A 144,179-nucleotide genomic window follows, 5' to 3' on the forward strand; every position below is an offset into this window, starting at 1 on the left:
CATAACATCGCGTATCATCTTGTGGTGAGCTGTAAATTATCTGACAGCAAAGTCCTTCAGAACTGCTGGTTTCACTGACGATTTATCGCTTGTCTCATTGACGATATAAACTCTCAGGATAAATCAATTGCCAACGTATTTGTCCTCATTGGCAGGATTCTTTACATAATCAGGTTGTCAGTCCATATCATTCTTGAATCAAAATTTTTCATAATTCATATTTCTTATTCTAATTCGATAGGAATACACATAATCATGTGGTATAGAAATTGTTGGGTATAAATTACCCGCAGCCGAAATCGACAGCAGAACGGCTCCGCCCGGACTCCTACGGGAGCCGGGCTCCTCCATCAACAGCAGAACGGCTCCGCCCGGACTCCTACGGGAGCCGGGCTCCTCCTTCAATAGAAGAACGGCTCCGCCCAGACTCCTACGGGAGCCGGGCTCCTCCTTCAACAGCAGAACGGCTCCGCCCGGACTCCTACGGGAGCCGGGCTCCTCCATCAACAGCAGAACGGCTCCGCCCGGACTCCTACGGAGCTGGGCTCCTCCATCGACAGCAGAACGGCTCCGCCCGGACTTTTACGGGAGCTGGGCTCCTCCATCGACAGCAGAACGGCTCCGCCCGGACTCCTACGGGAGCCGGGCTCCTCCATCAATAGCAGAACGGCTCCGCCCGGACTCCTACGGGAGTCGGGCTCCTCCATCAATAACAGAACGGCTTCGCCCGGACTCCTACAGGAGCCAGGTTCCGCCGCAAAGAAGACTTCGCCCGGACTCCTACGGGAACCGGGTTCCGCCGCAAAGAAGGCTTCGCCCGGACTCCTACGGGAGCCGGGCTCTGCCATCGACAGCAGGGTGGCTCCGTCCGGATCCCTATGGGAGCCAAGCTCCGTCCTCAGTCTCCGACCTCAGTATCAGCTGCTGGAGCCGGACTCCACCCACGACCTCGTCCGAAAGGGGGACTCCTCCCGGACTCCTACAAAGGTCGAACTCCGACTACTGCCGAGCCTTGATCAACAGATCCGTGTCCCTTGGCAGATAACAATAACTGCCATGATCCTGTTCCACTTCCTATAGCGGATTCCATGCGGCTCCACCTCCCCCTGCGACAGGTGCTGCACGATCCCACTACCCTCTGACAGGCTGTGTCAACAGCTATGATGTTGCTCCACCCCCTGCGACAGGTGCTGCATGATCCCACTACCCTCTGACAGGCTGTGTCAACAGCTATGATGTTGCTCCGCTCCCTGCGGCAGGTGCTGCACGATCCCACTACTCGCTGACAACCAGCAGTAACGGACGCCGCTCCACTACCTGCAACAGGCCCTATGTGGCGGGCCATGATGATGGCCACGTGTCTGCTCCTTTATCTTTCGCAATCAATTCCCCTGATCATGGGCGGTCCACTACCAGGCGGTTACAAACGTCGCCATCAGTCCGTTGCCTCTCCCGCCTATAAAAGGGGGACTCAGATACGTTATTCTTTAAGCCCTTTTGCCTTATCTCAAAACTCTGCTTAATTCTCCGTTCGAGCACTCCATTCTTGTTGAGGCAGAGAACTGACTTGAGCGTCGGAGGGTCTTGCCGGAGCAACCCCACCTCCGGTTTAGACTTTCCTTGCAGGTCCCGGCGGCGACCGCGGCTTCCTCAACTCCAGCTTCTCCGGCGCAGGCGGATTTTTGCACCAACAGGATTGGCGCTAGAAGGAGGGCCTGTTTTCGCAGCACCCTTGTTCTTGAAGGAGCGCTCAACGGACCCGCTTCCGGCCATCTTTTCCGGCACCCAATCCTCTTTTTCTCATCCGGTGCCCTCCCATGAGGTTTCCGCACAACTACCTCCGGCTATGGTTGATGATAAAGAGTGGCCGGATGACCAGCCTTCGCCGGATTCTGTCAACGTCATCTCGGGAGAATCCCGGCCGGAGGCAACCAGCACATCAGCTGCACCCCTCAAGCGGCAAAAAGTTGAAGAGCCCATAGCCTTCACTGAAGAAGACGCCCAGGGAGTCCAATTCCCTCATAACGATGCGGTCGTAGTTTCCTTGAACATAGCAAATTATGATGTCCGTCGCATTCTCGTCGACAACGGAAGTTCGGCCGACATCTTATTCTACAGCGCCTATTCGAGAATGGCCACTCTTGGCGGTCATCTAAGGCCGATGTGCTCTCCCTTGATAGGGTTTACTGGTGACGCCGTTCCGACGGAGGGAATGATAGCTCTAACTGTGACCGCTGGTCAGCATCCAAAGCAGTCCAGAGCCCTGGTGAATTTCCTGGTGGTAAAGGCGCCGTCTGCCTACAATGCAATTCTTGGCCGACCCGGCCTCAATGCCCTCAGAGCCGTTGTTTCAACCTACCATTTGAAGTTGAAGTTCCCCACTGACAAAGGGATTGGAGAAGTTCGGGGAGACCAGACGCTGGCCAGGCACTGCTACAATATTGCCCTGCAAAGAAGCGATCAAGCGGACCTCTGTCCAGTCGACGGGTTGGATGCGCGCGACGACCTCACTGAAGAGAGGGGCGGCCCGATTGAGGACCTAATACTAATTCCTTTGAATGATGGGAATGCGGAGCATGTGGTGTTGATTGGCTCTAACCTGGAGGGGGAGGTGCGGGCGCATCTCGTGGACTTTCTCCGAAGGAATGCGGACGTTTTTGCATGGGTCCCGACGGATATGCCGGGGATTGAGACAGAAGTCATGGAACATCATCTGGCGGTCGACCCTAAACATCGGCCAACAAAAGAAAAAATCCGGAGTCATGCCCCGGAGAGGCAGAAGGCGATAGCCGAAGAAGTGGATAAACTTCTCAGGGCCGGATTCATCAAGGAGGTCAATTATCCAGAGTGGATCTCCAATGTTGTCTTGGTTAAGAAAGCAAACGGCAAGTGGAGGATGTGTATCGACTTCAAAAAGCTGAATAAAGCTTGCCCAAAGGACAGCTACCCCCTTCCCAGGATCGACCAACTGGTGGACGCTACCTCGGGCCATGAGCTTCTCACTTTCATGGATGCATTCTCCGGCTATAACCAGATTAGGATGGCATCGGAAGATGAAGAAAAGACTGCTTTTATCACTAATCGCGGCCTTTACTGCTACAGGGTTATGCCATTCGGCCTCAAGAACGTGGGTGCAACCTATCAACGACTGGTGAACAAAATCTTCAAGGAGCAGATCGGCCGAAATATGGAAGTTTATGTGGACGATATGCTCGTGAAAAGCAGATCTTCCGGGAATCATGTCACCGACCTCGAAGAAACCTTTGGCGCTCTTCGAAAGTACAGAATGAAGCTGAACCCAACCAAATGCGCCTTTGGGGTAACCTCGGGGAAGTTCCTGGGCTTCATGGTATCAGGGCGCGGGATCGAGGCCAATCCGGAGAAAATCCGCGCCATCCAAGATATGACTGCCCCGAGATCGATCAAAGAGGTTCAGTGCCTCACAGGAAGAGTTGCGGCTCTTAATCGCTTTGTCGCAAGGTCGGCCGAGCGATGTCTGCCCTTCTTTCAAACTCTCAAGCAGCCGAAAAACTTCTGTTGGACCCCTGAATGCCAGCAGGCAATCGAAGAGTTGAAAAGCTATCTTGGCTCACCCCCGCTGCTGGCAAAGCCCGAGCCCAAGGAGGAATTATTTTTGTACCTGGCGGTCTCTCCCACAGCCCTTGCAGCCGTCCTTGTTAAGGAGGAAATGAAAGTCCAGCGACCGGTCTACTACGTTAGTCGCGTGTTGAGGGACGCCGAGACCAGGTATGCTAAATTAGAAAAACTGACCTACGCCTTGTTGATTGCAGCTCGGAGACTCCGACCTTACTTTCAAGGGCACACGGTGACATTACTCACCGACCAACCGATCAAGGCGGTTTTACACCGAGCTGATATCTCCGGAAGAATGGCGAAATGGGCCATCGAGCTTACAGAATTCGACATCAACTACAAGCCTAGACCGGCAACAAAAGCCCAAGTGTTGGCGGATTTCATAGTGGAATGCACCATCCCCGAGGAGGCTGAACCTGAGCAAAACAAAATTGATGACCTGAGTACTCAGCCGAACTCCCTCGACGAAGAAGCCAGTTCGTCCGATAACTGTTGGACCCTCCATGTGGACGGATCGTCCAACATGGCAGGCGCGGGTGCTGGCCTGATCTTGACCAGCCCGGAGGGAGTCGTTGCGGAGTACGCTCTGCGTTTCAAATTCTCCGCAACGAACAATGGAGCGGAGTATGAAGCTCTGATCGCAGGATTGAGGATCGCTAAGGAGCTTGGAGTAGGTCAACTCCGGACACACAGCGACTCCCAACTGGTGGTGGGGCAGGTCAGCGGGAGCTTTGAAGCACGGGAGGACAGCATGGCCAAATATCTCGAAAAGGTGAAGGAGTTCATCCCTGCCTTTAACAATTTCGACATCAGGCAAATTCCAAGGTCGGAGAACACCAGAGCCGATCTTCTCTCCAAACTAGCGACATCGGTTTCGGCCGAATTGCCAAAAGGCATCCTCTTTGAAGTTCTAAAACAACCGAGTACGGAAGAACCGCGACTCGTAATGGAGATCGACCATGAGCCCAGCTGGGTCGACCTGCTAATAACCTATCTTAGAGATGGGATTCTCCCCCAGGATGCGAAAGAAGCCCGAAAACTCCGAAATCAAGCCTCCCGGTACATCCTTTATGAGGGCAAATTATACAAAAGATCGTACTCCTTGCCTCTCTTGAGATGCCTCCGACCCTCAGAAGCTGACTACGCTTTATGGGAAGTGCACGAGGGAGCTTGCGGAAGCCATTTAGGTGCCAGGTCTCTATCCCACAAGCTACTCCGTCAAGGGTATTACTGGCCAACAATGCACCATGATTCAATTGAATATGTCAAAAAGTGTGATCGATGCCAGAGATACGCCAGCATCCAGAGACAACCTGCTACCGAGCTTACACCCTTGAGCGCCCCATGGCCTTTTGCGCAATGGGGAATGGATATTCTTGGCCCCTTTCCCATGGCGTCTGGTCAGAGGAAATTCCTCCTTGTAGCGATCGACTACTTCACCAAATGGGTCGAGGCCGAGCCACTGGCCAAGATCACAGAAGCGAAAGTGCAGGATTTCGTCTGGAAATCGATCGTGTGCAGGTTCGGTTTACCTAGAACCCTCATCACTGATAATGGACGGCAATTCGCGGGAGCCAGATTTGCTGAATTCTGTGAAGACCTAAGCATCTCCCACAAATTCACATCAGTGGCCCATCCCCAGGCGAACGGCGAAGCCGAGGTAACAAACAGAACCCTTTTGCAGGGGATTAAGACCAGGCTCGAAAGAGCAAAAGGGATTTGGGCAGACGAACTTTATCATGTACTATGGGCTTATCGGACCACCCAGAGGTTGCCTACAGGAGAGACTCCCTTTGCTCTAGCCTTTGGTACGGAAGCCGTCATCCCGATCGAGCTTAAACTCCCGTCGGCACGAGTCGTGGCATTCGACGAACCCCAAAACGCGCAAAGTCTCAGAGCCAACCTCGACCTACTGGAAGAAAGGTGGGAGATTGCTCAGGTTCGAATGGCAGCCTACAGACAGAAAGTTGCCCGATATTACAACGCCCGAGTGAAGAACAAGGCATTCAAAGCAGGGGATCTAGTGCTCCGACGAGCTGCTGTCTCACAACCTCAGGACCAGGGGAAGCTTGCCCCAAACTGGGAGGGACCTTATGAGGTCAAGGAAGTAGTCCGACCTGGAACTTATTATCTCAGGGAACTCGGGGGAGCTGACCTCCCGCGACCGTGGAGCTCGAAAAACTTGCGGATGTACTGCCAGTAATTTCGTCCTGACCAAAAAAAAAAAAAAAAAAATGCGTGCCCACTTGTCTTAGGACAATTCAAGCAGACGGTATCAAAAACGAGAGGGCAACCTTATAAAAGTCGAAGGCCCGGTTCCTTTAGACCGGATGGGGGGAGAGGCCTTACAACGCCCATATGTGCCCCCACAGCCTTGTTAGGGACAGGAGGAGAACTTCGCCCTAACTTGAGCAAAGTCGAAGGCCCGGTTCCTTTAGACCGGATGGGGGGAGAGGCCTTGCAACGCCCATATGTGCCCCCACAGCCCTGTTAGGGACAGGAGGAGAACCTCGCCCTAACTTGAGCAAAGTCGAAGGCCCGGTTCCTTTAGACCGGATGGGGGGAGAGGCCTTGCAACGCCCATATGTGCCCCCACAGCCCTGTTAGGGACAGGAGGAGAACCTCGCCCTAACTTGAGCAAAGTCGAAGGCCCGGTTCCTTTAGACCGGATGGGGGGAGAGGCCTTGCAACGCCCATATGTGCCCCCACAGCCCTGTTAGGGACAGGAGGAGAACCTCGCCCTAACTTGAGCAAAGTCGAAGGCCCGGTTCTTTTAGACCGGATGGGGGGAGAGGCCTTGCAACGCCCTTATGTGCCCCCACAGCCCTGTCAGGAACAGGAGGAGAACCTCGTCCTGACATGAGCAAAGTGGAAGACCCGGACTCCTACGGGAGCCGGGTCCCTACGCCAAGAAAACTTCGCCCGGACTCCTACGGGAGCCGGGTTCCGCCGCCAAGAAGGCCCCGCCCGGACTCCTACGGGAGCCGGGTTCCGCCGCCAAGAAGACTTCACCCGGACTCCTACGGGAGTCGGGTTCCGCCGCAAAAAAGACTTCGCCCGGACTCCTACGGGAGCCGGGTCCCTACGCCAAGAAAACTTCGCCCGGACTCCTACGGGAGCCGGGTTCCGCCGCCAAGAAGACTTCACCCGGACTCCTACGGGAGCCGGGTTCCGTCGCAAAAAAGACTTCGCCCGGACTCCTACGGGAGCCGGGTCCCTACGCCAAGAAAACTTCGCCCGGACTCCTACGGGCGCCGGGTTCCGCCGCCAAGAAGACTTCACCCGAACTCCTACGGGAGCCGGGTTCCGCCGCAAAAAAGACTTCGCCCGGACTCCTACGGGAGCCGGGTCCCTACGCCAAGAAAACTTCGCCCGGACTCCTACGGGAGCCGGGTTCCGCCGCCAAGAAAACTTCGCCCGGACTCCTACGGGAGCCGGGTTCCGCCGCAAAGAAGACTTCGCCCGGACTCCTACGGGAGCCGGGTTCCGCCGCTAAGAAGGCTTCGCCCGGACTCCTACGGGAGCCGGGTTCCGCCGCTAAGAAGGCTTCGCCCGGACTCCAACGGGAGCCAGGCCCCGCCATCGACAGCAACAAAGGCTTCGCCCGGACTCCTACGGGAGCCGGGCTCCACCGCCAACGACAGCTACAGGACAACTCCGCCCGGACTTCTACGGAAGCCGGACTTTACTTATGACTTTGATTGCAGAAAAACTTTGCCCTGGCTCTTACGAGAATCGAGCTACTCCAACTCCCGGAGGGCTTCTCCGTTCGGACTATCAAGGGAGCCGAACTTAGCCCCGACTTCAGCGGAGAAGAATCCGGGCGAACCTGACAAGTGGGTATCCCCGGGCGGCACAAAAGCCGAAAAGGAGCTCGGCAAATGACGACCCCACGTGAACTGAAAAAGCCGCCGACGACCTTGGAACAACGTAACACAGACAAAGAGAACGAAAGGAAAACGAAGAAGTCCGGCAGACAACTATTTAACACAAGATGCAAACAAGGTACTGAAATCACTTTTTCATTTAACAGAAATACACATTAAAGGACCCGGTGGGTCAGGAAAAAAGAAGATACACATCATCGCAAGTATCGCGGGCACGATTCGGGCAGGACGAACCGGAGACCGCTCTGAGCTACGAACTCCGTCTCTATCCTTCTCAATCGCATTCTCCAGTGCGTGTAACAGCTCTCGCCCATCTCGCCTCATTCTGTTCCCGAGGTCCCAACCTTGGCAGAAAAGGGGTGGGGTAGATCCCCGGAGGCGGAGGGGGCAGCGGCGGCCGCCACCCGAGACGCTCCGGCAAGGTCAGCATGCGTTACTTCCACCGCCCCCGCAACAAGTTCTACTGCCCCACCGTCAACGCCGACCGCCTCTGGTCTCTCGGCCCCGACGGCGTCAAGGATCCCATCATGGCTTGCAACGTCTATTCTGCCCTCTTGACCGGTATCACCCCGCCTTGCTGCCCCGAGATTCGCGGGCAGAATAGCTTCCCCGACAGCCCCCGTTATTAAACCCCTGTTGTTGAAGGAATTCTTCCTTGGGCTTCCTTTAGAGCGACGGAGATTCTCACCGGCCGCCATTCTCCTTCTCTCTTTCCTCCAAACCCTAAGAATTCCCTCGAGGACAGCCTCCCAAGTAGATAACATGGTTTAAGGGAAGGAGACAGGGACTGGGGCGAGAGAAGCAGGGCTCTCAGATGAAAGAACAACGCCAGAATGAAGCTACGAAGGGGCCGAGGGGTTTAAATAGCCGATGGATCCTGGCGTAGTTATGGCGGCGGGTATTCCTGGGCCAACTAAGGTGTGCCGCGTGGCGCGCTTATCCCCTTCACCGCCATCGAGGGTTGACCGCTCACGAATTTCCGCAAAGCGACGCTTGGGATCGCGTTTCAGCGAGGGTTCCGAAAAGACTTTTCAAGTCACCTTCACCGAAAAACGGACTCTGACGTGCGCGCATTAAATAGGGGCGGCAGTGCGCAGGATTCGAAGGGACTATTCCGGCTGCGCACATCTCTCTCTGCATACTTCCTTCGCTTGAAATTCAAACTCGAAAGTAGGGGGACTGGTGTTGGGTATAAATTACCCGCAGCCAAAATCGACAGCAGAACGGCTCCGCCCGGACTCCTACGGAAGCCGGGCTCTTCCATCAACAGCAGAACGGCTCCGCCCGGACTCCTACGGGAGTCGGGCTCCTCCTTCGACAGCAGAACGGCTCCGCCCGGACTCCTACGGGAGCCGGGCTCCTCCATCGACAGCAGAACGGCTCCGCCCGGACTCCTACGGGAGCCGGGCTCCTCCATCGACAGCAGAACGGCTCCGCCCGGACTCCTACGGGAGCCGGGCTCCTCCATCAATAACAGAACGGCTTCGCCCGGACTCCTACGGGAGCCGGGTTCCGCCGCAAAGAAGACTTCGCCCGGACTCCTACGGGAACCGGGTTCCGCCACTAAGAAGGCTTCGCCCGGACTCCTACGGGAGCCGGGCTCTGCCATCGACAGCAGGGTGGCTCCGTCCGGATCCCTATGGGAGCCAAGCTCCGTCCTCAGTCTCCGACCTCAGTATCAGCTGTTGGAGCCGGACTCCACCCACGACCTCGTCCGAAAGGGGGACTCCTCTCGGACTCCTACAAAGGCCGAACTCCGACTACTGCCGAGCCTTGATCAACAGATCCGTGTCCCTTGGCAGATAACAATAACTGCCATGATCCTGTTTCACTTCCTGTAGCGGATTCCACGCGGCTCCACCTCCCCCTGCGACAGGTGCTGCACGATCCCACTACCCTCTGACAGGCTGTGTCAACAGCTATGATGTTGCTCCGCCCCCTGCGACAGGTGCTGCACGATCCCACTACCCTCTGACAGGCTGTGTCAACAGCTATGATGTTGCTCCGCTCCCTGCGGCATGTGCTGCACGATCCCACTACTCGCTGACAACCAGCAGTAACGGACGCCACTCCACTACCTGCAACAGGCCCTATGTGGCGGGCCATGATGATGGCCACGTGTCTGCTCCTTTATCTTTCGCAATCAATTCCCCTGATCATGGGCGGCCCACTACCAGGCGGTTACAAACGTCGCCATCAGTCCGTTGCCTCCCCCGCCTATAAAAGGGGGACTCAGATACGTTATTCTTTAAGCCCTTTTGCCTTATCTCAAAACTCTGCTTAATTCTCCGTTCGAGCACTCCATTCTTGTTGAGGCAGAGAACTGACTTGAGCGTCGGAGGGTCTTGCCGGAGCAACCCCACCTCCGGTTTAGACTTCCCTTGCAGGTCCCAGCGGCGACCGCGGCTTCCTCAACTCCAGCTTCTCCGGCGCAGGCGGATTTTTGCACCAACAGAAATCAATCAATATAATATATAATAAAATCAATGTATTCAATCATGTTTTATAATAACATTTTAAAATAATATTTTTTTAATAACAAAATATCATTCATCAAATTCATGTATCATTTTTTAAATCATGTTAGAAAAATATATTATAATTTATCGATAAATCTAGAAAAAGTAAAGCATTACTTACTTCATACGCATTCCAATAAATCCACATGATTCTAAAATTTTTTTTCCAAAATCTTTTGTTCATAGATCATATCGCAATATCCCATGATCAAATATCCACAACCCTATACAGGATCAATTCTAATAATTAAAAAGAACATGAATAATTAAGAAAGATAGAATTGATGGATATCCACATCTTATAGTCCAGATTGGTCCGATCATCTAATTTCATCTGATCAAAATTCAATTAGGACATAAATGGTTTAAAGTTTGACTATCATACCAAATTAAATTTTCAAAATGATAGAGTCGAGATTCCTTCATTGAGTTCATAAATCAAGTAGAGAGAGAAAGTCAGAGGAGAGAGAATTCATGAGGTACATTCAAATTGATCAGGTGACACAGTCTAATATCTCGATTGATCCAATTAAAATAATCTAAACAAGTCATGGTTAAATCAGGATACAGATGATTCAAAATAAAATCATGGATGATTAAATCTAATGGTTCATGGTCTGATCAAGATGGGTGCTAGCATACTATCTCGTGACCACAGATCCAAACTCTTTTCTTCTGATCAGATGAAATTCATTATCAATCTTTTTAAGGATCTAAAAAATTCTAAGAGAGAGAAATAATTTAAAAAGAGAATCATAGAGAGAAAGTAGAGAGAAGGTAGAGAGAAAATGAATTTCTAGCAAGAGAGTCAGATTCTAGAGAGAGACTCAAGATTAGAGATGGGAGAGAGGGAAGAGAGAGAAACTCTCTCTCTTTCTTCTTTTCTTATTTTTTCTTTTCTTTTTTTTTCTCTGTTTTCCTTTTTTTTCCTTCTTTTCTTCTTTTTCTTTTTCTTCTCTTGTTTACACGGAACAAGGGACCGTGGCCACCCCTTTCTTCTCCTTCCTGATTCCATGAGAGGCTTGTCCGGGACCAACGACCAGAACTGTGGCATAGGGCAGCATGGCTGTGGCTCCCTGACCAGCACTCGACGACGATGGGCGACGCCAGACGGCGATGGAAAATCATGAACGGAATAGCTACAAATAGGGGTTTCAAAATTCCATTTTTTCTTCCAAAATATCAGCAGATAAAAGTTTAAAAATCTCAGCTAAATCCTATGAAGAAATCAAAGAGAGGGTTTTCTTAAGGAATTATCTTGCTTTTGGTGGTATTTAAGGCCTTGATTCTGTCAGCATGAAGAGATTCATCCGAAATCAACAAAAGAAAAATGAGAGAAAAATTGACGAGGGAGAGAGGGATCTCGATGTCTTCTTGATGGTGGATGCTCACGGAAGGGAGGGAATGAGGGTCTCCTCTTATAGAGGAGCCCTAGAGTTTGGTTCAAACTCCTTTTCATCGGAGAAGAGGACTTCCATCGAGAGTCTTCTTCCTATTGTTTCTTCTCTCTCTGTTTTTTTTTTAAATGCTTCAAAATCTATGCAAAAGCCTTGTTGGGCCCTATTCGAAATGGGCTGGGTGAAATTGGGTTAGGGTATGACAAAGAGCTTAATAGTTTGTGTGGCATCTAGGATCTTTCAATGTAATAAGGTCTTAATATGGTGAAAGGGGTGCGGCTTAGAGAGGAATCCTCAGCAAAATAACAAATCACTAGTTTATAAGGACAAATAATTTTTTTTTATAAGATGGTTTATCTTGTTCATAAAAGCAGGAGATTCATTATGCCCTAGTCGAACCCATCTCTTTGAAAGTTCTAGCTTTCATTATAATTTTAATGCGGATTCCTAATGAAAGCTGTTACTGGACCAATAACATCCTCTGGCATTCAAACAACTTGTGGAGATTTTGCCTAACCGAAAGATAATTTGGTCTTGGGTTGTAGGTGTCCAAATAGTCACTGGTTTTTTAGCCACTGAAGTGTAATTTGGGGTTGAGCCCAAACCGAAAGGCTCGGAAGATCAAATAGTCCACTTCGAAGTCCTCCAAACCTACAGATCATTAATGGTTACCCGATCCTCTGAAGGAAGCAATCGTGTACAAGAGAAAAATGATGATTTAAGTAGATTAGGAATGTCTACAAGCTGGCACAATAAAGTGGTTGCTCTCTCTCTCTCTCCCCCCTCCCTCTCCCTCTCTCTCTATGACATATGTCATTTCTAGCCAGAAAAAAAAGGGGTAGAATGTCATTTATCAGAACCATTGATGATTATGGAGCCATGAACATAAGATAACCAGGTCAGCCTATTTTATGTGTAGATATATCTTTTTGGAATCACTACTTGCTGCTTACTGCTATCAACAAGATTAATTTTGATAACCAAGAAGTTTGGATCATTGCATTCAAAAGAAAATCAAATAATTAACTTAATCCTGTGCTCAAAATGAGATGAAACTTGTTCTTGGTAATCCAGCAAGCATTTTAACTAGCTGTGCATGGTTATCAATAGGCTACCATAGATCTGAATAAAAACAGAGGCAGAGCCTATCAAACAATTGATTAAGAGAACGAAATGTATATAAATAGATGCTAAATCGGTTCGATATTTTTAAATCAACAAAATCAAAATTTACTAAATCGTTGTTATCAATCTTTCTACCTGTTGGTGAGGAGCACACTGGCACTGAAATTGGAAATAACTTGAGTGATGGGGATGGGTGTAATCTAGATAAGCTTGAAGCTGCTGGATTCATGCTAGTAATACCAAATGCATTGACCACATTTGAATGTTTTGCACAAACCTCTACCAATTTTTAGTGCCTAATTGAGATCCATGAGGCTAGCATAAGACGGCATATTATCCACTTCAAAAGGCAGGCTAGAATCAAGGGTGCAAGTTAGAAGGGTGGACCTGCGCAAGGTCATATTCCCAACCATACTCAGAAATAGGACCCATGAGCATACATCAGGCCCAAGCAAAACTTCACCTCAGATAGAATGGGGTAAGAATCTCAAGAAATTGGGGTCAACTTGACTGCGCCCAAACTAACCAATTCATGTCCGATAAAACGTGGCTGAAAAGTTGAAAGTTTAATCCGAAGGACCTAGACCCTATCCTATCCAGGGCTACTAAGGGTAATGGATGGATCTGTATAAGGGTCTATTTGGATATTCTTCTAAGATTCGATTGAAAATCTAGCAAGATTCGAACTTCTCAATTTATCTGGCTTGTTTTTTCTAAGAATATATCCAAACCCAATCTAGATCCTATCTTTTGGATGTAGGAAGAAAAAAAGAACCATAAATTTTGAGTGGATGGAATTTGGTTGATACAGAACCATATTTAAATGGATGGTCCAATCTACGATTCCTTTAGGATTTTCAACTCAATCTTGTATACGGATGGTAATAAGTCGGATATTAGTCGACCGATACTTGTCCCGTTAAACAAAAATCCATACTTATATCTACCCCATATCCATCTCGAATCGGATCAGATCGGGTCGGGCAAAATAGAGTTACAGGAATGGGTCGAGCTAGATATACTTGAAATCCATCTTTCATCTCTTCTGACAAAAATGTTCGACTCCCGAGCCCTTCCGATCTCCGATCAAAAAAAAGATAAAGCAAAAAAATAAAAATTAAATAAAAAAAGATCAATCTACGTGGAAAAAAAAATCTTATCTTAATCGCCTAATCAGATGGAAAGCTGGAGGTAGGAGGCTTGGAGCGGCCGAATAGGGAAGCTTAGATGATGGTGTCTCTCTTGAGCGACAACGATGCCTCCCTTGAGCGATGATGATGCCTCCAGCAGTTGACGATGCTCGATTCGACGAAGTAACAAATGAAACCCTAGTTGTTGCCTCCCCCGAGCAAACTCCCGATCCGGCTTCCTCTTTACTGCTGCTGGCACGGTCCCCATCCATCACCAAGTCAGAGCAAGGTCTCATCACTTTCTCTCCTTTGCCGGCAACCTTCTTGTCCACCATAAGCCTCCGCTAGGCCACTATTACACTTCCTATATATATATATAGGGAGCATATCAAATGAGAGGAGTAGTTTAATGTGAGAGGTGAGAGGACATAATAATAATCCTTGGATCCACATCAATGATTCTGATGAGCGTCATGCACGCTCACGCGCGAGCCTTAAAAAAATAAAAAAAAGAAAGAAATGGATAAACCCTAGGGATATTTGGACAGTTTGGACAATCATTTTCTCATATGAACCATTGATGTGGATCCAAGAATTATTATTATCTCCTCTTACCTCTCACATTAAACCACTCCTTTCACTTGATATGCTTTATATATATATATATATATATATATATATATATATGTTGGGGCAATTCAACCGACTCTTCGATTCCGACTTTCAATCGATCTGATAAGCACGAACTACCGACTATCAATCGGTTGGCCGACTTTCAGTCGGCTATTCTCAACCATTCTTGACAAACTCCAACTATGACGACTTGACTGATTCAGACCGAAGACCATCGACATATCAGAGTTGCCAACCGATGGTCATTCGGACCTCCATAATTGCCGATATACAGTCGACATCTTCAAACTACCAACATATGGTCGACAAATCAGAAACCACCAGCACAGAAAGTACATAATGGTCAGAACATGATCAGTGGTGGGTATAACTATCCATCCCATGATCACATAATGCTGAGATAAGTAAGATTCACGTGTCTAACCGTTGCAAATGGTTATCAATTACTCGTCTATAAAAGGAGACAAATGAATAGCATTTAGTAAGGACTCTTTAAAGCTCAAACTCTACTTCTCTAAATATTCATCTGCTATTCACCACTCCTCAATAACTTAAGTATCGGAGGGTCCCTGCTGGATAAATTTTGGTCAGTGTGGACTTTATTTTGTAGATGCTCTTCACCGACAACGGATGCAACAGGAGATTGGCTGCAACAGATTGGTGCGCCAGAAAGGAGAAGAATATGAGCAATCATAACAAAGATCAGAGCTCAAAATAATTTCACAAGATCCATGAGGCAATCTTCCCATTGGAAAGATCTTCCTCCCCACCTCCATTAGAGAGCCTAGCTTTTCGCATCCTGTAGTCACTATGGACGCACAAATTGTTGCTCTAATGCAACAGATGAAGGTATTGATAGAGACGGTCTACAGCCTCCAATAACAACAGACATAACAATAGCAGCAACCGTCGATGGAGGAGCTGGTGGCTCATTCAGTGCCATTTAGGCATAGCTATAATTCTTCATGGCCTCACCCTCTTCATCTCCAGAATGATGATCGTCTCAGCATTCTCATCGAGTTGAGCAACTGTATTCTCGACATTCTCATCATGCCGCTCATCCTTCGCGATGATCTCCTTCTTCTTCTCATGTACATAGCATTAAGAAGGAAAAAAGGCTGCGTGCACCTTCTCATTTTTCATCTTCAAATTCTTTAGGGGATTCTACTCCTGAATTTTTCTAGCAACGATGGGTCGACGACTATGAGTGCAGGTTCAAAGAGAACGACTACCAACTGCCTGACTTCAAGTGAAAGATCGCAAATCTTTCAATGACTACAACTTTCACACTGCCTAACTTCTCTCTCAGCGTAACTTAGACAAGCCGATCTCATCTCAATTCAAGATACTGCAGATGGAGCCATATGATGGCTCCATTGATCCAATTGATCACTTGGAGAGCTATAAGGCTTTCATGATGATCCAAAGGGCAATTGACATCCGTCTATGTATTGGCTTCCTGGCAACTATTTGGAAGGCTGCTTGAGCCTGATATTCTGGGCTTCAGTCGGAGAGTATAAATTTTTTCAAGCAGCTCGAGCATTCCTTCGTGGCTTATTTTAGCACTAACCAAAAGGTGCCATGAAAATCTGATAGTCTCTTTTTCATCAAGCAAGACGAGACAGAGACATTGAAAGATTTCGTGGCTCACTTCAACATAGCCACACTTGAGGTCAGAGATCTCAATTAAGATATGGCCATCTCGACCATAAAGAGAGATATGAGAGGATCCAGATTCATCTACTCTCTCGATAAGACTCTCCTTCAGACCTATGCTGAACTCTTGGATCGCGCATACAAGTATATTCATGCAGATGAAGGTGCTTCTGACCGACGTCAGACAGAAGAAAAAGGATAAAAAAAGAAACAAAAGAAAAGTGGAGCTATAACCGAAACAAGTCGGACGACAATGAATAAAAGAGTTTCACTTCGTCGATGGAGTCCAAGGCCGAACCACTATGGCAGCAGGTATGACTCCTATACTTCTCTTTCTGCTCTTCGTGCATAGGTCTTAATAGAGATCGAGGGAGAGAAGTATCTTCGACATCTCCCATCGATAAAAGTACCATCGAGGAGTCGCGATAAGAAGAAGTATTATTGATTTCATCGTGATCATGATCACGATATCGAATAATGTATTCAACTCAGAGATGAAATAGAGGCCCCGATTTGACGTGGCTACCTCAAAAAATTTTGACGGAATCGTCCGACTCAACCTCCCACCGACCAACAGCCTCAGCTACAAGCTGAGAAAATGATCAATAATCGACCAACGGCGGGAGTGATCAACATGATCTCTGAGTGATCGAAGGATTGTGGGGCAACTTTCGAAGAAGAGTCGGTAAAGAAATGATGATTTGATAATATAATTTTTTTTTGAAAGATGATGTTCGGGGGAATACAAACTCCCCATGATGATGTTGTCATCGTCACGGTGATGATAGCAAATTATGATATAAAAAAATTCTAGTCGATAATGGAAGCTCAACTGATGTTCTCTTTTACTTGACTTTTTTTCGAATGCGACTACCGACTGACCGACTCAGAAGAGTCTCAATGCCATTAGTCAATTTTACTAGAGATGCAATTACCATAGAAAGAGAAATTATTCTTCCACTAATTATGGAAACAGACCACAACAAAGTACCGTTCTTCTGACATTCACAGTCGTCCAAGTTTTCTCGGCTTAGTTGGACGATCTGGACTTAATGCCTTGAGAGCGGTAGTTTCAACTTATCATTTATTGATCCGATTTTCAACAAAAAATAAAGTTAGAGAAATACATGGAGATCAACAATTTGCTTAACGTTGCTTCATAATCTCTACAAATAATGATCAATCGAAAGACTCTTTGTTTGTTGATAAATTAGACCAAAGAAAAAATAAAAAAGAGATGAACCAACTGTGCAATTAGTTTTTATCCTATTAAAAGAAGAAGATCCTGAGAAAATGGTCTAAATTGGATCGCAATTATCTGATCTAGAGCGATAACAATTGGTTAATCTACTAAGAGCAAATATCAATATTTTTGCTTGGTCGGCAACCGACATGTCAGAAATTTTTTCGAAAGTAATAACCCACCGGCTGAATATTGATCCTAAAGTTAGACCGATGAGGTAGAAGAAAAGATCTTTTGCTTTTAAAAGACAGAAGATCATCGATGAAGAAGTCGACAAGCTCCTTGAGGCTGACTTCATCAGGAAAGCTAATTATCCCGATTGGCTCACCAATGTAGTGATGGTGAGAAAAACAAATGAAAAATAAAAAATCTGTATTGACTACACAAATTTCAATGAAGTTTGTTTGATGGATAGTTTTTTCTTACTAAAGATCGATCAACTAGTTGATGCGATTTCAGAACATCGATTTTTGAGCTTTATGGATGCCTTCACGGGCTACAATCTAATTCGGATGGTACCCGAAGATAAAAAACACACTACCTTCATAACCGATAATGACATCTACTATTACAAAGTAATATCATTCGGTTTAAAAAATACCGAAGCTACTTATCAACGGTTAGTCAATAAACTATTCAAGGTACAAATTGGATGTAACATGGAAGTCTATGTTGATAATATACTGGTAAAAAATTTTCAAATTTATGATCATATTCAAGACTTGAAAGAAGCCTTTGACACACTTCGACGATATTAGATAAAATTGAATCTGACTAAGTATGTATTTGGGATAATTTTCGAAATATTTTTTGGATTTCTCATGTCGCAATGAGGAATTGAAGCTAATCCTGAGAAAATAATAGCTATCATCAATATGAAGCATCCAAACTCTAAGAAAGAGATATAACAACTTAATAGAAGGATCGTCGCACTCAGTCGATTCATTTCAAAGTCGGCAGAAAGATGTCTATCTTTCTTCAAGATCTTGCGACAAGCAAAAGTCTTTTCGTGATCAGATGAGTACCGACAATCCTTCGAAGATCTAAAAAGATATTTGACATCCACTATTACTTACAAAACTAAAAATGGGAGAAACTCTGTATCTTTATCTAGGGACTTCGATAGAGACGGTTAGTTCGGTACTCATCCAAAAAAATAAAAATAAAATTCAACGGTCGATTTATGATACCAGCAAAATACTTCATAATACTGAAATAAGATATTCAAGAGTAGAGAAGATGATCTACACTTTAATCATATCATCACAGTGACTTCATTCGTTCTTTCAGACATATCCAATAATTGTCTTGACAGATCAGCCATTGAAGGTAATTCTCTACCGACCTGATACTTCAGGTCGAATGGCAAAATGGGCAATAAAATTTAATAAGTTTGATATTCAATATCGTCCATGATCGTCAATGAAGGCATAAATTCTGATCAACTGTATCATCGAGTGCATCATATCTGACGATAATCCTGAAGATAAATTGGACAACAAATCGAAGCAGATTGAAATTCTTGAGACTGACTTAGTATCGATGTGGGTGCTATATATTGATGAAGCATCCAACACACATGGCAATGGAGCCGATCTCATTTTCACCAACTCTGGAGGGATTGTAATCGAATATGCCCTTCAATTTAATTTTAAAGCTTCAAATAATCAAGCTGAGTATGAAGCTCTTTTAGCCAGCTTGAAGATTGCCAAAAAACTTGACATTGATAATTTGAAGGTCTTCACCGACTCACAATTGATTACGAGCAAGTTAAGGATGAATTTGAAGTTTGAGATCCCGTTATGATGAAGTACTTTCAAAAAGTGAAAGATTTTACATCAACTCTGAAATATTTTGAGATATCTTACGTTTCAAGAATAGAGAATGCTCGAGCTGATGTATTTTCTCGACTCACAACCATTTCATTTAGCTCGCTTGGTTGGACGTTCATTAAATATCTCGAACAATCGAGTATTGACAAAGTCGAAGAAGTACTGCAAATCAATAACAAGCCAAATTGGATGATTCTAATTATCCAATATTTGACTGATGGAACTCTACCTGTAAATTTTTCAGAAGCCAAACAATTATGGTGGATGGCCTCGCAATATATTTTGATAAATGGATAACTTTATAAAAGATCATTTTCTCTTTCCATACTAAAGTGCTTAAGACTAACGGATGCCGACTATGTACTTCGAAAAATTTATGAATGAATTTATGAAAATCACTTGGGAGATAAATCATTGGCTTATAAAGTCTTGCGACAAGGATATTATTAGCCCACCATGAAGAAAAAATACAGCTGAACTTGTTCGAAGATGTGAATTATACCAGAAGTATGCTAACATACAATATCAACCGATCAGCTAGCTGACATCAATTATTGCACCATGGCCTTTCATACAATGGAAAATTGACATATTTGGTCCTTTCCCTCCAGCATCTGGTCAGAGAAAATTTATAGTGGTTGTCATTGATTACTTTACCAAATGGATAGAAGCTGAACCCTTTGCACAAATCACTGAAAGTAAGATTAAGGACTTCATTTAGAAATCAATCATATGTAGATTCGGTCTGCCACACACCATCATCACCAACAATGATTGACAATTCGACAATTAGAATTTCAAAGAATTTTATGCAAAATATCATGTTACGCACAAGCTCATCTCAGTCGGTCATCCACAGTCCAATGGTAAAGTAGAGGTAACAAACCGAATAATTCTATATAGTCTCAAGACTAGACTGAATGAAGCTAAAGGTCTCTAGGTGAAAGAATTATATCCGATCTTATAGGCATATCGGACAACTCCTTGTATACCGATAGGAGAATTGCCATTCAACCTAGCCCATGGAACTGAGGCGATGGTTCCACTTAAGATCGGATTGCCATTAGTTAGAGTTAAACAATATAATGAGCCGAGCAATTTTGAATATCGAAGAGCCGATCTAGACTTATTTTTGGAAGTCCGACAGCAAGCTCAAGTTTGAATGACAGCATATCGGCAGAGAGTAGCTCAGTATTATAATGCAAAAGTCAAGCCGAAGGTCTGTCGTCCAGAAGACCTGATCCTAAGAAAAGTAAAAATTTCAAAGCTTCTGGATCAAAAAAAATTATCTCTAAACTGAGAAAGATCCTACAGGATAATAGAGACACTTCGTCTGGACACATATCGATTAGAAACTCTCGATGGAATGATTATTTTCGAACTTGAAATATCGATAATTTGAAGATGTACTATGAATAAAGTTCTTCATATGTATGATAGTCGGAATGAAATATTGGGATTCAGAATCATAAAAGCTTCAGTCATCTACAAGTTATCTACAAAATGAAATTAGATCGATAAATAATCAATCAATTTTTATCGATTATATCTCAATTTTTTACTATAAAAATGAACTTAAGTTGAACAATAGAATTGATAAATAATCGATTACCGACTATATCTCGATTTTTTATTGAAAAAATCGACTTAAGTTAAATGACTACTCATATCGACTTAGCTTTAGCTAAGCAAAATATTATGTCGACTCAACTCCAGTCGAGTAGAAAATACACCGACTTGACTATGGTCAGTCGAAGGATATTCGGCTTATCACCATCTATCAAATACTTAAAAAATATACAAGCTCAGTCGGCTGACACCCAACTAGCAGACAAACTCTACTACAATTATTGGTCGATATTCAATTCATCGATGGATAATCGATAATTCGATTGTTATTCAATGACATTGACAATATAAGTTTAAAAAGAGATTCTATACTTAAAAAATTTCTTTTCATTCATTAAAGAAGAGATTACAAAATTAGATCCAAGGTCCGATTACAAAATTGGACTTAGTCTGATTATAAAAAAAAAATATTACATCGGTCACCAATCAGTTTCTTCTTCACCTTGCTTCGGTACAACTTCGATGGTTAGAATAGGTTTTGGTGCAGTCGATGCATCTCTATCATTTGGCGTAGTGGTCTCCTCAACAATCTCTTCTTTCGAATTAGGAGAGACGATGCTGCTCAGATCCAAATTTGGATATAATTTTTCGATTGCATCTCTACCGCCTTCGTATCAACATAGTAAGAGGCGAATCCGTCCTCAAGAATTTCATCCTTGTATTCTTATGATTCTTTAAAATTTTCGATGGCCAAAATCAGAGCACCTTTCATCGATTCAGCTTCTTCCTTGATGGAGGCTGACTCTGCATCGACCAGTGCCAACCTCTCTATGGTGGTCCGATGCCTTCCGCACTCCACCTCGAGCTTTTCTATGCATCCGTCCCTCTCTCTCTAGAGTCGATTGATTGAATGCTTTTGACTTTTGATCTAAAATTTTAGGGACGTGATGCTCTGTTGAGCCGACCCAAATTCGGCTCTGGAGGACTGCAGTTTAGTTGTCACACGGGAGATCTCTTCCTGGAGCACCTTCTCTCGTTCAGCTGCCTCTTGAAGTTATTCAACGACAGTAGGTTTCTCGATGTTGGCGACTGTAACCTTGTCCATCCACGTCCGACGAAGCTCGATGAATTTTCGATATCCGCTCTCTAAAGCATACATATCATGTGCCATTGAAAGGAAAGAACAAGTCAAAAAAAAAGAAGAAGAAAAATATTGTATCGATAACTTACCCCAAGCATCGTCGGGTAAAAAGAAAAAAATATTTTGGATATTATCCGATCTTTCCTACTCCCCTATCTGTCGGGAGAAGGGCAGCCTTGATAAGTCTTTTGGCCAATGATGGATCGATCAAGGTCGACTCACCGATGGAGATTCGGATGTCAAAGAGAGTGGGGAGACCCGCCGACAACCCATTGTCGGCAGAAGTAGCCGGTGTCTTTTCCCGCTCTCTAGTTGGCGGTCGTTCGCTCGAAGCCGCTATAAAATCGATGCTCGAATGCGTCCAAGATCGTGCCACTTGCGGAATGGCTTGTGCACAGTAGATAGTTCTGGTTCGGCCATCACTGCAGATTCGATCCGAACCCCCACTGATGGAGCCGCTGATGGTTCTGGTACGGCATCTTCGTCTCTTATTGTCTCAACTTCGACCAACGGCACTTCAATTAGAGGAAGCATTGTTGGAACCGACAACGCTATAATCGGTTTGATGTCGGGAGCTATCACCGATGGGATATCGAACTCCCTCACTGGTATCGACTCAAAGTCACCCCGACTTCTCTTCGACGGACGAGATGGTCTGGCGTTGGTCGCTGCTCTCTTCTTAGTAGCATGTAGATGGATGTCGGCAGCTGAGACGCATGCTGTCGATCACATAGCTGCAATCAAAAGATAAAATTTCATACAAAGTTCATAAATAAATAAAAAATAAAATGATCGATTATGCTATACCTAAAGAAGTTATCGAACTAAGTTCGGCATCATAGAGAGCCTGCTCTGTCATCAGCTCTCGTTGCGTTGGGACTTCCATATTTTTAAGTCAAATTTTTTTTTTTCGATCGATGATGTCAACCCGACTATGTTCATTGGGGTTAGTTCTCGAATCGCCCTAGAATGAAGGAAAACCCCAAGAAGATGAAGAAGAAATGAAAATAAATTGATTCTTTCACCCATGAATGGATAATAGAAGACCAAAAATGAAAGAAAGACTTTTCATCGAGTTGAAAAACCACCAACCCTTGGCTTTGAGGTGAGAATCAAGGACAAAAAAAGCTCAAAAAAGAGAAGAATAAGGGTTGGTCAGAATAAGACGACACAACAAAATAAAAACTGATAATCAGCCAAATAGAGTTTGGGACCAGCTGAGCGGGACAAAGACAGTAATAATCAAGAAGATTTCGAATAAATTTCGAAATCAAAAATTGAAGATCGAACCGAAGGTCCTCAATATAAAATGCTGATATCCGAACTATCCGAACTAGGAGCAAAAAGCTGATATTGCTTCGGGATACGATACTATTCTCGGAGTCATTCGACATTGGGTCTGGACAAGGAAGAGACTTCCATCTTCAGACTCGAAGGAGAATCATCGGTTGGATTCTTCGATCGACTATCTCGAGAAGATGAAGCTTTCACCTTCTTACCCCTACTTGCCATTGAAAATGAAAGAACCTAAAAGAAAAAAATGAGAACTCGACCTAGAGAACTAGGAAATGACGTGAACGGAGAAAGCTCTCAGCACCTAGGGGCAGAACCTTGTGTTGCAGAAAAAGAAAATGATGAATGCAAAAGTAGAAAGTCCAAATGAAAGCGACATTATATATATAGGACCCTTCAACGGTTTGGATGAGATTATTCAAATCAGGGCTTTTCTAGATTTCGACACATGGCTACATCAAAATCGATCATTGATCGAACGGTTCGATGCACCTACCCTCAGATCATGCCACCTCATCACTATCCACATGAATGGCACAAAGCCAATGACATTTGGACACATGACAAAAATCGATCAGTCAGAATCGAATCGTCCAGATTCACCAGACATCGGACTATCTTCTCAAAGCGATATCCCAATGATGATTTCATAGTTATCGAAACGACAAAACGGCTGGAGACCCTTCATTTTTCAAAAAAATTATTAATGTTTGCAGTCGAATTGGGGCTCGAGATATCATATGGCAACTCCCTTCATCCAACGTGTCAGACCATGTGACAACCCACGTGTCGGACTATCTTGGATTTGGGAGTGGGAGGCAACTGTTGGGACAATTCAGCCGACTCTTCGATTCCGACTTTCAATCGGCCTGATAAGCACGAACTGCCGACTATCAATCGGTTGACCGACTTACAGTCAGCTGTCCTCAACCATTCTTGGCAAACTCTAACTATGACGATTCGACTGATTTTAGACCAAAGATCATCGGCATATCAAAGTTACCAATCGATGATCATTCGGATCTCTACAATTACCGACATACAGTTGACATCTTCAGACTACCGATATATATTTGGCAAATCAGAAACCGTCAGTGCAGAAAGCGCATAATGGTCAGAATATGATCAGTGACGGGTATAACCATTTATCCCACGGTCACATAATGTCGAGATAAGCGGGACTCACGTGTCTAACCGTTACAAACAGTTACCAACTACTCGTCTATAAAAGAGGCGAATGAACAGTATTTGATAAGAATTCTTTGGAGCTGAAACTTTGATTTTCTAAATATTCATCTGTTGTTCACCACTCTTCACTGACTTAAGCATCGGAGTGTCCCCGCCGGACACAATTTCGATCAGTGTGGATTTCATTTTGTAGGTGCTCTTCACCGATAACGGATGCAACAGAAAATTGACCGCAACAATATATATATATATATATATATATATTGAAATATGAAGATAGTTTGAATCGGATGCGAATCATGTTGGATCCCTCAGATCACTCGCAGTCCTAGCTAGCCCGTTCTTCGTGCCGCTCCATTCACATCGACAGAAGGAAACCATAATCCAAAACAAGGTTTGTCACTCTAATGCACAGAGATGCACTTCTTTTTGCCTAGCAGGTGTCAGCATCTTAAGCATTTAACCCATGCTCTGCACCTTCCTGCGACAGAGCATATGAGTCGCAGCAAGACGATGCCGTGATGGCCTCCACGACTGGCTGGCGGTGGCAGCGAAGGCTCCTGCAGCAACTCCACCGAAAGCTGGTAGTGTTACCAAGTGGATGGATGCTTTTGAGGGGAAAAGTTGGTTCAGTGGTTCACGTTGCTTTCCGAAGTGAGCCAATGAGCACAGAGAGACAGAGAGAAAGAGAGAAAGCATGATATTAGGATACTGGGCTAGCCCAATGGGCCACTGCCCGAGGGGTCCCAGGACTGAACTCAGGACCCCATAACCTTGGGTGTTTCAACTCAGAGGCTCTCCAGTTTAGCCTCCCTCTTTTGCTCCTGCCCTTCGTCTATGACCGATGGCTAAATGCCCAGCCCGTGGAGGACATGAAGGTCCGGGTGTAGGTTCCGAGGAAGGCAGAGGACGGGCCCTTTGTTGGGGCCGAGATTGCTAAGATTTTGAGGTTGGTCATGTGGGCAGAGATGGCAGAGGATATCCGTGCTCGGGAACAAAAGAGGTGCATGGGCTGCATGTGAGAAATTTTGTCCATTACCTCCAAGGACAGCAAGAATACTGATCAAAGTCTGATGACCAATGTGGCTGCATGGTTAACTGGTCACTGAGAATTACATCCATTTGGAGATTTCTCGGTTGGGGTTGGTGTAATTAATTTCATGCTGGCTCGCTGAGTCAGCACCACAGATACATTAATTCTATTTTCATTTTTTTTTTTTTAAAGAACTCGACAGTATTTGTCGTTAAGATTATGTTCATGGTCTGATAGATAACTTGATCGTTTACCAAATTAACATGTAGATGATCGGGAAATCCGGTCTTGACATGATTTTAATTGCATCATTTGAGCAATCCGAGAGAGTGAAACCAAGAGGAAATCACTAAATATGTGGAGATATAGATGGAGTCATGCATGGAACTACGTCGGGTGTTGGTACCTTGCTGCATATATCAAGTCATTTGTGATCATAAATCTAAAAAGACAGTGAATTGGAGGGATGAAGCTTCCCCCTACTCATTTCAGCCCCTCCATGATAATTCTGCTGGTCCAAATACGCATGGATGCACCATGTAAAATGGACCTGTAAATTCATAGAAAAGAGGGGTGCTACCTTCAGAAATTTACTAAGTCATTCATTTTCAATAAAAACTAAAAAAATCTTAAAAAATAGCTTCATGTGTGAGTTAAATAGCATATTGCGATCTTCATGATATTGGCCAAAGTGCATAGTCATCAATGCCATGGCAAACAATGTTGTTTTGGTCCAAAAGGACCCTCTATGTACCAATTTAGCCACATTGGATATGTTTGGATAGGATTCAGGAGTAAAATTCTCACTACATTGATCAAAAGTCAAATTGTATTTTTGAATGTTGTAACTTTCTCATATAATATAGAAGCGAGGTACCTTTTTGTTTGACATTAATTAACCCTTTGAGAGATTAATGTGTCCACCCTCAAAAGGTTTGACACATGCAGTGATTAGAGCTATATGAAGATTTTTGGGCCTTTAGATAAATGGATCAAAGTGAAAGTTCTTTTTTGGGGAGGATTTTGATTAGACGTAACTCGTAATGTAGAAAAAATTAGGGAATGTGGCTGAAAACAAACTTAATGTAAAAGATGAGATCTAGCACCAAGATGACTTTAGCTTTTTTATATTTATGTTCATTAATTATGACTATTTTAGAAAAACTACCAGCTCTTCACGATCTGAATTTTATAAGACAGTTTTTTCATTAGTATAAATAGAGAGATTATAATCAGTTTGAATTATTAATTAGGAAGAAAAGGGAATCTCGAGCACTACTTTTGTTTTTTGTTTTTCCTATTCTTATGAGTGATTCAAGTTAGTTAAAGGAATTTCTTTCATCTCCTTGATAGGATAATATTCATTCAAGTGTATGCTTGATCACTATTTGATTCTTGCGAAAATTTAGTCTAGCACTTAAGCAAGGATGCTTGTTATGCCATAATTAGGACACAACGTACGTTCATTTGATTCAAAGCCAGACTTAAAGAAAAAGCCTAGTAATGAGCCCTAGTTACCAAGTTAGAACTGAACTTCAAATTTGATTTCATATGGATTTTTGGGCCCATTTTTTGTGGGCAAATGTCATAGAAAAATTAGTCAACTTTTTAATTGAATAATTTACTCATATTCTCATATTTTTTCAAAATTGATAAATTATTTTTTATGGATAATATTTATCAATAAAATGTGGGATAATTCTTACCCACCTAGATGGTGGATAAACCATGTTCCTATCAGTTAGTAAGGTAGAATTTAATTTTATTCATAAAATGTCTCATCTTTATTTTCAATGTCTCTATCATTAATTCCATACCCAATAACTCGGTCGTCTATTTTCTCCAAACCTCAAAAGTATGAAGGGTATTATGAGAAATATTGATAAATTTTAACAATTTATCCAAAAAATTATAATCCAAAAGAATATGAATAACAAATTTTGAAGCTACTTTTTCATATGTAAAAGAACATGGCTCAATTATTTTCTATCTAAATATTACTTCAAAAATATTTGTTAGGTAAATATAAATTTTTAGATAAATTTTTTATCCACAACATAACAGGTGAAATTAGTCTTAACTAAACTGGACTCTATGAAAACATGTAGCATTAAAAAAATTATTTAAAAGTTGTAGATCTAGCTCCAAAAATTTAAAACCGATAACATCCGTCTTGGATGAACGTGTGGCCTAGATCCACTAAGTGTTGGGTTGAATTTCACTTTGTCTTAGAGTCGAAGTCATTTGAACTCAAACAGGAGCCATGTTAGACCTATACCTAACTCAAGCTGCTTACACAAATGCTAGCTAGTGTGTTATCTGTCTTTCATCCCTGCGTCCTTCAATCATGATCTACTCCTCTTTCTTTGTTTTTCCATCCACTTTTCCTCCTCTTTTTCTTTTTTATTTTTTTTATTTTTGAAGGAAATCACTTGTAAACAAGGATATCTTAATATTCGTTGGGCTTCATCCCATTCTTCTTCTCAAAAAGAGGGAAAAGAAGAACCAAGGATGTCCCAAAATAAGCTGTCACTTCATGTCTGAAGATCCTAATGTGTTCTATATATCATGTTTCACAATCTTTTAGTTCCCAATCGGATTGTGTACATCCAAATGTGTCTGGTTTTGCGTGAACTCAACACACTAACAAGGGAGCAAAGACTAAATGGTCATCAACCTTTCAATCACAGCTGGAGATATATGTGGAATGACAATCGAAGTGAAGGCCAGAAGCAAGGTTTCAGCAAAAAGGACGACATAAAAGTATGATGAACCCCTTTCAATTACTACTAGTTACCATGTATAACCTTAATTAACTTGGGGCATCTAAAATTCATTTACCATTTCCTCGAGGAATAATGGACCACAGAATCGTTTAAAATTTCAAATATTTGTCCTTGGTACCTCCTCCTTAAATTCTTCTAACCATTATGTGATGCAGGTCGAATCTGATTATCTTTTAACGAGACATACGAGTCCACTCGTTAGTGAGAGAGAGAGAGAGAGAGAGAGAGAGAGAGAGATGGTACAGGAGCAAAGGGAGGTGCAGTGAAAAAGCTGAGCTTGACCTGAGGAAGGAGAACAGAAGGGATGGCAGGAAAGGTTAAAAGGTATGAAAGTTGAGGCGAAAAGTGGGTTTGGAGCGAAAAGGGGGTGTTGGAAAGCCGACCGCGTTTGTGTCCGCGTCCACATAATTGACTTCGTTCCGACACGTCCACGTCTCTACGCCAACTTCGACGTATCCCTCTGCCATGCGCAATTCAATATCGCCATCCATATTGACGTCCAATTACGGAAATACCTGTTTGTCCAAAATGACCAAACGAGCTGTGCCTTGGATTTGCTGCGGCAGTGCATGCATGCAAGCCCATGAAACACCAGCTTACTGCAATCTAAATTATATCCTGTACAGTGTGCACACTATGTGACCACATATGCTGCTCATCATAGTTGCTCATTTCTATATAATGGTATACTAAAATAAATGCTTGATGAATGGGACTACAGAGAAACGAATGGCTATGATTGGCAATATGAATATAATTTCTCCTTCCACAGGCATATTGCATCTTCTTCTAGTTAGGTGAAGTTATTGCATCATCATAAATACAAGTCTTTTGCTTCCATGATATGTAGCTTCAAAACACGGAATCAATGATGAGTAGCATTCAACATATGCAATGCATAGGAATATAATGTCTAATCAAATATTGGTATACACGCTTCGACCACTTATTAAGAATAACAAAGATAGGTGTCTTGGGGATCTTAATACTAGTCTGTGTAGGGCCATGAGAGAAGGATCAGTGTAATTTGATGGTAATTCAACACTGTGGTACCACTGTTTCAGTGGTACCACTATCTTTGCGCCAAGTCCCCCCGTGATTATTCGACCTGCATGTGTGATGATATCATATCAGTCCAAAAATGAGAACAAACATAATGTGGCATGTGACGAGATTTAAATGAATTCAGTATTACCAATTAAATGCCATCATAAACGGTAAACTTTGAGCAAGATACATATATCATCCCATGCATGGTACCTGGCGCCATGGTCCATGGGGACCTTGGCCTTTAAAGTCGTGTGACCCATAGTCCAAAGAGGAGGAGGAGCAATTTGGGAATAAGGAAAGGGACCAAGGGCATTAAACGAGTTGGTCCTAATTCTTATGAAAGGTCCCCGTCAACCTGTCTGCTGAGCCCAGTGCTTGGATATGAATTTCACGTGAGAGAACGAAACTGCCAAACATAGCAAGGTTGCAAAAAGAGGGATAGAATCTTCGGGAAGAGAGAATTGAACCATGAGCAGCATAATGAGAGAAAGAAAGAGACAGAGAGTAAAATATTGCGAGAGAAAACTCTTGATCTTCAAAGAAAAGGCAGCCGTGGAGTGCCATTCATATCTTCTACTTGAAGTGGGAACTGTAATTGGTCATTTGATGATATTTGTTCTTAGAGTAGAACCATAGACTTTTCCCTGAACTGTAACATAAGTATGGGTCTTTGCCTGTGAGTTCGAATCATCTAAAACCACAGCCACGGGAATTTTCTCACAGCTTGGGAATCATAGCTTTGCATACTAGAGTTTTTGATGCAGCCGAGCTGGAGGATATTCCTATAGATTGGGATGTGGAGGATTCACGGGCCTTCTCCATGAAAAACTAGCTAGCATGTTTTCATTAAAATTAGAGGTGTGAAACTATCTATAACATGAAAGACAGCAAACATATTTATCAAATAATTAACTAAGTTGTTCTTAACAAATGTGCTTGGAAAAAAGGAGTGGATTCATTTTCCTTGTGATTAGGAATTGGTGGGAGAGTTGGAAGGGAATGTGCAGGGAAGGCAAAGGGAAGCTTATCCATGTGCCGACAAATATTAAAATGGAGCCAAGCGTTGGAGAAATCATTATATCTTGTTTCTTATTGCAGCTTTCCCGTGGCCTTTTTGGATCCTTGTTCCGGATCTTTTGTGTGTGTGTGTATATATATATATGTCAACATGACATTACTTTAAATTCTCACTCATTTCGAAAGAAAATCTCATCTCTGCAGAGATAATCATCCTTGAACCAATCATTTATTTACACTTTTTACTTTTGAGAACAAAAATAATTAATCATGCTAAATATTCAAGGAACAAGCTAATGTTCTGGATTGAATCAAATCATGTATTGACACTTTTTACTTTCCTTCATGTCAAAAAGATGCTACCTTGAAAATTATTTGATAAACGAGTTAGGACACGATTGGGAGTGCGCCTGCTGCACTTGTCACTATTTGCCTTGATATGTAATCGATATGCATCTGATGTGGCCTAAATCTGGCTTGCCAATTACGAGCTAACATATAGTACTGAGGAAAAAAGAAGAACTTACTCCTTAGTTGGATAAGTCTTCTTGAGCTGAGCTGAATAAAGATGACCAATAGATTATTTTTCACCGAACTTCGAAGCCTAATACTGGACGGACAAGAGCTCCATATCGATCAAAAGGGACTTACCAAATATGCAGACACTCTTCTATTATTTTTCCAAATTTCTTTTGTTGTCTTAAGAATCAGAGAGTCCCTCTCCTGTGGATATAACTCTGATGATCTTTGTTCGCTTCCTCCTTATATGTGCAGATTGGTGCTCTTCAAACTTTCACATCGGATTTCAAATCTATAACACATACATTTCAACAAGAAGGAATGCTTTAAAATTTTCAATAATCATTAAAATTGTCAAGCACGCACAGATAGGAGAAGCCTGGTTCTACCAAAAATGCCAGGCATTAGCAAGAGTGCTTTAAGGCCGTCCAGTGGTCAAGCAAGCGCTCACTAAAACAAAAACCATTCATCTCTGAACAATAAATGCGTCACATTCACACTTATCCATATGATGTGCAACAACTGCGTGGTGTCCATGAGTTAGGTGATGCATATCATGAGTTGTTCGGTGAAATCACTATCACCTTTTCTTTTTCTTTGCCCAACTTTCTCTCAAATGACAAAGCTTGACAAGGGTGACATCAATGCACCAATCCCATATTCTTACGACAGCGAGGTTCTACTTCTCTCCTCTTCCTTGCATTCCTTAGAAACGATAGTTACAAAGAGTACCACATGGCCCTCGGCAGAGACCTTACGTGATTTGGGAAAGGTGTGGGCCCTGGGGGCGGCCGAAAAGGTCAACCGTGCCGCTGTTGCCTCGTCGGCGCTCGCCATGGGGATCTCCTAGAGGTGGTGGAAGGTGGGCCCGCAGTCTCTTTGACCGGTCTCGTCCTGGAAGACCGCGTTCTCCGCGCAGTGCTCAAAGCGTGCCCACACGCTTCCTTTCCCCCATAGCGAGTATAAAACCCATTAATTTTTGGTCTTATCCCACGTGTATGTCTTCGTCTCCCTTGAGTTGTTCAAAATATGTGTGGCTATTATATGTTTGTGCACGGCACCCATAATCCTTGTGCTTAGAACCTTGTTTCAAAAACGAATAATGCCGGGGTGGAAAACCCTAGCACATTCCAAATATAATGCTCTCATTTAGGGTTGACTAGGTCCTTTTTCACTAAGCACAATATATGCTTTAGCATGGATGCACTAGAGTAGTGTTTAGGGTTCTAGTGACAAATGGAACCTATTCATTTCTTTAGCATGGTTAGGTAAGACCTAGTCTCCAGCGACAACGAATGAGATCGGAGGAATATTGATAAAAACCTAGCTTAGGTTGATGGCCTGCATCTCCTTATACCATAGCTCGACACAATCTCGACGGTGCATCCAAAGATGAGAATATTGGTTAGACATATGCTAAAATACAAGCATGAGTTTGACTTCTCCATTATCAAAACATGATTAAAAAACAAAAACAAAGTTTTTTTTTTTTTTTTAATAATGATAAATCTCTTTAGACTCTAAATTAAGTATATATGTGTGTATGTATATATAAATATTATATATATTATTCGGAAACACGCTTTTGTACAGTTCTGATCGTAACCAAATCATATTTTGAACTCTATCAGTATCGCCTAAGAGTATGGTGCAGCCTATTAAACCATCCACAACTTTTGAACATCAAAGATTGGGGATGATATTGGAAATCACATTATTACCGCTATAATATGGTGGGATTCTTTGACTGACAAGATTTGCACCTCTTCGTTAATGAGCTACAAATTGAATATTTACTTGATATGTCAAGTGTTCTCTGATACTTCTTTCTCCAGAGTCCTAACTTTATTGCTTCATCTTACCACATGCATCTAATGTTAGGTCTCAATGGATATTAAATTTAGTTAAGGGAAATAAACCATTCAGATTTCGGTTTAGAACAAGGAAAGGGATGGATGAAGGCCACGCTCTAACAGAAATAGCATCCGAAGCGCAGGCTAGAGTGGTCATTTCAGACTCTAAAAACCACCGACCTTTTTATTGGAACCCCCCGTAGTATTCCGTGACGAACAGGCGCAATCTTTTGTCGCCACGCACGAAAAACCACACACCCTAACAGGTGGCTGCGAAGCACGTGCACCCAGGCACACGTGTCAGCCGATCCCGAGCTCCTTCGCATGTGCCAACGGGCTGGCGGGCAGCCCGGTCAGGGCGAAGCCGCCCACAGACACCCACCCACCTCCTTACGTCATTTGGTAGGCACAAGCAGTTACATTCCCTGCCCTCCTAACATGAACCAATGGCATTCCGGGCCCACCCCCGGGCAGTCCCTGGACTGCCCCAAGCCCAACCCCAAGCTAACCCCAACCCTAAGCCCAAACCTCAGTGTCTCACCAAACCTTCTTGCAGACCTTCAAACGCTCCAGCGAAGCCCCTTTCAGATCTCTCCTTATAGCCTCATACCTAGCTCCTCTCTTTAATACTCTAAACCCACCCTCTCACCAAGGCCTGGAGTCTCTCTCTCTCTCTCTCTCTGCTTTTCTGACTACATATCTTCAAGTTGTTACTACTGCTCCTCCGTTCTCTTTCCCTCTCCTTTCTACCACATCTCTTTCCACAAGAGGTGAGAAAGCTTGTAGATTAAGTACTTTTTTGTGGGTAGAATAAGTACTTCTTGTTTGCCATCTAAGTATCTAACATTTGAAGGCTGGACAACCGATGAACCTTGTTGCTTTTCTTTTCCATATGAGCTAGGCGTCATGCATGGGAGTGAGATCTCTCATTATGTTGAAAGATACCATCATCTTAACACTACTCATCTGCTCCCTCCCTCTGTCTTTTTCCCCTCTTTTGCAGGTCTTTCAAGTTTGGTGGATGGAGAGCATCAAATCCCATCAACTCCTCTTTCCAAGCTCTACTCCTCACTCGGTAAGAGAAAAATGCAAAGAAAGCCATCTTTCCTTCATCCTTTCAATCTACCGTGAGCTGAATCATCCATATTTTCATTGCAGGAAGTCTTCTGCTCCGGTCTCACTACAGTAAACAATCTCAACAATGGTATGAACGTTGCCATGACAAACTTTGCGAGATTCGTGATCGATGGTAGAAGCATGGTCGGCTTTCCTGGGGATCTCATCTTTACAAGGAGCAGAAGACTTTCACTAGAACCAACCAAGGTTCCTTGTTATTAATGCCTTAGCGGTGCTATCCTACCCGAGCTTTTCCCTCGACCTCCACTACTACCCTTATCCTTCTTCACACACCTATCACCTCTTCTCCTTTCGCAGTCTTGCAGGTTCAAGTCTTCTTGACCTTGTAAGGCCTTTTCTTGACCTTGTAAGACCCCATCCCCCTTTGGTCCTCTTCGTCTCCTTCTCTACCACGAGCTTCCTCCTCGTGCTCATTGACCAAGTCCTTTGTCGCCATCTTCCTCCCTTCTCGCCCACCTCTTGCTCTCGTTCCTCGTCTATCCCTTCTGAGCTATTTACCTGGAAGTGCATGGATGCTTCTTCTCTTAATTTAGTATTTGAATGCATAGGACTCTCCGAAAGATTTCAAGCTCCCCTCTAAGAGCTATATCTTTTGGTGGCTTTTCATTTTAGTCTATTGAAGTTTAAATCTTGTTTTTTCGCCAGTCTTTTCTTTGTTTTTTTCTGTATTATGTGTGCAGAGGAAATATGCCTGTCTGCAGGTATCCGTTCCTTTTGTTTTACATGTTAATGGGTTTGATGAGTGATCAATAGAGAGTAAAATATTCTTCTCGTGACCAATCGAGGCTGTTACAACGTATGTAGCACTTTGGATTATTTGACTCTTTTTGTTTGGTAGTTTGCTATGATTTCCCCTGGAATATGCCTTTTGGTAAAGTTCTTTTCGTGTGTCTTCTTATGGGCTTGGAGCCTATCACAAATGAACCAGTTAAGAGTAAAGGTTTTCTGTACCTCCATATGAAAGGCGCACAATAAGATTGCATGGACCTTGTCCTTCCACTTGTCCTCTCACTCGCACATCAGCAGATATATGCTTAACTTAGCATAAAAGACAAAGCATCGGAAAATTTGACCAATAGTTTTATTACCTATTTGCTTTAGATCTTAGACAAATCTATCTTGGGATGCGTGGTTTCAGATCAGATAATGTGGAGCCAATTAAATACAATCTATTTAGAAAGCATAATTTATCATCAAGAAGACTGGGTTCTGCTGGGTAGCTCCCCTCTCGTGCATGTGTTTTGGAGAGTTCTAGTATCATCCATGAAGGCTAGGAGGCAATTCTACTATAGTTGTTAAATAGAAAAAGCACTATGTATGGTTAAAAACAAGAATAGAATAGCAAAAATATATAATTAGGTAGCAATGTTGAGGGAATTTTGGAGAGGGGAATATACATCCTGAACCTAAGGATTAGGATATGATAAGTTGGCAACTACCTCATCAGCAATTGTTGGGTGAGGCAAGAGTATTATAATGTTGTATCTACAGCAACTAGTTTGAGGACTAAATATTATATATCAATATTCTTGTGTACCATATTCTAGCATCGACACCCTCTAAAATGCATACAAATAAAGCTTGTTTATCACAGAGTGTCTCTCGTTACCGATTTTGTTGCAAGGCCATAATAATATGCATGGATGTGACTCCATACTTGACTTCTTGCATGCTTAGTTGATATTTCTTCCATGTGTCATTCATATTCTAAGTATTGATTTCTCAAGATCAATGGTGTTATCTTTTGTTGCCTTTTGAAAATTAAAGCCCTGCCTAATTAAAGCAACATGGCAAAATAAATGATCGAGGTTTTTTTTTGATGAAAAAGAAATGTTCAAGTTGTAGGACAGCAAAAGGCATGCTTATGTGCTCAAGTCCTGAGATAACCATGCGTAACTAAAATGACATCGAGCATCAAATAACAAATTATGAAGATGTCGCAAAGCAAAAACGGCAATATTGGCTTGCCTGCTGAAAACTTCTTTCAATTACAGCATACTGTGGTCATTTTGGATCTGATAGAACGAATCTATAGGAGACAACAGTACCCGTGATTTTGTGGAGGCCAAATGATGAAGCTGATACTTCAGGCAACATGATTTAACTCCACTCTTGATGGGCATTCAAATCAATCAACTAAAGGAACCGACAAGGTCCCACTAAGAAGCAATAAATGGATTGGAGGATCGATACTACTTTCTTATTGTCCCTTGACCTTACTGTTCATTACATTTTCCACCAAAAATTATGGTAACAAAGGCTTGCAAGCTACTATTCAGTCCCATTGGATGCTCGAGCGCCCACAGAGATCAGTAGGGTCATCCATTTACTTGGGGGAGGAAAAAAAGCAAGGAATGGCAAAGTCCTTCCACTAAAGCTTGTAGTTAATGCAAGTCTTCATGCTGTCGACATGAGACTCTATAGCTTGAAAGCTATGGTTATGATTGGCATTCATACCTCTCTCCCCTTTAGGCCTCCTTTCCTTGTGGAAGCCACTAAACCTTGTCTACTACCAACAGCACGTCAACATTTATTCAACAAAGCTTTTCTATCATAATAATGCCTTTGGAATGCATTTATGAGGCGTCCACTACCTCTTGCTGTCCTGTCCATAGACAGCTCTCTTCTGTTGGGGTGAAATGATCGTTTCATACGTTGGTTTGTTTGGCTTTGAATGCTTGCTTCCTGTCCACTCGAAACTTTTCCATGAAAAGCATTAATGTCACACATTTAAAAGCTATCATCATTAAGGGTATGACTGATCACTGAGCCGTGGGTTGGACGCAGGAGTTCATTTTAAGGAGCTTCTGGTTATCAAGAACAAAAAGGATCCCCACCATATCCTGGTACTACAAGTTACAAGGTCCAAGTAGAATTAGGAGTCACTGGTCGCGCCCTTCTTATACATCTTATTGTAAATACTTAGAATATTATTCTCCATAGTTTTATTTCTTGATGAGCAAAAGGCAGATATTGTAGGCCATGCGTGTGCTCTCTTGTGTAACTTCTTTTTTTTTTTTTTTTGCCTAACAAAAAAAAAAAAAAGAATGGCGGAAATGCTGCGTAATCCTGGAACCCCTCACAAGTGCATGGGCAGAAGAAAGCTAGCGACTCCTATCAGAGGATAAATTCTTCATAGGCCCTTTTCTTTTGTAATATTCAAGAGCTGGCTACATAAAACTATTTGTTTCCTGGTGAGGGTTACATATATTAATCCTTTTGAAAGCACATGTTTAATATGTCTCCATTAGCCAAAATATATAATTTAATTGGAAAATGGTCAGTCTGATCATCTCAGAGGTGTCTATATGAACTATCTGTTTAGTTCATTTATGTGTACCAGGGATTCGATTTATGTGTACCACCCATAACCAAATTGTTTTCGCCATCAACATCTTCCATTTCTACAGCTTATCCATCCCCTTTTTCTGAGGAAATTTTCCTTCTTTCATGTGAAACTCATACTGATCCCGATCCTGGCCGGGCTCAGCAGATAGGTTGACTGGGCCATTCATTCTTCCCCAGCTTATCGCTCTCTGCTTTATAACATCCTTCCAACAGGATTTTTCTTCCAATGATAGGAGGTATACTTATCAGGCACAAGCAGCTTGCATGAGTTTTGAGCAATAAACTGGGGCTAGAAAGGTTGTAACTGTTGGCTGCTGTTTCGAGTGTTTCAAAACACCAAATTACGTACCTTTGTTTTTATCCATATAAACCTATCTTTTATGTACATGTGCCTGTTGGGAATTTTACCATTGGATATTTGAATGGTCGCCACTGTTGAACCGAACAGTTGCTATCATATTTGAACGCTCAACCGTACTGGTTGTAAAGGACTTCTTTATAAATACGTGATTTTCCTTTTCATTCCGATCTACATTTATCTTTGTTGCTTTTCTGAAAAGGTTCTTTCCATTTCTCCATTCTCAACTTTGCAAAAGAAGCATCTATTATTTTTCTGTTCTCTTCTCTGCAAAAATACTATTATATCTGATGCTTAAGGCAAAGGACAACTAGAATCAAATCTTGTAATTGGAAGTGTGTCCTTACAAAAGTCTTACTATTGTTGAATGATGAAGGACAGATACGTCGGGACCCTTCTTGCCAAGTCTTTTATTCTGAAAAATATAAAATCCATTTTTAAGGACAACACCATCCACCTGCTCTATAACTAAGTTTCTTTTTTACTCAATTTATTCTTATTTATTTATTTTAATTTAATTATTTATATCTTCTTATAAAAATTTGCATTCATGACTTAAATTTTCAACAGTTACAGCCTTATGTTTTGGAAATAAATGACTGTAATGATTTCTCACTCTTTCTGTCAAATAAAATAAATTATTGTATAACCATAGCAGCATCAGGATACACTTTGACCCTCGGGTATTACAGCTCAAGTATTTCTAGAGCTCTATAAAAAAAAAATTATTGATTAAAATCATTTTATCATGTATATCTTGGATCATCCAATAAGAAATCATCACATCATTTTTTTTTTTTTTTGAGGTGAAGGGAGGTGTATGTACCATCTGGCTTTTATTTCAGAAAGGAACAAGGTTACGGTGTTTGAATTCAGTGTTTGCTAAAAATTATTAGCCGACATCTTGTCCCAGCAGACGTAACAAAATTACAGTGTCATTAAGGAAAAAACAAAGAGTCACAAAGAGGAGAAGAAGAAAAACACTGAGAAGTTGAAGTGGCGTTCTGGTGTAGACCATCTAACTACCTACTGAATCAAGAATGGAATATGAACTTCCACTGAATTGATGACACAACCACCCAGCTTTGATAGTGTGAAGCAAGGAAAGTTTGTGGAAAATGCTGGAGAGCCAAGTTGCTGATGTTCCGCTGCACCATCATAGAGATCACGAGAGAGAAGCTAGCTAGTACCAAAATCCATACGGTCTATTGGTGTTCAGATGCAGGTGAAGAGAATTTAGCCATCTGGAAGACGATGATTCAGACATTTTATTTAATTTTTGTCACATCATTTGTTATTGGGATAAAATTCATTGCCATGTGAGCTGTGTGAATAGAAAAATATTCATTTTAACCACTAACTTGCAACTTTTGCTGATTTGAATAAAAAAATATATTTTTTTAAATAATATTATAATTTTTTATTGAATGATCCAAGATACATGTCGTAGAACAGTTCTAACCAATAATTTTTCTTATAAAAAAATCTCCACTCAAAATAGGCTAAAATATCTGGATATTTAAGTTCCAAAGCAGTCTTTTTACCAACCGACATGCTGCATGAAAAATTTTGGTTCAAATCGTGACTCAGTCGGCCTAGCCCAGGAGCTCATAAATCATGCAAGAGCAGGATCATGTTTATTAACTTAAAACCCAACCAAACGTACGGGACCTATGAAGTCATTTTCTGGTGATTTTGGCTTCTATTTTCTCTTCTTTTTCTCGAATAATATGGCGGTCAGGTTTCATCTTCTTAGAATACATTTATGATGATGATAATGGCCCGAAAATCTCCTGCAATCAAGGTCATAAAAGCCAGTTAAGTTTGGGGATGGGTTCTTATTAATCCAAATACATATGAACCTCAGACTTAAGCTTTTAATATCTGAATGTTAATGAACCAAAGCAATGTAACGCAGAGCTTTTACTCTTTGATGTCTGAGTTCATGAGCTTAGTGATTTTTGATGTGTTTTTCGCTTTCATTCAAACAAAAAAAAAAAAAAAAAAGATTTTTGATGGGTTTCCCATCCTGTCCTAATATATTTTTTTAAATAAAGATTGCAGAACTTAGATAGACAGCATTTTTTATTTGCAGCCTACATTTTTTTAAAATTTTTTATTTTATGTAAAGGGATGTACGCGACCACCCGGAATTGTTTAAGACTCTTGAGTCCTGGGATACATGAAGATTTCTATGACCACCAAAAATTCTTGGTACACTGCCGGCATAGAAAATCAGACGTACGTAGAGTACATTATTTTATTTTATTGGGCTACATAATGATTATTTTTTAACATATATTTAATATTTATAATTTTATTTTTTTTATATAAAATTTTAAATGATAAAAATATTTTTTTTCTTCTGAAAAAATTATATGATATCCTATATCGATATTATGATATCCTACATTGAAATTATGACTTTCTGTATAAGTTGTCATAATTTTTTCACATGATATCATAAAAGAAAAAATATATTTTCGTTATTACTAAAAATTTTTCAATAACAAAAATATCCTTCTCTCTTTATGATATTACATGAAAAAATTATAATATTTTATGCAGAAAATCATAATTTCAACTCAGAATGCTATAATATTGGTATAAAATATTATAATTTTTTTTAAAAAAAAATATTTTTATCATTCAAAATTTTAAATAAAAAAATAAAACTACGGACATTAAATGGATATTAAATATGCATTGAAAAATAATGGCTATATGGTCCAATCGATAAAGCGATATGCTCCACGTCAGATTTTCTACGGCATAAACGGTGTACAAAGAATTTCTCCTATGATCACAGTCTTTAAGAAACCCCCAAAAAAAATGCTAACATATGATGCCGATGTGGATATATGAAGCTAAACCTCTTCAATCTAAGAAAGAAAGGAGAAGCCTATTTCATTTGTAGTTATATTGCGTCCTTCTTAAAGCACATTGCACCCAAATATGTGCCACAAGTCATCATTTTTCGGTTATACACTTGGAACGTACCTAGCATTTTTCTTTTTTTTTTTTTTGAGGAAAGTGGAGACTAATGGAAGCCATTAGCCACCAAAATTTTATTAAAGTGAAATAATTATATCTAGAAATGTTGAAGACTGTACAAGAACAAAATGGAGAGGAGGGCTCGACAAAAGTGCTAGAGAATTTACAAGGGAAGATATAAGGACTCAGAAGAAGTCATGAGACAGTGCAACCAGAAGATCGCAGGGATATTATCATGAGGCTTACAAACTGCAGTTTTTTTCATCATTATCCCAAGTACAAAAGGGGCAGCTGAAGTACAAAAGTGAGGTGCCAACTGAGTGTAAATCATAAGTGGATAACCTGGATAATTTTCAACACAACAGAGGCCTCCTTGATCAAGGAAGAGTCCCACGATTGATACCAAAACTAAGCTTGATTTTTCTCCAGATTTGCACGAATCCAGGCATCTGTTTATCCCCACATATTAGTGATCAATCATTTAGTGGACTGACAATTTTTGAGGCAATAAGATCAGCATCTGAATTCTTGTTTAAGAAGATATGGACATTTCTTTCTTGCCAGCAGCTCCAAATTACTGCAGCAACAAGTATAAAAATGGCTAGTTGTTGATCCTTTGTACCTAGAATTTGATGCATTCTTCTATTGTACTTATGAAGCCTTGAAAGAAAGAAACAGATTACAATCATCTATGTGACCTCCCCATGTTCTCAATGTTGTATTTCTTCCTCTTTGTGTTTCCACATCATAGTTGGTTTCCATCCTTTGTTCTTTCCAGTTGATCAAGAAGTTTGAAATGATTTCATGATTGAAATATTTCTTACATTATATATCCTTTTCATATTACTTAGAGCAAATCACAGAGTTATCAGAAATACTAATTCTATTTTCCTGAATTATGCCCACATTTTAATTTCAATATCCAATTTATTTGATTGGTTTGGAAAGTCCTATTTGGATTGAGAAATAACTTGGAAATTATCTAGGTCACGGTGCCACAAATATCGAAGACTCTGCTTATTTTGGAACAGTGAAGGGAAGAAATTGACTCATCTTTCTAAATAAGATGAAAGGCATAAAAGATATCATTTGATCCAATATTTTATTAAAAAAATAAAAAAAAGTGATCTAATGGAAATCAAATAACGAGTGCTCCATCCGGCATGTTAGGGGTAAAATAGGAGACTTACGGATCCCTCAATTGCATTGAGCCACATTGGGCAAGGAAGTCGATCCAAATTACTCATCCAAGATAAACATAAAATGAGGATGGAGCTCTGATGGTGTATGGATGGCAACATAAAATATGGTACATGCATGCACGATGGGTGGCCATTAAACAATTCGTATAATATATATTGCCCGGTCTATGCTCATGTGCAGCCATCCATCTTATAACGGACAGCATCTATAGGTACACTATACCCTATGATGCCATAAGTGAACTGTAGAGAATCAGTACTCTTGTAAAATGGATTGAGTGCAACTTATGATTTTGTTGAATTTTATATAAATCAAACCATATGGCATCCGTACAACATGAACAAATAATATACAGATTGGTGCACAAATTGATAAAAAATAAAATAAATTTTTCTTACAAAATTCTTTTTTCTGAAAAGTATGCTAGAAATTTATGTTTGCTATTGTCCAAATTCTATCCTGTGCCATGCAAATATTAAGTCCAACATCCATGGCGCACCTAACACTATTTGTTCTGACCAGAATATGGAGGATACCAAACTCCTCGAAAGCAAAATGGAGGATCCAAAATGTGGCAAATCACTGACTCAGCCCTGCCCATCAATCCCAATACTATCTGAAAGAGAGAGAGAGAGGTTGTTGGCTGCAGTTGTCTTGTCATGGTTGGAGCTAGCATTGCTCCCTCTATCGATCCAGCTTAAAATGGAATCCAATCCAAAGCTCCCATTTCATCCATCGTTTTGTGAGGGGCCTTTATCTCCTCGTCTCTTGTCAAAGTCCACATACGCGTATAGCTCCCTTGGTTTCATTGCTTGTGGGATTGGAACTATCCACCAGTTCCGTATGGAAGGATGTAAGCAATTTTTGGCACCACCTTCTATGCTACTTTGCCTTTCCCTATCCTAGCAGCACTCTGATAAGCCTATGCTTGCTATCCCCCAACCCTACCTTGGAGATTTCTCCGAGTGCATCAATTTCTGCAGCCTGTCTTATTAATCAATTGGTGCTTTTGATTGGCTTGCAATATTGCTACAGCTCTATATCCAATCAAACTTGTTCCATAGAAACTATTAGCAACAACCAGAAAAGAGTTTTAATACTAAATAACAGTATTACAACCGTTATGATGGCCCTTATTATAGTTTCAGCCATGCCCTCTTATGCTTTTAAGGTAAATAATATGAAAAAATATGACAGCTGTTGTTTTTCATCATAGCAAACCATAATAATATAAACAATAATCATTATATTTACTCATAATTTCGTTTAAATGAAATAATGTTTTTTCCATAATTGTCTCCTTTTTTTTTGCTTTAAAATTCTCTTCAAAAGTGATTGTATGGTCTAAAAATAATATTATTTTATTTGATGAAAAGTGAAGGAAAAGTAACGCCATAATCTTTGCATTATTATCAGCTATTTCCTGTTAGTAATTTTTTTTAAGTTTAATAATTCAAAAATTATTTTTTGGACAAATGGTGACTATTATGACCATTATAACAGTCCTTAATGGTTTCAGTAGGTTCTGCTAACAATGCATCACTTAAAAACTTGATGAACATAACGTACCATGGATGAACATATCCAATGGTCTCATATGCCATAGGGGGATCTCGATGATTAATTCCATGCTAATAATTAGATACATGAGAATATGGCATATGAAATAATTCATTTTCTATAATCACGAGAATTTCAACAAAACTGTGAAAATATTGAAGAAGAGGGGTGCCAACCGGCTATGTCGTGTGATATCGCGAATCTCAAAGCTACATAAAGTAGGAAAAAAAAAGAAAGAAAAAAAGTTGGAGTCTTCTTCTCCATCGAATCCACCATGGATTAGGACTCTTAGAGCTATCAAAACTCTAGAAGATTCTCTATACATATCCCTCTCCCCCCTAAGGCTCTTCACCGGCAAACATCGAGCTTCTTTCTCCTAGTGAAGCCACGGCAGCCCCTACTTGTGCCCGTCAGAAATCAGGGTCTGAAATACTACCAGAGCTCAAGGTAAGCTTCGACTATTCTTTCTCTCTCTTTTCTTTCTCCCCATGGCCCCAAACCTCACCGTCGGCCACCGACTTCACTGGAAATCTGCCATGAAGAAGTCTCCTATTTTTTTTCCCTTGATTTGGCTGTCGTTCGACCCTCGCCACTGGCCACCCACTGCTGGCCACCATCGACTGCACACCACCGCCCATTATCGGACCTCCAATCGTGCCGCCACATCTCGCCAAAGCACCAGCCCCCCTCGTGTCCCTTCTTTGTTCGGCCAGAAAAAAAAAAAAAGAAGAAAAGAAAAGAATGAAGCAGAAGAAGAAAAGAAAAGAAAAAAAAAAGAGAGAAAAAAATTTTTTTTCTCCCCGCTCTCTCTTCCTTCTCTTTCTAGAGTTTTTCTCCCTTTATTTTTTCTCCATCCGATTCACGGACCCTCGTATGAACTTGAGATGATATATCCAAAAAAGCCTAAAACTGCTTTAATATCCATGCAAGATGTTGGACCCCAACCTGGTCATGTCGAATACTCTTGAAATTCCTATTGATTAACCATATGATTGATTTTGATCTTGATTCCAATCCATGCATCATAATTTCTTGATTGAGTCACCTAAATTTGATCCTCCTCTAAAAGATCTTAAATTATCCCAGCATCCGGACTGCCTGTTGAACTGATCATCTGATTTACAGTCTTCTTTTTTTATGATTGAATTAATAAATAAAAATTAATGATGCTTTCAATACGTTAAATAAGTTTGATAAATTCATCTATCAAAATTTAAAGGGCTAGAACGAAAAAAAATAAGTAACTCTGATACTTTTTACTTATTTTTAAAATTATCGACTATTTTATCATGAAAAAAAATATTTTATATTTTCATAAAATAAGGATCAAGTATATACATTATAAAATTTATGATTTAATTTATGAATATTTTAATATAAATGAGTTTTTATGAAATATAAACTTCATATTTATAAAATTTTTATTTTATCATGAAAAGAATGATTTCACGATTGTATTACTATTAAAAATTATTGATAGATCATGAACTTTATGAAATTATCTAGTATCTTATTTATGCATGATTTAAAAAATATGATTTGATGAAATATAATTTAAGAATGCTTATTTTAAAGAATATAGAAAAAAACTCTCACATAGCTATATACGATCCTGCCAATGGATAATAGTAGTTGGTATACGACCCTACCAATGGGTAATAATAGTTGATACATGATTATGGTCCTATCACGGGTATAATAGTGATCCTCGTATTTAGTCTGAGAGAATTATTAAGAAACATGATATGATAAAAAGATAAATAATTTATGACTTTATTGATCAAGTTAACATGATTTTTAAATTTATGATTGATGGTAAAATGATATTAGAAACTATGTTTATGAAAATTATATAATTTATGCATATGTAAGAGTATGATTTATTTATAATATACTATTATGAAAGTTTTATATTCCAATGATCATCATCTTTTTTAAGTGATTTATTGATGCATGTATAAACTTATGCTTGATCTGGATAAGATAATGTAATGTTTACTTACTGAATTGGTGTAGCTCATATCTTTTTTTTTTCTTTTTCTATCCAGATAAATAAGATTAGGAAGAAAGGATGATCCAAGCTTGAGGGTCTACGTTAGTGGACTTGGAGATTTTGTAGCTAAATTTTAATTTATAGGATGATTATGAACTTGTAATGAACTATTGATGAATTTTGAGATGTAGATTTGATATTTAATTTTGGATTTAAATATTCTGAGTCAATATTGGATTATTTACTTGATGAATAATGAAATTGATCTTTTGTTATAACTTATTTTTGATGGATTTTAGCTGAAGATGATTGATTGACTTCATGTTATCGTGGGCCCCATCCCTCGATAGTATAGTCGTGTTATGTCTCAGATTTGGGATATGATATTTTATGATATCAGAATAATAGGTTTGATCATGGGTAGACTTAAAGTCTAGCAATGAGTAGATAGATCTTGTTTAGCTAGATCATATTTAATTAAATAAGAATAGATAATTTTTTTTAGAGTTTTCGTTGCTCATTTAAGGAAGTTAATTAATGTTAATATTTTTTTATCTAGATAACAATGAGCAACAGAGAGAATAAAGTCTCAACGAATCCTATCAGTAGAAAGAGAAGAGCAAGAAGGACTACAAGAGAAAATATTAGCCAATCAATTGAGCAGGCCCCTAATGCACCGGTCACTCAGACAGATATTGCTGGAATATGTCAAGTAGTGGCCAAGCTTATTCAATAACAGCAAACACAAGTCGCTTCTCAACTTGCATAATTTTTAGGTCATATTATGAGAGGTTTAGAAGGCTTAATCCATCGCTGTTTGAGGATGGATCTGATCCTCTGGTTGCAGAGACATGGATTCAAGAAATGGAAAAGATTTTTGATGCACTACAGTATTCTAAGGATATGAAGGTTAGGTTAGCCACTCCTATGCTAAAAGAAAATGCTAAATTTTGGTGGATGACAATAAAGGTTGTATATGAAAATAATAATAATCAATTGACATGGGAGGAGTTCAAAAAGAGATTTTATAATCAGTATTTTTCTGAGTCAGTGAGATTAGTGAAAGAAAATGAGTTTTTGAATTTGAGACAAAAAGATAATATGACAGTACTGGAGTATGCAAATAAATTCAATGAGTTAGATCGATTTTGCCTCCAACTTATAAAGTCTAAAAAAAGCAAAGTAAATAGATTTGAGCATAGTCTAGGATATAAAATTCGATCTTTTTTATCCTCTCATCTTTTTAATGGCTACAAGGATGTATTAGAATGAGCTTTGAAAGTAAAATCAGATATTAAAAGATCGGAACAAGAAAGAAAAAATAAGAAGAGGTCTAAACCAACTGAAACTTGGAGTAACCAACATGACAACTTATAGAACCACTTTAATAAGAAAAAAAGAACCAAGATTTGTAAGTACTGTGGTAAAAATCATAGTGGGTCTCACAATAAGAAACTTAGAATATGCTTTGAGTGCGGCAAGAGAGGACATTTAGCATGAGATTATCTTAATAAAAAGAACGACTTTAAGTCCGCCAAACTCACTAATCAGAATCAAAAAAGAAAATGCACGAGTATTTGTTATGACTGAGCAGGATGCCAATACAAGTGATCAAGTTATTACAGATACGATTCTAGTCAACCCATAGATACCCATATATTGTTTGATTATAATTTTTTTATTCTTTTATGTCTTTCAAGTTTAATTGTATATTCAAAGAATTGAATAAATCACTATATGTGATTTCTTCACTTAAGAAAAGTTATTCTCATTGATGTTTTATTTAAGAATTACGTCATAAAAAAATTAGGGGTTGACAGAAACTAATTTAAAATATGATAAAGATATATAAAAATAAAGTATCCTCACTTATTTGAAAATGAAGATATATCAAGTTTCGAGGATGAAACTTTTTTTAAAGGGGGTAGAATGTAATATCCCGAATCTCAAAGCTACCCAAGGTAGGAAAAAAAAAAGAAAAGAAAAAAAAGCTAAAGACTCCTAAAGGGAGTCTTCTTCCCCACCGAATCCACCATGGATTCGGACCCCTAGGGCTACCAAAACCCTAGGAGATTCTCCACATATATTCCTCTCCCTCCTAAGGCTCTCCACCGGCAAACATCGAGCTTCTTTCTCCTCTTTTTCTCCTGGTGAAGCCACGGTAGCCCATACTTTATGTCCGTCAGCAATTGGGGTCGAAGACACTACCGGAGCGTGAGGTAAGCTTCGACTCTTTTTCCTCTTCCTCTTCCCTTTCTCCCCATGGCCACAACCTCACCGTCGGCCGTCGACTTCACCAAAAATCTATCATGAAGAAATTTCTAATATTTGATTTTTTTTCCTTGTTTTGGCTGTCGTTCGGCCCTTGCCGGCCGCAACCCATTGCTAGCCACCATTGGCGCGATCCATTGTCGAACCTTTGGTCGTGCCGCCACATCTTGCTAGAGCATCAGGCCTCCCCCTCGTGTCCCTCCTCTGTTCGACTAGGAAAAAAAAGAAGAAAAGAAAAGAAAGAAGAAGAAAAGAAAAGAAAAGAAAAAAAAAGAGAGAAAAAGGTTTTCTTTTTCTTCTCTCTCTCTCCTTCTTTCTCTAAGGTTTTTTCCTTCTATTCTCTCTCCATCTGATTCACGGACTCTCGTATGAACTTAAGATGATGTACTCAAAGAAGTTCGAAACTGCTTTAATATCGGTGCAAGATGTCGGACCCCATCCTGATTATGTCGAATACTCTTGAAATCTCTATTGATTAATCATATAATTGATCTTGACCTTGATTCCAATCTGTGCCTCATGATTTCTTGATCGAGGCACCTAGATTTGATCCTCGTTTAGAAGATCCTGAATTATCTCAGTATTCGGACTGCTTGTTAAATTGACCATCCGATTTATAGTCTTCTTTCTTTATGATTGAATTAATAAATAAAAATAATGATGCTTTTAATATGTTAAATAGGCTTGATAAATTTATCTATCAAAATTTGATGGGCTAAGACGAAAAAGATAAATAATCCTGACACTTCTTACTTACTTTTGAAATTATTGATTATTTTATTATGAAAAAAATTATTCTGTATTTTCATAAAATAAAGATCAAGTATATATATTGTAAAATTCATGATTTATGATAAAATAGTGATTTATGAATATTTTAATATGAATAATTTTTTATGAAATATAAACTTTATATTTATAAAATTTTTATTTTATCATGAAAAGAATGATTTCATGATTGTATTACTATTAAAAATTATTTATGGATCATGAATTTTATAAAATTATCTAGTATCTTATTTATGCATGATTTAAGAAAATATGATTTGATAAAATATGATTTAAGAATGTTTATTTTAAAGAATATAGAAGAAAGCTCTCAAATGGCTATGTATGATCCTGCCAATGGATAATAGTAGTTGGTATACGATCCTGCTAACGGATAATAGTAGTTGGTATACGATCTTGTTAACGGATAATAGTAGTTGATACATGATTATGGTCCTGTTACGGATATAATAGTGATTTTAGCATTTAGTCTGAGAGAATTATTAAGAAGCATGATATGATAAAAGGACGAATGATTTATGACCTTATTGATAAAGTTAATATAATTTATAAATTTATGATTGATGGTAAAATGATATTAGAAACTATATTTATGAAAATTGCATGATCTATGCATATGTGAGAATATGATTTATTTATAATATACTATTATGAAAGTTTTAAATTTCAATGATCATCATCTTCTTTAAGTGATTTATTGATGCATGTGTAAACTTATGCTTAATCCGAATAAAATAGTGTAAGGTTTACTTACTGAGTTGGTGTAGTTCATCTTTTTTTTTCTTTGTTTGTTCAGGCAAATAAGGTTAGGAAGGATGATCCAAGCTTGTGGGTCTACGTTAGCGGGTTTGAAGATTTTACAGCTAAATTTTAATTTATAAGATGATTATGGACTTGTAATGAACTATTGATAAATTTTGAGATATATGTTTGATATTTAATTTTGGATTTAGATGTTCTAAACCAATATTAGATTATTTGTTTGATGAATAATGGAATTGAATCTTTTACTATAACTTATTTTTAATGGATTTTAGCTGATTATGATTGATTGGCTTTGTGTTATCGTGGACCCCATCTCTTGATAGCATGGTCATGTTATATCTCAAATTTGAGGCATGATATGTCGATGAAGTTAATGGGTGTCAAATGTTATTTAGATTCAATCATTTCCTCTCATTCTAATTTGAATATAACTTCCTCATATTTTACTTTTATTAAGAAAAATAAAACTATATATTTTAAAGAAAAGGTCAAATTATCATGCTTTTCTTTCTTCCTTGTCATGTATTTAATTTTTTTTAATTAAACGCCTTCATATGTTGGTTTCCTAAATCCTATTTATGTTAAGTATACTACATGCAAGTATACTTGAGAAATACCAAAGGATATGTTAAGCATGGAAAATGATTGTTTTGTTGAAGTGCATGTTAAGTGATTTTGGTGGCCATTGTTTAAGACATACTTTACACAGGTTAGTTTCCTCATAGAAGCTTCCATGAAGCCTGTTACATAATAATTGTCCGCCGGTCCTAAGGCCTAATCACATTTTTTTAATTAGTTTCTTTTCTACTGTTCTACTAGGTCCAATAACCTAATCCAATACCCCCCTGATTCTAGCAACATGCTATAGTTATATGAGACCAAAAGAACCATCTGAATCTCTAACCTTGACTTCTAGGTGTTATGAAACCCTTCTGTAATTCTTTATTTCTTGTCAGATTTGATGATCTGAGCTGCATATGCTTCTCCCCTTACTTTTATATGGAAAAAGTTATCCTCATCGTGCCTTGCAATCCCACTATTACTAATTAAATGGGCATGCGGATTTTTATAAGTTATATATAGGATCATTGTCTGTCACAATTAACATTATTAAATCACACTTACTGCTGATCATAGCAATGGCGATTTATTTAATGTCCCAATAAAAGAGAGTGCATGATCCCCATGGTCTTTGTATGTCAATTTAGATGGGGTCCCTCATTAGCCAACCACTCCCCACATTTGTTTAAAAAAACTTATTTTGTTTAGCAGGTCATGTTGTCAAGGAATCAAGTTGGCATACATGATATGCTAGTTCTCCACAATGTATCAATCACTGAAAAAGTTGATGCTTGATTGGCGGAATAAGAATTCTATCATTGATCGAGACACCGAAAGGGATGGGCAACTCGCCATCACCTCCACGCATGGCGATTATAAGGCATATCGATGGATATAATAACTATGTTCAACACCATAAAGTAAACCCTATAACTCAAATTTTTGTATTTAACTTGTATAAAAATAAAAGTCGCACATTAGTAGAACAATAAGAAGAAGATAGTGGTGGCCATGGTAGTGGTGATTGGAAGTATATATAGAAACATATAGAATGATTATTATTTTTATTTTATCATAAGCATTCATGGATATAAGTGATTCAATTCAGAAGGTGTCTCCATGCAAATAGGATTTCAGTGTGAGTAGGAGAAATCTAACTAATGAGGGAGTTGGTGCAGGTGTTTTCAGAAGAAATAAATGGTCCAAATGGATGACAGATGGGCCTCTACACCAGCTAATGAGAAAGGAGACTATGCAGCCTTGAGGGTTTAGATGTGCCTTTGGACACCAAATTCTTTTCTTTTCCATGTTGATATAGACTGCTCCCAGTGTATGGTTGGCGTTGTGGTCTTGCATGGGAAAGCAAGCTTCTGAGAGGGCCCCTTCTCTACACAGCTCTACTAACCTTTTCTGTCTAAATCTATCAATTTAGTAGAATATTTTAACAAAGAAGTTAGACAAAGTTCAAGAAAATTTTAATTTAAAGCTTTATTTGATTTGTAAAGGTAGAAGGAATCATTCTACCTCCATCTATCATTAGTTTTAGGCTTAAGATTAACGTAGCTTTAATTGTCATTGCACTGCCAACACCTCCCAAGCATCTCACCCCTTGTACATAATGCATATAAAGCAGATGCAAGCATTGCACCAAATGCTTATCAGGAACTAAATGTATATTAGTAATAAAAGTTAAATTTTAGTCTTGTGCTAGATTCAAGTTTGTCAAGAAATATATGAAAAGACTGAAGATATTAAATAAAAACATATTTAAAAATAAATTAACTAGTTTAAGAAATTCTAGAACAATATAGAAAAAAAATTGCATGCAAAATTTTCAAAAGAGAGAGCTTGAGTGAAAGCAATTACGCTGACACTATCAACCATGAGACCAAAAGTGACGTATGTTAACGACCAGGACATTATAGTTTGGTTCTGTTTGAGCGGACCAATCTAGCACGCAACGCATCCAATGGCAGTTGATAAGAATGTGCCACCTTCCATGCTAGAGCCCACCACAAACCTTAAGCCATACCTTGGGTCCATCCAATGTTCCCACATAGCTATCTCATTTGGCCAAACATCATCCCACCATGTGGACTTGAGACATTAGAACATCAGTATCCTAGTAATATGGTGGTCACTAGAATTGGGAGCTCATGTTTAAAGTCTCCAATGCACCCTAGATAATTATATTGTGGCCACCCTCTCAATCATTTTCAATCTTATGTTTTCATGGAAATGAGCATTTTGTTAAAAACTTCAACATAGTTTGCGTCTAGAGATGGGCCTCTGGTGAACCTCCAAAACCAAATATATAAACCATCAACTCTATAATATTTTACTTATTTTTGGATAGGAAGAGACTTCACTAACTAGACCAGTTGTACCCTTAACTTTATACTGCATTTTAAATGATTGATATCATGCTCATATCATGTTAAACCTTGATGCAAGTCCATTGTATTATGTTTTAAGTTTATACTTTGTTCATTAACAACATAGATTCATGCTCCTAAGCCTAAACTCAACTAGTACATCTCGAGTATAGGTAAATTAAATTCAATTAAATTCCATTTAAATGAATTCAATTTGATCAAATTCTTTCAAGATTTTTATTAAACTAATATGAAAAAATAGAATATTGAAAAATATGAGTCTTTGGAAAAGATCATTCAAGGAAAAAAAGATGGATCAATGGCTATCAGCTCAGCCAACGTTGTCCTATCTTTGACAAATTTTGGTTATCCCCCATAAAAATTAGAATAATACTTAAGGCACGAGCCATTCTGACTGGTTTGATCCAATCATCAAAAACTATAACTGTTGCTGGTCAAACTGATAGTAACTTTCGGTCAAGTTCACGTGGAGATTATTTAAAAATAAAATTAGTACACGACCAACGGGACTCACGGGCAAACAAAGCCTGCCAATATTTGGCCTACGGTGAGGGCCACCAACACAAACGAGTGGGATCACATATTTTTATTATTATGATGATGATGATGATGATTATTATTATTATTATTATTATTATTATTATTATTATTATTATTATTATTATGAAATGAGGAGGAAGTAAAGTATTTTTTTTCAATTTATTAAATCAAGAAGAAACATATTCAGAGAGAGAAGGAAAGAAAGGAAAGAATGAACAAAGAAGCCTCCTCAAGGAGCAGGTAACGCAAGCAATGATCGGCCACCACAGAGGATAAGCATTACCAAATCTTGCCATGTCCTTCTTTGGTTCTCCCGGACGCAGATGCTCCCAAATTCGAAAGGTGTGGAAAGGTTCTCGAGGAACCGAGAAAATCGCGTGCGGCTGTCGAAGAAAGATTCTTTCGTTTCTCTCAAGCCGTATGCGCCGAAAACGAAGGCCATCGATAATTGGTTCCAAGATCTTCTCAGAAAATGCTGAAATTTCTTCTCTCTCTAAGTGGTCCATGGTGCATGCAAGTTGGTTGGCCATCTTCTGATGTTGAGACAAGTTTTGAAGATAGCCCAAATGCTTGTGGTAGCCTATAAGTTCTCAAAACCACAAAGCCCATAGTTTATACCTTATAGCATAAGTAACATCTCCTGGTTTTACACAATAGCCTTGACAAATCTAAGAATATAATCCTTCAGAAAATCCCCTGATAATTCTCATATATATCTTGATTGTAGTTTTGAAATCAAAGAGTGGATTCAGTAATTTCAGTAGTTTATATGATCGGTAAGTTATTCCTAGTTGGATAAATAAGTTAGGAGGACCGGAATAAAGTACTTACGATGTATCATTTTTCTAAAATACCAATTCTTCTCTCATGATTTGTTTTTCTATGTTCTCAAATGATTATTTGACTGAAAAGAGATGGAATAAGTGGGTTAAATAACTTTTATAATTCCTCTCTATTTAATTTGCTTCCAAATGAACATTCTACTTTGTCCATCTGGTAAAATTCCAGGATCTGGATTCCACCTTCACCACATTCATGATAAATTCTACTACTACATCAATACTAGTAGTGCTGAGAAAGAAACCAAGTCAAAAGAAGCAAACATGGTCAAACAATCTCGTATCCAATACAGTGATCTACTGGTTGTACTTCACAGCCGCCTTCAAGTCCATGACTTCCCCCACAAAGACCCTACTAAATATCCACAACACCCTCCTCATAGACACCTCTATATAACGTCTCCCCTACTGCTCTCCTTCCCTTTTATCTCTACCATACTATCTTCTCTCTTCTCATCATCCGTTCTCTCACTCTTTTCACCCTTTTAGTATACATCTGTAGACACAAAAACATTAGAACAAGATATTAACAATGGTGGTGGCTTCTTTTAGCCCCGTGCATGGTGATCGCTTCAGGTCACTCGCCATCCCGGTCATCGACCTCTCCTGCGATCGAGCCCTCGCATCGGAGCTCATCGTGAGGGCTTGCGAGGAGTTTGGTTTCTTTAAAGTGATCAGCCATGGAGTGCCCGTCGACATCGTCTCACGGATGGAGGCCGCTGCATTAGAATTCTTCTCACTGCCGGTTGTCGAGAAGCAACGAGCTGGTCCTCCAAATCCTATTGGATATGGAAGCAAGACCATTGGACTGAATGGAGACTCCGGGGAGGTGGAGTACCTCCTCCTCCACACCAACCCCTCCTCCGTCTCCCAACAAGCTGGTGTGATATCAAGGAAGAATCCAACTGAGTTCAGGTATCACATGAACTAATCAATCTATCTCTTTGATGATTGTATTGCGAGTGGTTCCATTCTACCTCCCCATGAAAAAGGAAAGGAAAAAAAAGAAAAAAAACAAGAAGAAAAGTAAAAAAGTATCACATTCTTCTGACATTTGGGATTATAAAGAAGGATGATGTTTTAGTTGAGTCTATTAATTTGCTGGTGATTAATGAACCTCATGATGGTGGAGGGTTACGATATAAACATGTGATGAGTAACGATAGGGAGGGTCTTGGAGACCTCAACCAATCATTAGTTTGGTAAATCCTTACGAAAGAAACAGCATAATTTTCTTTTCTTTGTTTTTTAAAAAATTTAAGGATAAACGAGTTGAAGTACAATTCTAATGCTGTCAATTATATGTGACCAGTCCAAACAACTTGAAAGGAGCAGATCCCGCATCTTATGTCGTTTTGGGTGACGCAATGTTTTTCTCAAAACATGGTAACGAATTTGAAAAATGAAACCCGTCATTTCTCACTCCTCAATTTCTTGTAAATAAACAATAAATAGTCTTCTGAAGAAGAGGACCTGTCATCCACTTAATGGATACATACCTCAGTAAAATGATTCTATTTCATACGCGTTATCATGGCTCTGAGTCATTCCCAGAGATTATTCTTCTTTAATTGGTTCAGCAATCACATGAACTGAAACTATGAAAATGACTATTTTTATTGGAACCAACTAATCTTAATCTGTGATATTCACTAGATCACCTACATGATTTTATATACTTGCAATTAGTTCAAGAATGCCTTACCTCTAGTATATGGATGTGGGTGTTTCAATTAATCTAATGTTTTTGGAGTAGAGTACAAAATGAGAGTGCTTCCTAAATCATTGTTGGCCATGGATTTGGGATGCACTGCTCAGTATTTGAACTCACCTCCCTTGAGGAGAAGAGAGGAGGGACCAGGAGGGAACCTCCCAATTCGAAGGACTCGATTTAATTAGTTCGAGTATGCTTTACCTCACATATATGGAGGTAGGTCTTTCAATTAATCACTCAATGTTCCGGGAGTAGAAAACAAGATGAGAGCACTCCCCAAATAGTTGTTACCCACTATGAACTCAAGCTCCATAAGGGAGTAATTAAGTTAGCACAGATGGCTGGATCACCCACTAGATGAGCTTATCAGTAGATATTGGGTTAAATCCAACTTAAACCCCAATTGCCCCCATTGCGCTCAGAAACCCATAAGGATGGCTAGCAAGTCTTATCACTTCAAACAAATGACACCAAAAGGTGGTGTTAGAATCCCCACAAGCCCCACTAGGGGCATAGTACCCCTGAACGCATGATGCCATATCTTGCCATGCTATCTGGAAAAAGCAAAGCCCTGGCAGAAAACATACAGCACAGGCTCTTTTGTGGCATAAATGCCAGGAAAAGGCTTAGAAAAGTGGCTCATGCTAAATGTCTTTTCTTCCAATGACTACCAGTTACTGACAGATCCAATCATCTCTTCTTGCCTTCAACCTTTTAACCTACAACTTTTGTTGCTTTTATCTACAGCTGTGTGGTGAATGAGTACATGGAGACTGTGCAAGAGGTGGCATGTAAGATACTGGAGCTACTGGCAGAAGGGCTGGGGCTCAGAGACAGTGGGGTGTTCAGCAGGTTGATAAGAGACACAGAGAATGACTCATTGCTAAGGCTGAATCACTACCCTCCATGGCATAACAAGGAGGACATGAGGAGTGATAGGATCGGATTCGGCGAGCACTCAGACCCTCAGATCATCACCCTCCTTCGATCCAACGATGTGGAAGGACTCCAGATACTGTCTCCCTCATCCTTGGATGGTGCAGTTTGGGTCCCAGTACCACCGGATCCGAATGCGTTCCATATCATGGTCGGCGATCTGCTTCAGGTTGGTTTCTTAAGATTAGCCTCTGTAGGGTAAGGCTGTCTCTGGAAAATGGGACTGGTGTCACTGTAAAAGTTTTAACACCTCGAGTTCTTTCTTCTAAAGAATTTGGTATGGACAGTGCTATCTTCTGAAGCCTGAATGCGTGCAAAGAGCTTGTGTGACACCATACTTCTAGGATGCATTAAAAGGTAAAAGCTTATTAAAGATGCAGAGATTGCTAATAAATTCATATGTGTGTCTAGAAGATAGCATTGTCCACTTGGAAGAACAAAGCCCTTGATTTGTAGACCTCAGAACAGAAAATCGTAATCCAGATACATTTGGTCTTAAAATCTGGGGTCGCATTAGTTAATTTCTAAAAAGGTTTTACTCTATTAACGTATTATTCAACATCTATTTCTTTGTTAACAACTCTACCACCTTGTGTCAACTCAACCCCCTGGTGGAGAGCTGAAAGACACGTTAGAATTTAGTGGACACATTGAGTCAACTCAACAATTTGCTTGACATAATTTAACTCAAATGAATCAGCCAAGTTTAGTCACATAAGAACATATTAATTTTCAGAGTTATTCTAAAGACTTTTTTTTTGAAGTTCATCTTTCTTCCGGTATTCTTTAAGCTTCATCTTTTGTATTGATCCAGCTTTCTCTTTTGTATAATATGTTATTGAAGGTTATGACAAATGGGAGACTAGCTAGTGTGAGACACAGGGCCATTGTTGACTCCTACAGCCCAAGGCTCTCAATGGGTTACTTTGGTGCACCTCCCCTCCATGAATGGATTTCCCCTCTCCCAGAGATGACCACACCCCAAATGCCTCGCTGCTACAAATCCTTTACTTGGGCTGAGTACAAGAAAGCCATGTATTCACTCAGGCTTGGACACAATCGCCTTGATCTCTTCCGTGCAGATGAAATGGAAGAACATCCTGGGCTAGTAAAATAATAGTAGAGGTTTCTACGATAACATTTTGTATGAACCAATGTTCTAACAAGGAGGGGGTCTGTTTTTTTGAAGTACTCCCCCAGATTTTTTTTTTTTCATGTTTGTCTAGATCATCAGGGTTATTACAAAGAGGGAAGAGCATGCTTTGACAAGAATATCTAACAAGATTAACAGTGTTGTATGTTTTCTAGATTGGGTAAGCTTTTTTTCCTCCATATTTTGCAACAAGCACAATAACCTGGTTTTCCTAGTGACATTTCAGTTGGCATAATTGTCAGTGTTCAACTACAGTTCAATAACAATAGGTTAACTACTTTTATACACAAACTTACATACATATATGCATGCATACATGAATCATCATGGTGTGGGTCAAATTCCAAAAGTTAGGGGGAATTCTAGTTTAGTCCCAAGATTGCATGCTCTCCCTTTTCCACATAATCAATTCGTCCAATATTTTAAAGATAATATTATAAAGAAGTAGTGTAACCAGGAATATGGTGCAGCAAGCAGCTGTAACAGCTGAGCAGAAGAATGTCTAAATGTACAAGATGGACATGCTATAACTCTGGTAAGAGAGTTAATAAATGAGCCAACTATTGAGGAATTATATTGTAGTTCAATGAAACATGAAAAAGAAAGATAATGAAAATACAGCAGGTAACGTGCACCGAATGTGCTGCCAAAAACTAGATGTGACCTCAAATATGATTTTAACAAATTGCCTAGGGTTTCATAAACATAAGCCTGATCGGTCTTGTAATTTATAAGCTGAAACAGCACAAATGAAATATCTTAAAAAAACCGAGAAGGAGTGTTATATGGATGGAATTATATTCAGGCATCTGGAAAGCATATGCTAACCAAAACAAACATGCTTACATAGTGGATTAACTACCATGGACCTGTTAAAAGAAAAACCTACTATGACCAACCAATTTTTCAACACTCAAACAAAATTCTTGTATGCAACCCAGAGCATTTCCACATGATGTAACAAAAGTTGTCTTGCAAGAATAACCCACTACCTCATATAATAAAACTTGTGAAGCACTCCTGAAATGTATTTACAGGGGAAAGAGGATGCACCTGTGTGTCTTTCATGCAAAAAGGCTTCCATCCCCCAGTTTTTGTGAGCTCTGGTGAAGAGAAAATGGTGGTACCACTGCGGCATTTGAGGGGTTTGATGAGCTCAATCAATGTTCTGCTCAGCAACATGCAACAAAGAGGCAATTTGGAGCACCAAAATGGCTACAACAGAGAGCTACTACATCGACGGCAGCCACAGCAACAGTAACACCAACGATTGGAAATGGGAGATAACCGAATGCTTCATTTAGCCTTAGTGTTCTCATGCATGAATCAGCAAACATATACTTCCCGATGCATAAAAAACAGATTGATCCATCAAAGCAATACCAGTTGGTCAATGTGAACTCGGACAGCTCAAACCCAACTGGACATATATTAGTTTCATTCAATGTGTTAAGCACCATAGAACCAAAGAAACCAAGAGATTACTTATAATGCTTGTAAACCACTAAAACGATTGTATTGGCAACAATTAGTAATACGCACATCTATTTTACAAATTCTTAATTGAACTCAAATGTTAGCAGTGACGTGAATTAGTAGATCTTGTTACAACATACAGAAATTGCTTGCTGCAGCACCACCATCCACCAGATTCTATTAGTCCTTGATGGAAGCTCAATAAAAATATAAATATACATACACTGAGAATCAAGATGAAAGGATAAACCTGACCTCAATCTATACCACAAAGGCTGTATTTCTTGTTTTCGGTTTCAAACTAATTGCTCTACGTTGATGTTTTCTTCTATACAGCATGGATGCATCCCGAAAATTTAGCAGATGGGCATGGTTAAACAAGAATCTGCGATCTGGCTGCAAGACGGGAGCACTTGGTCCGAGAACTCTTGTTTAGACCACAAATACAGCCTTCAAGAAGCTCAAGATCTTCCTCGCATGTCAATATCGTTGCTATCTCTGGATATGCCAAAAGCAGTTTAGAGACGAGGAATCCAGCTATGGTCCATGTCTGATAGAGGCGTGACTGCTTTCCAATAAATCTTCCAGCTCGTGTATCATAATATTCTGGCCACTTGTCATTTGAAAGCCGCTTCTCAGCCACTGCAACAGCTCTTTGGGCTAGATCTGGCCTGCCCATCTTAATGCAAGCTAACGTGAACTGACATATAAAACAAGAGAAAACAAATGAGAATTATGGTTGCAAAGCTAAAATGCTAAAAAGAAAAGAGATGATAAAAAATAACTTTACCTGCCATAATAGTGTAGGCCAAGATCCACCATTATGATATGACCAAGGACTGCAAAAGTATCATACTATTTGTTAGGAAAAAGAGTTCAGGCCAATTATTCTAAGAATTGATACTTCGAAAACCTGCATCATTAGCAGGGAAAAGTCCTGCTACTGGTTCTATAGACACTGAATGCCCGTTTAAGACTACTCGAGATTAATAACATGAAAAATAAAGAAGAAGGATGCCTCATGGAAACATCTTAGAGGCAATCATCACATATAGGAACACTGAAGGTTAAAAGCATGTAAAAGAAACACTTACGTGTTCTTGGGATCACCGCCAGTGATTATACGCCATTCCTCATATTCTAAAGCAGGATAGCATATTTTGAAAGGCATATTTGCCACGAGATCATCCCATTTATCTTCTATAAGATTGAGAATACCCTCAGCTTGTCTTGGAGTAGTTAGAGAAGAGACTATGGCCCAAAAATTGCCAAGAGAGAAGAACCTAAAGTCCATGTGAGCTGGCTGTAGATTTCCAATAAGGTAGCCTCCTTTCTCAGGAATCCAGTCCGCTAGCCAATAAGGAATTTGCTCTGGATATATATTGAACTTGTTAACAGCATTTTGGGAATATTCTTCAGTTTTGTAGCGATAGATCTCATTGATCTTCTTCATATCTACCCAATAGTACTCTCTTATGTGGAAAGAGAGAGCACTAAGCCTGTTATTAATAGCACGGACCAGGTTCTTAGAAGTATCATTGATGGTGATCATTTCACGAGAGCACCGCAGAGCAGAGTAGAATAAAGCCTGCGGAAGGGAATTTTAAGCAGATGATAATAAAGCTTATTCCTAACAATGAAAGACATTTTCCAGAGAATGCTAAGTTAAAAGATGCATTCCGGGTAACATAAATTGGAGCTAGGGCAAGGTGATATTCCCATGTAAGTTCTCCTAAAAAAGGAAAAAAAGGGCTTTTCATATACACAAGTGTAAATATGGCTTATTGCATATTTATCATTCAAAAGTCACTATTTGCATATATATCCCTGAAATCATCCTGTTTTTGCAAGGATACTCCTTCCACTAGATTTTTGGTTAGTGGTGTTAATAACTAACTATTTCAAGTGCAACATGAAAGATTACCCCTTTGTATTAATACTCCTGAAAAGATTAAATATTTAATTCGCACTGTACAGGTCTATATTGCATAAAATTTTCAAGGATATTAATGCAAAGGATATAGAATCATTTTGTTAATTAATTATTAATGTCCTCAACCAAAAAATCTAATAGAAGGGATATCCTTGCACAAACAGGATGTTTAAAGGGCATACATGCAAATAGTCATTTGTGAAGGATAGATATGCAAAAAGCTATATTTGCATATATTAATGGGAAACAACAAGAGTCTATCTATGAATGAATCAAGCGAATTGCTAATAAAACTATCTCCATAAATCTTTTTAAAAAAAATCCTAAACGGCAATATTCAACCAGATATACTCCTGACAAAAAATGGAAGTCAACCAGCAATAATCAATGCAAGGGCAATAAGGCCTCACAATATTGAATTCTACAATTATTCTCACGATCATGATGTTAGGTTAGAGGATCAAACCCAGTGTTTTAAATGCAGTCTTTATAGCTGCATATATGGATGCTTTCCCTTGACCAAACTACATTTGCCTATATGTGGTTATCATATGGGTTTATACTGCATTGGACCAAAAAGTTGGTCCTCTTCGTATTATGCGGCCACATATGCAACCCATTAAACATTATGTGACTGCTTATACGGCCCAATTAACATTTCTAGCCCCATGTGCAGCCTATTCTTATGTGAGCCCATATGGATGAAGCAGATCTGCGCTGATGGTTAGGTTTGAGGTAGGCCTGATATAAGTATTAATAACATCAATATAATTAATTATGCTATAACTATTACTATTAGGCATAAAGTACTAAGTACTAATAACTAATTATTAGTTGTTATTGTTATTAATATCGCAAATGTTTATCAAGAAAAGATCACTCACTATTTTCATTGTTTCTTATATTATTTAATTTGAATTATCTGTTTCTAAATAGTTAATTGCATACTGCATATGCACTATGCGGTCCCTCAATTGCCCGCATACTGCAACTAGCCTCTTAACAATTATGGCATTCGCTTTTATAGAACTATCATACATGTGCAAGCCTACTTTTCTATATTTATTTCTTCTAGTACATTAAGAAGGATGGTTCTGCATCTCATACAGATTCTCTCGTGGTTAAGGGTCCATATTAATAATCTCATAGTCAAAGACGCCTGACAGACTCATCAATTGTTATGGTAAAACATTGTATTACAAAGATTTTCTTCAAAATAAGTCCAATCACTAGGGTGTGAAATAAGGTAACTCTGCCTCAATCTTAATCAAACTTTTAAAGTTAAATCTTCTATCATGATATAAGAAGCTATTTGATTGTGCCAAAACTAATACTAATGGCCCTTATGTCCTTTCCTTGTCGCATTTACTTAGCTTCAGCCACTACGTCAGCATCTAGACAATAACAAGGCACACTGTTGTGTGGTACTTGCACATGTCACGCATGTTGCACCATGTCACTGAAATTTCCTACTGCAGCACTGTTCAGATGTAAGAAATCCCTAGATCTGATGTGTCTAGGTAATTACTGCTTGTATCAGATTTAACAGTCATCCATGCCAGTTGACTAATGTATGTTCACACTTCATTTTCTAAGAACCTCAAACCATATGTTGCAGTGGTATATAACTTCCTGTCAGGCTTCTAAGGCAAAACAACTTATTTCAGGATTCTTCAGCATTGCTGTACAACTTATTACTGCCCTTTATCATCACTTGCCCTTTACAAATCAAACTCTTTTTCAAAGAAATAACTTCTTTTACTCTTAAGCCTACAAGACCTGATACAAATTCATGGTATGCATTTATTTTAAATGGTGTATCAGTGTTAGCAAACCAAAGAAAATAACAGAATCATAAGCAACCAAAAAGAAAAATGTGCATAACGAAAATGACAGTAGTTTAAGAGTGTCAAAGCTTATGCAAGTATCAAGTGAAAAAGAGTGTGCTAATCTTCAAATATAACAAGTGCAGCATGCTCATTCAATCATATGGATTCGTCAAAAAACTGACGCTTCAAATCCATATTGAGATGAATGAAAAACAGGAAATTTTTATCTCTTATATTTATTTTCTTTGTTAAGGAGGTTCCATATCACTGGGCATTGCCATCAGCAGTTGTTACTTAAGCTGGTTGGCACCCTTTCTTAAGAGGCCCTTTAGGGAGGTCCAAGGTCCAAACTTGCTGGCGGCACATTACCACCATATTGCTGGAAAAAAAAAAAACAGAGAGAGAAAAAGAGAGAAGAAAAAAATTCACTGGGCATTGCCACCAGGTGCTGTCACCTACAAGACAAGCCGAGAGAGAGAGAGAGAGAGAGAGAGGGATACAAAAGAGAGCATACACATGCAACTACATGACAAGCAGAACTAGAACACCTATGCTAGGTAACTTCTATTTTGTTTTGTCCATTTATAATAAGAACTAATACAATGTTATAAGCTCAATCAGTGCACGATAATAATACATATGAAGATTTCTGTATAGTCATGGAAGTTTTTGTATCAGGCATGATTTCTGTTTTACAAATTGACATATAAAGCTTACAACCCTGCTGCACTAGCACACCTGTATTAGGTAACTTTTATTTTGTTTTGTCCATTTATAATCAGAACTAATACAATGTTATAAGCTTGATCAGTGCACGACAATAAGAGAATTTTGCATAAAATATGGTGACATTTCTTATATGTAAATTGCATGGAAAAAAAATCATGTAATCGTAGATCTCAGGGATGCATCGTAAGAACCATCTTGGCAGGATAATTTGTAGATGTTTATATCAGACACAGATGAGAGAATCAAAAAAAAAAAAAAAAAAAATAAAGGATAGGTAATCCGGGATATTGTGCGTAGGTTTGGAATATCTTAAGGGCAAAGATTAGGTACGTTATATGGTTGTGAAATCAGTTAGATAAATGTCAACAAAATTGCCCCATAAACCTGACATAATGATACCATATGCTGGAACTATGCACATCTTTCAGTGTATCATGTGACTTGTACAACAACAACCAGCATGCTAGGTCTAAATAATCAAGTAATAAGAAAAGTTTATGGCACATAAAGGATAGTCATGGTGCAAATGTGAGTTACAAAATGTTGGTTCAGTGAGAAAATGTGTAAAATAATACTTTAGGGAGAATCCATCAAAGCTCAACTTACTTGGATCTCAAGAGGGTGTCCATGAATGCCCATCCGACGGTCTATCATACATGAGCCATCAGTGACTAGAAGAGAAGGAAACATGTCAAAGCCATCTGACAAACATAAATTGAGGATCAATTTAATGCCTGTTTGTACATCCACTCTCTCTTGTAATGTGTAATCTCCTGTGATCTTTCCATAAGCTCTCAGCAAAATAATCCACCACAGTCCTGCAAAAATTAAAGGTAAGAATTCAAAGCCTTTTAGAAGGCATCATGTCATGTAACTGCATATCATTATATTGCTGCACAAAACTGTAGAGAGCTTCATCTTAAGCTCACCAGAATCAACTGGCGCTACACGCCCAATTGCTGACTCTCCAAAGTCAGGGTCCAAAACCTCCTCAAAGGCTTCATTGCTTCCATCCAAAGGAACAGTTCTAACCTTAAAACTAGCAGGCATCAGACCCTGTCCGGGACTGTAGCAATCCACAGTCTTCTCCCAGCTCTGATACTCACATAGAATACAAGAACATTAACATGAGAGATTGTTGATTCATGATGATTATGAATTCAAAGGGGCCTATTGATCAAAAGGCTCTAGAAACATATAGGATGCAGGTGCAGGCTTTTAGTCTAGAGTTATTGATATAGGTTCAAAGTTCAGCATGATAATTCTGAATCCTGGATGTGGCTCTTAAAGAATGTATTTGGTTATCAATTCTATAAATGCTCTGAGGAAATAATATGCCTAGGAACCAGTCCAATTAAAACTTCATTTAATAGGTAATTAATCTGTGTATCCTTAAGCATGAGGTGCTTAAATGAGGTCAAAGTTGCTGACCATAGCATCACGTTAGCAATACATGCTAGCAACTCTTTTTACTTCGGTGCAGCAGCAAGACAGAGAAATTTCTAGAAGAACCAAGTTTACTGCACTCGATTACAGCTTCCAACCGGAACAAGTAATGCAACATTAACAGAATTAAAACGTCTATATCTATGGAAATATGATGATCAAGTGCTAATAGAAGAGGCATGATGTAGCGAAAATGGGAAACACTTTGTCAGTACCATCATCACTGATCCCATGGTTATATTGTTGCAAAGCATCGCCATTACCAGCCAATGAACGAGAAACCATAACAAACATTAACTTCTAATTTAGCCATATATTTGAAAAATAAATAAATAAAGACAGATATGGTGGAAAGAGGCGACTTTGACGATAATTTTTCAGCAGAAAATATGACCAAACTACAATAATTTCCCACCATTAGAACAAGAAAGAACTGGGACAAAGAGCGAATAGAAAAAGGCACGATTTTTACCTGCAGCTGCACGATGTGGAGGAGAAAATTCCGGACAACATCGCTCTCCCCCTTGATTAGAAACGCTATTGCTGAGGGAACGAAGTCTCTGATGAATACCTGGTCGTAATTGAGCTGGCTCAACGTCGTCGGGTCATTGGCGGCCACAGTCCCCACCGGGCTCCCACAGTAGCTCGCCACCGCCTTGTTCAAAAACCTCCACGCCTCCTTTTCCACCTCCGACACCTCCCTGTCCTTCCCCACCTCCAAATTCCTACCCGATTCCTCCAAATTCCCAACTCCACCATCAACAGATCCCTCCGTTTCCACCGTCGCAGCCTGTTCCCGTTCCCCTTCCTCTTTCCCCGCCTCCCTTAGGGCTTCCGCTTCGACGCTCTCGAGCTCGAGGGGCTTCACGGCCATGCCCTGGATGTAAATCCTATCAAAGGCCTTATCGCCGCCACCGGGGAACGGCTCCGAGGAGGTGGAGAAGCGGCGGAGGTCCGAGACGGCGGCGGGGATTCCCAGAATGCCCCTGTGGCTCGGGGAAGCGTAGGGGCGGGGCCGGGCGGGTTCGGGGTCGGCGGGGCGGGGGAGGCGGTGGAGGGAGTGGTGGTCGGTGGCGGAGGGCAGGCGGCGGGGGCAGTTCGGCAAGAATCCGACGGTTCTCGTGCAACCGATCAACAGCCGGCGGCAGGGTTTGAGGGTGGTGGAGATCGCCATGGAGGAGGAGAATAAGAGGGAAGGATTCAAGAAGAAGAAACGAGATCCAAGACTGGATTTTTATAGGGAGTACGGTCGCGTCGCCGGGGTATAAATGGGAACAAATCTAAGAAAGATTTTGAAGCGGAAGAAATGGAGAAAAATCCAACGGCTCGTCTGATGTGGATTTGAAACAGGGTAATGCGTGTGGTCTGAGTATAGTTTGTGTCGCTACTTTCCTAACTCGTTTTAACAGAATGAAAGGTAAAGTTGCAATTGATAAATGTTTGGGAGACTCATTAATCCCATAATATTGGATCTAAATATTTGGAATAAGATTTGATGGTCATAGTTATGGCTGCCAGAGTGCAGCATCTTTGATTCACAGGATTGTCCGAAAATACAAAGACACAGGATGAGAAAATAAAGATTATTAGATGCATTTCACCAAGGGTTTAAAAGAAATTCGGCATTATGTGGTAGAAGATAGTTTAGAGTCATGAACCTTTCAGGAATTTTAGATGTGGGAGACAAGATTTTTGCATTTTAAGTACTAGAATAAATTAATTCATGCTATTGCAATAGTTTTAGTCCAAGCAACATATAGTTCCATTTTATCATTCTTGATTATGTATAAGGTCATGATATACGCTATTTTAAATTTGATGAATCAATTTATTCAAGTGTATTTCTTGCCAGGTTTCTCGTGCAATAAGGTGTCATCTATGCTCAAGAATTTTCTCTAATCAAGTTATCATTTATAATTAGTTTTTAGGAAGATAAAGGTGACAGCTTCGTTACAAACATGTGGTATTTGATGCTAAGATCAATTATGACGTGGGTGATATGAAGAGATCAGTGCATTTTGATGGCACCCAATGAATCTATATGACAATATGACAGTGATTTCAAATCATCCTTACTCTTAAAATTATATCTCAACATAGTAATATTAAACTGACCTTAAGAAAATATTTTCAAGATCACCTCATGCCAATGATATTGACTGAGATTTGGGAATAAGCTTTTTACCCCAATAGAAAAAAATATTTTTAAAAATATTGATCTATTGAGAAAAAAATTCTTCTAGGCTGGGAAGGGTTTGATAATTCTATAAAAAAGTTCTTTTAGTTGATAAGATTTGATAATCCTTTGGAGTTATTTTGATGGGTTTTAATTAATTTTTGATTTTGTTAAATTAATCTAGAATAATAGATTTTAATAGTTTGATTTATATTCATATATATTTTTTAATATTTTATTTAATAATTACAAAATATATAAAATATATCGGAGATACTTTTGATGTTATATAGTCGGTAATCTTAGATTTTTATGATATATCAAATAAGTTAATAGCAGATATTCAACGATCTTTGATCACTGAAATACAATGCATCAAATACGATAATCTTAGATTATTGAGGGATCATATTATCCCAAGATTAAAATTCATTAGTGATTTAAAATCACCATATTGATCTAACTCATATCGCCAAACATCACCGTAGTCTTTATTTCCATCATATGGTATACATGAATTGCACTTATTTAAATCTCTCACCAATGCCAGGAAGGGATAATTTTAAAAAAAAGGAATAGTGAGCCTGTGCATATGAAAGGTTTTTCAAATTGACTAATAATAGCCTAGCAACATAATATTTCGTTATTCCATGGATACCATTTTAATATTCATGATTTATACTCATATATTTAGATAATGTGGTAAGAGAACTTTAGTCTCTCTCTCTCTCTCTCTCTCTCTCTCTCTCTCTCTCTCTATATATATATATATATATATATATATCTTTAGTATTATTCATTATCAAAGCCAGTTTTAGCTTTATGATTTTCCCAATTCTAGTGGGAGTTCTAAGATAGAGTGGGTATAGGATAGCAAGTGGAAATTAGTCCCTCCTAAATATTAAAAAAATAAATTAGTTTTATAAATTTTTTGATGATTTTTATAAAAGGCATTACATCATTGCCAATTATTAAGTTAAACAAAAAAAAAAAATCTATGATTGATCCCGTCCCAAATCTCAATGAAAAAGGGCACCCACAACAGCTATCACTAATGATGTGGCATTGCTGATACGGCAGACCATTTCATGGCTCGTCTTTTTTTTTTTTTTTTTTGAAAGACAAAAAAAAGTTATAGCCGCATGACTTGGGCTCATTGTAGCCAATCGTTACTCCCACCATCGGATTTTTGCCACGCCGTGCATAGGATCCAAAAGGCCAGGTGGGTCAAAATCAAAGACGAGCCTCGAGTCATGTGTTCAAAAAACCGACCCAAAATGGATCAAACAGATAGAGAGCACACAGAGCACACCGGAACCGGTGGCGTCCAACGAGATCCTGGACTAACTCATTTGCTCAATCCATGAGTACTCTCTATCTATAAACAGAAAAAGAGTGCTCATGATACGCTCTCTCCAAGTTTGAATTGAAAATAAAATAAATAATAAAAATAAATGATAATTTAATATCCACATTTTAATCCTGAGCAGATATATTTGTAGATAAGATAATTTGTTCAACTGACGATTGCTTGTTGTAGGGGTAGCAAACATTAAGGTCAAATATTTTAACCTGAGTTTTAAATAACTAGTTATTCAGAGCTCCATTTGAACCGAGAACGTATCCATCATACTAAAGCATGAACTTGGATAAGGATCTAATTAGTGTTCCTTTTAGAAAAAAAAAAATTTAATTCATATCGAAAAACAAGTCATGAAATGTGAAGTTTGAATTAGATGGATCATTTTAGGTGGGTAATATATCAAGCTTTGTAAATTAGATAAGATTATGGATCAAATGGATTAAATTGGGTCATGAATGTTCACCCACGAATGAGCATGGTTCCAAGAGTCTTGACCCGATATCGGGTTAACCGAATATGGGCCAAGGTCCATTTGTTGTTAGCCTCGCTCTGACTCAACCTGAACCTGGCCCAACTTACCCATTGCCACAGCTGATTTGTTGGCTACAAGGTGAGGTGGGTTTTATTATCCTCTAGACAAACATTTGGCGCCTGTGGTGGGCTTAGCGAAGCGTGTGACCATTTTGGAGCTCCATTGGACTTTAGTAAAGTGTGACCTGGCCAGGTGGGTCTACATATGTTGTGTTTGGACTGGGCCCATACTATCATCTATGGTACTCCTAGGCTCCTGGCTGGGTCCAGTTTGTTTTTCTGGCAAAATGGTCGGGTGCCGTTTTGTTGCACATTATTACTTCTCAAGATCATAGGTGCGCCGAGGATCCAAAATTTTATGGCAAAAATAGTCATGATATCGACAAAACTAAAGTAACAAAAAAAAAAAAAAAAAACAACAACAACAACAATGACAATAACACAAAACACAACAATGGCCTAAAACTTCTAATAGTTATTTTACGGGCTGCTCTCATATCAGAATAGTGTGACCATTCGCAGATATCCCAAAAAAAAAAAAATCTTCCAATAGTTTTGTTTGTTTTTTTTTACTTTGGGATTTTATTTTAGTGATTTTAGTTAGTTTGTTTATTTTATGGCTTGTATGTTTTTTTTTTTTTTGGTTTTATTTTATTTTAATTTTTTTTTCCCCTAACTCGTAGGACGGACTTAGTGTGAGCTATTGTCGCCCATTAATCAACTGAAATCTTTATTTCTTGGGCTGGGCCAGTGCGAAGCTGAACTGTAGCCCTCAAAAGTCATGACGAATGCAACCCATGCATTGTTTGGTAAACCGGCCCATTTTAAACCCTTCTTACATAAGGTTTTTAAAATAATAGTTGTGGAAAAGGAAAAATATGTACTCCATCTGATCATTATCTCACGTTGATGTGCAGCCCACCACCCTAATTGACTGTAATTCTATTGTGCCACATTGTCCGTGAACGAAGGTATTCCATCCACCAGCACCTAATTATAGGGCCGAGCAAATAACCAAAATCAGAATAAATCTCCTTAATCCGATCCAATAAACATCGATTTCGATCGATTGAAAGACATAAATCGGATGGAATCGAATTGGAGTTTGAAAAAATTCAGTTATTTATGGTCGGATTTGATCCTTACACTTTTAACCCATATGAAATCGAACCCAACTGATGTAGTATTTTACAAATTCATTTTTATTTTGGGACGGTGTTGTTTAGACTTTAATACTTCATTCTAAAAAAATACTGCATCATCCATTTAGATTCATGAGAATATTAATGTTGAATTGTTGATGGAAATACATCAATTTGAAATAATTCTAAAGTGAAAGCTTTCAGATGTAGTTACTTTTAGATGAGTAATTTTTTTTTTTTCTGTTTTGTTTTGTATAGATTTAAAAATAAGTTCAAAATTTATAACTTATAAGATTTAGACATTTTTTTTATATTAAATTAATTAAAAAATAAATAAACTTAAGTGGATCAATATTGAACTTAAAATCAATATTGGATTAACATTGAAGTCCAAACAGATACAGCCCATCCGAATCTGCTGCAAACTGTTCATTTCAGTTTCAAACGGTTTATGCACAATAAACGATCGGTAGCGGGTTGAATTTTCTTCAATTCAATTGAATTCAATCAGATAAAATTTTTTTCTGAATCCGACTGAGCCCAACCCATGTTCAATCCTATCTAATTGTATCACTTGTACGTTGGTGAGCACGTGTGACCTAATTAAGCCCAGTTTGTCACTTTTAATGAATGTTTATGATCTCAACAACGAAGAAGGCCAAGCCAGCAAATGACCTAATGATCATTAGGGCTTCGGAGACCATCTTAAGTCGAACACAAAAAATTTAATGATGTGTTAGCCATTGTTGAATAAAGAGCCACCAACGATGGCCTCAGGGAGAGGTTTTCCTTGTTTGCATCGCCATTGGTGTGTGCGATCTGAACACATACTTTCAGCATGTTAGATGCAATTTCTCCAGCTGGTTCGAACAATTAGGTGTCGATCATTCAAGTTATAAAGATCATGGGCATCTGATGTTCACTCCTGAGAACATAAATAATTACCATGATACCAATCAGATGTGAGTGATTCATCGCAATCTGTTGCAATTAAAGCAACACTTAAGAAATATTTTAGGCCTGGCATGGCTATCACGTAACATGTACGGGTTCTTGTAGCCAAAGCCATTGGTGGACTCTGCTTACTCCAAACTGCAAGCAAGACTACACATGCAACATTTACGTAATTGCTTCCACTTGCTCCATCATCCACAGAAAGTCCGAAGAATTTGGAAACAATCAACACTTGCTTGCGTAAAAATACTTAAAATCTTCATTGCCATGAACAAGAACGAGGACAATTAAGAAGCAGAAGAATATGACTTTTCCAATCAAGATAATCTATGGAGCAGGAGTAGAAGAAGATCCATTTCCATGACCGAATATGATATCGAAAGTTGCCAATCCCTGCTTTTATTACTCTAAAGACTCACGTACCCAACTCCATATATAATATCAGACAATCACATTTAGTGCTAGCATCATTTTTATAATGATTTTTTCAACCGTTGTGTCTAAATTTATTTTTCTTGTCGTGGAACAATCTGGCAGCCACATTACAAATGAATCTTACGTGTCTTTCTCCAGACATCCAGCTTTGTCCTTATCATAAAAATTAAATGCATAACAAAGAGAGTACTGCATCCATAAGGAAGCATCTGAGTCTCAAGCTACCTCAATGGTCTAATCAATACCTTCCTTGATATCTAGAACTCACATCTCAGACGCTCCACGAAAGCCATCCTTCCCATGTTAGGCCCTCATTGGGATAAGGATATATCCAGGGCCACAAACTAACTCGTGGCTCCAGGTGGTTGCTACATAGCAGGGAAAAGAATGATCTTTTTAGTGGATTCTTTGGAATCCTAGTCATTGGTGGAGGAAAAAAAGGAGGCGGCTTCAACATATATCCACGCTAACAGTAGTACTCTGAACCCTAGCATTTCCTACAATTGTTGCGGGCTGGCAATGCTTTCTAGCTACAATCGGAAATACCTTGATGGATAGGGGATACCTCAATATGCCATTTGAGGCACCCCTGGGGTTTGAGATGTGGATAGGGTGATGAGATGCAGCCCTGAGGCCGAATCGACTCCTGTGTTTTAATCTTGGATATAACAACCTTTCACGCAAGAATATAGGAAACAAAAGTTAATACAAAGAAAAATGGTACAATGAATGTCGCATTGGTATCTATTGTCAGAAAGAGATGTTGTGTTCATAGAAGATATCGCTTTTAATAGTAATTAAATGTGAAAGATCATAAATAATTTGGATAAGGTTTGTTGGTTCTTATTATAATCATGCATATGCAAGACAATGCAAAGGTACAGCTCATCTTATTGCATATGATTTCTGGTTAGCTAAACATGATAATACTTTGTATGTGCATCGAGGAAATCTAGCTACCTTGTGGATCACTAGAGGGTAATTGTATTTTAGGTGCTTCAATATTTTGAGAAATGGAAGAAAGCTATTTACTCTAATACAAGTGATGCTATGTGGTAATGTCATTTGCCCCAAATGATTCGTTAAATGATTAATTAGGATGTAGTTTACTAAAAAGGTGATGTGAAACCTTTGGAGAAAAGCTGTATTAAGTGCTTAGGCATTCCTTAACTACAAGTAAAGTGCATTAGTGCACGAATCTTGTTCCATGATGTGAATGGCATTTTATTGATGGAAGAACATCTCAATAAACTATAGCAGCACGTCTAAAGTCTTCATGAAATAAGTACAAGATACGTAACCAACAACTACTTAGTTTGCTTGACTGTAGCTTCCTCTTCTGATAAGAGATCTCATATTTAAATTGTTAATGACAATAAATAGTTATTATATTTTCAAATAAATAAAAAATGAGATGTGAAATCTTGAATGATTGGAGCTGCGTCTATATGCTCGGTTTCTCTCACATTTGAGGATGAGAATTAGGCCGCATAACATCAATATGCTTTGTGAGGGATTGATTCCGTCATGCAAAAGTTTGAAACGTGAATTCAATGATGTAGAGAAGTGATCATGTTTTCTTTGTTTTTGGAAGAGGAGCAATGGTGTACGATTCAAGCGTGGAATGCGGCAGTTTTGGCATTCCATGCGTTGGTCTGGGCCATTTAGTTTTGTTCCCACGAGAAATTTCAAGTAGGCAAGTTGCCATTAAGTACAACGGAGAGTAGATATATAACTTAAAAAGAGTTGCAAGAGAAATTTATGTAGTTATAGAGACATGAGAAATGTCTAAAACAGGGGCGGGCTTAGGATTTTTATGCAGGACTCCACTGCCCCACCAAAATAATAATAATAATAATTCTCATGGTTCATTTTTATGATTTTTAAATATTTGATTGATTCAGAAGGATGTGATCCCAATGAATTATTTGGACAGGAACTTTTCTCAATTATGTGCATAAAAATGGTATGTCTAATTGGATGAGAGATAATTATCAAAATGTACTATAAGTGATTCTTTTTTTTTTCTTTTATCAAATTTCCTAAAGATACTATTGCCATTGAGGATTGGTTTAACTTAGATCGATGAGTTAGACGGCGAGCTGGAAAGGTGAATGAGATGGTAAAAAGATCCGAGTAGCTGGCTGAAAATCTCGAAGTGGTTGATGGTAGCTAGTCTTTTGCTCCAATATACAGATCGATCATGAAACATAATAAGTAATGCGTTCCACTCAGAATCTCTTCATGTTTCACTCAGATCCTCCACTATTCTCCTCAGATGATCTGACTTAAACATCGAAAGAAGCTCATCGAAAAATCGACCCCCAATAAATGGACTTCCTTTGTTTCTGATGTCTTAAGACTGATTTAGATGTTGGAGCGAAGGTCCAATCATCATCAATCATTTTAAGATATTCAGCTTACTGTCTGAGTTTCTTGACCATCTCACCCATCTGTCCAGCTCATGGGCTTGAATCAAATCCATTTGGCAACAGATGGGAAAGTCAAAGGAATGATCAAACTATAATTTTTTCCCAATCACATTTTTTTATACTAGAAATAACATCTCACGCCACTTGTACTGACAAGAGTTGAGTCTTTTATATTATCTATATTAGATCCCGGAATTTAGCTTGCCATGCATGACTCTGCATGAAAAAATGCTACAATGGTCCAGGTCAAAAATTAGCCTAACAATACTAGGAATCCCTCACATCAAAAAATCAAAAACAATAGTTGGCACCCTATATGTTAGTGCTCCATCCCCTACTAAACACCAGTACAAATAGTCCAAAACCTCCCACGATTACCCTCGAATGCACTCATGCAATTCATGCATCTACAATTTTTGCACCCACCAAGGATAAAAAAAAGTGATTCAATGCCTCATGATGTTAGACAAGGATGGCATGGAAAGGCATCAAATCCATTGAAATAAATAGCACAAATGAAGGTGAAGCTAGAAATTAGCAAGGTCGAAGTCATGCAGCAGTTTTTGATATAATCCGATGCTACGTCCTCTTGATCAAAAGAGAAATCAGTGAAGTGAAGCAACCATCTTATATCTATCAATGTAACTTAAAAAAGGGGGGAAAAAAAATCTAATCGGATTGAGATGGCAGCCACTAATCAACAACAACACATCCAATCCAGCCCTGGTTTTGTTTGTCACAACCCATTGTTCCAAATAAACAAGCATGAGGCGAGTCAAAGAAAGTACTACCAGTTGGACGACTAAGATCGCCGAATGCGTGTGGAATCCAAAAGTTGGAGATATGGAGGTGGTGGCTACCACCAAACGCGCACGAGGGGTTATCCGGTTCCGGTTGACCGGAAGCCCGGGGGCGGGGGGAGAGAAGAAGACGACGAAGACCGAGATTTCAGAAGACTCTGGACGCTGGCACGTGGCGGAAAGCCGAGCCCTCCGGACCGTCCGGATCGTGCTCGCCAGCTCATGCTGCGACAAGCGCTGACGCGGCCCCAGGGCTTCTCGGCGGCTGGGAACATACACGTGTCGGTGTCAGAGCACGCCGTCGACCCGGGACCACCGGAGATAGGCGGTTCTCCGCCTGTTGGATATGGGTGCCGTGACGGTGAGGTTACCGCTGTTGCTGTCTCGCGTGGCTGCTCTCTTGCCTTTTATCTTTCTAATTTCTGTGATTATTATAGTTTATCTGGCTACGTGTGGGTAATGCTAGCCTTTAGTTTTTACATTATTTATTTTATTCTTTGCTTTTCCTTTGTCTTGTTGGCTTGAAAGAGGGCCAATCTAATCATTGGCTGTACAGTTGCGTTGTTGGGTGGGGATAGGGAACAGTAGCACCTAACGCCAACAAAAATCGATTGCATTCTTTATTACGATCACAAATTAATCATCCTATAAAAAATCAAAATTATTTTTAACCGAAGAGGAGGATATACATTTTCTTATGTCCATAGATTGTCATTATGTGATTCAAGATTATATTAATTTTCTATCAAAAAATAAATTATTTTGACTATTTTTTGATTTTTTATTATGGTATTTGGATCTCAGTTAAGATTAATAGTTTAACTAATATTTCATTAAGTTATGAATTAAAATATTGGATAAAAGTAAATCTCAAGATATGAGTATAAAATTTTCAAATTGTTAGATATAAATATAATTTATTTCTAATTTTTAAAGCTTAGTCTTCTCTCATTTGTATTGGAGTAGTCTTACCGTGAGACAAGGATACTTGGTCAAAATTTTGATTTATTTTTATGCCTATCATTTATGGAAACGTCAAATTGCCATAAATGATGTGATTTATGGACTAAGATGGTTTTGACCACCACAATGATATATCATTTTGATATCTTAATGACAAATTAACTTAGAGATTCTATATGTTACTTAGATTAATGCAACTAAAATATGTGTGTATATAATATTTCAGTATATACTAGAAAATATGCTTTTACCAATGACTATAATTTGGCTTGTTTTTTTGTTTCTTTTGCTTTGGAAGTGAGAGGTCTCAAATTTAAATTTGGATGATAGTCAATAATCAGCATATTCTCAAAAATATGAAAAATATCTTTCAAAATATCCTCTAATATGCACGATTACTTTTTAATGAGAGAATTTGAAACTATACTAGTAGAGACATAAAAACATTTTTTATAGTAAAGAATAATTTATTCTGATAACTCATACATTTAAAAAAATTAAAAAATAATTCTGAAATACTTTTCTCACCTAAACAAGTCTGTGATTTCATAATCGATTTCTAGATATCCAATAATTTTAGTATATATAGATAAACTTGATGGATGCTTAAAATAAGTAAAGGTAGTATGATGTCCTTCCCTTCCAAGTTGCAATATAAATATAGAAGGCACCCACGCGCCTGCCCATGGCAATATAATTGAACTAGATGGAGACCTCCACTGACTAATGGAAGGTCTCCACGTGTGAAACCAACACTTCCCACAATTAGCTCCCATTTCTTATAAGATTTATTGATTTTTGCTATTCTAATACAATCTCATGTTGCTGTTCAACTGTGTGACAAAATTAAGTCCGAGTTTGCTTCAAAATCCATGGACCGGTTTCAAACAACACTGCCAATAAAAGCCTGCCAGTATTTTTGTGGTATGTCTCATCTCCAATGATGAACATGTGCTTAAACTATATATTTGTCGTTGGATGCATATTATTAGCAAGTTAAAAGTACTATGACACAAGTATAAAAAAGGATGCGTGATGGAGATTCCTTTTATTAAGGGAGGGAAAGAAAAATATTCACAGGTCCCCCTCATATTGCTGTTATCCTTGTTCTATTAATGAAAGCAAGTAAATAATTAATAACAATTGTAGAGTGGCAACAATTAATTCACAAGTGGATTTATTACACATCTAGGAACAACAGCTTACATTGGCATCCTGATGAAAAAAATGAGATTAAAACTACAAATCTTCTATTATCATTTAAAAAATAGAAGAAACAAAGAAGAGAAAGAGATCGGAAAACTTAAAAAATTCCAACTATTCTTCAGAAAAAGATCGGAAGACTTCAAAATTCTCCAGTGATTTCCTCTTCCTTCTCTTCTTTCTCCTTTCTTTTCACAATTCCAATCTGTGCTTATATATTGGTGTAGTCTTTACAAGGCATACTTTTCCCTTCTTTTCCTCGGTTTAGAACTGCTGCTGTAACCAAGTATCCTCCACGCTCCACAAACTCTCTCCCCATGCGCCCTGCTCGAAGTCCGGTAACCCCTGGTTACTGTTACCGCCCGGGCTGAGCAGCGACTCCGGCCACCACCCACCGATCTGAACGTCTGGAATCCCGTCACCGTTCCTATTTTCACCTCCCTGCATGCCGCCGTAGCACTCCGAGAAGCAGTCGGAGATCCGAGGTGACGAGAACTGCATACCGACCGAGTCCAACGACGACCCGGCGGCACTGGATGTCTCTGGGCTTAGCTTCACTTGCCCGGCCTCGCTGCCCGGCTCAGCCGGCTGCTCACTGCCGGCCATCGGGACACTAGCATTCTGGTAGATGGCTGCCGGAGAGCTGCCGGAGGCTGCCCGGATTCTTTCAACGAGGCGAGGCATCCATAGGTATCGCATGACGTCTTTGAACTGCTTGCTGTTAACGTCGCATTGGAGCTGCTTTGCATGTTTTTGCACCCTGGTCCTCCAGTAGTTCTTTATTTCATTATCGGTCCTCCCCGGCAGCTGTTGCGCGATCTTGGACCACCTGTTACAAGACCCAAAACGACTCGCTAAGGACTAGAATGTAAGAATAATTCAATGACGGAGGGCATTTTTGTAAGATTTCCTACCGGTTTCCCCATCGAGAGTGGAGCTCGAGGATTAGGAGCTGCTCTTCGGGGGTGATGTTACCGCGCCGGACATCCGGGCGGAGATAGTTGAGCCATCGGAGCCGGCAGCTCTTCCCTGTTCTTTTCAGTCCTGTTTTGTAGAATTAATAGGAGAGGAAGAAGAATAAAAGGTAATAGAGATAAAGAAACATTAGAAAAAAATAAGCTGGGGGAATTAAAAAAATATATTTCTATCGTTGTGGTCTCAAAATTACTCTTTAAACTTATATCGTCATACTCTGCTCTGTCCTCCTTTAAATAATATAAAAAACCTGGACTGAATTAAATCCGTTACCTGCGCAACGAGCAAGACAATTCCATCGGCCCTCGCCATGGGCGGCGATATAATTCATGAGTACGAGGTCTTCATCCACAGTCCAAGGTCCTCTTCTTAAATCCATGTCCTCTTCAGTTGGTGGGTTGGCAGAGCTCCAAGTCCTTCCATGGACCCCTACTCCTAGTCCCCTCCCCATCTCCATAGCTTCTTCTCTGTCTTCTTCTTGTATCAAGATAGACAACTACAGAGAAAGTTAGATGAGGAGTTTGGTAGATAGAGAGAGAGGGGGGGGAGAGACCTGGGAGATGGATTGAGATGGGATTGGACTAATAGATGAAAAGGGTGGGGGGAGGGAGGTGGCAGGGGCTTTTATAGAGGGTTTTAGGAAAAAAAAGAGAGACGTGCAAGGGGGCACGCCGCAATGGGATTTTGGCTTAGTTTAAACTCTCTAAAGCCTAAAGTGGTGGGGGTTTAAGATGTTAATTAAATAAAACAGCGTGACAAAGCCTGTGAAGTTTGACTATTCCGACCACCCTCCTCTGTCTTCTTCTGTCCTGTTCTCTTCTATGTGGTGGTTTTGTCTCTTATTTGGACTTCTCTTGCTGTCAAAGTGGTTTGTCTATGGGTAGAAGGGTAGACTCGGTTTGGCATTTTTTTTTTTTTTTTCCTGAATGTAGATATTTTGTGGCCGCAGCAGACGCCGGAGGAGCCTGAGCTTGAGATGGGTGGTTTGCACTGCTGGAGTTGAAAAAATTGGGGACGATGCATTAGGATATGTTGTGATTGGCTTGCATAATTGTTTTGGGATTTTAATGACGGGTTGGTCTTCGCATGACACAGATTTAGTCTACTTGTTATCCGTTTTTTAATCGTTTAAAGATTTTTCTACTGTGTAGATGCAAGTTGTTTGATGAGACAAGATGGTCCTTCTAAAGAGTAGCATGATTGCTATATGTTTGTATTGGAGACTTGATTACAGGATAAGATGTAAGAGTATCAACTAGTTTAGTTGGTAAAATTATTGGTCAGTAATATTAGTGACTTGGGTTTAAATCTCATGTTAATCCAATTTTGGCTAAAATTTCTCCTGACTAGATTAAATTCTTCAAGCAAATGGTAAGGGGGATATATTGTCACTTGGGGGCGCCAATAGTCTGTTTTAGGTTATGCATGGGTGCAGTAATTTAGATTTAAACATTTAGAGCCTAAATGCGTTTGGAGTACTAGCCCATAATTTGGAAATAATATATGATGTTAGGGGGTTTGTTGGAAGTAAGCCTGCACGGTGCCTATGAATCAAGAATTCTAGTGGATACCTTTCAAGTGCTCATGCACGCCCACATGCGTATGAGAGAGAGAGAGAGAGAGAGAGAGAGAGATCTCAAATAATATGTAGTCTAAAGGCATACTTATAAATCAATTTAGAATTTTAGATAATCTCTCAAAAATTGCCTTTCTACCGATAAGATTTTTAATATAATTTTTTGAAATAAGTGGTGATAGCACTGCCAAATTATGGATAAGTGGTGATAGCACTGTCAAATTATGGAGAAATTATTAATTGAATCAGATCCATTAACTTAGTAATGGATCAGTCTAAATGCAAAGCAACGCATACAGGTATAGAGAAAAAAAAAAAAAAGAAAATAAAGCAATATAGGTGATATATATATATATATTGCTTTGCAGTTGAATTGCTCCATTATAGAGCTAGTAGATCTAATTTAACCAACAATTTTTTCAAATTGTGACCATCTTGATACGATAATGTTATCAGTAGGATACATCCGTCACAAATGAAGAAATTATTTTTGACATATTAAAATTTGAAGAAAAGAAAATCTTTTACAGGTCAGGGATTCTTAAAAATAAGTCATTCAATATAGCTAAAGGAACTTGATTAAAGTGGAGTGCAGTTATATGTTGCTTAAGCAACTCACTTTAGCCAAAAAGAAGTTCATTGTGCCTATTGTTGATTGCTAGTTGACACAATTTCTTTGGTTGACTAACTAACATGGCCACTTGCATCCTCATTTTGGGCAATCAAGCAGAAATATTCTTGTTCTTGACCAAAATAAGGGGAGAAAAAAAATACACCTCAAACTTTGCTAAGATGAGAGGAGTAGCTTCAAATAATTTCTCATCCCTGTTAAATACTCAATGACTACATCTCTTAGCTGATTCTATGCCACCCATGCTTATTTCATTGAACAAAATACATGCATCTAGAGCATTGCCAAAGAACATCGCCAGCGAAGACTTGGCAATGCTTAACAAAGACTTGGCAATGCTACTCTGAGATGCCTAATTTTGATTAAATTAGAGGCAATGTTCTCCGAGATGCAGTCATTGAAATCGGCAAATATTATAATAATCCCAAGTTCACACGTAAAAAAACTATCCCATAATTAGGTTAATAACACGATTTCCATAATTGATATCGTGACATTCTTGGATGGCCTCATTCTCTCTCTCTCTCTCTTCTTTTTTTAATATTTTAGTGGTGGAGGAATATGATGAATATGGCCCTGAAGTCTTATCTCCATCTCTCCGAACTCCTGTCATCTGAGTCATGTGGGAGAAAAAGTAGTGAGAGCTGCGGAAAGGTGAAGTCTGCAAACAAGCAAAGCTAAGGACCCTTCCCTTGGGGTCAAACAAAGGGGGCCCAATGCCATGCTTCAAAACCAATGTACTTCCAAAAGGGAGCACATTGGGAAGCTAATTAGTTCTTGTAGGGTTAAAACCAAATAGGAGTCGACTAGTAGTAAAATATGGGATTGATGAGTAGATGTGTGCGTGAGAGAGTTTTCTCTCTTGGCTTTTGCTTGGAGTTTGATGGCGTCGTACATTTTGGCATTAGTTTAGCTAAAAGTGGGGGACATGAGATTAGAGAAGGAAAGAAAAAAAAGAAAAAAAAGAGGGATGCATGGGTGGATGCGTGTCTAATTAGGCATCACAGGGGGCCTTTTTTTTTCTTTTTTTTTGTTGTTAGTACCAAAAGATTCAAAGATAGTATGGATGGTGGCATCCAAAAGAGCCTCTTGAGTAAATGTTGGAAGAAAATTTAGTACATTAGATATCAAATCAGATAGCTGTTCAGGTTGAGATATCTAATTTTTGTATGAGTTTATTGACAGGATTGATGGCACTCTCGTTGCTATTAGTTTAAAAAAAAAAAATTACTATTAATTTCAAACAAAACCTCCTGAGTAAACTTTGAAGATAATTTAGTACATTAGATATCAAATCAAGTAGCTGTTCAGGGTGACATTGTTAAATCTTGTGTCATTCTACTGACATGATTGATGTCACTCTCGTTGTTATTATTAAAAAATAACTTTACTGTAGATCTTATTAAATTAATTTCCAAAAGAATCTCTTGAGCAAATTTTCGAAGATAATTTAGTACACGAGATATCAAATCAGGTAGCAGGCTGACATGGCTAATTTTTTTGTCGTTCTATTGACATGATTGATGGCACCGTCGTTGTTATTTTTAGAAAACTCTTTATTAATTAAATTACTTTTTATATAGATATAATCAATTATTAGAAAACACCGTTAAAGTTTGTCCCCAGAAAAAAATCATTCCAGGATATAAAAAATAGCAAGTCTTGAGCAACTGAAATATGTATATTAAATTTATATAAAGACTTAGAACTACTAGTTTGGTTCAAAGAAGCAACTTCCAATTATCAGGATGGCTTCCCTTAGTCACTCGAAGACAAACAATAAAAAAAAAACTAATATTACACTATAAATTAAAAAAATTATTATATTATGAATATAAACTAGCTTCACGATAGCAGCTCAATAGTAATGAACTTAAGCTCTCTCTCAATGGTCAATATTCGAATCTCAAGTAAATACCAAAGTGAAATGATCCGAGACGATCATTGTTGGTGATTTTGGCACGAGAAAAATTGAGAGTTGTTGCCTGAGAAGGAATCTCGTCAGAGAGATTGCTGCATCGATCTTCCTCCTCTTTCCATTATTATGTATCAAAAAAAAAAAAAAAAAAAAACTAGCTTCATATAAAAATAAAATATATAAAAATTATTATCTAACATTATTTAATGACTCAACAAAATCGATATATTAATTAATACCCTTCTAGCAAGGCATGATCCCTGCATCCTTATCCCGATGCAAATAAAGAATGATGACATACTTCATGTTCACTTATAGATAAGCATTAGGCTAAAAATTCACTAGATTTTTGAGAACTATATAATTATATGAGAGAGAATAACTGCACTATGATTATCAAGATATATGCCAAAGGCTTTCTCTTTCTTTATTCCCTTGATCAATGCATTAGGATATGCATGCCTAATTGAAAAGTTATCTCACATTGGAACAAGGCCAACTAGATGGACCTTAAGCCACATGATGCTCATTCTAAATGTGGGCAGATTATTTGATGTTGTGCTTTCATTCGCTCGGGCATATTCTGCACATAATTAAGTATGGAAATGTAATAGCTTGAAGCCTCCCATATTGCAAACATGGATTAAAAACCGAATTTGTGGTCCTTGAAGGGGAAGGGCATAAACAAAAGCACATCCTATTTTTTCTCTCTCCTTTTCCTTCGCTGCCAAAGAAAAAAAGAGATGGGCATCCACACATGGTCATTTCATGACATACAAAAAGAGAACATAATATAAATCTCAAAGCATGCCCTCCTTGTTCTTATTGCGATGTCGACCTCATAATGGCTTCTTAAACATCAAATTGAGCACCCACTTAGCAGCACTTCAGCTATTTGATTATAATACTTCGGGTGTAGGTGAGAAAACCTTCACTCTAGATGAAGCAATTGGAGGCATGTGGCACAAAGTAATTGTGTGGAGGACAACTTTTAAGGAGGCATAAGTTGCTAAAGTCTATGTTGTTCTATTGTTGATGGCTAATAACATTATGATGGCTAAAGCATATGAAACGTAAGTATTCCGTCCAATGCGAGGACGGTGGGCCATGGAGAAGAGTTTTCTTCTTTGTTTTTGGGTAAATAAAGATTAAAGAGGTTTCTTTTTTTAGATGGTCCTTTAAAAAAGGCTATACGTGGGGTGGTGAGATGCACGTGTTCACTTAATTGAGGATGTCGACAGCCATACGTGACCACACGGCTTATATTTTATAATATCAAAAGTTTGATTTATAGAAATTACTCTAAATCCAAATCCTAATATACATCCAATCACTTTCTCACGTATTCTACTAAAATATATTATTTTACTCTTAGACTAGTTTCGTCTAGTTTACTCTTAATACTATTAAACAAAAAAAGAATATATTATATCCTAATGCGACACAAGCATGCTTACAATTTTGGGAAGCTAACTTTTGAGATATTTTATGGAAGCTAATCTAGACTTCCATTGTGCCAAATTTTTCAATACATTTCATTAAAATGAACTGTTTTCACTCCTTGATCAGTTTACCTACTTTGCTCCTCTTAATGCTGCAAAGAGAGGGATAGTTTCTTGCTTGACCGATCTTGCAATATGACAAATGAAATTCTTCCAATCATTCTTCATTAGAATTTATGTACATTGGTAGTTTGTTAGTCTAAGTCATGTCATTAAAGAAATGAGTGACCATAGGTTTGCCACGCCAGTAAGTATCATTACACTCTTATTTTAATTTGTAATTAATCAATTTAATAATAACCCTCTCTTTGATCCTTCTCGAATGGGACAAAGGTTTAGTTGGTTACGGTAGAAAGGGGTGTTAAAGAGAATGAGATGCATCACCAAATTAATAATTAAGACCAAGGGTTTTGTTCCATCCTAATCTAGACATTCTAGAAGGGGCATCCCCCTCCCTCTGGTACTCTATAGAGGGAACTGGTGGTTTTAAAGACAAGCCTAGCTTTTCTTTTTAATAATGGCATAAAGGATAAACAAGGTCCTAAAAAGGAACCCAAGATATAGTTGTATCAGATAATTCTTTATACATCACACCCGGTGTATGAAAAATATACCATCTCATTTAATTGGATCACGTAGTTATCACTTTTCAACATATATTTAATATCTGTAGTTTTATTTTTGTTTAAAATTTTAAATAACAAAAATATTTCTTTTTTTTAAAAAAATTATGATATTCTATGGTTATATTATACCATCCTGTGACTATACACAGAAAGTCATAATTTATGTGCAGAAAGTTATCATTTGACTGCAGAATGTCATAAAGAAAAAAGAGATATTTTCGTTATTTAAAAATTTTATAAATTTTTAATGATGAAAATATTTTTTTTTAAATTTTTTTTTAAAAAAATATGATATTCTATATGTAAGAAATTTTAATTTGATTGCAGAATGTCATAATATTGTCATAAAATATCATAAATTTAAAAAAATATATTTTTATTATAAAAATTTTAAATAAAAAAATAAAATTATATTTAATAGATATAAAAAAATGATGGTTACGTGGCCCATCCAAATGAAATGGTATATTATTTCTGCACCGCAAGCGGTATATAAAGGATTTCTCTAGCTGTGTCCCGTAGGGTTAACTTACCCTCCTTTCTTTAACCAAAGCACTCTCGGCTGCTGCTGGTCTCGACTTCAGACCCGCCGGCGGTAAAAGGTAACTAATTTTTATTGGACGAAATTACCACGAGCGAAGTGAGTAGGTGTGAAAGCGAAGGACGCGGGACGGAAGGGTAATTTCGTTAAAAACCAAGCCCGTGTTTTCTGGAAGGGGGGTGGGGGGTGGCGATGGCATCCCCTTTGGTCTGCTCTGCTTTTAGACTGGGGGTTTTTCTGAGCTGAAGCGTCTTTGACCCGATCTCTTTTTGGATGATATTTGTTGTTTACTTCTTCATTTCCTTCAGTCTTTTGACCTCCAAATGCTCATAGTTGATGAAACATGGATTTGTTGGATTAATACCAATGCATCTACTCGTGCAAATTCTACTAGTTAGACTAAAATTAGATCCCACTTTTGACCACAATGCACCCTAATTCAAACCTATAAGGTTTTTTCTTGGGCTTGGATTCAAACCTATATGTTTTGGTATCCAATTTGGAAGACTGGAGAGCATTGGGATTAAAAGAGTTTGAAGCAAAAGGATGTTACCACCCAAAAAAAAAAGTCAGTAGATTTTGAAGTCAGCATTTGAGTTCAAGACGTAATGACCGACATTCCATAGAATTTGTGACATCTATAACTGTTGAATGTGTGAATGATAACTTAGGTGCTACGACAGCAACGACATGATATTGCAGTTATGCAACTATAAATTCTCTCTAATCTCACTATATTCACTTTCGTCGCACCCTCTTACTAATGACGATTGTCTGATGAGGAGCTATTGAAGATATGAGATTGATAAATAGAAAGCATTTAGCTCGATTTTTTTTTTTCCCAATTGGCAGTTTTCTCATTGTCAAATGTCATTAGAAGAGGATAGCAAATACTCTGACATGATTAATGACTTTTAAGAGGTAATGCCACAATATTAACCAAAACTTTTTTTAAAGCAAGTCTAGTTTGACGCCGATTTAGGCTATGGAATTTTTTTGTTTTAGTACTATCTTTAGTTATATGCGCACGATGTGCTGGACTTTGGTCGGCGATGGTGCTTTGAAGCCATCCTAGACCTATAGGAAACGTAATCTAACTGTAAGAAGATTCGTGTTCATCACTTTGAAGGACCATCAATTGTTTGACGATAAACATATAGTTGGAGTTTTGTATACATTTTGAAATAGCTAGTCACATTTCGTATTCCCCTAGCATCATACATGCAAGTCAATCTGGACCACCAATGGGAGAATAAGCAAGAAGACATGTGATGCAGGTGGGTCGTATTAGCTATTCAGGTACCCATGGTTGTTAAAAACTTAACCAAGAAGGGAAGGGGATTTCGACTTGTCCGAGTAGAAGCCGACTAGTGAGTTTGCAGGACATACGACTTCTTATAAAAGGAAAATGATACCCACCACTCATTTTTGTTATTTGTTATGTCAAGATATTATTTGTGCTTGTTATGATAGATGTACCATTGGCATTCCTCTAGATTTCCATGGTCGACTCATGCATATTTAAAATATCTTAAGACTGGTTCACGAGAGGAAGAGAGGAAAACCATGACTAACAGAAAAATAGAGAAAAATCTCATATTTGATAGAAGTTTTAAAAGAAAAGAGATAGAAAAATTATATTTTTATAGGAATAAGATTCTCATATTTTATTGAAAAAAAAAATTCACATAAAAAAAATCCAATTCCCATTGTTGAAAATTGAAGGTTTTTTTTTCAAATATGCCATTGAGCTTTTAAATAGAATGAAATAAAATATTTTTTTTATTAAGAACATAATAGATATTTTATACAACTGTTTTAAAAAAATAGATGCTTAACCAAACATAAGTCATTCCATCGCAATGGCTGTTCGACACATGTTCCAAAAGACGAACAATGCCACGGATTGAATTGCTTCTTTTGTGATCGACCACATTAGAGATTGGACTTGACATCAAGATGATGACTGACTTACATGATATTTTGTATTCTAATCTTTTGAGTTGCACCAGCATTAGATTGATGTGATCGTCTGTTTGCAATAAAAAAAAATATAAATCATTGTGGCATATGCCATTTTTTTATGATCAATCAAATATGCAACAATCATTTTTTCAGACATCATAAATTCAAACATCAGCTTCTTAAGAAAAATATTTCAATGACGAAAAATTTCTAGTGGCCTCAAACTAAGGTATCCATATTTAGATGTGAACTAAAAAAAAAAAAGGGGGGGTGGGGACCAATTTGTGGTGCTAATTTGTTAGCTAAATCTAGCAGGCACGTATACGTGGAGTGGCGAACCGGATGACTTGAGCCACCAAATTAAAGGGCCACAAAGAACGGTGCAAGATTTCTCCCTCACGCCAATCAACAAAAGCTTCTTTTCCATGGCCAAAAATGGTACAAGTAAGACTACACAATTTCCGTGTGCAAGCTGCACAGGGGAGCACGCAACTTAAGGTACGATTATTCCATGTGCAGCCGCCAAAGCAACCTCGATAATGAGGGCCACCATCACCGCCCCACGGGCTTTCTGGCTTAGAATTATCCATAGAACAAATTTAGAATATAAAGTTTAAGATTATTTTCCTTTCAAAAAAAAAAAAAAAAGAAGAAGGTTTTCAGTCTTTGTTTTATATCATAAAGCCTTTTCGTAAGCTTTATTTCAGTAAACAACCTCCTAACTTCAATGTAAACATGCTAAGGTCAGATCTTAAAAAACAAACAAGCCGATATATATATATATATATATATATATATATATATATATATATATATATATATATATATATATATATATATATATATAATATATATATATATATATATATATATATATATATATATATATATATATATATATATATATATATATATATATATATATATATATATATATATATTCTATTGATTGTTTCTAGTTTTTAATTTAATCTTCGTCGGAGAGAAGCAGCGGCGCCTAATTAGATTGGCTTTTTCAATCAGTGCAAAAGTTTTAGCGGCGGACTCATCTAAATTATATATGTCAACGATGGGTTGATATTTTTATTTCACATAATTTTAGATATAATGATCCGAGTCATGCTACACTCAAACTTAGATTGTTGCAAACTAAGTTTTGGAGATGTTCCACTAACTGATCAACTAATTACATATAAAAGTAAATTTTATTGAGATTATTAAATGGAGCTAGATGGTCATCCTTCCTTTGAATGTTTAAAATAGTGGGTTCCACAATGGAAAGGGCTTTATGTATATGTTTTTGAAAATGATGAGCTCCGTTATAAGTCCACAAAGTATATTAAGGGTTCCATTGGAAATAGGGAAGAATAGAAAAGAAAGAAAGAAAATGCAGCTTCAACCTACAAAGTTGCCAAATTAAAATTGTGTTGATGACACCCAAGTTTGTCCCTGTGTTAGCTGTTGTCCTTGTTTGCTGCTACACAAAGGCCAAACGTGACTCTTTTGGTCTCCGATTCACCATTCTCCTATCTACAAATGGAGGGTGTTCATACTGCTTTAACAAAAGGAGGGGTTCATGTACCAAAAAGAATAATAGGAGGGGGTTTTTTAACGGAGCATGTTGTGGCACCACTAGGCAAGGGTTATGATAAGCTTACTAGTTTAATTAGATGATTGTACCATGATTAAAACATGGCCCTGTTGTCCCTCTCCTGAGCTAGTATCAATGGAGAAGGAAAGCAAAATTAAAGATGAGGAAGAACAACAATCCTTCTCACTCCCCACTACACCATTTTTTATCCACACTAACACTCAACCTCTCTCAATAGCATGTCCTAGTCAGAGTTGCAACAGTTATGTGAGAATCCTCCTCTGGCCCCTAACATGTATCCATTTGTTCACTCGAGGCACCGCCATGTGTCACCAAGGGCAAGTCAGGTGGTCAAGTGTAAGAAAGAAGTTCTATGAGAGTGACTCCCAACTAAGTCAGTTCATTGGCAAGCGATGAATTGTTAGGACCTAATAAATTTGCTTCTTATAGCTTTGGATCTCTAATTTTTAGTCTTTCGATGAGTGTCAAAGTCCAAGAGGTAGATGGAGCAAAGAATATTGCATAGTTTCCACATGGATGATGTCTTTGCAATCTTTTCTCTTCTTAGCTGCCACCACCACCATCGTTGGCCATTCAACGATTTTATACATGTATTTCCCTTTTTCTCGATAACAAGAAGGTACGATTCATATTCATGTGGTTCGTTCAACGACGATAAGAATGATAGAGAAGATGATCCAAGTTGCAAATGTAGCCTTAGTGGAAGTGAAAAGCTAAGATGGTGATGTATGGGATAGAATTCAAAGAGGATGCTAAGTTGAAATGAGGAAGGGGAGCCTGAAAAGTTCGAGTTCCTAGATGTCTAGGTGCAATGGCATCTGTCACAATTTAGGTGCAACTTTCCAGTGGGACCTCCTTTTAGAATCTTCTAGTTTTGGGCATACTGGACCTTCGATGACACCACATCATGGATGTTCATGACATGTCATGCCATAGCACCTACCATGTATCCATTTTACAGTCAATTCCTTGTTGCAATTGCTAGTGCCAATATCAATGTATACCAAGGTCATCCATCCCATAATTGATTAAACAACAAATTTTTGAATCTTATGTGTCCATACTCACTCAAACTGAGCCATGGTGACTTCAACACAGTTTGAAGGTCATCCTAAAGTCATTTTTGAGTCGCTATCTTGGGACCCTGAAGGTGATGGAAGAGATTAAAACAGGTGCTGTTAAGTGGGGCTTATCCATGGAGATGTGGGGAAATGGAGCACTGTATCTTTGGAATGCGTCAACTTGCACCATTGCAAAGATCAGCTACAAGTGACATTGGAATTGACTGTTCTCCAATACCATGCATACATGTTGGAACTGAAGTCACTCTCCAAACTGTTTTACTTACAGAAGACGTGTCGATATTGAATTGGAGGAAAAGCATTCCAATTTGATTTAGACAGGTGGAAAGCTGAACCAAAAACAAAAAAAAAAAACCATAAAAAATGAACTCGTAGATCATGTTATAGATACGTCAACAGGAGGGTGCCAAGTGAAGGCTAATGATAGAGATCATGCTTTAAGTAGAAGAAGCAAACAATCACTGGGTGACAGCACAAAAGGGTGGTGGTGGTGAGCTTACATTTGAAGTGAACAGTCCCTTCCTGCCTTTTGAAATCTGTTCATATCTCTGAATACCATTGTATTCTATCGGATTGGTAAAGATAGCGTGAGAAATGGACTATAGCTTGCACGGTTCCTTCACGAAAACAATATTTTCTGGTCTCTTTTGTAGCATAACTGGGAAAATAGGTAGGTAACGGGCTAATCGCAGCACCCTAAATTAGAGGTGAGACTTTCAAAAGGGTTGCAGTCAAGCAGGTCTGATACTCCACAACACAATCTATTGTTTTAATTTAAAAACAAACACCGAATGGTCATGACTTCATTGTATTGGCATCATGATAACAGTAATATTGGATGAATAATTTAAGGAAACAATGATTTCATCATTTTCTTCCCCATTATCACAGCCCTTCTGAGTGGAGGATTGCTACGAAATGACCTCACATTCATGATTGAAACCAAATGGATGACCTTAAGAAATGCAACTAGTATATTAATTAATTTAACCTAATCTTGAAACATCTACAATGGTCATTATGTAACTCCTGTGAAGGTATGATAATGGGATGTAGGCGGGGCTGCTCGTGGTTAAAAGCCTTTTGTTTATATTCCTTTTTTATTTTTAATTTTTGATATCATTATTTTCAACCTCTTTCTAACAATTCTTGAAAACCAGGTGTGTGAATTCTTTTGCTCCATGCATTTGATATATTCTCCCATTTGTACTCATAGTTAATCTTTAATTAGTAGAAATGCAAATAGACAACATCCCGATTCAATGGAACGCTAGAGATGTCCTAGAGAGAATGGGGCAAAAATCTGGAACCCTGTATATTTGTAATTAACCACCTAAAACCATTGACCACCTTTTCTCAACTTGCCCACGTTTCTACTTAATTTGGATGGTTATTTGCTTAGCACTTGGAGTTCTACAGCCACAATCTTTATTTGGTAATCTTTCCACAACATGGATTCATCGAAACTTCTCAAGAAATATTCAGAATTATATCCTAATGTTGATGGTGGCAATTGTCTGGCAATGCTGGAAGGAAAGGAACGCCATTCTATTTCTCAACAACCACACGGTCTTCTCCTTGATTGTCTGAACTTGCTCACTTAGCTACCGTGTGAGTAAAGATAAAAGTAGTGTACAGACTTTGGGTAAATACCAAAATTTTTTGTGGGATGGCCTCACCAGCTCGGTTGTTCTTGTTTTCCCTCTCTCTCTCCTACTACTGCATCTCTTGCTTTGTTAGTGAAGCTGTCCTCTGTTTCTTTACCTCCTCGTGCAATACCTCTGTTTTTTAATAAAGTTGAATGGCTTTTTTGCCTCCCTCAACCCTCAAAAGATAAAAAAAAAAGGGCAAGTAGATTGCTACGACAAATATGTCTCGAATCCAACTCATGTCCAAAGTTATGAATACACCAATTTAGTAGGCTTACAGCCCAGTAAATGCCCAAGATAATAGTCTTTATGTCGGTGCATTTTCAACTTTTCAACATCCACCAAGGCTGTAAATCACAAATATAAACATCATAAACTTAAATCCTCTAATTTCTGACCCCTTATAACGACTGAAAGGGAAGCATCTAAAAGTTACTCCAGAAATACATCATTCCAAACATAAGGTAACTACCGGTATTAAAACTAACATACTCATATAGCACAATCAAATCCAAGCAATCTTCCACTCGAAGCACAAGACGCGTTCATGCCATAGATATGTCATTTGGGGATTCACAAACATCAAATGGATCACTGTAATAAGTGACATCAAACGGGATTAAAAATCTTATGCATTTATTGTACAAGGTGAGAAGTCAGATCAAAGATGCTCGGAAAAAGGCGTGCACATCAGCCTAATTAAGATTCGTTGCTCTGGGTTGAAGGGTCCTCTACATTCATATTGTATGCACTATGCTAATATCCTACATAGAACGAACACATCATGAATCAAAATACACGGTAACCAAAACACAAGAATTTTCTCAATATGATAATCTTATACTGTGCCCTTTATTACTCCTATGTAATCTCACACAACGCTGAAAGCTGATTGTATTGTCGAACTAAAATGTGATGCAATTGTCTGAGAAGCAAATTGCTGGATCTGTTTCTTGGCATCTGCAGCCCACAAGGAAAAGTAAATATCAGTCATACAGAAGGTACTTGCTGCATATAAACAAATGCGCAATTTCCAACCAGAAAGAATATGGAAAAATTCAGGACAACAGCACACACTGTTAATAAAACCGCAAATTATAACTATGCATCATTGAGGGAAAAAAAAAAACACTAACAAATAGGAATAAATTGGAAAACCGGATTTCCACAAAGCATAAGTGTTGGATCTTGGAATCACTGCAAATTACATTAGACACAAAGCACATGGAGGAAGATTTTTGGGAAAGGTCAACTGGAGGATCGGACACAGTTTCAGTTCTCGATGGTAACTTTTTTGTAGGACATTTCCCATCATGTCTCACCTAGATAAGTAAATATTTTAAGTTTTGTAATTTGTTATTCTTTATGTATAATATGATAGATTAGTGATCATAAACAAGAGGCATTACACCAACAAAAAATCAATGTATCATCCAGGAAGTATTGTTAGCATTCCTTCCACTTGCAGCAGCCCACCTCAAACACTATGAACTTTTGCTTGACTATACCTGTAGAACTGTGACACTGGATTGCTCTACCAAATCCAGATCTGGCCATCACTGTATCCAAAAGAGAAAAACCTTTTTTCATCTAGTAACAACAATAAGGAAAAGCCCACCAAATTCTTTCGTTTCTCTGGTCAAGATTGCATGAACCTTTTGGTCAAGGAAAAGAAAAGCAAGAAAAGAAGAAAATGAAACACACGTCCATGGCATGGGCATTCCCTGTAGATGTATAGAATTGAAAATTGATTCTAACTTGGTTAACCTATGTGGTGGTGTGTAGTCATCTTTTCACTTTAACCAGATATTGACACCTTGACCATTTGATTCACTTCATAATATTTTGAAATCAGGAAAAACCTCCATTCAATGTTTCAATGGTCACCAATGATCAAATTCAGACAAACTATTTGTAACAGGCCTAGGGATTGCCCAGTCTTCAGTTGACTAAGACTTTGACCAAACCTATTAACATAAGAAGTCCAGATTTAACCACTGCATGTACCCCAACCATCTCAAAAAACATCAGACCCTATTGAAAGCTTACCACCATTGAACATCAAAAAATCATCAATAAAAAGTTTTTCATGTTCACGTGTTACCATAACAGAATTATCACTTAAATGTCCAAAACTAAATACTTTTTGAGAACAGACATTACTAGGAAGAAATCATGGTGGGGTACAAGAGACCTATATTACCAAAAACTCATTGGATTAATGGAAGTTAGTCTGAGGGACATCAAGAAGTATACAAATCTTAGATACAAATGTTGAAGAATGACTGTTAATTCATATACTCCCAAACAATTGGAAGGCGTTAGCTCCTTTATGCTAGGAGATGAATTCTAGGTCTTTGCCTTGTTCAAAGGGTCATGCACTACCATTAACAGATGTAGCTATAACCCAACATTTAGCTAATGGAGTAACAATCTATCATCATTCTAATTACAGCTCAAAACTAATAGCAAAATGCAGTTTTCTCAGCTCTTAAATCTCTTGATGATGTTAAATGCTGACAATACAGCATATGGAAAGTTATGCCAGACTAACCCATCCCCCACCACCTCCCCCCCCCCCCCCCCAAAAAAAAAAAAAGGAAAAAAAGAAAGAAAGATACTCAGGCTAGCAGAGAAGTTTGGGTCAGCAAATGTAGAAAAGCTCAAAAGAGTCGGAGATAGCATGAGATTGAACAACAACCTTTACGGCATTTTGTGAAGCCAACAATGTTTGCAATGCTGAGGCTCAAACAAACTCCAATAACTAGTAGATAATCTGCTTGAAACCTTAGAAGTGAGAATATCCCAAGGAAAATCCATGCAACAGCCTGCATCAATAAGAAACACCCTCTCTCAGAAGTCAGAATTTATTATAAAATGTCCTGATAAAGTTAAGTTACCCATAATGCATATATACTTCATGCATCTTTTTACTGCTATGGCAGTGTTGTTGGAAAATGATGAATTTGAGATGGGTGATAATAAAGGTAAAAAGAAAAATACAAAAAAAAAAAAAAAGGAATGGGGAAATGCATGCCTTAGACTGATAGACGAGATTACAGAAAAATAATAATAGGGTATCAAGCACAATAAGTAAAAGAATTAAACAACACAACATTATGCGGATGACTAACAAATCTGCCACCCCAGCTAGGTTTTCACTTGTTAGTAATAAACCTTACAAAATGAAAATGGAATAGGGGAAAGAAGAGATCTAGGATGCCGCAACCAACATCAACATGTTGTGTGGTCCACTTTCCTGATCAATATTTTCATTCTTGCTCTTAAGCATGAAGTATATGGCCTTCTTAGTGAGCCTAACCAACCCTTGACTAGCCCACAGCCCACCTCCATACTACCATTGTCCTAGGAGCACAAGTTAAGCTTTGAAAACTTGTCCAATCCATGGGGAGCAGTCCATCAGGGGCCTAAATCTTAACACAACCCATTTTTATATATGAATTAGCCATAGGCAACCCATAACTCCCCCGATTATGAAAAGTCCGCATTTAGATCCTTTTAGTTTGGGATGGTTGAGCAGCTTGGCAGGTCCAGGTCAGAAATTACTAAACTAAGTAATAGCAAGTAGAGTCTCCTAGGTCGCTGAAATACCTAACGGGAACATGGCTTGATACAAGAAAACAACCAATGCTCATAGGCAAATTACGATATGCATGGCAAAGTAGTGCTTCCTAAGTAGTCAAAAAGAGAATAAGAAAATGTGAGAATTATAGTTGTGATCCTTGCATGTAATTCTAATACAAGATGCTTTATTAGACTAGATAATGCAGAGGGTACACCAACATTCACTATCAATCTTTTGGTTAAAAAGCAGATCTTCTTCTTTTAAGGACTCGTTTGGTTCGCGGGAAGTGGAGGGGGGAAAGGCAATTCCTGAGAAGTAGATAGAGGACCTCTTATTTGATTGAAGTTTTAAGAGGAGAGAATGAAAAAAGCTCTTCCCATGGGAAGTGAAAACCCATGGAGGAGGTGGGTTTTCGCACTTCCCATGGGATAGGAAGTGGTGGTGCTTTTTTCTTATTCAAAATATCCTTTAAGATTTACGACTAAGATTTTGCAAAATATCATGGATGGTTAGAATGAAATAGTAAATAGTGATAATATAATATTATATTAATATTATACTATTTATTATATTTTAATATTTATACCAAAGTTCGCCATCTCGGTACCAAACCCCGTATTGGTAAAATTCTGCTATAATGTTGGTACGTGATTCGGTATAGTACGGTAGTGTCAGTACGCTCCGAGACAGCGTACTAGTATAAGACTGATATGGTACAATACGATATTCCATGATTTATACTAATATAATATTTTTATTAATATCAATATATTATTTATATTATTATATTAATATTCATATTAATATAAATATATATAATATTATATTTATTAAGATATTAATAAATTTATTATATTAAAATATTAATATTGTATTAACATAATATAATATATATTAATATTATATTAATACAATAAATTATTATGATCTAATATTATATTATAACATATTAACATTATTTTTATATTAATATAAATATAATATTACTATTTATATAAAGTTTAGAAGAAAAGTATATGGTTTTATATCTATTAAGGATATAATAGATTTTTCTGCACGATGTTTTCAGCAAAATGAGTGCTCAATCAAACATAAGCTACTTTTCAATAAATCACTTTTCCAATGATTAACCAAACATATCAAATTTCTATTCCCAGAAAATAACTTCTTCTTGAAAGAAAGTTCTTTCCGTAAACCAAACGAGTCCTAAGTGATAAAAGATGCATGCTATAATTGCTTGAGCAATTGATGGTTGTGATAAGCAATATCCAGAAGGGGAACACAAAAAAGAATCACATAAAAAGCATCTCCTTTGCTTTAGGATAACAACAAAATCCAATAGAATAGTACATGTTGGTTGCATGGTTAGAAACTAATGAAAGGATTTCAACGATATGGAAGATAGGTCGACAAATCCTACTAATGGTTTGCGTTTGGATTGTCTTTTGGTGATAAAGACTGATGTCTATGCACACAATTTGGACTAAAAGGTCCATATGATAGTAAACTCGTGTAGTGTGAGGTGCATAAGCACTTCAATAGGTCCACAATATATCTACAGCAGTATTAGATACATTCATACATACATATATATATGTATGTATGTATGCATATGCATATGCATATGTGTGTGTGTTGGGGGGGTTTGGCTGGGGGCTAGTGAATGTTGCTTCTTCCCCTTCCTCATCCAAGTGATGGGCTAGGAGGGAAGGAACATTCCATGCATGGAAATGATAGAAAAGTATGTATGTGTATGTGTTGTTGTGGGGAGGGGGAGGTGTTGCGCTAGTGAATGCTGCTTCCTCCCCTTCCTCATCCGAGTGATGGGCTAGGAGGGAAGGAGCATTCCATGAATGAAATGATAGAACAGAACGTACGTGTGTGTGTGGGGGGGGGGGGGTTGCTAGTGAATGATGCTTCTTGCCCTTCCTCATTCGAGTGATTGGCTAGGAGGGAAGGAACATTCCATGCATAGAATGACAAACCAGAATGAGTGTGCATGCGTATGAAAGATCCATATGATATTAAACTTGTGTAGTGCGAAGTGCATAAGCACTTCAATAGGTCCACAATAGATCTACAGTAGTATTAGATACATAGATACATACATAAATATGAATGTATGTATGCATATGTATATACGTATGCAGGTATATGTGTGTGTGTGAATGCTGCTTCTTCCCCTTCCTCATCCGAGTGATGGGCTAGGAGGAAAGAAGCATTCCATGCACGGAATGATAGAACAGAACATGCGTGTGAGGGGGTTGGGGGCGGGGGGGCACTGGTTTGCTAGTGAATGCTGCTTCTTCCCCTTCCTTATCTGAGTGATGGGCTAGGAGGGAAGGAACATTCCATGCATGGAATGATAGAACAGAATGTATGTGTGTGTATGGGGCTAGTGGACGCTGCTTCTTCCCCTTCCTCATCCGGATGATGGGCTAAGAGGGAAGGAACATTCCATGCATGGAATAATAGAATAGAATGACTACCAACTACTTGGGTTGGGTGGCTCAATGATACAGGGAAGGGAAAACAAAGTGGTGGTTTAGGGAGCCAAATACATGAATTAAGCTATATTGTAAAACCCCCACTGCTTGACTGCTTCACTGCAAAAGTTCAGTTGTTAGTGCCTCTTGTGATAGAGATCTTTGAGGGGAACCGAGGCTGCTGGAAGTGGTTAGTTAATCAACTTGCTTGCAAAGCAGCATGAAAACGTTATATATGTGTGTGTGTGTGTGCACGCATATGGGCGCATGTGCGTGCGTGTGAGATAAAAGATTGATGTTTATGCACACCATTTAGACTTAAAGGTCCATATGATATTAGACTTGTGTAGTGTGAGGTGTGTAAGCACTTCAATAAGTCCACAATAGATCTACAGCAGTATTAGATACATATATACATATATATGTATGTATGCATGCATATGTGTGTGTACATATACATATACATACATACATACATACATATATCCATCCGTCCGTCCGTCTCTCTCTCTATCTATTTATCTGTCTGTCTGTCCGTCCGTCCGTCTATCTCTATCTGTCTGTCTATTTGTCTATCTCTCTATCTCTTTGTCTATATACATATATATATATATATATATATATATATATATATATAGAGAGAGAGAGAGAGAGAGTATACATGTACTAGTAAAAAAATGCATGTGCAAATGCATGTAAAATGAAAACCTTAAAAAGGGCAAAATAAAATAATTCTAAGGCTTATCCAAGAATGGAAAATTATTGTACTTCTTTTCATTATAAAACAACAATGACAAGTATCATTGAATTTTTTTTATTACATGTCATACCAATTGTTTTCTGAGGTTGTCTTCTAACAGGATCAGCTAAGATGATGCCGTCAACAGAGATTTCCTGAACAGCTTGCTACATTGACAGACTTTAAGAGATCCAAAGTTGATTATCTTGTTATAATGACTGTAATTTATTTAGAGTACAGTTTAAGTCCATTTGAAATGAAAATGTAGTTTGTATTTCAGCCTAGGCCTACCTATACATGGTGGACTCTAAGATTTGGAAGCGTATCTATCACACCTCCCTCCCCCCCCAACAACCCCCCCACCCCAATGTAAGGCTTCTTATACAATCATTAGGAAGCAACATTAATGAGAAGCCTTAAAGACCAAAGGTCCACAAGTGACACCAAATTTTGTAATATGTACTGCTGCACCATAACATTATATACATATTTATATTGTGTAAAGAGATTTTTTTTGCCATTTTGGTGTGTTAGTTGAACTCCTACTTGAATTTTACGAGAGCAAGGTTCAAACATTTTCTATCAGTAATTTTTTGCTTGAAAAGGGTCCATTTAGGTTCTACTAACTCAGATTCAAGTTTATGAGATTTGCCGGAATGTTAAATCTCAATTCAACACTTCTACCCACAAATGTCTTATTGATTGTGTCCAAGTTGGACCACATACATCTATCCATGGCCAAGTCCATGGTCGTTTACTTTCTAGCCCCCGAGGGCTAAAACATCTTTTTAGTACTCATTTAGCTCGCAGGAAGAATTTTTCTTTCCTAAAATGCTGTTCCTGGGAAGCTGATTCCTGTGAATATGATACATGCGAAAATAGATTTGGCATATTTGTTTGACCATGGGAAAGTGGCTTATTTCAGAATGGCTTATGTCTCATTAAGCATCCACTTTTTTGAAAAACTATACAAAATACGATTATACCTTTAATACAAGGAAAATCCTTACCCTATTCTACACATCACCATTGTTTGCAAATAAAAATATGATGGTTAAAGGTATTTTTGGCCATAGATCATGGTAGAAGAGGATTTGAGGTGTTATGATGGACAATGTTTATTTCATTTCAGCCGTATGTCTTTTGATGGCTTATGAGGATATTTTTGGAAAAAAAAGGAGCCTCCAATTCCTATCCCATGGGAAAGCCAAAAACCCATGTCCTACATGAGTTTTCTTTCCAATCAAACATAAAGAATTCTATTCCCATAGGAACACCCTTTTCCAATATCTTTCTTTGGAAAACTCCAACCAAACAAGAGAGAGATTTTTCCACTTCCTGTTGACCATACTTTCCCTGGTCCACTTCTCGTGAACCAAATAAGTCCTTAATGTTTGATCCTTTGCCATGGAATGGACCAGAACTAAATCCTTTGGCATACAATGTGTTATTGGCAACAAATCTTATCCACAGACAGCACCAATCTGAACCAATAACCATGTTTTTGATGAAAGAGGAGGGACAAAGCCCGGCTACATTCAAGAAGAGTATAGGCAGCATGTCCCTATTCAACTGAATCTGGCAAAGTTGAAGCTTAGTTGAGTTGAATGGAAGGGATCCATCAAGAATTCCACTCAAGCCTTGAATAGGAGAATGTAAAGAGTCATGAAGATAAGTCAAGAGACTACTGATATGGCCAGTTGAATTTTAAAGATATCCTGTATTATTGTCCAGATGGCCAGGATTGATTTGAAAAGAACTAAGAGCTCTTATCATTTCTTGACAGAAATTTTGGGTGCACTCATATATAGCATATATATGCATATATTTACATGGATATAGGTAATATAGAAATATATATATATACACATATATATACGTAAATATACATAGATAATGTGCGTGTGTATATACATCCATATAAATATTCAACATATCCATGCTATATACATGTCTAATCCTAATGATAATGGTTAAAAACATTCTTACACTGCATTTTAATTGTCAAATTTCCAAGTACTTATGAATCCACTTAATAACTTGTAAGAAGTGACAATTCCTGTATGGGAATATGACAATTAGTAACTCCATAAAAGGAATTCTTGCACATCAGTGCAACAATAGTTCTTTCTAGTTAGAGATGAAAACCATTTGAAATAACGAACACAGAATTTATTATGAATTTATATTCCTCAAAATAGCTTACCGTGAGATAAAGAGTCCACCAAAAGAGCCACGAGTCCTTCTTATTCATGCGAGCAAGAGACTGAACAAATAGGAAAATTAAAAGCATGAGAAGCGTGGAACTTTAAGTCAACACAAGAGAAAATAGACCTATCAAACAACTCCTAATCCAAACTTGTGCCAAGATAAAATTATGAACCTCTTGATCCAAGCATTCGAACTTCCACACACTCTCTCCTTGCTCATTTATCTCATTCCACCATCTCAGCCCAACCAATATCCGTCCACTGACATTCTTGACAACCCAAAAATCAAGAGCAGCAAGAAGAACGGTAACCACGAAAATGATTACAAAACTATCAATGAAAATAGCTGAGAGTATATAGAACGCCAATGCTGCAGCCTATCAACATCAAAAGACAACAAATCAGATTGAAAAAAAAAAAAAAAGATCGCAAATGAAAAAAGATAGGCGTTCCTGGCGAAACAACAAACCTTGAAGAGAACATGGAAAAAACACGTCTTTGGGTTGGCATAGTTTTCCACTGGAGGCTGCAAACAAAAATCGCACACGGCTCATACAGAGGCAAATTGCTAACCAAAAATCGCTGAAATGAATTGAACCCCATCAACATTTTGATATTAAAGAACTCGAAAAATCTAATTCCGTCGCTGAAATATGGCACGTCTTTGAATCGTAATCACACAAAAACGGATCCTAATCATTTTATGATACTAGATCCAAGAATCAAGAACCAAAATTCCACCCAAATTTTGAAGCAAAAAATTATGGTAATCGAATTTAAAAATCCAGATCCGGTTAAATCACGTCGCCAAAACCCTAGCGCTAATCGATTCGAGATGGTGGGAATAAATTGGTGGTGCCTAAATCCAAGAGACGTAATCGGTGCATCGAATCCATTAATCGAAGCGGAGTAATTGGAGGGCTTGGTAGAGGGATAACCTGGAGTCGATCCATCTGGAGACGAGAGCGCTTCCGAATTTCTCACCGAGATCTGTTGGAATTCGTCTCCAGTCTCATAAGGGAATGGGAGGGTGTCGATAGCTCTCCTTCGTCCGTCCCTCTGCGACTTCCAATTTATACAAAAGAACGGACCGGCGGTCTAACGAGCTTAATACTCCCCCGAATTGGACATTAAATGACTAAACTGCCCTTCATAGTATCCGGTTCGACCTGAGCCGGTTTTAACGCGATCTCGCAAAGAGGGTTTATCCCATTTGATTTTCCTGAAATTTTTAGTGTTGTATATAAGTAATTTGCACTCCATTTTGGTTAGAAATACATTACAGTGATTTTGAAATCCCATTTGATGAAAGAATTTATTCATCATTTAAATGACTTGATAAGCAGTTTATTTTTTGCAAATTTGATGTGGCAGTTAACTATTGAATTAAAATTTTATATGATAATATTAGAGATGAATATTGCTCAAACTGCAACCGATAAAAGAACGAAGAAAAGGCAGGTTAGTTCTGTTGCTGCGAAGCTCAAAATTTCAGATTGGAGCGAATTGGACGAAACCAAGTTGGAAGCAGGTAGCAATTCGATCTAATATGGCTTCAAGAAAACCTGCAAGATAAGTTAAAAATCGGATGGGGATCATCTAGTTCTAGACTCTTCGATGCTTAAGTCAGCTTTGAATCCGAAAACAGTGAGTGGAAAAGAATAGAAAAGCATAAAAAGAGAATTTGTGTCGAATTAGAGAAGTCAGACTAAGTGGAAACTAGAGCTCTCATATGAGAAGTGATAGAATTTTCACCAACAAAGTCTTCCTTAGTTTTGGAATTGTTACCCTTGAAGGATCTCTAGCCCTCTATTTATAGAGAGGCTGTGAAGCCATTACAGAATTTGTTAGACCGTTAGAAGAGTTTGTTAGATCGTTAAAGTCACCTATAAGTAAGCTGGAATACAGTTGTACGTACCAGCTAGAAGTGAGGTCATATTTAGCTGTATCGGTTAATTGTATATAAGATCATAGCCAGTTGTATGTAAGATCGTAGCCTAGCTATGGAGACCGTTGGGGACTTCCACAGGATGATTGTCGTCGTAGTGGTTGACCTTTGTGAAATACCAACATGAAATAAAAGAGCTCAGTCATTACCACCTGGGCTTCCCAACGTCCCAGATATATAGGACATCGAGGTACTTTGCTTTAGATCGGTAATAACCCGACCTTATCACTTGTAAGCAGGCTGATGTATAGTTGTTTGATACTTCGAGATCGATGATTCCTTGATCTTATGTGATGATGTCACATGACTTGGGGTCGGTTCGGCGCACCAACACTTTGACCCTCACTTTCTATATCTGAGGAGATAGTTATCAGATCGGACATGGAAAGTAGAAATACCTGATTCGAAGATTGAGTTTTTTACTTTTGTGATTTGATATTTTACCAATCCAAAGATTGGACTTTTACCTGTGCCCTTCGGAGCTTTACCGATCTGAAAATTGGATTTTATCCGTGCCCTTCGGGGCTTTATCGATCTAAAGATCAGATTTTACCCATGCCCTCTAGGGCTTTACCGATCTGAAGATCGGATTTCCATCTTTGCCCTTTGGGGCTTGTTGAATCGTTGATTCTGCTGCCAGACATTAATGCACCGTATTTCGGTAAGATCAAAATTTATTGCCCGATGGATTACGAAGAAACCTGACTTTTCAGAAAATGATTCGCCTGATCCTTCCATCATTATTATTCAAAGGGATGGTTTGAAAATATCAAATGAGCACGCGCCCCTTGTCGGCATCTGATTAACCAATTAGCTTGCTTACGGAATGGTCTATTGTAGCAAAATCTAGTGATGGTGCATCGAACTGTATCCGACAAGGTCATTGGATCGGTGCCAAATGTCATAAATCAACAATAAGGCTAGTTGATTTGAGCCGTTGATTCACTTATAAAAAAATTTTGCTCCCCAGCAATTATTTATTTCTGCCATTTTCTTACGGAGGTGCTATCAGATTGTCTCCAGAGGGTCTCCTCATATTCAACAATCGTCAGAGGGGGTTCGTCGAAGAAGAAGAAACTTTTTCCTCATCTTTGGGAGAGATTTCGTCCCTTGCCTTTAGGTATTGTCCCTTTCCTCATCAGGAGAACTCTGATATCGATCCCGTAGATGAGAAAACTTTGGAGCAACGGCAGAATCTCCTGTACATGGTCTTACGGACTACCTCGATCCAGAAATGGAGGGATTTATTTTGATCGAGAAGAACATGATGAATCTATGGGAGAAGTATGATATATCCGATGAATATGAGATGATGGTGCCAAGTCCGGAAGGTTAGATTTATAAACCTCCCGAAGGTTGCATAACTTTCTACGATGAAGCCCTTCGATTTGGACTTCGATTTTCACTGTATCCCTTCCTCTGCAATGTTTTTGATTTTTATAGGATTCATCCTACTCAAGCCACCCCTAATGCCATTAGGATGATAATAGTGTTCATAATAATGTGTAGCTCCCAGAATATAGAACTTAGGATCTCTTTATTCGGATCTTTGATCATTTTAAAAAGATATCCGAATGAGAAGGGTTGGTAGTACTTCTCACCTAAAAAAAAATTATAAATTTGGACCTAGCCTTCCTTCCTCCATTCACGGCTAGAAAGGTTATTTTTTCTTTGTCCAAGCCCCATTCCATGAGATTTTAGGACTTCTTGGGGGCGTCCGGACACCAAGCATAATTCCAATTATGAAATCCTCCTCGGGGATGAGATGGCTTATTTAGTCCTGATTACCACCAGAGGCCTAAGCTATCCAAGCTTATTGATGATCAAACGTTGTATGATGCTGATTTCAGCTTATACTCTCCTCAAGATAAGATCGATGTATTTTTCTTTTGCTTCTCTTCTCTATCTTTATATCATCATATTTTTTTTAAATATATAATTTTTTGGCATAGAAATGAGGTTCAATCCAGATAGATTGGAGGGCAGGAAGAGAAAGGAGAAACCAAAGCCACCTACCGCTACCCCTGCAATGATGAGGGTCAAAGGGGTAGATACCCCCCTGTCCGATCACTTTTTTTCGATCTCTATCAACCACTCCTTCCCCTGCCACCTCGGGGAGAAGTGACATTTCTCGAGGTCCACAAAGTACTCATCGAGCTCCATCAATTGAGCTTCCACCTCGCCAAACAATCGAGATAAGAAAAAAGAATAATTTTTGACCTACACCTTCTCCCAAGGAGCCGAGCCGCAAGCCGACAAATGCCTCCGTGGCCCCGCTGTCCTCTGTAGCCCCATCAACTTCGGCTGAGGGAGACACTGTGGGGTGAATGTCACTTCTACAGCGACCTCAATTGGGTCGCAATCTTCTCGATTCAGTGCTATCGACAGTTGCTCTAGAGACACTCGAAAGAACAAACTAGAGGAGATCACAAACAATGGCTACGAGCATCTCATGCATGTAAGTATCCTTCTTTCTTCTTTTTTTTTTTTGGTAGATGATCGATCTGAATTTTTATTTTGCAAGTTGCTGTCGATTTTCAGATCATGTATGAAAACATGGCCTATCTACTAAAAAATAAAAAAGCCATGGATGCTAACTTGATAATCCTTCAAGAGGAAAAGAAGGCTGCTCAAGAAAAAACCAAGAAGGAGTTCGAACTGGCTAGCAGTCTCAAGATTCAACTCGAGGAGAAGTTGACGTCGCTGAAAGAGAAGAACCAGAATCTTCTAGATCTCCAACGAAAAATAAACGAGCAAGATATGCGCATCTTCGACCTACACATATGGGCTGAAAATAGCAAGGAGCTGGAGCCGAGGCTGTAAGAAGCAATGAAGGCCAATGAGGCTCACGAGAAGGCCATAGAGGCCCTGAGGAAGTAGGTCAAGCAGGAACAAGATAAAGTTAAGCAGGAACGGGATCAGGCAGCCAAGGCACTGGAGCTGTACAAAGCCTCCGAAGAATTTGAGGAGGAAGTAGCTGAAAGCTCGGAGGGGGCATATGACTATGGATTCTATCAATGATTGAATCTGGTTAAGAAACTGTATCCCGAAGTCGATATCTCCAAGGTGACTCCGAAGATTGCCATCAACATGGGTATAAAGGGGCAGCCCAAATTGCCAGTCGAGACATTTGACGAACCACTTAAGGCGACAGATCGGGAGGAGACTGTGGTGAAGAATATCGAGATCATTGCTGCAGAACCAATCACCGCAGTGCCTCTAGTTGAAGCCTCTAATGCTGAAGTTGCATCTGGGATGCCCCTTGCAACTGTTGAGGTCGTCAAGGGGCCGGAGCGAGTCAAAGAAGAGTCAGCTCCAAAGAACTCTGAGGCTCTTGTTGTTATCCTGTGATCTGTTGCTTTCTTCTTCTTCTTTTGATGTATCAACCCAGTATCGGTCTTTTTGAACTGTAATGACCCAATATGGGTCTTTTCCTTCTTTCCTTAATGTATTTCTTTCCAAATTAATGAATGTAAAATTTTTTATGTGTCTTGATCCGACATGTGCATCTCTGTTACTTAACAATTTTCATGACCTTTCAAGGTAAAGTAACTATATACGTTTCATAGGACCATATCTCAATAGAACTAAAAAATTAACATTTTCAACTTTACTAGTTAACAACCAATTTAAGATTAAGATTTAGATGTACCTTTGCCCGACACAGCGTTAGACAAGTTAGACTTTTGCAATGGGATCTAGAGATCTATAGATTCTCGATAGAACTTTAAGACAACCTTAATCCAGAGATTAATATTTTCGATAAGATAACCTTGATCCAAAAGTCGGTATTTTCAATAATCATGGGATCATCTCCACCTTTCAGGGTGGCACCAGTCTGGAGATCGAATTTTCATAGATCAAGGGATCTTCTCCTCTAGCTTTTCGGGGCTTTACCAATCTGGAGACTGAATTTTCATAGATCGAAAGATCTTATCTTCTTTTCGATCCAGCTTTATTGATTTGGAGATCAGATTTTTATAGATCAAAAGATTTTATCTCTTTTTCGATCCATCAGGACTTTACCGATCCAAAGATCAAATTTTCATAGATTGGAAGATTTTATCTTCTTTTCAGCCCATTGGAGATTTATCGATCTAGATATCAGATTTTCATAGTTCAAAAAATTTTATCTCCTTTTCGATCCATCGGAGCTTTACCGATCTAGAGATCAGATTTTCATAGATCGGGAGATCTCATCTCTTTTTCGACCCATCGGAGCTTTGCCGATCTAGAGATCGAATTTTAATAGATTAAGAAATTCTCCTTTTTGGCCCATCGAGGCTTTACCTTTCTGGAGATCGAATTTTCATTATCTCATATAATATGTGATGTACAAAAATGAACTCCTTGGAGCATTTTTATTGATAATATTTTTTGAGATTTTCAGAATTTCATGTGTGAGGAATACAAGATCCATCTAGATTTTTAATTCTGTAGGCTCCTGGGCGAATGACATCGGTGATAAGATTCTTCCCAATTTGGAGTAAGTTTGCCTTGTTCGTTGGGTTTAGAAATTTCAGCTCATCTTAAGACGAGATCACCTTTCTGAAATGACTTCAACTTCATCCAAGCATTATAATACTTAGTGACTCTTTGCTTATATGCTGTCATTTTGATATGGGCCTATTCTCTTATTTCCTCAAGAAGATCCAAATTAATTTTCAACTGATCATAATTCATTGCCTCATAAAAATTTTTGACTTTATCGGATGATAGGTCAATTTCAACTAGAATTACAGCTTCGGCCCTATAAGTGAGTTTAAGAGGAGTTTCTCTAGTAGCAATCTGATATGTGGTTCTGTAAGCCCATAGAACAATGTAAAGTTCTTCGGTCCATAATCCCTTTATTTCTGTGAGCCTTGTCTTTAATCCTTGGAGAATAGTCTTATTTGTGACTTTGACTTCATTATTCGACTGTAGATGCCCAACAGAGATTAGTCGATTATCACTATGAAGTTTGGAATATAATTTTTTGACAAACTGCTGGTCATTATCAGTAATAATTATCCGTGGTAAACCAAATCGACATATGAATGATTTTTATATAAAATTCTGCATATTTTTCTCAGTAATTTAGGCCAGAGGTTCTGCTTCCATCCATTTAGTAAAGTAGTAGATAGCAACTACCAAAAAATTTTTTTGATCTATTGCCATTGGAAAAGATCCCAATATATCCATTCTTCAGATTACAAAGAGCCATGATGCAGTAATAGAAATGAGTTCGATAGCAGGTTGATGTTGGATGTTAGTGTACTTTTGACACTGGTCACATTTGTTAACAAGATCCGCTGCATCTTTTTAGATAGTAGATCAATAATAATTTTGTCGAATTACTTTGTAAGCAAGTAATCTGCCTCTTAGGTAATTTTCACATATTCTTTCATGTACCTCCCGAAGTGCATAATCAGCCTCGGATGGTCTCAAGCATCGAAGTAGAGGAAATTAATAAGACCTTTTATATAGTTGATCTCCTTGAAGAACATACCATAGAGCCTGTCTTTTGATGCTTCTGGCTCTAATTGGATCATCGGATAGAATTTCTTTTGTTATATAATCCACAAGAGGATCAATCTAGCTTGATTTATGACTGACCTAAAATATAGGAAGAATTTCAATGTTGGACTTTTCTAACTGCTTAATCAGAACCTTCTGATTAAGCTCGAAAAATTTTGATGTAGCAAAATGTGACAAAGCATCAGCTTGGGCATTCTCCGACCTTGAGATTTGTGGAACTTCTAGCTCCTCGAAATTTCAAGATAGTTCTTTTATATTCTGTAAATAACTAGCCATTATGGAGCCTTTAGCCTCAAACTGACCTCGTATCTGCCCAACGACAAGTTGCAAGTCAGTAAAAACCTTCAGCTTTTTTATTCCAAGCTCTTTTGCCATCTTTAATTTTGCAGTCAAGGCTTCATATTCGATACTATTGTTGGAAGTATTAAAGTTGAACCTTAGGACCTGCTCGGTAATAAACTCTTTGAAACTTGTCAGAATTAAATCAGTACCATTTTCTTGAGAATTTGAAGCTCCATCTACATGCAGAACCCAGAATGAACCATTATCATCAAGATTTTCTGAAGTTGACCCATCATCAAAAATAATGCACTCCACAATAAAATCAGCTAATACCTGATTTTTTACTGCATATTGAGGTTGGTACTAAATATCAAACTCGCTATGGTCCATTTAGCAATCCGACCTGATGTGTCAACTCTTTGTAATACTGATCTTAGTAGCTGGTCGGTCAATATTATAATCGTATGAGCTTGAAAGTAAGGCTGAAGCCATCGAGCTAATGCGATTATAGCATATATTATTGTTTTAGCTTTCTGGTATCGAATCTCTGCATCCCGTAATAACTTGCTTGTATAATGATCGACCTTTGAATTTTTATTTCTTCTCGAACAAGAACCGAGCTGACGGTATTTAGTGGACCAATATATACATATACAACTCTTCATCTTCAACTAGCTTTGAGAGAAGAGGTGCAGAGTCCAGATATCTCTTTAAATCATCAAAAATATTTTGGCATTCTTCTATCTAGCTAAAATTTTTAATCTACCTTAGCATCTTGAAGAATAAAAGATATCTTTCGACTGATTTAGAGATGAATCGACTGAAAGTGGCTATCCATCTATTGAGTTGTTGAATTTCTCTGATGGTAGTCGGACACTTCATCTCCAATAATATACGAATCTTCTCAGGATTAGCCTCTATTCTTCTCTGATTTATGAGAAAATTAAGAAACTCTTCCGAGGTCACTCTGAAAGCACACTTGTTCGGATTCAGTTTCATTTAATTCTTCTTGAGTTCTCCAAATATTTTCTCTAGATCGATGATCTGCTGATCTTCCTCAGTGCTCTTCACCAGCATATCATCAATATAAACCTCCATGTTTCGATCGATCTAGTGCTTGAAGACCTTGTTGATGAGATGTTGGTATGTCGCATCTGCATTTTTAAGATCAAAAGGTATTATTTTATAGCAGTATAAACTTCTTTCGATGACAAAGGCCGTATTTTCTTCATCTTCAAAAGTCATTCTGATTTAGTTGTATCCTAAGAAAGTATCCATAAAATTAAGAAGTTTATGATCTGAAGTGACATCCACTAGCTGATCAATTCTCGATAGAGAACAATTATCTTTTGGACAAGCTTTATCGAGGTAGATGTAGTCAATACATATCTTTCACTTACCATTAGCCTTTTTGATCATAACAATATTTGCTATCCACATTGGATAACGAGCTTTTTTGATAAATTCTACTTTCAGAAATTTATCAACTTCCTCATCAATGATCTTTTATCTTTTTGGAGTAAAACTCCGCTTCTTCTGCTGAACTGGCCTGAAGCTCAAGTTAATATTTAATTTATGAATGATCACATTGATAAGAATATCAGGCATGTTGAAGGCTAACCAGGTGAATATATTGGCGTTTGCCCGAAGAAATCTGATCATTTTATCTCTCAAGTTGGATTTAAGATTCGATCCGATTTGAACTATTTTTCTTATGTCATCGCCCAAAGGAATAGTTTTCAACTTTTTAGCAGGTTCACCTCGATTCTTCTCGATCTCATCTATTGGATTTGGTACGTTAATTGGTATATTTTTCAAGGGTTGCTTCATCTTAGAGGCAATCACAAAGTATTGCCAAGCTACTGCTTGATCTCCATGCATTTCTCCAGTTCCTTTCTTAGTTAGAATTGCACTAGTAGGTGATATGTGGAGATGATAGCTTTGAGAGCATTAAGATCAGATCGGTTAAGAATAGCATTATAAGTATATGAATCTTTCACCACTAGAAAAGTAAGCTGCACCGTTGACTGCCTTAATTCCTGTCTTGCTGTAATCGATATAATTTTTTCTTCTACGGCTATTGGATTTTTTGAGAATCTAACGAGAGGGGTTCCAACCTATTTCAGCTGGCTTGCCAAATTCATTTTTGAGAATGCATCATAGAATAATACGTCGGTAGAGCTTCTATTATCAATCAAAATCTTTTTTACATCATATTTTGCTATTATCATGGAGACAACAACAGCATTGTTATGTGGGGTTTGAATCTCCTTTATATTATTCTCAGAAAAAGAGATAATTTCTTCTACCTTCTGCCTCTTAGGGGATGGATCACTAGTGCTCTGTGGGACATCAGATATCATGTGTATGACTCCGACTGTTGGTTGGTTATGATCCTCAGAGCTACCTTCTATTTGAGGCAATACTCAATGGCTTTGCCTGGCCTCACATATTTATCGAGGTAACCTCGACGCACCAAGACTTCTATTTCATCCTGCAGTTGTCTATATTCCTCGGTATCATGATCATTGTCTCAGTAGAAATGGCAATACTTCTTTTTGTCCCTCTTTTCTGATGGAGCTTTCATAGGACTAAATTTCTAGAGATATCATTTCCCTTAGATTTTCATCAAAATCTGCTCTCGGGGGGTAGTCAAAGGAGCATAGGAATCAAAATGTCGAGATGAGCTTCTTGACCTCATATTTTTTTGAGGTCGGTTGGAGCCTCTATCTTGCTGAGCTCCATCATCTTCTCTCATCCATTTCTTCTCATTTTTATTATTTTTCTTGGCTTGCCTGATAATGACTTCTTCTTCTTCGACCTGAGCATACTTCCGTACTCGATCGAGTATCTCATCATAAGTATTTAAAAAAAATTTGTTCAGAGAGAAGATCAGACAATTGCTCCAAAGTCTTTTCTTCAAAGCAGACATGGCAACTGCCTCATAGAAATTTTTTACTTCCAGGATGGCTGCATTGAAGCGAGCAACATATTTTCAGAGATCTTTGCCCTCCTATTACTGAATAGAAAATAGACTATCTGTGTGCCTCAGATGAGATCGGTTAGTATCGAAATATGTAACAAACAACCTCCCGAGTTGCTTGAAAGAAGATATGGACCCCCATGGGAGTTTAAAAAAGCATACCCTCGCTATCTACTTGAGGATAGCAGGAAAGACAATGCATAATAGGGCATCAGAAGTTCCTTATAAGGCCATGAGGGCTTTATAGTCCTCAATATGATCCATCAGATTAGTGGAGCCATCAAAGGGCTTAATTGTGAGCATCTTGAACCGATTTGAAATCGACTTACTCAGAATTTCTTGAAAGAAAAGAGATCGGAGATTATAGCTATCTTTATATTGGGATCGACCTTCTACCTGAATCTCCACTAGGCGCTTCTCAAGATCTTGGATCTTGCGCTCTAGATCATCCCCTCTCTGAGACTTTGTATAATTGGGGACAAATTCGCCGTCAGCCTCATCATTATGTGGTGTTCATCTTGATGGGCTGGTTGATGGCTATGCCGAGACACAGCTTTCGGAAGAGGAGCTTCTTCTTATCGTTGCTCCTTCTTCTTTTGAAGCTGTTGAACAACTACTGTTAGAGCTTGAACTTGCTGAACCAAGAAGTTGAACCGTTGAAGATCAATAGTACCTGATTGTTGTTGTGGCACCTCCAGCACTCGTTCGAAAAAGGATGAAGAGCATTATTGTACTCGTGTCTTAATCATTTTTTTCACAAGCAAAATCAAAAGGGGGAGCCCTTCCTCTAGCGCTAATTTGTTACTGCGAGGCTCAAAATTTCAGATTGGAGCAAATTGGATGACACCAAGCTAGAAGCAAATAGCAATCTGATCTGAAATGGCTTCAAGAAGACCTGCAAGCTAAGTCAAAAATCGGATGGAGATCCTCCAGTTCTTGACCCTCCGATGCTTAAGTCAGCTTTGAGCCCGAGAACAGTGGGTGGAAAAGAGTAAAAGAACACAAGAAGATGGTTTGTGTGGAATTAGAGAAGTCGAACTGAGTGAAAATTAGAGCTCTTATTTGAGAACTGGAAGAATTTCCACCGACAGAGTCTCCCCTAGTTTTGAAATTATATACTTACTTTTGAAGGATCCCTGGCTTTCTATTTATAGAGGGGCTGATGAGGTTATTACAGAGTTTGTTAGGCTGTTGAAGGAGTTTGTTAGATTATTAAAGTTATCTGTAAGTGAGTTGGAGTATAGCTGTACATACAAGTTAGAAGTAAGGTCATACTTAGCTGTATCAGCTAATTGCATATAAGATCGTGGCCAGCTGTATGTAAGATCGTGACCTAGTTGTGGAGACCGCAGGGGACTTCCATAGGATGATTGTCGTCGTAGTGGTTGATCTCGGTGAAATACCGATGTGAGATAAAGGAGCTCAGTCATTACCACCTGAGCTTCCCGACATCCCAGATATATGGGACACTGAGGTACTTTGCTTTAGGTCGGTAATAACCCGATCTTATCACTTGTAAGCAGCCTGATGTATAGTTGTTTGATACTTCGAGATCAATGATGTCTTGATCTCGTGTAACGATGTCACGTGGCTTGGGGTCGGTTTAGCACATCAACCAGTTCTATTATCTAGGATTTTTATAAAATATTATCATTTTATTATTTATAAAATTTTTGAAATGGCACAATAAAATTCAATTTTTCTGTCATTCTCTTTCCTTCCCTCCTGACTCATTTTTTTAGTTGTATGGGAGATATGACACAAACTATTGCCGGTTAGGAGTTCTTGCTTGAACAAAAGTTCTTTTATTGTGTGTCATGAGGGATTGATGCAATTGGAAAAAAATTGTTGCAATATGAAGGAGTTTAGTTGATTACAAACTTACAAAATCAATGTTTTCATACATATACAAGCGACACTGTGTAGCATTTTCCTACCACTCGTGCATTCAACATACTATATACTTGATATGGCAAACAAATTATGACAAATGTAGACCCAAAAAAAAGATGCCAATTGTTAGATAATGCTCATCGAAAGCATGGTGTTTATTCAAAATTTCTCACGCAAAGAAGATATAAGGTTCTAGTCCTATTTTACTTCCCCTAAAGTTTCACTAAATCCACTACAATACATAGCCTATAGATTAACCTCGTAATTATAACCAATGAGAGGTTTATTGATGAAGTGATGAATTTTTTTCACCTTTCTAGCATCCTTGAGATTTATATGAGAAGGTTCATATTCTAACTAATTCAAATTCAGCAGGAATATTACTAGAAATCTTCAAATCCTCCCATGTGCTCCTGCCTACATCTCCCATTGAAGCAAAAATATTTCAGCTTCCAAACGAGTCCTTGAGGGATACCAAGAAAGAGTGGAGGCAGCTTTTCTGTAGCAGTAGAGAACTTATAACAAAACAAAAATTGGAGCATTTTCTTTTCACGCACAAAGCATTCATGGTAAGTATACAATTGAAGTCAAATGAATTGTATAGTCTCCTCATAAACATGTTGCACCTGCACAACCCCACTATGCAAGAAACTATGAACATCTTCAATAAAACCTGATGCTGGTCCTGTATCTACTCATCTTCCTCTGCTGTAAGGAAATCACCCAAATCCAAACCCTTGACAGCCAAATCTGATGTAAGGGACCCCAAAACCCCTCAGAATTGAGAGCAAATCCACTCTGTCAAAAGGAATAAAAGCAAAAACAAATTATATATCATGATTGAGGAAAACAATGTAAAATTCTTTCTATTTCCATAAGTGAATTAGTGATGTCCAAATTATGCATTGCAGCCGTTTATGAAATGCAAAATATCCTGTCATTGTCTGGCTCTGGGCAATGCAAGGCCTGCAACACTATGTACAAAAAGGGCCTCCATGATCACCAATTATGGCCAGGTTTTATGGTTGGACCTCTCCCGTTCATGCACAAATTGGTGAACTCAAAGAGGATAGAGGCATATGAAGACTTTTCGTGGAGGATAAAATGCTGCAGACTGCATTTAGAAAGTACGTAACCCATAGTTTTGAAGCTCTTTAATGGGTGACTATAAACCATGTTGGCCCAAAATCCAAGCAGTCAGATTCGGCCCAAGTTAGCACATAGGCCATTGAAATGGGCCTCGTTTTAAAAAGGGAGCGGCCTGCTAAAGCTCCAAATGTTTGGGCTGAGTTTAAGCCTGGTGTGCGAGGGCCTTTTGGTATAGGAATGCGCTAATTCACTTCGAGAGGCTAATTAACCAGATAGTTCTTCTCAATAAGAATCATTTTGGATGAGGATTTTCCTCCTCGCTTGGCGCATCTTCTTTGTGCAAATGCTGTAGGTGTTTCTTTCCTTGGATTCTAGTGATTATATCACTCGGAGATGGGTGTTGGAAAGTCCAATCAAAACCAAAACAAATTTTTGCCCAAATGCAACCCAAAAAATTAAACTTTCAGAGCTTCCAATATTCCAATCATCTAATCACTTGGTACAGTGCATCTGCATCGCAAGCAAGAAATTAGGCTTGTGGTGTCTAAATTTTCATGGTTTTCATTTCGGCCAGTAAACCCTAAATTGACTTTGTCAGTTGCCTGATGAAATTTTTACTACCTAAGGGTAAAAGATTGTGATACTCTTGTCCCAGTGTCTTTTTTTTTTTTTAATTATTTTTTCTGGGGTAGCTATTCATTGCAAATAGGAAGTCAAGAGAAATGCCAATATCATTTTTTTTTTTGATAATGATAATTTATTACAATTTCATAATGAAATGGTAGTAACATAACTATAGCTTGATTTTTTTTTTTGGATCCATCAAGCTGGATAACAACATTGCAGGATGGGTGGTTATGGCTTATATCATGATTTTTCTTGATGACCCTTTAGCCAAGTTTAGAGTGATGACCTAATGCCTAGTTTTGTTTATCTCGTCTTCACTCCATCTTAACATGGATAAAACATTCCCAATGTCTCCTTTATACTTCAAAACTAAAAATTCAAGTCCACCACGTCTCGTGGCAGTCCTACAACTTTGCCGTAAACTTGAAGCTAGCTATAGTTTACCTAGTGGCACAAGACGCCCAAGTGGCAACTTCGCTCTTAATACACCTAAATATCCTCTCCTACATCCACATTATGGTCGCTAAGAAATTTCAAGACACAAGGATAAGGGTGGTCCCACAAAATAAATTGCGTGACTTCCTCCACGTAGTGTCGGACCAACCAACGTCTTTCCCCATGCAGCAACAATTAGTCTCCGGTAGAAAAATAATAGACCTACCGCCATTTCTTTTCTTTTCCTACATGGGAATTGCCTCCACGTCGCTCTGTCGGCACCATTCCTCCAAATATTTTTGCATTGCTCGCGGGGCGGTGACAGTAGCTCACCTCTCTATCATCATCCAATTTCGATCCAACGGCATGAATTTGAGTACACAGCGGCATCCTCGTGTTCCAGATTTAAATATTAAGCAAGGATTAGGTATCGCGAGCAGATCTCATGGAAAGCGATTTCTTCCGCGCTGAAGTCCATGGCCGGTGCGCGGTTTTTAATGCAGACTTATATCGTGGGTCCCAAAAAGACGTAGAATAAATGGAATATTGTGCCCTCCAGGTCCGCTCACCGCTTGATTCAGTTGATCCAGCGCTAATTCTAGAAGGTGGAAAGGTAACAAGGGCGGTGGGGGTTGGCTGGCCCCGGTGGTCCGTCACCCGACCGCGACCCCCGAGGGATCCGCGCGAAGGTGCTGGACGGACACGTGCCATCACGACAGCCTCCAAGGAATGGAATAGATATAGATATGCCCCAGATATCTATGGCCAACGTGGGCCGCCAGTTACGGCGTTCACGGAGCCTCCCATCCCTCTCGAATCTGCATCGCCGTCGCCTTTCAGTCATAACCGTGCAAACCCTCGCGCAGTGATATCATGCCACGTATAGCGGGGGGACCACGCTATGCTCGGTTTCTCATAGCCCTCCGTTCCATATCGGACGGTTATCACGCAAAATATTGATCGAGGTTTGAATGTTATAATCAGATTTCTGTTGAAGATCGTGGAGGCCGTGATCGTCGGCTAAGAATAATAGCGGACTCACCGAGTCTCCCGGTTAGGACGTATTTGAACCACCAATGACGATACACGGTGCACGTGCATCAAATGCAAGCTAACGGCAAGAACGGGATGCAGAACTGACCGTTCATGAGGGTACGTTCAAGTCAACTAGCCTGGACCGCCGATACAGATAAATCCAATCTGGTGAAAACAAATATAACTTTTTAAATACGATTTGGCATTACTTTTATTTTTTTTTTCAATAAAATTTTTATTTTTATTTTATCTTAATTTTTAAATATAAAATATATTTAATATAATTAATTATTTTAAAAATATAAATACAAAATCGTTTTAGCCTAAGTACCACCAATACAAAGATTATAAAGATCATAGTAGTAATGATTGTTGGTGCGAGATTCCGCGAGATCTCAAGACTTTGGAGTGGATGGTGAGGTAGGATGTCCTGAGATATGACTCGTAAAAAAGTTTTGATCGAAGATTGCTCCGATGGAGACCCTCCGACGTTCAAATCAGAACTCTCATTCAATGGATAGAGGAGCGTGAGAGACAGAGTAACGTGGTATCTTCTTTAGGGTCTCCTTTGGATCTCCTTTTATGGACGGAGTCTATTGCTTTAGTTGGCACGATTCTGTCCGGCTGAATCATAATTTGCACATAGTAGCAGAACTATTGCTCGAGATTCTCGAGATATGACGGTTGTGGTTGTCTTATCAATTTTATGATAGTTGTCATCTGGCTGGCGTTGAATTTTGAATTGATATGCCAACTAGTGTCAATGAGCTGAGGGCTGGTTGGTTATGATCACAAGTCGGATGCTCCATGCTGCTGCCAGATGAGGAAGCCAGGAACTAGGGGTCCACTCGACAGGAGGAGACTTGTCAACTAGATGTGATCGGCCGACGACCATCTTCTGATCGGACCGAGCTGGTCATTCGAACATGCTGTCGATTCATCAGCTTAGCTTATAGGAGTCGGCCACTAAGGAAACATCAGCAATCGTGAGTGAGAGTTATTGAGCGACAGTCGGCGGGCCTTTATCTGCTTAGGATGTGAAAGGACAATAGAACGGATGTCGAGGATTAGTCGGTGATAGAGTGACAATGGTTACAGCCCACTAGGAGTCGGCGAGGGCTCAGCAGGTGGGCTTACCAGGTTTGAATATTCTGGGCCTTAGACTTCTTCATATTATTAGTCCGTATGAAATTTTCTCGAATAGTGATAATGGTGGTGACAAAAAACACTATGATGTAATAATACCAATAGTAATAAAAAGAATACCAACAATACAATTATGGTGGCAAATATGATGATGGTAATATAGCAGAGATTCTAGTGATAATAACAATATGATAGAGATGGTGGTAACAGTGATTATAGCATTTGCCATAGCAACAACGGCGGTAATAATAGTGCAAAATATGATAGTTGATTACTGGGAAGCATCTAGCTTTTGTATCCAATGAATTATTGGGAAGGAGTCATCTTCAATCCATATTTGGGATATATTAAAGAGGTCTTTGGTTCGTTATCAGAATCAGAATCAGAATGAAAATTAGAATGGATTGAAATCGAAATCGGAATGGCCAAATCTTTCAAAGCTTTTGGTTCATGATCTGAATCAGAATCAGAATTGAAATCAGAATGAAAATTTGAATCCTTAGAGGTGAGCAGCGATTGCGTTTTAGATAGATTATGCTATTTCTATTCTAATTCCGACTCTGACTCTTTCCAATAAATAGTTAGAATAGGAGTCATCCATTCTCATTCTGATTGCAGATCCTAACTCTCTCAAACCAAATATCCTCTAAAATATAAAACAACAATCTTCAAACCTTCTTAGGCTTCTACCAATTTGGCAAAGGGAATTGAGGTACACGATAATTTGCGACTTCCTGCATAGAGCAACACATCATAATGCTCCCGAATAATATAACCTGCAATAGCATAGTAAGCTTGAACAAAGCTATCAAAATTTATCTTTAACACACCAAGGGGTAGGTGTAACTAAGAAATAGGATGATAACATTTAGAACAACACAAAGCCATGACATTACCCCAGGACTTTGTACATATGCTGGAATACCTAGTGAATTAAAGTTATTGGAGATACCAAGCATAATTCAGATCTTATAATCTAAGTGTGCAGCGATAGTAAGCATAATTTAGATAGATTTGAGTATTGCCACAGGAAAGAATGTCTCATCGTAGTCAATACCATAACGTTGACAGTAACTTTTGACAACTAGACGGGCTTTATATGTCTCCACCTTTCCGTCCGCTCCTTTTTTTCTCTTCAAAATCTATTTACACCCTATGAATTTTATCCCTTTGGATGGATCAATTAGTGTCCATACACCATTATCTCCATAGATTCCATCTCAGATTTCATGCCATTAAGTCATTTTTGAGAGTTGGACCTTTGCATAGCCTCCATATAGATGATCGAATCCTCATCATTCTCATCAAGTTTGATGGGGTCTCCGTCTCATATCAGAAAATCATAGTATCTGTCCAGCTAACGTGGTACTCTACCGGATCTCCTCAATGGTGCCTTTACTGGCTCCGGATTTGATTCACCAATCAAATCTAATTCTGTGTGTATCGGTCCTTCCACCTTATGAACGTCATCAAGTTCAATTTTACAGGCATTAGCTCTTTCACTAAGGAACTCCTTTTCTAAAAAGACTATCTGGCTGCTGACAAATATCTTTTGTTCTGCAGTGAGGTAGAAGTAGTATCCTTTAATTTTTTTTGGATATCTTACGAACAAGCATCTGTCGGATTTCGATCCAAGCTTATCTGTCTTCAAACTCTTGACACAAGCTGGACACCCTCAGACCCTAAGGCATGAGAGCACCGGCTTACGTCCAATCTGTATCTCATATGAAATTTTATCGACAGACTTATTGGGCACCTTATTCAAAATATAGCAGGCAGTTTCTAGAGCATATCTCCAAAAGGAGATTGGCAGACTCATAAAGTCTATCATGGATTGGATCATGTCTAACAAAATTCGATTCCTTCTCTCCGACACCCCGTTATGTTGTGGTGTTCCAGAAGGGGTCTACTGTGAGAGAATCTCATTTTCTTTCAGATATGTCAAGAACTCACTGGTAAGGTATTCACCTCCTTGGTCTAACCGAAGAGTCTTAATACTCTTTTCAATTTATTTCTCTACTTCAGCATGAAATCGTTTAAACATTTCAAATAATTCTGACTTATGCTTCATAAGATAGACATATGCATATCTTGATAGATCATCTGTAAATGTAATGAAGTAGTAGTATCCTCCTCTGGTACTTATGTTTATGGGTCCGTATACATCAGTATGTATTAGACCTAGGACATCGCTGGTTCTTTCATGTCTTCCTTTAAAAGGTGACTTAGGCATCTTATCAAATAGACAGGACTCACAAGTACGTAATGATTCACAATCATCTATCTCAAGGATATGTTCCTTGATCAATCTGTCAATCCTATTCTTGTTCACATAATCAAGCCTACAATGTCAAAGATAGGATTTACTGACATTATCTAACTTAGGATGTTTACTGGGTATGTACATTATACTAACAGGTCGTGATATTATATATATGCTATGTTTCAATTGTCCATGCATAATTGTAGTATCATTCATAATGATATCACAAAAATTATCCTTTATTATAAACTTGTAACCAAGTTTGGTCAAAAGACCTACAGAGATGATATTCATCATAAAAGAGGGACAATAATGATAATCATCTAACATGACACTACTGGACTCAAAGACAAGCTACAAAATTTTCAAAATCAGAACTGAAACAAGATTTCCATCTCCAACATTAAGGAATCGCTCGCTCTCTCAAAATTTTTTAGTTACCTGCAGTCCCTGCAACGAATTGCATATAGTAATAAGACTTTCGATATCCAATACCCAGGTAGTAGTATCACAAACAGAGAAATTATAAGGAGTTATCATATAAGTACCTTATGAAGCAATCGATTGCTTCTTTCTTTTGTTCTTAGGCCTGTTTGGATCAAGGTTAGCTATATAAGCAGAACAATTTCTTTTTCAATGACCCAGCTTCTTGCAGAAGAAGTACTTTACTTGGCTCTTGTCAAGTTTTGACGATTTGCTCTACTTGAGATCGACGGCATAAGATTTCTGTACTCTTTTCTTCTTTTTTTTCTTAGAGGATCAACGTCCTGTAGATGAACCTCCCATTAAATTTACTAGCTCCTTCTGGAGCTAGTGATTATTCTCAAAAATCTACAGTGACCCTAGTAAATCATGGTAGTTTACCGTAGGCTTCGTCATTTTGTAATGACTGAGAAAGGATAGGTAAGATTTTAGTAGCGAATTGAGGATAGCATCCTTGCCTAACTGTTCATGCAATGGAAAGTCAAGTTTGCTAAGGTATTCAATCTACTTAATCATGTACAATACTTGATCAGTGATTGAAGCCTCCTCTCACATACGGGCATTGAACACTGTGCAGAAGGTTTTGTATCTCTCCGCATCCTCAAAGGTGTCGAAGGATTTATTCAATATTTGAATGATCTCTTCTGGCTGTGCATCCTCAAACTTATGACTAAGTTCGTCGTTCATAGCTACCCTCATCACGCAACGCACAGTCATGTGATCATTGAGCCACTTCATATAAGTGTCTCTCATGGCATGAAGAGCATTGGCTGCAGATTCTTCAGATGCCTCATCCGTAAGGAAATATAAAATTCTCTCATGCTTTAAGACGATCTTCAACTTTTGATACCAGCTATCGAAGTTAGATTCGGTGAGCTTGTCGCTATCCAACAGCGTACGGAGAGATAGTATATTGGCCATAACTGAAAGAAAAAATATTAACCTATTAGTAAATGAATTATTTTTAATCCTGAAGACATGGACTTTAGTCTAAAGATCCTCTCCCTATTTTTACGAATTGGTAGCCTCTACCTCCAACTCGAAAAATTACACTAATTTCTTAGCAAGTATTAGAATCTACATAGACAGCATTCGGGCTCGAGTATGGCTTGGCCAACCATAGTGCATTTATAGGTAGGTTCATAATCAATTATTTCTCCAAACAACTTCTAGCAATTAGATTTTACCTTAGACATCCCTTCAGCAGGCGTGTGGCGCATCCACTGAAAATCTCGATTAGATCCAACCATTAACATGACACACCAAGTGCATCCAATAAATAGATGTCCAGACCTGAGTGTGGCTCGACCAATCTGAGCATTAATCTGAAAGTACATCATGATGGTCATATGATGAATGATAATTTTAATACGTAATAGACACCAGGCATGTGGCGCTTCCAATGCCTATTTGGAAGATTGGACTTATTATCATACACCTTAATGGGAGACTATAACCAAGTTATCTCATAACTTTATCACTTTATGGACCTAATAATTTAGAGAATTTAATTTTATTGATCTGAGAATAAGAGAAGAAGTCAACCTGCCAGCTGCAAATCCTCCCATTAATTTCACCAAGTCATGTAAAGGATTAGACACAAGCTGATCTAAAGACACCAAAATCAGTCACACTGATTCACCTTAATGGTATGGGTCTGCACGAATTGATTAGTGATCTAATCAAAACATAATCCAGCATGTTGACCAGATAAGTGAGATCAGTGGGAGGGATGTACCCTTAACTTATCACAGATGTATCTAGGTGAATAGCTTTCAATTAAAAATTATTTGATCGAATCTGTCAAACTTATCTTAAATACCAACTGGTTAATTAGTTTTAATTTGGTCCACCAGAAGATTCGAGCTCAACCACGGAGCCATGATCATAGTCCATTTATTAGGGTCAAATACATAGACTTGAACAAACTTCAACTATTGAGATTGATTTAGAGAAATACTGATCTAATCTAATTCAACACTTGATTAGATTTAGTCAATTTCTTTACTTGATCCATATGTATTTCTAATCCTAGGTCTAATCCATTAGAAGGACCTGATTCAAGCTAACTCTTTGTCCATAATTTTATGTGGTGCCTTAATGATCTTCAATTCTCAAATCTAGATCATTCAAATTTAATTCATAATTAAGTATGTGAAACATATGTTTCAGTCTGTAGAACTATTCTACAAAAATTTTAGGTGAAGTATACCATATGTTTCAAGCTATAAAAATAAATTTTTATAATATATTTAACAATTAAATATGCACAGGTATGATCTAAACTTCATACATATATCTCATACATCATGATAACTTTTAAATCTATACTGATTACATCTTATGTAACATACAATTCAGATCTAAAATAATTTTATATCTAAATTTTATCTTGTTATAATGAATCATAAATCACTTTAGATCTAATCTAAACATATTTATGATCAAAATAATATATAAAAATCTATTCACTTTTCTTCTTCATAAAATCGGATCACAATGATATCCCTACACGTTATAAGAGAACCCATCGAATAAGTAAAAGAGAGATTAATCTCTTCAATCTCCTATGACCGAATGTTCTGATGATCTCATCAATCTGAGTACTAGGCTACTAAGATTTGAAATTTAATTTCATACATAATTACATCAATATGCAATTATTGACAAAACTATTTTATGTCATGAACATATCTTTGATCTTATCAATTATATTCTTCATCTAATCTAATTAGATTTGATGCATCATATACATCATATCATATCTGAAACATATCTTATACTGATTATAAAATATCAATTTTAGATTTGATATCATATAGAAAATTAATTAGATGCAAACATGAATGCATAAGGAATAAATTTTTGATAAAATCTATTTTCGTACAGTGCTGAATTCTGATAGGATTTAGATCTAAATATCCATCGAAATGGATCCAATTCAGATCTGAAATAATCTTCACTTCATAAAAAAAAAATTAAAATTTTATTAAAATAAATTTAAAATAAATTTTAATTCATGTTGTTATTTCATCAAAAATTCAGTAACAGCAGAATTATATTATAACAAATTTATAACAACCTCAATCAACCATTGATTAGGCTCCTCTACTCTAATCAAAATTAGATTAAAAATTTTATATAAATAGATTTAAATCAGATTTAATATCTCATAAAAAATTTTAATTATATCTTATGTAATTAATCTCAAAAAATTCAGTTATGCATGCATATATTTCAGACTTGCTCTGATACCAGTTGAAGGGAAGGAAAACTATTTCTCTTCGGAAGGCCCAAGTTGCATCCAAAAATTTTTCTATTCATCTACATGATTAAGGATCAAATTTTTATCTGAATAGCAATGGAATCAGAGGTCAAATCTCAAATAATCTGATATAAATCTTCGCAGAGGCCTAGATGTGCAGACCCTCTACCTCGCATGCACATCAGACGTTGCAGAAAAATAGGATGAACTCCAATCCAATCGCCTTCACAACCCAATGAAATGAGGAAGGAGATGTACTAGTGTGACATCTCACACTAGCAGGTGAGACGCCCAAGGAGAGCCCATGTCCAAGGGAGAAGGGGTGGCAACAAGGGAAGAGGCCAAGGAGAAGAAGGGACCTCTCTCTCTTCTCACGCCTCTCTCTCTTTCTCTCTTCTCTCAATTTGATTTGTTTGCTATGCATCCATAGCTAGAGACTCTCTCTATTTATAAATGAATCCCATAACTTAATAAGTATAGGAGTCCTAACTCAAATCTGATTTGAATCAATCTAATACTTATGAAAGAAGGATTCCTATATGAGATAGAATTGTCATCACATGTGACAACCAATTTGCTCCCACTCCCTCATCCACATGGAATGCCCCAAACCAGCACCATTTCAGATGTTGATCGGCCCACATGAGAAAAAAATCTCAGTGCAAGTAACAATTCTCATATCTCATCAAAATGGGTCTGATTCGAATCCAATTTGAAGCTGGTTCGAAATAATTTCGAAAGGCTGTCAATCTCAAACTCTTTAAGACTTTTGTACCAAATCTAACTTGAATTTTAGACTCAATCAAGCCTAATTAATTCAGATCGAATCTAAAATTAATCAGTATTTAAATTTAATCTTTCATATGCTCCATGGATCATAGATCAGAAACTGTTCATCTTCGGAATCGAACCTGAACCTCATGTGTAGTGCTAGCTACACATAGTCAAATCTTCAATTCTATTTGACCCATAACTTAATTCTCAATCAAGTTAGCTTATATGTTCAATCAAGTCAAGTACTTCCAAATTGGACATATAAATATAGGCCAATTTCTTCCTACTTTGTCTGACTTATGTGCGTAACTCCATAGGTTGAAACACTAAGTCGGTAGCACAGAAACCAATTTCTGCACTAATCGAGATACCATCTAACAATGGTTCTTGATGTCCATATAGGTCAAATTATTGTAAAGAAATATTTCAGAATCCATACATATGGTTACCACATAATTCATCCTTTTGACCCTGGATGCTCTAGAATAGTCTCAGGTTAACTGTCAATCGAGATTGCTTCATCCGGATTGTATTTCAACCTTTCAAATCTATCTCATAGATTATCCTGACCAAGACTTTACTAAATTGAAATACAGTAATATATCAACTCTAATAATCCAGAAGGGTCAATCCCATCTTGATTCACACACAAACTTCACAAGTATTTGATTGTACCCAATAGCCTTCTTCACAAGTATTTGATTGTACCCAATAGTCTTCCGTCACTGTATTAGAAATTCAGATAATCCGGCACCAAAGCACAGTAAGTTACTTGCAAGTCACTTTGGTGATCTCAGATCTGAAGGACACTTATACCCATATATTTTGCGAGCAGCTCTTGACAGCAGAATGCTTAGCAAATGAGTCACTTGTTCAATGACGATGTACCCCTACATCTCACCTGTATGCCATACCAGTGTCACCACACTCTTTGGCTAAGAGGACAACCAACCTATATGGTATACAACGACCTTCACTCGATAAACGTCATCGTCCTATAATGACATATGATTTGATCGTGAACATGTTTAAGAACTATACAATAAATTCTCTCTTTATCGCACACTAGCATAGTTGTAAGGACTTCATCATAGTACAAAAATTCAAGGAAGATGTTACTTTGTGATGAAAAATATCAAAATAACTTTTATTCATTAATCAATAATTTATATACGTACAAAGAGAAACTCAATCGTCATACGATTGATTTTAAGACATAATTTTTAATAATATCATAATATATTTGAAATAATTATTAAAAATTTTTATATACTAAATATTATTACTTATTAATTATAGCATAAATAAAAGTATCTCATGAATTAATCTATTTTTGAAGGACTTTAGAAAAAGAAGATGATTATATTTTTATTAAAAAATTAATTAGTAAAAAATATATCATAATATATTTGAAATAAAAATATTTTATAATATAAAAAAATTTAAATAAGTATGATAAACTATAACATAATATAAGAAGTTAATGTTATCATGATGGCTAAGTAGTTGGCAAATATTTAGTAGCTCTTAGATTTGATCCCTTGTAGTGGCTTATATAATAAAAAAATAAAAGATCTATATCTTAGATTCATAAGATATCCATTTGAATCCAATCAGAATGGGTAGGTACAATCCTAATTTAAAATATTTTTTTTTATTTTGATAGATTATTTACAAATTTTTTTATTTTTTATCATTAAAAAATCATCATAAATGTGTATCTTTAATGATCATTTTCTAAGATCTCCATTTGAATCCAATCAGAATGGATAGGCACAATTCTAATTTGAAATAAAAATATTTTATTTTGATGAATTATTTATAACTTTTTAATATCTTGTCATAAAAAAAATCATCACAAATGTGTATCTTTAATGGCCATTTTCATTTCATAACTAATTGTAGCATCATATTGTGACCAATAAAAATTTATCACAAATAAAGATTTTAATGACGATATTAAATCCTCATTAAAAATTATTTTTGATTATTAATTTTTTTTATTAAGTCATCATTCTTCAGCTTTATAATGATTATTTTTTTATCTTTAGCCATAAATACAATCGTTACTAATATTTATCTTTAATAAATATATATGTGTCATCATTACATATAGTGAAATTATATTTTGATTACTAAAATTTTTAGTCAAAATATCTTTAGAGACCACCTAATGATAAAATATTTTTTATTATTAAAAATTTTTAATAATAAAAATTAAATAATTTGTGATTAAATTTTTCCCCACCAATGTGCTTATAAAAGGATTTGAGCCAAACCAGCTTTGACTAAAACTTGTTCATCCTCAGGGGCACTAAAGCATTCCAAATCTATTTATATGGCTAAAAAAGGAACACTAAAAACATTATCCATTAGCAATTAAGCTGCGTTCTTAGATGTAACTGCAGCAGAATTGTGGTGGTTGAATTGATGCCGGGGATCGTGATGAAGAACATATTGGCGGCCATGGTAAAGATTGCATTGATAAGATTACATTGTAATTTTTAAAAAAATTATGGAAATTAATAATTTCTTACTTTTTGAAATAATAAAAATAATTTATAGACAATGCCGGTTAGTCGGTATTTGAGGTCTATTGTACAACCTCCGTGGCGATTCGTTCTAGCCGGTTCATTTAGTTTCCTGAAAACATCCTTTCTGAACCTTCCCAGAACTCTCCCGCAACCGCTCCATCTAACACGTGTACGGTCCACATCTCACATCGCCGTAAAAAGCTACAGACAAAACAATTCCTCTTTCCGTAATCTCACCTATACTGCGGGCCACCCGCCCCTCCTCCCCGCACCTATTTATGACCCCCCAATCCCCCACTTCGAAAGCACTCGGAACTCAGAAGTCCCCCGTTCCCTTCGAGATCTTACCATCTCTTCTCCGATCTACTAAAGCTTTCAAGCTTTCTCTCTTCTCTTCGTTCTTCCCCAGTCTCCTTCTCCTCATTTCTTTAGTTTTCTTCGTTCGTTTCTTGCGATGGCGGCAGCGATCCTCAAGAAGGCGGCGATGGTCTGCGGATATGGAAGGCCGGCCCCGGCGCCGAAGGGTAGGAGAGCGTACGTGACGTTCCTCGCCGGTGACGGGGATTATTGGAAGGGCGTGGTAGGGCTGGCCAAGGGTTTGAGGAAGGTGAGGTCGGCGTACCCACTGGTGGTGGCGGTGCTGCCCGACGTGCCGGAGGACCACCGCCGGATCCTCCGCTCTCAGGGCTGCCTCGTCCGCGAGATCGAGCCCGTCTACCCTCCCGAGAACCAGACCCAGTTCGCCATGGCGTACTACGTTATCAACTACTCCAAGCTCCGTATCTGGGAGGTAATTAACCTCACCGCCCCTGATACTACCGTTACCGCTCTGTCCTTAATTTTTGGCACGTGCTGGCATTTTCGTAATAAAAACAGAACGTTCTAGTCTAATCTAAGGTATTGGTACATGGTGTGCAGTTTGTGGAGTACCAGAAGATGATATACCTGGACGCGGATATCCAGGTATATGATAACATCGACCATCTCTTCGATCTCCCGGGTGGATACTTCTATGCGGTGATGGATTGCTTCTGCGAGAAGACGTGGAGTCACACGCCGCAGTACAAGATCGGGTACTGCCAGCAGTGCCCGGATAAGGTATCCTGGCCGGAGGACAAGCTGGGTCCGCCGCCGGCGCTCTACTTCAACGCTGGGATGTTCGTCCACGAGCCCAGCCTCGCCACCGCCGAGTCCCTTCTGAAGACCGTCAAGTCCACTCCCCCCACCCCTTTTGCCGAACAGGTAATCCTGGAGTCCTTTTTTTTTAAAAAAAAGTCCTTTGGACAAAGTCGAGGGGCTTTTGTGTGAATTGGAACGAGTTTTTAAATATTTTCTGGGTGCAGGACTTTTTGAACATGTTCTTTAAGGACATTTACAAGCCCATCCCTGGGGTTTACAATCTGGTCCTCGCGATGCTGTGGAGGCACCCGGAGAACGTGGAGCTGGAAAAGGTGAAGGTGGTCCACTACTGCGCCGCGGTACGTGTGATGAGTTCCTGACCGTCTGATAGATCTAACAGTCTGTTGCTTTGTGTTTCGTGCTGATGATGATGGCTGATTTTTTTGGGGTTGCAGGGGTCGAAGCCCTGGAGGTACACTGGAAAAGAGGCGAACATGGACCGGGAGGACATCAAGATGCTGGTCAAGAAGTGGTGGGAGATTTATAACGACGAGTCGCTGGACTACAAGGGGCCGGCGGTGGCGGAGGGAGGAGTTCCGGCGACGGCGGAGGTGGCGCAGGACGGGTTGAAGGCGCAGCCGCTCCTGGCGGCGCTGTCGGAGGCCAGGGCGGTAAATTACGCCACTGCGCCCTCGGCCGCGTGATGCGGAAAAACGGTGCAACACATGGTTGCAGGGATCTCTTTTTATTTTTCAGATCCATTTTGTGTCTCTTTTGGAAAAATAGAATGTGTTTTGAACTAATCAGTAGAGTTATTCTTATGCTTGAGTCCTTGTAGATATGTGTAATTGATAAATAGTATGTCTGTATGTAATAGATTGATTAAAGAAAAAGAAAAAAAATGTTATTCAACTAATTTTGTTCCGTGGTGTGATGAATGGTCTTAATTTCTTTTGGATAAAGAGGGTAATGAATGCGCTTTGTTAACATTTTGGAATCCATGGTGCTCTGCTTCAAGATGTTTGATTTAAAACTTATGGGGAAGCGCTGCGTCTCAATGAATGTTAATGATTTGTACGAATCCTCAAAACATCATTTTTCCTTTGGCCTGAAGCCATGCACAGTAGTGTGAATGATTGCAAATCGATTGTAAGGAGTGGTTATTATGAGATTTACCAATCAGTGATCGGTCCTCGTGCATCAAGAGATGCTACAGGATGGGCCCCGTAAAGATCGAATAAGATAAGAAAGGGTGCAGCATAATTTATGGGGACTCTGGATTCTATGATTCCCATCTGGGAGGTGATCATCACTGATGGATATTTTAATCCATTCTTTTCTTTTCCTTTACCTGGGATCCAATTCTAAGTTGTCGCATAAAACGTTAGAAACAAACTTTCCAGCACGGTTGGTAACTGGATAACTGAAAAAATAGGTGTCTTAGTTTTAAGATTCAAGTTGTCACAAAAAACGATTGAAGTTGTCGCAAATAGTTTTTAGAGGACAGTGATTCAACCAACTGGCTTTCGCTCCAGATTGCTATTTGTTTGGGTGCTAATGTATCCTGGATCGTCTGTTTTCCTTATTGGCTGTTCATGTTTACTACTTCAGTTTGTATAGTACTTCAACTTTGTATGTGTAACTTTATCTGTTACTTTTTGTTCTTTTGACTTGCTTTTACTACATTCTCTTTTTTTTTTGGTAATTACTTTTACTACAATCTCTTTTTTTTTTTTTTTTTTGATAAAGAAGTTGTTGCGGCCAAACCCCTCATCGCCTGATCGCCGGAAACGAACGCCTGCAAAAAAAAAGTCCACACTGACCGGAGGCGGCTCCGGCGGGGACCCTCCGACGGTCAAGTCAGAGAGGAGACTGGGCAACAGTGAAATGAAGACAGAGAGCTCAATCGAGAGAGAAAAGGAGAGAGGGAGCAAGCCTGAAAGTTTTGCCACCGGACCCCTCGCACTGTCGCCTTCCCCGATATATATATAGTGGAGCGTGGTATGGCGCCGTCATTAATGGCGTGGACAATTGAGGAATTGTCAATTCACTGTAGAATGTCAGAGTCGCCGTAAAGATGTCAACTCGCCGTGGGGCCGTCAAATCACTAGGGTTGACTATGCCATAGGCGGGATAATGCCGCGCTGCCATGCCGTTGTCAGGACTGACAGCCTCTGGCGGTAGTACGGCGCCTGGAGAAGCCGTCCGACCTTGGGTCAGTGGCCAGCCGAGGGACGCTGGGTAGAGCTTCGGATTCCACCTACGATCAGTCAGGCACGTCGCGGGAGTCGGGCACCGGACTCCCTAATGCAGTCGGTCGGGAGGGTAAAAAGGGACTGCCCGACCGATGTACCTTCGATCGGTCGGTCGGTCGGCCAGCCGGTCAGTCGGTCGGTCGATCGGTCGGCCAGTCGGTCAGTCGGTCAGTCGGTCGGTCGATCGGTCGGTACACCCCAACAGTTGCCCCCCCCACTCCTGAGCCTGACGTCACATTAACCCGCGTCACCACGCAGGCGAAAGGAGTGGATTCTTTGCTGCGTCCTGGACCGAATTTGCCGATCTCACCGACAGATGGTCCGACCAGGTTGACGTCAGACGTCCCGCTGTTCGATGATGGGACGTCAAACAATCTGGTGCCAGACGATCGGATGTCAGACGATTCGATGTCAGACGATCGGATGTCCGACGCCTTTTGGGGAACGCAAACCACCGCCCAACGCCGGTTCTGGGAGCGCGGGGTGCTGTCAGGCATCCCATCGGGAACGCGAATCACCGCGGGCGATTTAACTCTGAACCGCGGCCCTTTCGCCACGTATCGGAGGTTGTTGGGCCGGCGTCCTTCGCATTAAATGAAGGCGGTGCGGCCTTCCCGGGATGGGCGCGCCGAACCATCGGGCCGAAGGGAGGGCCCGGATGCCGCCACGTGTCGCCCATCTGGGAGATCTCGGTCGGCGTGGGGTCATCTTGGCCATCGAACGGCCCTATATATATAGGGCCACTCGCTTGAGGCTCCATTCCTGATGACTTGCTGCGGAGACTCTGCCCGAGTGCTTCTTCCGTCGTCGCCGGCAGCTGTCTTCTCTTCCGCTCTCGCAAGGGTCCACGCGGGGTTCGTGCTTCCTCCTGTTTTGCCTTAGCTTTCCTTTAAACCTCCTTCCTTCCTTCTCCTTCTTCTTTGGTCTCGCCTTTCTCTTGGTTCTGGTGCTATGGCTGGAAACTCATCTCAGGGGGCTCGGTCGGGAAACTCGACCGATGACCCTCGGTCGACTCCGGAAGTTGAGATTTCCTCACTTTCGGGGCCGAATGTGGATCGGCTTCGGGATCAGTATCGTATTCCGGAGCAGTTCCAACTTTCTGCCCCAGGGGTCGGCAGTCGGGTTAACAACCCTCCGCCGGGTCAGGTGGCACTGTACGTCGAGGACCTCCGGGCTGGTCTTCGGCTTCCGATTCCGGAGTTCGTCTAAAATCTGCTGGATTATTACGGACTTTGTCCGGCGCAACTAGCGCCGAACTCTGTCCGGCTAATAATCAGCTTCGCCTTGTTGTGTCAGCTTCTACCGACCAACCCTCGCATTTCTCTCTTCCGGGCATTTTTTTGTCCTCCAACCTCACCCTAAGGCCCGAGGGTGGTGGCTCTTCAACCCTTGGAAGGATCTTTCCTTCATCACTGGTCTTCCATCGTCCATCCACGGGTGGAAGAACCAGTTTTTCTTTGTTTCATCTTCTTCTCCCTGGGGCTTCCCTTCTCGCTGGGGCGTGCCCCGAACCGAGGCGAACGAGAACAGCCGGGTGGAGGCGGATGACCGGGAGGACTTCCACCGACTCAAGGACATGTCGGTCCCGAAGCAGAGGGAGCTTGTTACCGAACAAACCCTCTATGACGCTGGCCTGAGCTTGGTCCCCCGTCTAGGTACCGCCCGACCCATCGGTTGTCTTTTTATTTGGCATTCGTTCTCGTGCATACATTAATCCTTCCGTCGGTATCGCAGGGACACCGCTGAGGATGAGGCCGACCGACGCTGAAATCCGACAATACGCGGTGAGGAAGAGGCCGGCATCGGGGGTCGGACCTTCATGACCGCCGAAGAAACCCTCCACAGCGACGCCGACCGTCGAGGCATCGGCGACCGACCAGTCGGAGCCGGTGATCGCACTCGCGGCTCCGACGGTGCAACCGGAGGAGCGGCAGGCGGAAGAGGCGGCTGAAGGGACGTCGGCGGCTTCGCCGGCGGGTGTGGCGTCGGATGCAGTTCGGGAACCCGAACGCTATCCGATGGCGTCTGCAGCTGCAACGAGGGGTGCTGCGTCGAACTCGAGTATCCCATCCTTACCGGATCCACTGGCTGGGGTGGCCGATCGGAGGAAAGCCCCGATGGACCCCACTGACGACACAAGGTCGGGGAGTCGCACTGCGGTGCCAGACGCTCAGTTCCCCGATGGAGCGTCGGCACTGGCCGATCACAACCTGGCCAGGAGGCTGTGCCAGGGGATCCTCCTCCCGACCGACGTGGAGGTGCTGAAGTCTCGGCAAGTGACCGAGATGCTATCTTCGTTCTACCTGACCATGGTCGGGGTAAGTTCCACTTCGCCCCCTCTTTCCTTAGTATTTCCATTGTTTCGCTTTCCTGACGTAACGCTCACGTCGGCAGCTGATCTACTCCATGTCCGAACTTGAGGCCGGGTACCGGAGGTTCGGGAATGTCCGGACGGCCTGGAAGGACAGGGCGGCGGCCGCCGAAGCTGACAGGGCGATGCTGGTCGAACACCTGAAGCAGTCGACCGACCGGGAGGCGAAGTTGGTGGATGAGATTTCTCGTCTCGGATCCGAGCTAAAGTCGGCCCGAAAAGAAGCCAAGCGCAAGGGTCGGACTGCGCACCGTCTGCGGTGCGAGCGGGACGGCGTCGCCGCCGAGCTCGAGGGCGAACGCGAGCAGCTCCGGGTCAGCCTGGAGAAGCTCGCCAAGGCTGAGGAGGACCTGTCGATCGCCCAGGCCGACGCCGACATAGCGAAGGCAGAGGCGGAGTCGGCGAAGGACTCTATCGGCCGGGCGGAAGAGGAAGCAAGGTCGGCGAAGGAGTCGGCGAGTCGGGCGGTGGATGACTTTCGTGGCTCCGACCGATACCGAGAGGAGCTGTTGGAGTCCGGCTTCGCGTCGTACTGGGTGGGGTACGAGGATGGTCGGGATGCAGTCCAAGCCCTATACTCGGAGCTGGACCTCAGCGGCATCATCCCACCGGGGGTCGAGGACCAAGCCACGGAAGAGATGGCCGACCCGTTGTCGGGAGGCGTCGCTGTGGTGGGAGAGGCCGTCCCGGAGCAGGTTGCCGAAGGGGAGACGGCCCTGACTTCCTGCCAGGCCCCAACCCTTGATTCGGCACCGACCGCCAATCCAGTTCTGACCGACGATCCTGCATCGGCCATCGACCCAGTACCGAGCGCGGTGGATACACCGGTCATCCCCAAGCTTCCGTCAATCGAAGAGATTGACTCCGAGGGATGATTGGCTTCGTCCGCTTTTATCGTTTTTGTTTTTCTTAGTACACTTGTAACCGGGCTTCGGCCTGATTTCGTAACCGAATGAACTTAAGAACTTTCTAGTTTTTCTTTCGACTTCCTTTTCTTGCCTGCTGGGATGTGCTTGTAATCGCAGACTTCTTCTAGCGCCAAGCAGCCTTGGCGTGCCGCATTAGGACACCCGATCGCCATCCCGAGTTGCTAGTTGAGATAGTCGGCGATTCAGTATGAGGTGAGCAAAGACGAACCCCGACCACTGATCGCCTGTGTCAGGACCTAGACTGAACATCCGTCGTTAGGCCGCAAATCGAATACCGAAGTCGAACGCGCGTCGTCCTGGCTTCAGTCGGGAGTCGACCGATTTTAAGGCACGAACGCGCTGAGTCGGCTGCACTGGCGGAGTCGAAGGCCGTTCGTGGAGGAGGAAGTCGACTGACCTTCAGGCGCATCCCGGTGGCCCGAATGTCATCCGATGTGATCGGTCAGACTGCGTCTGTTACATTGTCGTGCGCAGTCGACGCGTCTGGTCGGGAAGACGATGGTTGGTCGAGTTCCCCTCACCCAGACTTTGGTCGGGCGCTTGTGTAGCGCCGTGTGATAAACGGTGGTAAGCCGAATACCCTTCGACCGACTTTGACCCGGTCGGTAAGTCGCGAACGCAGCGTTGGTTGCGTTGGCGCTTTTGCCTTTCCCAGCCGGAGCGGGGTTGGCAAGTCGGCTAATCGTTCTGCTCGAACATTTTAGCCGAAAGTTGTAGAAGGAGTGTAACCCCCATTTTCGCAAGCTCGTCGGTCCTTCAAACGTTCGACACAGCGTCGGCGGCCAGTCCGACGACCTACAGTAAAATGTTAAGTCCGTGTTGGGACGACGGGGGCTTGCATTCCTTGGGGATCACCGAACCAATGTCGAAGGGCCGAAACTCCAGGCTCCGAAGTTTAAGCTGAGTTTGTATTCCAAACGGGGGGAAGTACAGGTTTCACTGATGGTACAACCTCAGATTGTCGGCGTTCTAGGTTCGGGGGATGGTTTTTCCTTCCAAGGTTTTCAGTCGGTAAGATCTCGGTCCGTAGGCATCGGCTACCTTGTAGGGTCCCTCCCAGTTTGGGGACAGTTTTTCCTGATCCAAGGGTTTTGAGACTTTCGCCTTCCTCAAGACCAGGTCGAAAGAGCTTTGGCTTTACCCTGGCGTTGTAATACCGTGCCACCTTTTGTCGGTAAGAAGCTATACGAAGTTGTGCTTCGCGTCGGAGCTCGGGTAAGAGGTCCAAGTCGGCCCTCCGACACTCGGAGTCGTCCGGCTCACGATATTGCTCGACCCTAGTCGATGGCAATCCGATCTCCAGCAGGATCATGGCTTCTGTTCCATAGGCCAAGCTAAAAGGTGATTCTCCGGTCGGAATACGGGGTGTCGTCCGGTATGCCCATAGGACGGAGTTCAGCTCTTCGACCCAGAGGCCCTTGGCTTCATTCAGTCGGGTTTTGAGTCCGTGCAATATGGTCCGGTTGGTCACCTCGACCTCGTCGTTGGACTGTGGATGCCCGACCGAGGTTAGTCGGTGTGTGATGTGAAACCTCGCGCAGAAGTCTCTGAAGTCTTGGTTGTCGAATTATCGCCCGTTGTCGGTGATAATGGTATGCGGCAATCCGAACCTGAAGATGATGGATTTTTGGACGAAGTCCTCCATCTTCCACTCGATAATCTGCACCAGGGGCTCGGCCTCCATCCACTTGGTGAAGTAGTCGATGGCGACGACTATGAACTTTCTTTGGCCTGATGCTGGAGGGAAAGGACCGAGAATGTCGACCCCTCACTGAGCGAAGGGCCATGGAGCGACAATAGGGGTGATCTGGCTGGCCGGTCGGTGTTGTACGTTGGCATACTTTTGGCATGGTTCACACCTCCGGACCAACTCAGTCGAGTCCTTCCTCATGGTGGGCCAATAGTAACCCTGCTGCAGGACCTTGTAGGCCAAGGATTTACCCCCCAAGTGACTCCCGCAGATTCCTTCGTGCACTTCTCGGAGGGCATAATCTGCGTCGGTCGGTCCCAAACACCTTAGTAAGGGAAGGGAGAACGACCTTTTGTACAGTCGGTCGTGGATAATCACGTACTGGAAAGCCGCCCACCGGAGTCGTTTGGCTTCTGCAGGGTCTTCGGGTACAGATCCATCGGTCAGGTACCGAGTGATCGGGTCCATCCAGCTCTGCCCTGCCGCTAATTGTAGTACCTCCTCGACTTCGTCGATACTCGGTCGCTCAAGATTTTGCACGAAGGTTCGGCCCAAGGCGCCATAGTCGGACGTCGCGAGCCGGGAGAGCGCGTCGGCCCGAGCATTTTTCGCCCTGGGGATGTGGGAGATCCCGAAGTATCCGAAGGGTGCCACGAGATCTTTCACCTTTTGGCGGTATTTGGCCATGGTCGGATCTCGTGTTTCGAACTTGCCTTTGGTCTGTCCGACGATCAGTTGGGAGTCGGAGAAGACTTGGAGATGGTCTATTCTGAGCTCCAGTGCTAATTTCAACCCCGCAACGAGCACCTCGTACTCGGCCTGATTGTTGGAGGTTTTGAAGTCGAATCGGAGGGCGTGTTCAGTGACCACCCCCTCCGAGCTGGTGAGCAGGAAACCAGCCCCGCTCCCCTGAGCGTTGGAAGTCCTATCGATGTGCAATACCCAGGCCGGATCAAGGTCACAGTCGGAGGTCCCGACCTTCATGGGGTCCCCCTCCCCCGATGGTAGGTCGGCCGTCGGGCATTCGGCGATGAAGTCGGCCAGAACCTGAGCATTGAGGGTGGGTCGTGGCCGGTACTGGATGTCGAATTCACTCAATTTCACAGCCCATTTCGTCAGCCGTCCCAACGTGACAGGGCGGTGCAAGATAGCCCTCAGGGGCTGGTCGGTGAGGACCACAATGGCGTGTGCTTGGAAGTACGGATGGAGTTGTTGTGCCAAAATGACGAGGGCGAAAATCATTTTCTCTGCCCTTAAGTACCGAGTCTCAGCTTCGTTGAGCACCTTGCTGACATAATATACTGGTTGATGAACCCGGTTCTCGTTCTCTCGGACGAGCACAGAGCTAACCGCCTCTGGAGAAGTGGCCAAGTAGAGGTACAGGACCTCCCCGACCTCCAGTCTCACAAGGAGTGGCGGAGAGGTGAGGTACTTCTTCAGTTCCTCGAAAGCCTGCCGACACTCGTCCGGCCAAGAGAACTGCTTGGCCTGCCGCAAGGTTTTGAAGAACGGGAGGCATCTTTCAGCCGACCGAGAGATGAACCGACTGAGGGTGACAATTTTTCCATTCAGCTGCTGGACTTCCTTCTTGGTGTCCGGGTGCCGCATGTCGATGATGGCCTTGATTTTCTCGGGGTTGGCCTCGATTCCTCGTTATGAGACGAGGAATCCGAGGAACTTCCCCGAGGTTACTCCGAAGGCGCACTTGGTCGGGTTCAGCTTCATCCGGTGTCGTCGCAGAGTGCGGAAAGCTTCTTCAAGATCCCGGACATGATCCGAAATCCGCGCACTTTTCACCAACACGTCGTCGACATATACTTCCACATTGCGCCCGATCTGGTCTTTGAAGACCTTGTTGATGAGTCATTGGTAGGTGGCGCTAGTATTTTTCAGCCCTAAGGGCATTACTCGATAGCAGTAGAGGCCCTTGGGGGTCACGAAGGCAGTGTACTCCTCATCTTCAGGCACTATCTGGATCTGATTGTACCCGATGAAGGCGTCCATGAAGTTGAGCAGTTGAAATCCGGACGTCGCGTCTACAACTGGTCGATCTTTGAAAGTGGAAAGCTGTCCTTCGAACAGGTCCGATTCAAGTCGGTGTAGTCAATACAAATTCTCCACTTCCCGCTTGCCTTCTTGACCATGACAACATTGGCGAGCCACTCGGGATACGTAGCTTCTCTGATGAAGCCTGCTTCGAGTAGCTTGTCTACCTCTTCATCGATGGCCTTCTGTCTTTCAGGAGCAAAAGACCTTTTCTTCTGCCTCACCGGCCTCACCGTCGGGTCGACGTTGAGTCGGTGCGTTATTGTCTCCGGAGGGATGCCCGGCATATCTACTGCCGACCAAGCAAATATGTCGGCGTTGGCCTTCAGCAGCTCCGCCAGCCATCGTCATTCTGGGTCGGGTAGCTGAGACCCGACCCACACCTGTCGGTCGGAATTTTTCGCTATCGAGATGGGAACGAGCTGTTCGGCCGGTGAACCCCATTCTTCCTCCTCCCGTTGGTCCAATTTGTCGATCGTCAGGGAGCCCTTCAGCTCATTACGTTGGACGGAGATCTGGAAGCATCGACGGGCGAGCTGTTGATCTCCGCGCATCCCCCCGACTCCGTATTTGGTTGGGAACTGAACCAGAAGGTGATACGTCGAAACGACCGCTTTCAGGGCATTTAGTCCGGGCCTTCCGAGTATGGCGTTGTAGGTCGAAGGCACCTGGACGACCGTGAAAGTCAAATGGACCGTGCTTTGCCGTGGTTCGGTGCTGACCGTCACGGGCAGGATGACTTCCCCTTCTGTTGTGACGGCATCGCCTGCGAAGCCTATTAAGGGCGTAGGGACCTTCTTGAGTCGGTCGATTGATAGTCGCATCCAGGAGAAAGTCGAGTAAAACAAAACGTTCGTTGAACTTCCATTATCCACAAAATTTTTTTTTACATCATAATTGGCTATTGTTGCCGAGACAACAACAGCATCATCGTGGGGAGTTTGGATGTCCCGAACATCTTCTTCTGTAAAAGTGACCGCATCATCCGGGCGTGGCTTTTTCGTCGGCTCCCCTCCAGCAGACGCCCCCGGGCCTAGTCGTTTGGAAATCATATTGATGACCCCGGCCGTGGGCTGATTAGTCAGCGCTTCTTCAGTCGGCTGGGGTCGTCGGTCGGCAACGGGTTGAGTCGGCGGGTTTCTCCAGAATTTATCGAGATATCCTCAGCGGATGAGAGCTTCGACCTCATCCTTAAGCTGGATGCATTGCTCGGTATTGTGGCCGTGGTCCCGATGGAACCGGTAGTACTTCCGTCGGTCGAGGCCTTTTGCCTTCAGAGGTGGAGGCCGTCGCAGGTATTGTTCCCCCTCGATCTCCATCAAAATCTGCGCACGGGGAGCAGAGAGAGGAGTATAGGAGTCATACCTAGGGCGTGTCGGCCTTGGAGTCTGCCGTCGGGGTGACTTCTGGTTTCATCGCGGAGGCGAGACCCGACCGACGGTCGGAGGCCTGCTAGGGTCGGCGGTGTCCCGACCCTTCCTCCACTTTTCCTTCGGGCTTTTGAACTCGATCGAGCACCGGTCGGAAGCTCCTTCGTCCGCTCGCATGTACTTGTACGCGCGCTCCAATAGTTCGGCGTACGTTCGGGGGAGGGTTTTGTCTAGGGAGTAAGTGAATCGGGATGCCCTCAGTCCCCGTTTCATGGCCGAGATGGCCATGTCCTCATTGAGGTCCCGAACCTCGAGCGTGGCCGCGTTGAATCGCGTCACAAAGTGTCGGAGCATCTCGTTTTCTCCCTATTTGAGGGAGAAAAGGCTGTTCGACATCCGCGGTGGCTTCCGGCTGGTGCTGAAGTGAGCCACGAAAGAGTGCTCGAGCTGCCCGAAGGAGTGGATACTTCCCGATCGAAGACCGGAGTACCAGGCCCTGGCAGCTTTGTGGAGCGTGGCGGGGAAGCCGATGCAAAAGAGAGCGTCGGTTGCCCCCTGAATCGTCATGAGAGCTTTGTAGCTCTCCAGGTGGTCGATTGGGTCGGTGGAGCCATCGTAAGGTTCCACGTGCGGCATCTTGAACCGACTGGGGATCGGTTCGTCAAGAATGAGTCGGGAGAGAGGTTGGGCGGTCTGGAAGTCGACATCGTTTGAAGAATTCTGCCCGTCCACCTGTAACTGTGCGAGCCGACGGTCGATTTCCTCGAACCTGCGCTCGTAGTCGTCCGTCCGTCGGTGCTGGGATACCCCAGGAGTGGAGTCTCCTGAAGATTCCGAGAGGGAGGCGGACGGCGTCCGCGGTCGCTTCTCCTTCCTTGCTCGTTCCAGCCGGGAGGGAGAAAGCTGTTGGGACCTGTGGGCATCGCGCCGAGGGCGCCTTTCCTCCTCTCTACGGGAGCGCTGCGGCAGGTGCTCTTGCGGAGGCGACGGGGATCGATGCGGGCGTCGGCGGCTGCTCCTAGAGGGCATCGGACATGCCGCCCGCCGTCACCGGCTGTTGTTGGAGGCTTTTGACCGCATCCGTCAGCACGGTCATCTGCCGCACGATCGCCGCGATTTGCGCCTCCGTGGTCACCGCGAGGCGTGGAGAACTGGGCTCCACCGCGGAGGGTGAAGGAGAGGCCTCTTTCTGGTGGGAAGAGCGCCTCGCCGACCCGGTGACCCTTGATCGCTGAGCCCTTGTCTTTGTCATCTCAAATTCTGCGGGGATAGTGTACCGTAACGTCCCGTGTACGTCCTTTCCTGGCGCGCCAATCTGTTGCGGCCAATCCCCTCGTCGCCTGGTCGTCGGGAACGAGCGCCTGCAAAAAAAAAGTCCACACTGACCGGAGGCGGCTCCGGCGGGGACCCTCCGACGGTCAAGTCAGAGAGGAGACTGGGCAACAGTGAAATGAAGACAGAGAGCTCAATCGAGAGAGAAAAGGAGAGAGGGAGCAAGCCTGAAAGTTTTGCCACCGGACCCCTCGCACTGTCGCCTTCCCCGATATATATATAGTGGAGCGTGGTATGGCGCCGTTATTAATGGCGTGGACAATTGAGGAATTGTCAATTCACTGTAGAATGTCAGAGTCGCCGTAAAGATGTCAACTCGTCGTGGGGCCGTCAAATCACTAGGGTTGACTATGCCATAGGCGGGATAATGCCGCGCTGCCATGCCGTTGTCAGGACTGACAGCCTCTGGCGGTAGTACGGCGCCTGGAGAAGCCGTCCGACCCTGGGTCAGTGGCCAGCCGAGGGATGCTGGGTAGAGCTTCGGATTTCTCCTACGATCAGTCGGGCACGTCGCGGGAGTCGGGCACCGGACTCCCTAGTGCAGTCGGTCGGAAGGGTAAAAAGGATCTGCCCGACCGATGTACCTTCGGTCGGTCGGTCGGTCGGTCGGTCGGTCAGTCGGTCGGTCGGTCGGTCGATCGGTCGGCCAGTCGGTCGGTCGGTCGGTCGATCGGTCGGTACACCCCAATAGAAGTAAACTTCATTGAACAAATAAAGCTACAAACTGTTTCCTTACAAAAACTTGTAAGATAGATATACAAAAACAAATAGAGAAAGAGGAAGGAAGTTACACAGGGTGAAAAGTTTGATCTGTAATACAAACAGAGATAAACCAAAAATAAGTAAAAGACGTCAGATGTTTTTTTTTTCTGTAATGCACTGGGACCAACAGGATTTGTATCCAAAAATATTAAATACTGAACCCAAAACAGATAATAAGAGTGGTCAACATATAAGAGTGATTGTAATCCAAAAATTAACATATGATTTCCGCTCCAAGTTTGCTGAACAGGACCCTATATTTGGTAATGACCAAACAGAATAACACTAGTGACATCAGAATTTGGAAACCCAAACCTCATAATACTGTACTGAATGACCGAATCTCTCTGATGGCGAAGCTGAAGAGCACTAAAGACATCAGAAATTGGGAACCCAAATCACCTGATACTGCACCAACTAACTGAAACTCCTTGATAGTGCCAAAACAACCATGAAACGGCAGTGATAAGCACTTCCATTGTAGAAAGGTATCCCAGAGCTTCGAACAATATAAAAGATATGAATGGAATAAACATCAAATATGTGAAGAACCTGTCTTGAGGACCAATAAGCAAAGAGCAGCAGTGATAAAAGTTGAAGTAATGTGTACTATGCAAAGTAACTATGGACCAAGAAAAAAACTGTAAGCTTTGAAACATGAAGATTTGAAGTAGCAAACATGACATAGGTATCGAACTGTTTAAAACAGCAGAATTGAGCATAAAGGCTTTAAATGAAAATAACCTCATGGCATATATGCATAAGAATTAAGAAAGATATCCTGCACAAAGAAAGAAATAAAAGGTTAGTTATAACATTCAAAATCTTTCTGTATTTCCTTTTTTCCTTTGTTTTTTTTTTTCTTTTTTTCCTTTATTCTTTTTTTCCTTTTCTTTTTTGATCTCTTTTCGGTCTTTTTTTTCTCTTTTTAATCAAACTTTGTTCTGCATACTTCAATCCACCAGAATTCGAGAATATAGGCCAGTAGAAGTACAAGTCTAGCAGTATACTCATTAAATTACAATATAGATGAAAATTTTTTGTCAGATTGAAGCAACAGAGGCAGTATCTGGCTTGAAAAATAATCGGCAAAAAGCAACAGTCATAGAGGATGGAGTTATGTATAATAAATGTTGGTACAAAAATCTACCTGCATCAAAAAAACTGGAGTCGAGAGAGTCGTGATCGCCGCTGGAACCTGCAAAAAAAATCTAAACCAGAGATGAGGTTGCTCCGGCAAGACCCTTCGACACTCAAGTCAGTTCTCTGCTTCAACAAGAATGGAATGCTCGAACGAAAATTTTAGCAGAATTTTTGGGATAGAAAATAGAGCTTAGAAAATAACGTATCGGGAGTCCCCTTTTTATAGGCGGAAGGAGCAACAGACTGATAGCGATGTCTGTAACCGTCTAACAGTAGGCTGCCCAGAGTTAGGAGGAGTTTGTTGCGGAAAGTAGTGGAGTGGAATCGTGGCTATCACCGGGACATGCCACGTGGAGTCTGTCGCGGGGAGTGGAGCGCGTCCGTTATCGCGACTTGCTAGAGGATGGAAAAATCGCACGGTATCCGTCGCAGGAAGTGGAGCAGGATCGTGGTCATTATTGCGGTCCGCCAGGAAGTGATGGAGCCGCGCGAAATCCGTCGCAGGAAGTGGAGCAGAGTCGTGGCCGTTACTGCGGTCTGCCAGGGAGTGATGGGGCCGTGCGGAATCCGTCGCAGGAAGTGGAGCAGAGTCGTGGCCGTTGCTGCGGCCCGCCAGGGGGTCCAGGCCTGTCGGTCGGAGTTCGGCTGGAGTGTCTGGCGGAGAGAGGTGGTCAGCTACCCGTCTGAGAGGAGCTCGGAGTCCGGCTCCCGTGGGAGTCCGAATGAAGTCTTCCTTCAGTCGGAGTCGGGGACGAGGTCCGGCTCCCGTGGGAGTCCGGACGGGGTCTTTCCGCAGCTGGAGTCGGAGACGAGATCCGGCTCCCGTAGGGGTTCGGGCTGAGTCTTCCTGCAATTGGAGTTAGGGGCGAAATCCGACTCCCGTAGGAGTCCGGACGAAGTCTACCTGCAATTGAAGTTGTGGGCGAAGTCCGGCTCCCATAGGAGTCCGGGCAGAGTCTACCTGCAATTGGAGTCGTGGGCGAAGTCTGGCTCCAGTAGGAGTCCGGACGAAGTCTGCTTGCATTAGAAGCCGGGGACGAAGTCCGGCTCCCGTAGGAGTCCGGATGCAGTTCACTTACAAGTGGCGTCGGAGGTGAATTCTGGCTCCCGTAGGAGTCTGGGCGAAGTCTACCTGCAATTAAAGTCAGGGGATGAAGTCCGGCTTCCGTAGGAGTCCGGACGAAATCTACCTGCAATTGGAGTTTTGGGTGAAGTCCGGCTCCCGTAGGAGTTCGGGCAGAGTCTACCTGCAATTGGAGTCGTGGGCAGAGTCCGGCTCCCGTAGGAGTCCGGACGAAGTCTGCTTGCAGTAGAAGCCGGGGATGAAGTCCGGCTCCCGAGGAGTCCGGATGCAGTTCACTTGCAAGTGGCGTCGAGGGTGAATTCCGGCTCTCGTAGGAGTCCGGATGAAGTCTTCCTGCAATTGGAGTTAGGGGCGAAGTCCGGCTCCCGTAGGAGTCCAGACGAAGTCTACCTACAATTGGAGTTGTGGGTGAAGTCCGGCTCCCGTAGGAGTCCGGACAGAGTCTACCTGCAAGTGGAGTCGTGGGCGGAGTCCGGCTACCGTAGGAGTCCGGATGCAGTTCACTTGTAAGTGGCGTCGGGGGTGAATTCCGGCTCCTGTGGGAGTCCGGACGGGGTCTTCCCGCAGCCGAAGTCGGTGATGAGATCAGGCTCCCATAGGGGTCCGGGCTGAATCTTCCTGCAATTGGAGTTGGGGGCGAAGTTCGGCTCCCGTAGGAGTCCGGATGAAGTCTACCTGCAATTGGAGTTGTGGGTGAAGTCCGGCTCCCGTAAGAGTCTGGGTAGAGTCTACCTGCAATTGGAGTCGTGGGCGGAGTCCGACTCCCGTAAGAGTCCGGACGAAGTCTGCTTGTAGTAGAAGTCGGGGACGAAGTCCGGCTCCCGTAAGAGTCCGGATGCAGTTCACTTGCAAGTGGCGTCGGGGGTGAATTCCGGCTCCCGTAGGAGTCTGGATGAAGTCTTCCTACAGCCAGAGTTGGAGACGAGGTCCGACTCCCGTAGGAGTCCGGGCGAAGTCTTCCTGCAACCTGAGTTGGGGGCGAAGTCCGGCTCCCGTAGGAGTCTGGGCGAAGTCTACCTGCAATTAAAGTCAGGGGGCGAAGTCCGGCTCCCGTAGGAGTCCGGACGAAGTCTACCTGCAATTGGAGTTGTGGGTGAAGTCCGGCTCCCGTAGGAGTCCGGGCAGAGTCTACCTGCAATTGGAGTCGTGGGCGGAGTCCGGACGAAGTCTGCTTGCAGTAGAAGCCGGGGACGAAGTCCGGCTTTCGTAGGAGTCCGGATGCAGTTCACTTGCAAGTGACGTCGGGGGTGAATTTCGGCTCCCGTAGGAGTCCGGATGAAGTCTTCATGCGGTCGGAGTTGGGGACGAGGTCCGACTCCCGTAGGAGTCCGGGCGAAGTCTTCCTGCAACCTGAGTTGGGGGCGAAGTCCGGCTCCCGTAGAAGTCCGGACGAAGTCTACCTGCAATTGGAGTTGTGGGTGAAGTCCGGCTCCCGTAGGAGTCCGGGTAGAGTCTACCTGCAATTGGAGTCATGGGTGGAGTCCGGCTTCCGTAGGAGTCCGGACGAAGTCCGCTTGCGATTGAAGTCGTGGGCGGAGTCCGGCTCCCGTAGGAATCCGGACGAAGTCTGCCTGCAGCCGGAGTCGAGGACGAGGTCCGGCTCCCGTAGGAGTCCGGACGTCGCTGGCGGGGTCCTGTCCGTTGGCAAAATTTGAGAGTGTTGCGGAGGCTCGGCCACCTAGGAGGTTTGAAGAGACGTTGTCGAAGGTCGAAAGTTGGTTGGATCTCCGGAGGGTCACTCCTGTCATGAACTTCGGTCGGAGAGAATTTTATACCCAACAATAAATAATGTAAGTATAGATCAAGAGGATGACAACTTTTACTGCATTCACTGATGCAAAGTCATAGCACCTTTTTCTTTTCTTCCGATCATTGTGCCTCTTTGTATTATTAAAAACAAAAAGTCTACGAAGACTATGTGATGGTATAACTAGCTAACATGGTTAGTTCCACCACAAGAAAAGAGTTACATCAAGGTCACAGCTGGTGCAATCTAAATCCCATGAGAAGTATAAATTTTTCCAATCTTCCATCATATTCTCCATGGGATGTCTAACATCAGGGGAGAAACGATCACCAACCACACCACCTTCTAGATCAATAAAAAATTTTGATGATTAGAGGTTGCCTTTTTTTTTTTTTTTTTTTTTGCTATTGCCAACAAATTTTGATTCACTCAAAATCAGCAGCAAAAAAAAAAAAAAAAAGAAAGGCAGCGCCGACCAACCCAAGCCAGTGGGACGCGTGCAAACCACTAACCTCGTATGTACAG

General features: G+C 40.4%; 5 protein-coding genes and 1 long non-coding RNA gene across 6 annotated transcripts; 3 read left to right on the forward strand and 3 right to left on the reverse strand.

Moving 5' to 3' along the window:
- Window positions 1–33,051: 33,051 nt before the first annotated feature.
- LOC105057311 (uncharacterized) lies at window positions 33,052–34,382 on the forward strand. Its single transcript, XR_833973.4, has 3 exons — window positions 33,052–33,235; window positions 33,469–33,540; window positions 33,624–34,382. It is a non-coding gene; the product is annotated as an uncharacterized lncRNA (long non-coding RNA).
- A 19,228-nt stretch (window positions 34,383–53,610) lies between these two features.
- Window positions 53,611–57,178, forward strand: LOC105057308 (gibberellin 2-beta-dioxygenase 2). The gene is made up of 3 exons (XM_010939891.4): window positions 53,611–54,134; window positions 55,681–56,038; window positions 56,714–57,178. Exons 1-3 carry the CDS (start codon window positions 53,752–53,754, stop codon window positions 56,984–56,986), a joined length of 1,014 nt encoding a protein of 337 aa, XP_010938193.1. The 5' UTR covers window positions 53,611–53,751; the 3' UTR covers window positions 56,987–57,178.
- Window positions 57,179–58,567: 1,389 nt separating this feature from the next.
- LOC105057309 (neutral/alkaline invertase 1, mitochondrial) lies at window positions 58,568–65,732 on the reverse strand. The gene is made up of 6 exons (XM_010939893.4): window positions 64,908–65,732; window positions 63,919–64,084; window positions 63,596–63,807; window positions 59,593–60,086; window positions 59,289–59,337; window positions 58,568–59,198 (listed from the first exon to the last, which is right to left on the reverse strand). Exons 1-6 carry the CDS (start codon window positions 65,607–65,609, stop codon window positions 58,872–58,874), a joined length of 1,950 nt encoding a protein of 649 aa, XP_010938195.1. The 5' UTR covers window positions 65,610–65,732; the 3' UTR covers window positions 58,568–58,871.
- Window positions 65,733–76,382: 10,650 nt separating this feature from the next.
- On the reverse strand, window positions 76,383–77,916 carry LOC105057307 (transcription factor MYB108). The gene is made up of 3 exons (XM_010939890.4): window positions 77,683–77,916; window positions 77,349–77,478; window positions 76,383–77,263 (listed from the first exon to the last, which is right to left on the reverse strand). The coding sequence occupies exons 1-3, from the start codon at window positions 77,864–77,866 to the stop codon at window positions 76,699–76,701; spliced, it is 879 nt and encodes a 292-aa protein (XP_010938192.1). The 5' UTR covers window positions 77,867–77,916; the 3' UTR covers window positions 76,383–76,698.
- A 13,211-nt stretch (window positions 77,917–91,127) lies between these two features.
- Window positions 91,128–100,603, reverse strand: LOC105057306 (Golgi apparatus membrane protein-like protein ECHIDNA). The gene is made up of 6 exons (XM_010939889.3): window positions 100,471–100,603; window positions 100,002–100,058; window positions 99,706–99,909; window positions 99,529–99,588; window positions 93,213–93,339; window positions 91,128–91,471 (listed from the first exon to the last, which is right to left on the reverse strand). The coding sequence occupies exons 1-6, from the start codon at window positions 100,483–100,485 to the stop codon at window positions 91,383–91,385; spliced, it is 552 nt and encodes a 183-aa protein (XP_010938191.1). The 5' UTR covers window positions 100,486–100,603; the 3' UTR covers window positions 91,128–91,382.
- Window positions 100,604–126,119: 25,516 nt separating this feature from the next.
- Window positions 126,120–127,841, forward strand: LOC105036631 (galactinol synthase 2). The gene is made up of 4 exons (XM_010912381.3): window positions 126,120–126,596; window positions 126,725–127,048; window positions 127,150–127,284; window positions 127,381–127,841. Exons 1-4 carry the CDS (start codon window positions 126,261–126,263, stop codon window positions 127,627–127,629), a joined length of 1,044 nt encoding a protein of 347 aa, XP_010910683.1. The 5' UTR covers window positions 126,120–126,260; the 3' UTR covers window positions 127,630–127,841.
- The last annotated feature ends 16,338 nt before the right edge of the window (window positions 127,842–144,179 follow it).

The sequence above is a fragment of the Elaeis guineensis genome, chromosome 14, assembly GCF_000442705.2.
Source record: "Elaeis guineensis isolate ETL-2024a chromosome 14, EG11, whole genome shotgun sequence".
Taxonomy (NCBI): Eukaryota; Viridiplantae; Streptophyta; class Magnoliopsida; order Arecales; family Arecaceae; genus Elaeis; species Elaeis guineensis.

Coding starts and splice junctions, on each gene's coding strand:
- LOC105057308 (XM_010939891.4), top strand. CDS start 53,752: ATGGTGGTGGCTTCTTTTAGCCCCGTGCATGGTGATCGCTTCAGGTCA. Junction 54,135..55,680: donor AAGAATCCAACTGAGTTCAG/GTATCACATGAA, acceptor TTTTATCTACAG/CTGTGTGGTGAATGAGTACA. Junction 56,039..56,713: donor TGGTCGGCGATCTGCTTCAG/GTTGGTTTCTTA, acceptor ATGTTATTGAAG/GTTATGACAAATGGGAGACT.
- LOC105057306 (XM_010939889.3), bottom strand. Junction 99,910..100,001: donor TTTTCCATGTTCTCTTCAAG/GTTTGTTGTTTC, acceptor TGATGTTGATAG/GCTGCAGCATTGGCGTTCTA. Junction 99,589..99,705: donor TCGAATGCTTGGATCAAGAG/GTTCATAATTTT, acceptor CTATTTGTTCAG/TCTCTTGCTCGCATGAATAA.
- LOC105057309 (XM_010939893.4), bottom strand. CDS start 65,609: ATGGCGATCTCCACCACCCTCAAACCCTGCCGCCGGCTGTTGATCGGT. Junction 64,085..64,907: donor TCCACATCGTGCAGCTGCAG/GTAAAAATCGTG, acceptor TGTGAGTATCAG/AGCTGGGAGAAGACTGTGGA. Junction 59,199..59,288: donor GGCCTACACTATTATGGCAG/GTAAAGTTATTT, acceptor TTTATATGTCAG/TTCACGTTAGCTTGCATTAA.
- LOC105036631 (XM_010912381.3), top strand. CDS start 126,261: ATGGCGGCAGCGATCCTCAAGAAGGCGGCGATGGTCTGCGGATATGGA. Junction 127,049..127,149: donor CCACCCCTTTTGCCGAACAG/GTAATCCTGGAG, acceptor TTCTGGGTGCAG/GACTTTTTGAACATGTTCTT. Junction 127,285..127,380: donor TGGTCCACTACTGCGCCGCG/GTACGTGTGATG, acceptor TTGGGGTTGCAG/GGGTCGAAGCCCTGGAGGTA.
- LOC105057307 (XM_010939890.4), bottom strand. CDS start 77,866: ATGGAGATGGGGAGGGGACTAGGAGTAGGGGTCCATGGAAGGACTTGG. Junction 77,479..77,682: donor TTGTCTTGCTCGTTGCGCAG/GTAACGGATTTA, acceptor TCTACAAAACAG/GACTGAAAAGAACAGGGAAG. Junction 77,264..77,348: donor CACTCTCGATGGGGAAACCG/GTAGGAAATCTT, acceptor GTCTTGTAACAG/GTGGTCCAAGATCGCGCAAC.